The 144179-nt window shown below is 41.1% G+C and overlaps 2 protein-coding genes and 1 pseudogene across 15 annotated transcripts; 2 read left to right on the forward strand and 1 right to left on the reverse strand.

Annotated features, from left to right (window-relative positions):
- Positions 1-55326: 55326 nt before the first annotated feature.
- LOC115199701 (zinc finger protein 90 homolog) lies at positions 55327-95762 on the forward strand. 13 transcript variants are annotated; one of them, XM_029762025.1, is made up of 6 exons: positions 55327-56705; positions 56884-56987; positions 62161-62263; positions 71671-71771; positions 92980-93121; positions 93238-95762. In XM_029762025.1, exons 1-5 carry the CDS (start codon positions 56420-56422, stop codon positions 93046-93048), a joined length of 663 nt encoding a protein of 220 aa, XP_029617885.1. In that variant the 5' UTR covers positions 55327-56419; the 3' UTR covers positions 93049-93121; positions 93238-95762. The 13 variants fall into 13 exon arrangements, with proteins under 13 accessions (XP_029617885.1, XP_029617886.1, XP_029617887.1 ...); XM_029762026.1 differs by having other exon boundaries at positions 93381-95762; XM_029762027.1 differs by having other exon boundaries at positions 93442-95762.
- A 727-nt stretch (positions 95763-96489) lies between these two features.
- LOC115199707 (G2/M phase-specific E3 ubiquitin-protein ligase-like) lies at positions 96490-110013 on the reverse strand. Of its 2 annotated transcripts, none has more exons than XM_029762047.1 (3): positions 109911-110013; positions 96831-97045; positions 96490-96742 (listed from the first exon to the last, which is right to left on the reverse strand). In XM_029762047.1, exons 1-3 carry the CDS (start codon positions 109916-109918, stop codon positions 96537-96539), a joined length of 429 nt encoding a protein of 142 aa, XP_029617907.1. In that variant the 5' UTR covers positions 109919-110013; the 3' UTR covers positions 96490-96536. The 2 variants fall into 2 exon arrangements, with proteins under 2 accessions (XP_029617907.1, XP_029617906.1); XM_029762046.1 differs by lacking the exon at positions 109911-110013 and adding an exon at positions 97200-97951.
- Positions 110014-128755: 18742 nt separating this feature from the next.
- Positions 128756-137794, forward strand: LOC115199559 (adenylate kinase isoenzyme 5-like; annotated as a pseudogene).
- The last annotated feature ends 6385 nt before the right edge of the window (positions 137795-144179 follow it).

The following is a 144179-nucleotide window of genomic DNA, read 5'->3' on the forward strand; positions in this document are numbered from 1 at the left end:
CCAAACAACTCAACTGTAGTTTCATCTGTCCACAATATATTTTGCCAGTAGCGCTGTGGAACATCCAGGTGCACTTTTGCAAACTTCAGACGTGCAGCAATGTGTTTTTTGGACAGCAGTGGCTTCTTCCGTGGTGTCCTCCCATGAACACCATTCTTGCTTAGTGTTTTAAGTATCGTAGACTCGTCAACAGAGATGTTAGTATGTTCCAGAGATTTCTGTAAGTCTTTAGCTGACACTCTAGGATTCTTCTTAACCTCATTGAGCATCCTGCGCTGTGCTCTTGCAGTCATCTTTGCAGGACGGCCACTCCTAGGGAGAGTAGTAACAGTGCTGAACTTTCTCCATTTATAGACAATTTGTCTTACCGTGGACGGATGAACATCGAGGCTTTTAGAGATACTTTTGTAACCCTTTCCAGCTTTATGCAAGTCAACAATTCTTAATCTTAGGTCTTCTGAGATCTCTTTTGTTATTGGCATGGTTCACATCAGGCAATGATTCTCGTGAATAGCAAACTCAAATTTTGTGAGTTTTTTTATTAGGGCAAGGCAGCTCTAACCAACATCTCCAATCTCATCTCATTGATTGGACTCCAGGTTAGCTCCCTTTTGATTCCAATGAGCTTTTGGAGAAGTCATTAGCGTAGGGGTTCACATACTTTTTCCAACCTACACTGAATGTTTAAATAATATATATATATACTTTGTGTTATTAGTTTAAGCACACTGTTTGTCTGTTGTTGGGACAGTTTATAAGACAGTTCTTATTTGATTTATGTTTGTCGGACCCATCTATGTGAAGCTAGCCACAATAAGGATTAGCCACAATAGTGGACTTTGCGGTTAGCATGAAATAAAAGTATATGCATAATTCTACTATTTCAATTAATTTGCATCAGTCAATGACACTTATTTTGAGGGCAAACTGCAAATTCCACATTTGTGTCTAATCCTTATTGTGGCTAGCTTCACAACACATAACCCGGTCTGGTCGAGCGTCACTAGCCAGATGAAGCTAGCTGGCTGCTTATAACGTTAGCTTTGGGCAACAGGGTTAAGTAGCTGGCTTTCTGTTTATTTTCATAAACTGAAGTTCAATTTCAATAGGCGAACAACAAGTGGCAACCTAGCCAATACTTACAAGGATTCCTAAATCATTGCTAAGAATAATGAAAATGACTGCAGTTTCTACTGGTCATTGTTTTCAGGCTGGTTGTATTGGAGCTAGCTAGGTACCAAGCTAAAGCTAGCTACCCCGGAAGTTGTGCTCGAACAAATGATGCTTTATTACCAACGCAGTATTGTAAACACATCGTTCGTGGCTGGTGTTTGCTTGTTGGCAGACTTTTTTACCTGTTCCTCTGTGGAGATGTCTCACATCTCCACAGAGGAACTCTGGAGCTCTGTCAGAGTGACCATCGGGTTCTTGGTCACCTCCCTGACCAAGGCCCTTCTACCCATATTGCTCAGTTTGGCCGGGCTGCCAGCTCTAGGAAGAGTTTGTGGTTCCAAACTTTTTCCATTTAAGAATGAAGGAGGCCACAGTGTTCTTGGACCTTTTAATGCTGCAGAAATGTTTTGGTATTCTTCAAAGTAGCCACCCTTTGCATTTGACAGCTTTGCACACTCTTGGCATTCTCTCAACCAGTTTCACCTGGAATGCTTTTCCAACAGTCTTCCCACAAGCTGAGCACTTGTTGGCTGCTTTTCTTTCACTCTGCGCTCCAACTCATCCCAAACCATCTCAATTGGGTTGAGGTCGGGTGATTGTGGAGGCCAGGTCATCTGATGCAGTACTCCGTCACTCTCCTTGGTCAAATGGCCCTTACACAGCCTGGAGGTGTGTGGGGTCATTGTCCTGTTGAAAAACAAATGATAGTCCCACTAAGCGCAAACCAGATGGGATGGCATATCGCTGCAGAGTGCTGTGGTAGCCATGTTGGTTAAGGTAATGATGTCATTTTGGTCTTTCATCAAATATCCCTATCTTCTGAATACCTTGTCACAACACAGCTGATTGGCGCAAAGGCATCAAGGAGGAAAGAAATTCCACAAATGAAATTTTAACAAGGCACACCTGTTAATTGAAATGCATTCCAGGTGACTACCTCATGAAGCTGGTTGAGAGAATGCAAAGAGTGTGCCTAGCTGTCATCAAGGCAAAGGGTGGCTACTTTGAAGAATCTCAAATATAGAATATGTTTTTGGTTACTACATGATTCCATGTGTTATTTCATAGTTGTGATGTATTCACTATTATTCTACAATGTAGAAAATAGTAAAAATAAAGAAACCCTGGAATGAGTAGGTGTGTCCAAACTTTTGACTCACACTGTACACATGTTCATGAAATACAATAGATGGCCGTAATCACCCCCAGACACACCTTGTTAACTTGATGGGCCTTGTAATCATCTGGCGAAGTGGAGTCTTTTCTTTAGACATGTAGCTAAACAATGAACCATAACCCCAAACCATACTATTAGCAATACAAACAAACTCATAGCTAGCCACCAAGCATGAAATGCTGTAGAATGAATCTGCAGCTAGCTAACATTAGTCTACAACTAGCCATGCAAATGGTTTTCTGAAATACAAATAATATTACTACACAGATCCTACAGATCTCAGCCAATCATGGCTAGCGGGAAGGTTCCTGACTTTTTCTGTGGATAAACCAACTACGCTCCTAATTGATCTATTTTATTTGTATGTACAGATGGCATACATCTAAATACGAGTTCACATGTTCCAGAAAGCATTTCTGTCCAAAAAACGCATTTTGATAAAATACAAAAATATTATGTTAACATTTCTCTCCTGTGAAGTAGTGACTGCGACATACACCTAGCTTCCTGAAACGGGTCACAAATGAGCTAATCATAACCAGTGTTGTTGTCGAGTCACTAAATCTCAAGTTCGAGTCGACTCCCAAGTCCCCTTTGCTTGAGTCCAAGTCGAGTCACGAGTCCCTACGGCTCGTTCAAGTCACGAGTCCCTATGGCTGAAGTTCAAGTCCTAGTGCTTGAGTCCTGGTCCATGTGCTCAAGCCTGAGTTACTGGGTCTGAGTTTCATGTTGTTCCGGTCTTCGCTTCTGTTTCGGTCTTCGCTTCTGTTTTTCTGTTATATATTTGACAGTGCACCACACTCTTTGCTCCATCTATTGATTTGGCTCGGATTTGTTCAAAAAAATAATTTTGCCCCATGGTCATAATTGCCTGCAATATGCAATAGCCCATGAAACAAATAAGTACTTCAAACACGAGTTGGTTTCGGGTTGTGGTTTGATGTGGGTGTCTCGTATGTATGTTTGCAGGTGGGAAGAGTTTGTCAATTAGCTTCAGCCGGCTGGTGTGCGACCGTGGCAAAATTGGTTTGACTATGGATAGCCTATCTCCGGGGCTAGTTAAAGACCGTCAATTATTACACAATGTAAATGAGACAATATTTTCCTGTTGCACACCTTTGTTTTCTAATTAAATGCTTTCAATATTTGTATATGAAGTTATACAATTTATAGTTGGTTTGAGGTTAAGTCATTCAAATTTGAAGCAATTGGAATTTTAACAATGTCCCATGTACATTATGTAATTTACTGATAGTCCATAACTAGCCCCATAGGGATACCCAAATTTACCACAGGCATTACAATCGGGTCGTGTGCAGCTGCACTCCAAATTGATGATTACTTGTGTGCTGCCAGCTGTGGGCATATGGGTAGGGTTGAAATATTGATTGTCATTGCCTAGCATGCAGAAAGGCTCATACCCAAAATGTTCATGTGGCAATAAAACTATAGATGTGTTCGAATACCCATACTAATATACTGTATACTACATGCTTAATGACTATATACTATTAGTTAATTTTAGTATACTGTAAATGAATGGTAGCCTTTCAGTTGAGCGTACTAGCGCAACGCCTGTCTACCGGAAGTTGTTGCTATTGTCGTGACATGACTGTCATTATCATGTGATGACTGCTATTTATCAAATAATTACCTACTACATTTAATTATTACTCTATTTTAAATGAATCATGTACCAATTAACTCATTAGGAATTTGGGGCACCACGGGAAACGTTGTTTAACGAGTTACCGTCTCCCGAATTAACTCAAGAATGTATAGATATAATACCAATCACTAATTAATCATTTCCTCATATCACTTTCATTCTGAATGTCGTAGACCTCGTAAATCTGCACAAACTCGGGTCTCACTGATCATTCCGTACAACACAAATGTATTTGATTGATTATTTACTAACAAGCTAAATGATAAGAGACACACACACAGGTTATTGATTAGAAAGTTAATACGATGACAACAGGTCCCTAGTGGACCAACACAATAAGGCATTTGTTACACAGGATGGAGATTTAAAGAGAGAGAAAGGGAAGCAACACTTGGATACATTTGTACGCTATGCTTAGAAATAATGTAATGATGTATTTACAGTTGAAGTCAGAAGTTTACATACACTTAGGTTGGAGTCATTAAAACTCGTTTTTCAACCACTCCACAACTCCACAAACTATAGTTTTGGCAAGTCGGTTAGGACATCTACTTTGCATGACACAAGTAATTTTTCCAACAATTGTTTACAGACAGATTATTTAACTTATAATTCACTGTATCACAATTCCAGTGGGTCAGAAGTTTACATACACTGAGTTGACTGTGCCTTTAAACAGCTTGGAAAACTCCAGAAAATTATGTCATGGCTTTAGAAACTTATGATAGGCTAATTGACATCATTTCGAGTAAATTGGCGGTGTACCTGTGGATGTATTTCAAGGCCTACCTTCAAACTCAGTGCCTCTTTGCTTGACATCATGGGAAAATCAAAAGAAATCAGCCAAGACCTCAGAAAAAAATAATTGTAGACCTCCACAAATCTGGTTCATCCTTGGGAGCAATTTCCAAACGGCTGAAGGTACCATGTTCATCTGTACAAACAATAGTACGCAAATATAAACACCATGGGACCACGCAGCCGTCATACCGCTCAGGAAGGAGACGCGTTCTGTCTCCTACAGATGCACGTACTTTTGGTGTTTTGAGAAGTGCAAATCAATCCCAGAACAACAGCAAAGGACCTTGTGATGATGCTGGAGGAAACGGGTACAAAAGTATCTATATCCACAGTAAAACGAGTCCTATATCGACATAACCTGAAAAGCAAGGAAGAAGCCACTGCTCCAAAAACTGCATAAAAAAAGCCAGACTACGGTTTGCAACTGCACATGGGGACAAAGATTGTACTTTTTGGAGAAATGCCCTCTGGTCTGATGACACAAAAATAGAACTGTTTGGCCATAATGACCATTGTTATGTTTGGAGGAAAAAGGGGGAGGCTTGCAAGCCGAAGAACACCATCCCAACCATGAAGCATGGGGGTGGCAGCATCATGCTGTGGGGGTGCTTTGCTACAGGAGGGACTGGTGCACTTCACAAAATAGATGGCATCACGAGGCAGGAAAATTATGTGGATATATTGAAGCAACATTTTAAGACATCAGTCAGGAAGTTAAAGCTTGGTCGCAAATGGTTCTTCCAAAATGGACAATGACCCCAAGCAGACTTCCAAAGTTGTGGAAAAATGGCTTAGGGACAACAAATTCAAGGTATTGGCGTGGCCATCACAAAGCCCTGAACTCAATTCTATAGACAATTTGTGGGCAGAACTGAAAATGCGTGTGCGAGCAAGGAGACGTACAAACCTGACTCAGTTACACCAGCTCTGTCAGGAGGAATGGGCCAAAATTCACCCAACTTATTGTGGGAAGCTTGTGGAAGGCTACCCGAAACATTTGACCCAAGTTAAACAATTTAACCTCTATGGGACCGGCGGGACGAATTCGTCCCACCTACGTAACAGCCAGTGTAATCCTGTGGCGCGATTTTTAAAACGTTTGAAATGCTATGCTTCAATTTCTCAAACATATGACTATTTTACAGCAATTTAAAGACACGACTCTCGTTAATCTAACCACACTGTCCGATTTCAAAAAGGCTTTACAACGAAAGCAAAACATTAGATTATGTCAGCAGAGTACCCAGCCAGAAATAATCAGACACCCATTTTTCAAGCTAGCATATAATGTCACAAAAACCTAAATGCAGCACTAACCTTTTATGATCTTCATCAGATGACACACCTAGGACATTATGTTATACAATACATGCATGTCTGTTCAATCAAGTTCATATTTATATCAAAAACCAGCTTTTTACATTAGCATGTGACGTTCAGAAAAAGCATACCCCCGCAAACTTCCGGGGAATTTACTAACAATTTGCTAAATTACTCACGATAAACGTTCACAAAAAGCATAACAATTATTTTAAGAATTATAGATACATTACTCCTCTATGCACTCTATGTCTGATTTTAAAATAGCTTTTCGGGTGAAGCACATTTTGCAATATTCTAAGAACATAGCTCAGCCATCACGGGCTAGCTATTTAGACACCCGGCAAGTTTAGCCTTCACCAAAATCACATTTCCTATAAGAAAAATGGTCTTACCTTTCCTGTTCTTCGTCAGAATGCACTCCCAGGACTTCTACTTCAATAACAAATGTAGGTTTGGTCCCAAATAATCCATCGTTATATACAAACAGCGGCGTTTTGTTCGTGCGTTCTAGACACTATCAGAATGCTAAATCACGGTGTTGCGCATGGCGCAGAACGTGACAAAATATTTCCATTACCGTACTTCGAAGCATGTCAACCGCTGTTTAAAATAAATTTTTATGCAATTTATCTCGTAGAAAAGCGATAATATTCCGACCGGGAATCTGCAATTAGCTAAACAGCCGAAGGAAAATACTCCACGGAGGCGAATCGCGCACGCGCCTAATTCTATTGTCCTCTGATGCGACACTTGGAAAAGGGGATTCTGTGTTTCAGCCTGAGGCTGCCTCGTCATCGTTCAGGTTTTTCCCGGGTTCTGAGAGCCTATTGGAGCCCTAGGAATTGTCACGTTACAGCTAAGATCCCCACTCTTCAATAAACAGAGACAAGAAGAACGACTCCTTGTCAGACAGGCCACTTCCTGCATGAAACCTTCTCAGGTTTTTGCCTGCCATAGGAGTTCTGCTATACTCACAGACACCATTCAAACAGTTTTAGAAACTTTAGGGTGTTTTCTATCCAAACCTGAACAAATAATATGCATATTCTAGCTTCTGAGTTGGTGTAGGAGGCAGTTAAAAATGGGCACATATTTTTTCCAAAATTCTCAATGCTGCCCCCTAGCCCGTAGAGGTTAAAGGCAATGCTACCAAATACTAATTGAGTGTATGTAAACTTCTGACCCACTGGGAATGTGATGGAAGAAATAAAAGCTGAAGTAAATCATTCTCTCTACTGTTATTCACATTCTTAAAATAAAGTGGTGAACCTAACTAACCTAAGACAGGGAATTTTTACAAGGATTAAATGTCAGGATTTGTGAAAAACTGAGTTTAAATGTATTTGGCTTAGGTGTATGTAAACTTTCAACTTCATCTGTCGGGTTGAAGTTCTTCCTCGTATCTCTGTTGGGCCCTCTTCGGATGGTCTTGTTTTTTGTTCTCAGGTGTAAGTCTCTGATTGTCCTTAGTTATCTGTTTACTTGCACTTGTTCTGGAAGAGGCTAATCAGCCGTGTCGATGATCCCAGAGTGGTGATGAAAGCAGTGTAGGACACTATAATTTGAAGAGAATAACTGGATGGTGCTACTTAAATTCACCTTCTTAGATACAGTAAGGTATCACAATTTACTATGATCTCGGTAGAGAACTAAAACCACAATCTTATCGTCACATACATTCTCTTTATCCCGGATATTTTCTACACAACGTAAAGTATGTAAATCTGATATACACCGTGTAAAAGCTCTTCAAGTTACAATGTTTCTGTAATAACGTCTTTAACAATTTTAATGACGTCACAAAATAGACATTAATTTTCCATATTCCATCTCTCATCATTCCCAACATTCGGATGTTAAATATATTGTACTAGTGTCCATTGTTTGATGTTGTAGTTTTGGGCGGAAAACTCTTCATAAGACAGACATTCCAATCACCCAACCTAGAAAACAAAAGGAGTGGGTCTGGTGCATTACAATTTACGTTTGACGTGAGGTATCATAAAACCCTCACATCAATCCCACCCCCACCCTCTGCGGGAGACGGAGCTCTGTAGAGCTGATCCACTGTAACCTGATCCTACAGGAGAGGCGTGACACTATGCAACCCCTTGCTAGCTTGTTAGCATGACAAATTACTAGCATAAGAAATTACTAGCTAGACATCTTACGACTTCGTGTGTGTTTTGTAAATTCAATCTGATGTGCCAGAGTGTGCTCTGCGCATTCCAGAGCGAATTTACAAACGCACCCGAATTAACAATGTCCATTGAACGCACTACGACTAATAAACATAGCTAAGCTAAGACGGACATCAATAATTAATTCAATAAACATTGGGTAGTTCGTTGGATAGCATATAGTTAATATACTGGCAAGTTGGATGTATTAGAAACCAACTAACGTTAGGTAGCTAGCTAACATACCGGTACATACTGATGTAATGATATGCGGTTCGTAAGGATAGCGTAGCTAACAAATTGTCACCCAACATAACGTGTTACGTAACTTATTTGAAAAGTTACTACTTTATTATATTGCTCAACATTTTCTTAATATTGTCATAATTAGTTAAAGCAATGAATTTGTATCCGCTCTCGTCGGACTTCGGCTGCATATTTTCCGCCATTTTCTTCAAATCTGAAAACTTTGAAGCAACGCCCATTTTCTGAAGACTTGCATTATGGACCCTAAAAGCATGGAAATAGTGTCCACTGCTTGTAAACTTTTGGCATACTAACTATATCCATAGTATGACCAATAAGCATATTACATACTCAATTTACATCAGAAATAGTACAGTTAGTATAAGTATTCAAACACAGCTTATGTCAAATTAAGTTTATTTACCCGAGTGCTGTCCTACTTCTGGTTTTAGGATTGAAACAAACCCAACCTTCATTTCAATTGTGAGTCAGTCACAGACCACAATCTCACAACTCAGTTATCCTATTCACAATTTGTAGTTAATTTTGACAGTAGAATAAATGTTTCTAACTCATACCGATGCCACAGCCTCTTCAACACCCTATTAAAATCACAATAACAAGTAAAAGTGTTTGTAGGCGAGTTAAGTTGGAGCTGTTAATGAGGTGTCAATGCATAGGAATATTTCCTGGGGAGTGTAATGCTTGTTGTTAATAATAATACATTTCATTTGTATAGTGCTTTCCTTAGTTATTTCAATGCTCTACAACAGTGGTTGCGTACACCCTCTCACCAGGCTCAGCGCACTCTCAAATGTAGTTTTTTTGCCATCATTGTACGCCTGCCACACAGACTATACGATACATTTATTAAGCATAAGAATGAGTGTTTGTCACAACCCGGCTTGTGGGAAGTGACATCATAGGACCAGGGCACAAGTAATAATATAATAATCAATAATTTTGCTCTTTATTTAACCATCTTACAGTACATATAAAACCTTATTTGTTAATCGAAAATTGTGAATAACTCACCACAGGTTAATGAGAAGGGTGTGCTTTAAAGGATGCACATAACTCTGCAATGTTGGGTTGTATTCATTCTAGTGAGGGCCGAGAATCCACTCTCACATAAGTACGTGGTAGCAAAGGGCATCAATGTCTTAACAGCACGATTTGCCAAGGCAGGAATCACATGATTATTTAGCGTACCCATGGCGGCATTACGTGTACCACTGGTGATTTTCTTTATTTTTACTATTTTATACATTGTAGAATAATAGTGAAGACATTAAAATTATGAAATGACACATATGGAATCACGTAGTAACCAAAAAAGCGTCCCACCCCTGGTACACCCTATCAACAGCAGGTGAAATATCAAGGGTGCCAAATTTGAAAACAATTAAATGCCATAATTCAAATTTCTCAAACATACAACTATCTTACACACTTTGAAAGATAAACATCTCCTTAATCTGTCCGATTTTCAAAAAGGCTTTACGGCAAAAGCATAAAGTTAGATTATGTTAGGACAGTACATTGAAAATAGCTGTGTGTAATGTTTTGTCAATGCAAAGACAGGCGTCACCAAAAGCAGAAAACCAGCTAAAATTATGCACTAACCTTTGACAATCTTCATCAGATGACACTCCTAGGACATTGTTAGAACAAAAAATGCATGTATTGTCTATCAAGTTCATATTTATATCCAAAAACAGCATTTTACAATGGCGTTGATGTTGAGAAAATATTTTCCCTCCAATACCGCCAGTCAATCAGCACAACAAATTAAATAATTACTATTTGAAACCATTGGTAAAATATTATATTGTCATTCAAAGAATTATAGATTAAGATCTCGTGAACGCAACCGCATTGCCAGATTTAAAAATAACTTTACTGGGAAATCACACTTTGCAATAAACGAGGTGCTGTGCTCAGAAAAATAGGCTTGGCAATACAGACTAGGCGCCATGTTGGAGAGATCTAAAATACTATGTAAATATTCCCTTACCTTTGATTATCTTCATCAGAAGGCACTTCCAGAAATCCCAGGTCCATAACAAAGGTAGTTTTGTTCGAAAAAGCTCATAATTTATGTCCAAAAAGCTCCGTGTTGTTAGTGCGTCCTGTAGGCTACTCAAAAACATGAACGTCGCGGGCCGGACTTGTCTTCACCAAAGAGGGGGAAAAAAATATTTACGTTCGTTCAAACATGTCAAACGTTGTATAGCATAAATCATTAGGGCCTTTTTCAATCAGAACTTAAATAATATTCAAGGCGGACGATTGCATTCTCTTTTAAAACGTATTGGAACGAGAGTACCCAAACATGCACTCGCGCGCCAGAGTAGTATAGGCCATCCGCTTATAACCAACTTTCCAAGCCTCTCGTTCGGTCCGTTTTCACAGTAGAAGACTCAAACCACTTTGTAAAGATTGTTGACATCTAGTGGATGGCGTAGGAAGTGCTCAATGATTAATAAGTCCCTGTGTGTTTCAATGGCATAGGCTTAAAAGTAATTCAACACATCAGATATCCACTTCCTGTTAGAATTTGTCTCAGGGTTTTGACTGCCATATGAATTCTGTTATACTTACAGACACCATTCAAACAGTTTTAGAAAATTCAGTGTTTTCTATCCAAATCTGTTAATAATATGCATATCCTAGCTTCTGAGTTGGTGTAGGAGGCAGTTAAAAATGGGCACATATTTTTGTTCAAAATTCTCAATACTGCCCCTAGCCCCAAGAGGTTTTAAACAAATCAAATTAAACTCAGCAAAAAAAGAAACGTCCTCTCACTGTCAACTGCGTTTATTTTCAGAAAACTTAACACGTGTAAATGTTGTATGAACATAACAAGATTCAACAACTGAGACATAAAATGAACAAGTTCCACAGACATGTGACTAACAGAAACGGAATGATGTGTCCCTGAACAAAGGGGGGGTCAAAATCAAAAGTAACAGTCAGTATCTGGTGTGGCCACCAGCTGCATTAATTACTGCAGTGCATCTCCTCCTCATGGACTGCACCAGATTTGCCAATTCTTGCTGTGAGATGTTACCCCACTCTTCCATCAAGGCACCTGCAAGTTCCCGGTCATTTCTGGGGGGAATGGCCCTACGCTCACCCTCCGATCCAACAGGTCCCAGACGTACTCAATGGGATTGAGATCCGGGCTCTTCGCTTACCATGGCAGAACACTGACATTCCTGTCTTGCAGGAAATCACACACAGAATGAGCAGTATGGCTGGTGGCATTGTCATGCTGGAGGGTCATGTCAGGATGAGCCTGCAGGTAGGGTACAACATGAGGGAGGTTGATGTCTTCCCTGTAACGCACAGCGTTGAGATTTCCTGCAGTGACAACAAGATCAGTCCGATGATTCTGTGACACACCGCCCCAAACCATGAAGGAACCTCCATCTCCAAATCGATCCCGCTCTAGAGTACAGGCCTCGGAGTAACGCTCATTCAGACCGAATCAGACCATCACACCTGGTGAAACAAAACTGTGACTCGTCAGTGAAGAGAACTTTTTGCCAGTCCTGTCTGGTCCAGCGACGGTGGGTTTGTGCCCATAGGCGATGTTGTTGCCGGTGATGTCTGGTGAGGATCTGCCTTACAACAGGCCTACAAACCCTCAGTCCAGCCTCTCTCAGACTATTGCGGACAGTCTGAGCACTGATGGAGGGATTGTGCGTTCCCGGTGTAACTCGGGCAGTTGTTTGTTGCCATCCTGTACCTGTCCCACAGGTGTGATGTTTGGATGTACCGATCCTGTGCAGGTGTTACACGTGATCTGCCACTTCGAGGATGATCAGCTGTCCGTCCTGTCTCCCTGTAGCGCTGTCTTAGGCATCTCACAGTACGGACATTGCAATTTATTGCCCTGGCCACGTTTGCACTCCTCATGCCTCCTTGCAGCATGCCTAAGGCACGTTCACGCAGATGAGCAGGGACACTGGGCATCTTTCTTTTGGTGTTTTTCAGAGTCAGTAGAAAGGCCTCCTAAGGGTCCTAAGTTTTCATAACTGTGACCTTAATTGCCTACTGTCTGTAAGCTGGTAGTGTCTTAATTAACAACCGTTCCACAGGTGCATATTCATTAAATGTTTATGGTTCATTGAACAAGCATGGGAAACAGTGTTCAAACCCTTTACAATGAAGATCTGTGAAGTTGTATTGATATTTACGAATTATCTTTAAACAACAGGGTACTGAAAAAGGGACGTTTCTTTTTTTTGCTGAGTTTATTTTAGATTTTAGATTCTTCAAAGTAGGCACCCCTTGCATTGATAGCTTTGCACACTCTTGGCATTCTCTCAACCAGCTTTCACCTGGAATGCTTTTCCAACAGTCTTGAAGGAGTTCCCACATATGCTGAGCAGTTAGTTGCTTTTCCTTCACTCTGCAGTCCAACTCATCCCAAACCATCTCAATTGGGTTTAGATCAGGTGATTGTGGAGGCCAGGTCATCTGATGCAGCACTCCATCACTCTCCTTCTTGGTTAAATAGTCCTTACACAGCCTGGAGGTGTGTTGGGTCATTATCCTGTTGAAAAACAAATGATAGTCCCACTAAGCGCAAACCAGATGGGACAGCGTATCGCTGCAGAATGCTGTGGTAGCCATGCTGGTTAAGTGTGCCTTGAATTCTAAATACATCACTGATAGTGTCACCAGCAAAGCAGCCCCACACCATCACACATCCTCCTCCATGCTTCACAGTGGGAACCACACATGCAGAGATCATCCGTTCACCTACTCTGCGTCTCACAAAACACGGCGGTTGGAACCAAAAATCTCACCGGACCAATGTCCATTGCTCGTGTTTCTTGGCAAAAGCAAGTTTCTTCTTCTTATGGTTTCCTTTAGTGGTGGTTTCTTTGCAGCAATTCAACCATGAAGGCCTGATTCACATAGTCTCCTCTGAACAGTTGATGTTGAGATGTGTCTGTTACTTGAACTCTGTGACGCATTTATTTGGGCTGCAATTTCTGAGGCTGGCAACTCTAAGGAACTTATCCTCTGCAGCAGAGGTAACTCTGGGTCTTCCTTTCCTGTGAAGGTCCTCATGAGAGCTAGTTTCATCATAGAGCTTGATGGTTTTTGCGACTGCAACTGATGAAACTTTCAACGTTTTTGAAATTTTCCGGATTGACTGACCTTCATGTCTTAAAGTAATGATGGAGTGTCGTTTGTCTTTGCTTATTTGAGCTGTTCTTGCCATAATATGGACTTGGTCTTTTACCGGATAGCGCTGTCTTCTGTATACCCCCCTACCTTGTCACAACATGACTGAAACGCTCAAACGCATTAAGAAGGAAAGAACTTACACATTAACTTTTAACAATGCACTCCTGTTATCCTGTTAGGGCTAGGGGGCAGTATTTACACCGCCGGATAAAAAAACGTACCCGATTTAATCTGGTTACCACTCCTACCCAGTAACTAGAATATGCATATACTTATTAGATATGGATAGAAAACACCCTAAAGTTTCTAAAACTGTTTGAATGGTGTCTGAGTATAACAGAACTCACATGGCAGGCAAAAACCTGAGAGATTCCTTTACAGGAAGTGGCCTGTCTGACCATTTATTGGCTCTCTGACATCTTTCCAAAACAAAGGATCTCTGCGGTAACGTGACACTTCCCACGGCTCCCATAGGCTCTCAGAGCCCGGGAAAAAACAGAATGTCGTCATTCCAGCCCCAGGCTGAAGCACATTATCGTCTTTGTCAAGTGGCCGATCAGAGGACAAAGGGCTTAGGCTCGTGCACTGGCCGCCCCCGTCTTTCTTTTTTTCCCTCTATTTACCGAAACGCAGATTCCCAGTCGGAATATTATCGCTTTTTTACGAGATAAATTGCATAAAAATTGATTTTAAACAGCGGTTGACATGCTTCGAAGTACGGTAATGGAATATTTAGAATTTTTTTGTCACGAAATGCGCCATGCTCGTAACCCTGATTTACCATTTCGGATAGTGTCTAGAACGCACGAACAAAACGCCGCTGTTTGGATATAACGATGGATTATTTGGGACCAAACCAACATTTGTTATTGAAGTAGAAGTCCTGGGAGTGCATTCTGACGAAGAACAGCAAAGGTAATAACATTTTTGTTATAGTAAATCTGATTTTGGTGAAGGCTAAACTTGCTGGGTGTCTAAATAGCTAGCCCATGATGGCTGGGCTATGTACTTAGAATATTGCAAAATGTGCTTTCACCTAAAAGCTATTTTAAAATCGGACATATCGAGTGCATAGAGGAGTTCTGTATCTATAATTCTTAAAATAATTGTTATGCTTTTTGTGAACGTTTATCGTGAGTAATTTAGTAAATTGTTAGTAAATTCCCCGGAAGTTTGCCGGGGTTATGCTAGTTCTGAACGTCACATGCTAATGTAAAAAGCTGGCTTTTGATACAAATATGAACGTGATTGAACAAAACATGCATGTATTGTATAACATAATGTCCTAGGAGTGTCATCTGATGAAGATCAAAGGTTAGTGCTGCATTTGGCTGTGGTTTTGGTTTTTGTGACATTATATGCTAGCTTGAAAAATGGGTGTCTGATTATTTCTGGCTGGGTACTCTCGACATAATGTAATGTTTTGCTTTCGTTGTAAAGCCTTTTTGAAATCGGACAGTGTGGTTAGATAAAGGAGAGTCTTGTCTTTAAAATGGTGTAAAATAGTCACATGTTTGAAAAATTGACGTTTTTGGATTTGAGGAGTTTGTAATTCGCGTCACGCCCTATCATTGGATATTGGCGAGGCGTTCCGCTAGCGGAACATCTAGATGTAAGAGGTTTTAAGAGTGTGCTCCTAATCTCAGCTCGTTACCTGTATAAAAGACACCTGGGAGCCAGAAATCTTTCTGATTGAGAGGGGGTCAAATACTTATTTCCTTGATTAAAATGCAAATCAATTTATAACATTTTTGACATGCGTTTTTCTGGATATTTTTGTTGTTATTCTGTCTCTCACTGTTCAAATAAACCTACCATTAAAATTATAGACTAATCCTTTCTTTATCAGTGGGCAAACATACAAAATCAGCAGGGGATCAAATACTTTTTTCCCCCACTGTATATAAGTACTACCTTTCTTTAGGAAAAACAGTCCTCCAACCCAATTTTGAAATATATATTTTGTTGCAAACAAAAAAACGGTTTGTTATTGCCCCTGACAATTTAGGTTTTTGTGAAATAAACCGTTAAAAGAAAAAGGCCACCACAATTCCTGACTTACTCAACTCTCATCCAGTAGGATCAATGGGCCAGGGTTCCGGTCTGTTTAGACAATTATTTTTCACATATGAATAAATACAGGTTATTGACACTTTTCTACTATTAAGTGGGACACTTAAATGTTTAAAAAAAATTGCTTGTGTTGGTGACAAGAAACCATTGCTGATAGATGCATTAGCACAGTTTCTAAACCCAGAGGGGCAACATTGCGAGACTTCCAGCAAAGCCTGCGAAACAGACCAAACAGACCAGGCCCGGGTTTGAAAAGTCAATGAGAAGTGAAATATTCTTCCTTTTAGTTGTTAATTTCTCTAAATCTAAAGGCACAATGTTGGCATGTGGACTAATATGTTGAGTTGTGTTCTTACACTGGTACAGTCTTGCCCTATGAGAGATGTATGACTGCGCATGTGCGAAAATAAAGTGCATTTTCCCCGTTCTGGTTAAAACACCAATGATGAACATGTGTGTTTATTCCTCCGTTAAGTAAACCGGTATTCCTGTCCTGAAGATGTCAGCACCAACAGGTTATGGGCCCAGGAGGGAACATGGAAGCCGATGGAATAGATTATATTTCGATGGAGATGAAAAAAACTACGAGTTATCGGAGACAAAGTTTTTGGGGCACTTGCGTTTGCTTGGGCTAAAGGCCGCCATATTGAGCGTGGATGAAGATGAAGAAGACAGAGAAAAATGAAGAAGCCTACGCCGAATTGATACAGGTTTTGGATGATAAAAGCCTTTCCCTGATAATGAGAGAAGCAGCAGATGATGGGAGAAAAGCGTTGAAGATATTGAGGGAACATTATGCAGGTAAAGGGAAGCCACGTGTGATTAGCCTCTACACTGAACTAACTTCTCTTCAGAAAGCCGCTGACGAAAGTGTTACGGACTATATAATTCGTGCTGAGACGGCTATTACAGCACTGAGAAATGCTGAAGAGACTTTAAGTGACGGGCTGTTGATTGCAATGATTCTGAAAGGTTTGCCCGAATCATTTAAGCCGTTTGCCATCCACATAACGCAGAGTGACGAGCCGACAACTTTTGGCAAGTTTAAAACCAAGTTGAGGAGCTATGAAAGCACCGAGAAGTTTAGCGCCATTTCCACTGACGACAACCTGATGAAGGCAAGTAACATTAAAGTTAGCTGGCCAAGAGGGAGAGATAAAGGGACCGAGATAACCTGCTTCAACTGTGGCCAGAAAGGGCACAAGGCCCGCGAATGTACCGTTACTGGAGAGCTCAAAGAACGGAGACAGTGGTGTAGTTTTTGCAAGAGCTCCACTCATACTGACGCAAATTGCAGACGAAAAAGAAGAGACAATGTGAAAAAAGCAACAGATGCTGAATGCCACACATTTGCATTCGGAATAAGTGACTGTCAGGTTAGTGGACTGAAACAGAAAGGGCTGATGGTTGATACGGGAGCAACGTCACATATAGTCACGGACATCGGGAAGTTTAAGGAGTTTGACGAGACTTTCAAACCGGAAAAACATTCCGTGGAGCTGGCTGACGGAACAAGAACGAATGGTGTCGCAGAGAGGAGAGGTGCAGCGGAGGTTTACCTGAGAGACAACACGGGTCGTCGGGTAAAAACAACGCTGACGAAGGCGCTGTACGTGCCGTCGTTTCCACAGGACATTTTCTCTGTTAAAGCAGCGACAGCCAACGGAGCTTCAGTCAACTTTCGACAGGGGTGTAACAAGCTCATCCACAAGAACGGTACCACTTTTGACATCGAGGAGTACGATAGTAAAGTCTATCTTAACACTGTAAGTGATAAATGATGATGGATGTCATGGGTGCTATGATATTCACACATGGCACAAAATTCTTGGCCACTGTAATTTTGAGGATGTGTCAAAGTTAGAGAATGTGACAGAGGGAATGAAAATCACAGGTGAGATTGACAAATCTACCCTCAACTGTGAAATCTGCACTCAGGGAAAAGTTGTTCAGAGCAGAAACAGAGAGCCTGATGAAAAGGCAAAAGCGGCTCTTGAGCTTGTGCACACTGATTTGGCTGGCCCTATTGAGCCAGAGGCGAAAGATGGGTTCAGATATACTCTAGCATTTACGGATGATTATTCAGGGGCAGTTTTTGTGTATTTCCTAAAAGCAAAGAGTGATACTGTAAAAGCTACTGAGAAGTTTATTGCTGATGTGATCCCTTATGGGAAAATAAAGTGCGTCAGGTCAGATAATGGTACAGAATTCCCAGCCAAAGAGTTCCAGTCACTGCTCAGTAAGAACGCCATAAGACATGAAACTTCAGCCCCTTACTCACCCCATCAAAATGGGACCGCTGAGAGAAATTGGAGAACACTGTTCGAAATGGCAAGATGCATGCTACTTGAAAGCAACCTACCAAAGAACTTGTGGACATATGCTGTAATGACTGCTGCAGTAATTCGCAATAGGTGTTACAATAAGCGTGTAGGACAGACTCCACACTACATGTTTACTGGGAGAAAGCCTGATCTTTCAAAGATGAAAGAATTTGGATCTGTTTGCTATGCATATAGACAGAACAAGAAAAAGTTAGACTCAAGATGTGAATAGGGTATTTTTGTCGGGTATGATAAAAATTGTCCAGCATACCTAGTCTACTACCCAGACACTGGGAAAGTTCTTAAAAACAGATTAGTCAAGTGTGTTACAAAAGGTGTAGTCGAACACCAAACTCAGACAGATTTGGAAATCAGTGATGATCTTCATGGGGAGAGATTTGAAAACCCCATGCCGAAAGCCAAGATGGCAGATCAAAACTCAGAAGAGACACAAGATGTGCAAATTGAGACTTCAGATGGTCTGAGTCCACGCTATCCAGACAGAGCGAGGAAGAAACCCCAGTACTTAAAAGACTATGAGTGTAAAGTGAAATGTGATGACCAGATACCACCTAGTGTTGACTACTGCTACAGAGTAATGTGCAATGCACCACAAACCTTCAAAGAAGCAATGATTTCACCAAAATCAGAGATTTGGGCTACTGCTATGAAGGAGGAGATGGATTCCCTTAGGGAAAATGATACATTCACATTAACCACACTGCCAGAGGGTAAAAATGCAGTGGGGGGCAGGTGGGTCTATGCGGTCAAAAACAATTCAGATGAGACTGAGACATACAAGGCAAGATATGTTGCAAAGGGGTATAGTCAAGTGGCAGGAATAGACTATAAGGAGACTTTTTCTCCAACTGCAAATATGACATCAGTACGCTGTTTGATGCAGCTAGCAGCTCAGTATGACTTAGAGTTACATCAGATGGATGTCAAAACAGCATATCTACATGCTCCTATTGACTGTGAAGTGTACATGGAGCAACCAGAGGGTTTTGAAGTCAGGTCAGATACAGGTGAGCAACTAGTCTGCAAACTGAACAAGTCACTGTACGGCCTGAAACAGTCAGGAAGGAACTGGAACAAAATGTTGCATGATCACCTTAGTGAAAATGGTTTTACACAGACCCCAGCTGATCACTGTGTTTATAACAAACAAACTGCAACAGAAAGGATCATTTTGATAATTTGGGTCGATGATCTAATTATCGCTGCTAGTGATAGTGACTCACTCACAAGTGTAAAAGAAATGTTAAGTGAAGAATTTAAGATGAACGATCTTGGGAGGCTTGGACATTTCCTAGGCATTGATTTTACACAAAGTGAAGGGAAAATACATCTGATATCATTTCATTCGATCTGCACTCAGTGATGGTAAAATAAGTATTGAATATTGTCCAACGGCAGACATGGCTGCAGATGTTTTGACTAAACCTGTAACTAAGTTCAAAAATGAAAAATTATTGGGTTACATGTTTGGAATATAAACTGGCATTTGTGAGATGAATAACTGTAAGCTAAATGTGTTGATAAAGTTAGGTTGAATACGACTTGTACAGTATTATAGCAAGTGGGGGTGTTGGCATGTGGACTAATATGTTGTTGAGTTGTGTTCTTACACTGGTACAGTCATGCCCTATGAGAGATGTATGACTGCGCATGTGCGAAAATAAATAGTGCATTTTCCCCGTTCTGGTTAAAACACCAATGATGAACGTGTGTTTATTCCTCCGTTAGCACCAACACACAACCTAGAATCGAGCCAATGTCTTAAGAAGTTGAACATGTTTTTACTTCAACCTCGTGAAAGTGACAAACTGACACGTTTTTATTTTTGTAAAAAATGACAATATCAAAGGAGTGCCTTTGATTTGATGGCATGCACATGCGCAGCTCGGAGTGAGACGACAGTTAGACCCGATGACGTGTTCTACTCATGAGCTGTGCTATCCAACCTTGCCATGACATCGCCTACAAGTGTGATCAGAGATTTCTATTGTAGAGGCGGTTTTACCCTATCTTCTAATGCCGCGTTCATGTGCTAGTCAGAACTCGTATTTGTCAGATTTGCTAACTGGTTGAAGTACGTGTCTAACTACAAGCAGTTAGCAAGTCGAACATTTCTGATTTTCCTAGTTCCGACTAGCAGATCAACGTGGCGATACCAAATATTTTTATAATTAAACCAAGGTATACCACAGTCCGTTGTTTCAAATGGAAACAAATGAGTCATAGTGGGCAGAACACGCAGGGTAGGCAGAGCCAATCACGAGCTAGCAAGATTGTATCGGCGTGTTCTAGCATTAATTTGCACATTTCCGTTAAGGAACGCCTACTTTGACGTGCGTGTGGGCAATAATTCAATTCGCCTTTGCACTCCAAAACAACGCAATTTCTATAAAACTTAGTCCACTCTGTTAACAGATTCTTTTGGGAACAGAATACTTTATTTTGAGATCAAATGTTTCATCTATGAGAACATTTGTAGAATGTCGGCTAAAATCCATCTGTTCCATCTTCTCTGGGCTTCCTCTCACTACCATGTGAGTGGAAACACCAAGCGGATGCTTCACATTTATACATCCGGTGAAATATCTGTCTCATTGTTCCATCTTTGACAACACTGCATGGTCTTTGGCGTTAGCTTCCCTGAAGCAACACAAGCTGGATCCTAACCACAATACTTCCGGTTTTCGGGTTTTGCCTTCAAAATAAAGGTCCGCTGTAAAACGCTATGTGTATGATACGAAATCAATATTTTTTTGCAGCTTTGCATCGTGCATAATGTTACATTTATGTAAAAACAAATTATAACTACAGCGGGTAAAATCTAAACTAAAGAGAATTGCTACTTTATACAAGATAAAGAATATACGGTAGAGCAGATTGAGAAATGGTTGGAGCATAAGTAAATTAATGTCAAGAGCATAATAGCCTTCTGGTAAAAAAAATATATATATACACAATTGCAATCATTATACTGATTGTATGATTCTTGTTTATTTACTGGTACTTTTGTTCAAGGATGCAATTTTTAAGGTCTTATCGTATTTTTGTATTTTTGCACAACCAAATTGCATTGTCCAGGAGAAACGATTGGTTGTGTCCGTAAAACCAGGATCCTGTCTACTCTCTAGAGTCCCTACAGGGGTTTAGGTTGCATGGGCATTTGAACACTATACCACAGGAGGCTGTTGTGAGGGGAGAACGGCTCATAATAATGGCTGGAACGGCGCAAATGTTAGGGCATAAAACACATGGAAACCATGTGTTTGATGTATTTGATACCATTCCACGAATTCCACTCCAGCCATTACCACAAGCCGGTTCTCCCCAATTAAGGTGCCACCAACCTCCTTTGCACTATACGATACAAATATAGCACTGTAGAGAGAGAACCTTACTACCTGTCTCAGCTTAAGTGGGGTGGGAAATAATCAATAGGGTCTCTACTAACAAAATATTTTTTTTGGAAGGGGACTCTGTCCTACATACCAAGCAACACTTTGTTCTCCACCCCATCCATAGCCCCCAGTGCAATACACTAATACACTGTGCATAGGATACATATTGGCTTGTAGAGAGGGTTTACCCTACTATGTTGCACTTTACTTGAATCTGCTTACTTATGAGTACCTATATTAACAATATTCATGATATTATTTTGAACAAAATTTCACTTACATTACACCTTCGAAGCCATTGAATTAAACCAGAATGTTTTATTTTTTTATTTTACCTTTATTTAACCAGGCAAGTCAGTTAAGAACATCTTATTTATATTGACAGCCTAGGAACAGTGGGTTAACTGCCTTGTTCAGAGGCAGAACGACAGATTTATACCTTGTCAGTTCGGGGATTCGATCCCCCAACCTTTCGGTTACTGGCTCAACGCTCTAACCACTAGGCTACCTGCCACCCAAATCCCCTTTCAAAGGCAGGAACATATTATTTACCAAGGTTATACCATCATGTGTTTCACTTTACATTAAGTTGCTTGCTCCTGGGTAGGTATGAATTAAATGTAAGAGCAATGTATTTACAATGGATATGCACGTAAGAGCAATGTATATCCATTGTAAATACATTGCTCTTACATTTAAGTCAGTATATCCTTTAAGCCTTTAATGCTTATCCAAGATGGCGTAGCAGTAAAGACGTTTGTTTTTGTCCCGTGTAAATATTTTTGTAAAAATTGTCTTTTTTTGTATACATTTCGATCTCTTTTTTTCCATTCTCGGATTAAATATACCTTCCTGCAACCCACCTCACCCAATGTGGTACGGATCTGCTATTTCTTTTAGACCTTATAACTGGAACCTCCATCAGAAGCTAGCCATCAGAAGCTAGCCAGCTAATTAGCTACTAGCTATTTAGTGATTGTTAGCCACTGCTAGCGGTCTTTACCTTTAGCTCAGACACCAGTTGCTTTAGCCCGGATAATACCTGCCAGTCTGCACAGCGCGATATCAGCCCTGAGCATATCGGACTGCTTTTTTCCACTACATCACCGATTCCTGCCGCAAGCTCTGGACCATTACATCAAATCAGCGATCACTGCCTCATTGCCTGCGTCCGTTATGGGTCCGCGGTTTGACCGCCCCTCATCACTGTCAAATGCTCCCTAAAACACTTCTGCGAACAGGCCTTTCTAATCGACCTGGAAGGATAATGACCTCATCCCGTCAGTAGAGGATGCCTGGTTGTTCTTTAAAAGTGCTTTCCTCACCATCTTAAATAAACATGCTCCTTTCAAAAAATGTAGAACTAAGAACAGATATAGCACTTGGTTCACTCCAGACTTGACTGCCCTTGACCAGAACAAAAACATCCTGTGGCGTACTGCACTAGCATCGAATAGTCCTCGCGATATGCAACTTTTCTGGGAAGTCAGGAACCAATATACACAGTCAGTTAGGAAAGCAAAGCTAATGCAACGATGCTAATGCAGAACACCACAGGATGTTTTTGTGCTAAGGCTATCTTTTTCAAACAGAAATTTGCATCCTGTAGTACTAATTCCAAAAAGTTTTGGGACAATGTGAAGTCCATGGAGAACAAGAGCACCTCCTCCCAGCTGCCCACTGCACTGAGGCTAAGAAACACTGTCACCACCGATAAATCCACGATAATCGAGAATTTCAATAAGCATTTTCTGCATGGCTGGCCATGCTTTCCACCTGGCTACCCTAACACCGGGCCAACAGCTGTGCAACCCCCCCCCCCCCAGCAGCAACTGGCCCAAGCCCCCCCCCCACTTCTCCTTCATCCAAATCCAGACAGCTGATGTTCTGCTAGAGCTGCAAAATCTGGATCCCTACATATCAGCTGGGCTAGACAATCTGGACCTTCTCTTCCTAAAATTATCCGTCGCAATTGTTGCAACCCCTATTACTAGTCTGTTCAACCTCTTTCATATCGTCTGAGATTCCTAGAGATTGGAAAGCAGCCACCCGCGGTTATCCCCCTCTTCAAAGGGGGAGACACTCTAGACCCAAACTGTTACAGACCTATATTATTATTATTATTATTATTATTATTATACCTTTTATTTCAATAAATATTTAAAATGGGAAAGGGGGACAAGAGTCTCAAGTTTAAGTTTAGTCTGCAGGCTATTCCATAGGCAAGGAGCGTAACAGGAAAAGGCAGCCATACCCAACTCTGTGGAAATCGCATCGGCCTTAAGTGTAATCCATGCTTGAGACCTGGTTTTAGGAATTATGATTCTAATATTGATGAGTGATGATAAATAAGAAGGTCGTTTATTCAGAAGTGCTTTATAGACAAACACGAGAGCATGTTGTTCTCGCCTCATGGACAGCGAAGTCCAACCCACATTTTGATATAAAACACAGTGGTGAGTTCTGTAGCTAGCACCTGTAATAAACCTAAGTGCACAATGATAAGTAGCATCCAGTGATTTAAGTCTTGATGCCGTAGCATGCATGTAGATAATATCCCCATAATCTATAAAGACATAAAAGTAGCTTGCACAATTTGTCTTCTATTTGTAGAGGACAAACATGTCCGGTTTCTATAGAGGAAGCCTAGCTTGATTTTTAGCCGTTTACAAAGTTCGTCAATATGCATTTTAGAAGACAGTTTATCATCCAACCATATCCCTAAGTATTTATATGCAAAGACCTGCTTAATTCGAGAACCATCTAAGCTCGTAAGTGCAAGTGTATTTTCAACCAACTTTTTGAACCTATTAAAAATCATAAAATGTGTTTTCGCTTTTAAAACAAGTTTCAGCTGTATAAAAGACCCTTGTAATATCTTAAAATATGTCTCCAATAGTGTTAATGCTTGGTCAGCCATTGAAGCGATAGAGTACATGACAGTGTCATCAGCATATAAATTAATTTGACACTTATCTCATCACCAATATTGTTTATGTAGAGAGTGAACAGTAATGGACCAAGTATAGAACCTTGTGGGACCCCTTTTACATCTAGATGTTCCGCTAGCGGAACACCTGCTCCAATATTCAATGATGGGCGTGGCGCGAAATTAAAGTCCTCGAAAATCCGAAAACTTTCATTTTTCAAACACCTGACTATTTTACAACATTTTAAAGACAAGACTCTCCTTTATCTAACCACACTGTCCGATTTCAAAAAGGCTTTACAGCGAAAGCAAAACATTAGATTATGTCAGCAGAGTACCCAGCCAGAAAGAATCAGACACCCATTTTTCAAGCTAGCATATAATGTCACAAAAAACAAAACCACAGCTAAATGCAGCACTAACCTTTGATGATCTTCATCAGATGACACTCCTAGGACATTATGTTATACAATACATGCATGTTTTGTTCAATCAAGTTCATATTTATATCAAAAACCAGCTTTTTACATTAGCATGTGACGTTCAGAACTAGCATATCCACCGAAACTTCCGTTGAATTTACTAAATTACTCACGATAAACGTTCACAAAAAACATAAATTATTTTAAGAATTATAGATACAGAACTCCTTTATGCAATCGCCATGTCCGATTTTAAAATAGCTTTTCGGTGAAAGCACATTTTGCAATATTCTGAGTAGATAGCTCACCATCACGGGCTAGCTATTTAGACACCCACCAAGTTTAGCCCTCACCAAAGTCAGATTTACTATAAGAAAAATTGGATTACCTTTGCTGTTCTTCGTCAAAATGCACTCCCGGGACTTCTACTTCAATAACAAATGTTGGTTTGGTTCCAAATAATCCATAGTTATATCCAAATAGCGGCGTTTTGTTGTGCGTTCAAGACACTATCCGAAGGGTGACGAAGGGTTACGCGCCCGACGCGTTTCGTGACAAAATTCTAAATATTCCATTACCGTAGTTCGAAGCATGTCAACCGCTGTTTAAAATCAATTTTTATGCGATTTTTCTCGTAAGAAAGCGATAATATTCCGACCGGGAAACCCTGTTTTCGTTCAAAAACAAAAAAATAAAAACATGGTGTCGGCTTGTGCACGCGCCTCAGTCTCATTGTTCTCAGATCGACCACTATCCAAATGCGCTACTGTTTTTCAGCCTGGGCCTGCAAAGGCATCATTCAGCGTTTTGCCGCCTTCTGAGAGCCTATGGGAGCTGTAGGAAGTGTCACGTTACAACACAGATCCTCAGTTTTCAATAAAGAGAGTGTAGAAGGCCAAGAAATGGTCAGAGAGGGCACTTCCTGTAAGGAATCTTCTCAGGTTTTGGCCTGCCAAATGAGTTCTGTTATACTCACAGACACCATTCAAACAGTTTTAGAAACTTGAGTGTTTTCTATCCAAAGCTAATAATTATATGCATATTCTAGTTTCTGGGCAGTAATAATCAGATTAAATCGGGTACGTTTTTTATCCGGCCGTGAAAATACTGCCCCCTATCCATAACAGGTTAACCAACTGCAATAGCTCCGACTGGATGCCATCGACTCCAACAGCATGATTTCTATCCTGTAGATGGTTTCATGACTAACGACAGGCATCCGATCCCAGTACTATTAACAACAGCTTACCCAAAAGTATCGCATGGTCTACAGTGTCAAAAGTTTTAGACAAATCTATGTACAAGGCCGCACAGTACTTTCTATTATCTAGGGCATTAGTAATATCATTTACATCATGTACAGTGGCCGTAATAGTACTGTGTTTAGGTCTGAAGCCAGATTGAATACTAGAAAGAGTATTGTTAACAGTTAAAAAAGATTGTAGTTGCCGATTCACCAATGACTCTAGAATTTTTGCCGAACAGGAGAGCTTAGAGAAGAGCCGATAATTATCCAATTCACTACCATCACCTCCCTTGAGGAGTGGTAAAACAAAAGCTGTTTTCCAAGATTTAGGGATCTTCCCTACAACAAATGTTTGATTAAAGATATGCGTCACTGCACTAGCAATAATATGGATCCAGATTGTCAGCGCCTAATGATTTCTTAGAATCTATAGCAGATAGTGCAGATAAGACCTCATCTTCTGTGACTTTTTGAAAATTTTAAACCCGGCTTATTGTTTTCCACATCAGCTGAAGGCCAAGGGACTGAAACAATAGACCGGTCAGGATCATGTTGGCCATTTTCTTTCAAAAAGAAAACGAGCAGAAATAAAATTCTTATTAATAAACATCACAAATTTCAGTTCGGTCACTGATGATCCAGATTCCGATGTAATTTTCTTCAGCAGGGAAGTCAAGGAGTTTCCTAGTTTAAGTGAGTTAACAGTTTTCCAGAATTTAGCAGGATAACCAGCAGACTCTGTCATAGCATCAAGAAAATAACTAGATTTTGCCTTTCTTATTCCTCCGGTCCATTTTTATTTCTCAATTGCCTAAAAAGCAGCCAATCAGCTGTTTCACCAGTTTTCCTCGCCAAGGCCCATGCTTGATTCTTTTGCAGGAAAAGGATTATCAAATTAAAGGACAACCAAGGATTAGTTCGATTTTTTTACCCTAAGTCGCTTTAACGGGGCGTGTTTATCAGCCATAAACTAAAAATTGGTGAAAAGAAAGAGAACGCTAAAACTGGGTCCATTATGCAGTTTACGGATAAAACTGAATAATAAAGGTCATGGATAAAGGCTTGCTCTGAGAAGTGTTTATAGTTTGTCTTTATAATTATACGGGGGTCAGTTTTTTTTTGCCTAGTATCTCTGATACATTAGCAAATAATCCACTAGCTATATATTTGTGAGGTGTATTTGTTAAGATAAGGTCTATTAATGTAGTTTTTTGGGGGTCTTTTGGATTAGGACGGGTAGGTATAGTTATTAGTTGAGTAAGATTTAGTTCGTTACAAATGTCTTTTAATTTAAACGATGCTGGCATCAGCCAGTCCAGATTGAGATCTCCGATAATCAATAATTGAGTTTGCATAATTAGACATTAACTCAAACAATTTGCATAGAGCAGATACCGGAGCTGAGGATGGGCGATAAACTCCTGCTAGCTTTAATAGTGCATTAAGACCAAGGACCACATTTAGAACTAAGAATGCATACTGTTTCGGAACAGAAGTTGAAATGGACACAGTGACATCTAGGTTGCATATATGGCAATACCTCCACCTCTACCCACTCTGTCTGCTCTGTAGACATTATATCCAGCTAACAGAACATCTGAGTCTTGAACAGAGACAGAGCCAGGATTCAGATATAATCAATATGTCAGCATGTGATTGTGAGACCAGTATTTCAATCAAATCTAGCTTTTGGATCAAGCTACTAGCATTCAAATTAATAATTCCTAGGCCACTATTTCGAGAGCTCATATCAGATGAAGCATTCAAGGTAATATTAGATGAGTGACGCTTCCTCGTGTAGCTACTGACAGGCCTGAGTTGGATGGAGACTAGATCCATCCATCCTGCCCTGCCTTTCTAAAGTCTTCGAAAGCCAAGTGAACAAACAGATCACAAACCATTTCGATTCCCACCATATCTTCTCCGCTATGCAATCCGGTTTCCGAGCTGGTCACGGGTGCACCTCAGCCACGCTCAAGGTCCTAAACGATATCATAACCGCCATAGATAAAAGACAGTACTGTGCAGCCGTCTTCATCGAACTGGCCAAGGCTTTCGACTCTGTCAATCACCACATTCTTATCGGCAGACTCAACAGCATTGGTTTCTCTAATGACTGCCTCGTCTGGTTCACTAACTACTTCTCAGAGAGTTCAGTGTGTCAAATTGGAGGGCCTGTTGTCCGGACCTCTGGCAGTCTCTATGGGGGTGCCACAGGGTTAAATTCTCGGGCAGAATCTTTTCTTTGTTTATATCAATGAGGTCCCTCTTGCTGCGGGTGATCCTTTGATCCACCTCTATGCAGATGACTCCATTCTGTATACATCTGGACCTTCTTTGGACACTGTTAACAAACCTCCAGCCAAGCTTCAATGCCATACAACACTCCTTCTGTGGCCTCCAACTGCTCTTAAATGCAAGTAAAATGAAATGAATGCTCTTCAACCGATCGCTGCCCGCACCCGCCCACCCGTCTAGCGTCACTACTCTGGATGGTTCTGACTTAGAATATGTGGACAACTACAAATACCTAGGTGTCTGGTTAGACTGTAAACTCTCCTTCCAGACTCACATTAAGCATCTCCAATCCAAAAGTAAATCTAGAATCGACTTCCTATTTCGCAACAAAGCATCCTTCACTCATGCTGTCAAACATACCTTCGTAAAACGGATTATCCTACCGATCCTTGATTTCGGCGATGTCATTTACAAAATAGCCTCCAACACTCTACTCAGCAAATTGGATGTAGTCTATCACAGTGCCATCCATTTTGTCACCAAAGCCCCATATACTACCCACCACTGCGACCTGTATGCTCTTGTTGGCTGGCCCTCGCTTCATATTTGTCACCAAACCCAGGTCATCTATATGTCTTTGCTAGGTAAAGCCCCGCCTTATCTCAGCTCACGGTCACCATAGCAGCTCGCGCACCAGCAGGTATGTTTCACTGGTCATCCCCAAAGCCAACTCCTCCTTTTGCCGCAATTCCTTCCAGTTCTCTGCTGCCAATGACTGGAACGTATTGCAAAAATGACTGAAGCTGGAGTTTTATATCTTCCTCACTAATTTTAAGCATCAGCTGTCAGAGCAGCTTACCGATCATTGCACCTGTACACAGCCCATCTGTAAATAGCCCACCCAACTACCTCATCCCCATATTGTTATTTATTTTTTGCTCCTTTGCACCCCAGTATCTCTACTTGCACGTTCATCTTCTGCATTCATCTATCACTCCAGTGTTTAATTGCTAAATTGTAATTATTTCACCACTATGGCCTATTTATTGCCTTACCTCCCTAATCTTACTACATTTGCACACACTGTATATAGACTTTGTGTTATTGACTGTACGTTTGTTTATCCCATGTGTAACTGTGTTGTTTGTGTCGCAGTGCTTTATCTTGGCCAGGTCACAGTTGTAAATAAGAACTTGTTCTCAACTGGCCTACCTGGTTAAATATGACAGAAGTGAGTGCTACGGGGCAATAGTAATTTAGTCCAGTTACCTTTGTTTTCTTGGGTACAGGAACAATGTTGGACACCTTGAAGCAAGTTGGGACAGCAGACTGGGATAGGGAGAGATTGAATATGTCCGTAAACACTCCAGTCAGCTGGTCTGTGCATGCTCTGAGGACGCGGCTAGGGATGCTGTCTGAGCCGGCAGCCTTGCGAGGGTTAACACACTGAAATGTCTTACTCATGTCGGCCACAGAGAATGAGAGCCCACAGTCTTCAGGAGCGGGCCTTGTTGGTGGCACTATGCTATCCTCAAATCAGGCGAAGAAGGTGTTTTGCTTGCCCAGGAGCAAGACGTTGGTGTCCGCGACATAGCTGGTTTTCCCTTTGTGTTCCGTGATTGTCTGGAGTACCTGCCACATACAACTTGTGTCTGACTTCACTTTCTCTGTACTGACGTTTTGCCTATTTGATTGCCTAACAGAGGGCATAACTGCACTGTTTGTTTTCAACCATATTCCCAGTCACCTTGCTGTGGTTAAATGTTGTTGTTCGTGCTTTCAGTTTTACGCTAATGCTGCCATCTATCCACGTTTTTTGGTTTGGGTAGGTTTTAGTCACAGTGGGAACAACATCCCCTATACACTTCCTGATGAACTCAGTCACCGTGTCAGTGTAGACGTAAATGTAATTCTAGGAGGCAACCCGGAACATGTCCGTGTGATCAAAACAATCTTGAAGCATGGATTCCGATTGGTCAGACCAGCGTTGAATAGACTTCAGCACAGGTACTTCCTGTTTGAGTTTCTGCCTATAGGAAGGGAGGAGCAGAATGGAGTTGTGATTTGCAGAAGGGAGGGTGTGGAGGGCCTTGTAGCCATCCCGGAAGGGAGAGTAACAGTGGTCGTGAGTTTTTGAAGCGCGAGTACTACAAGCAATGTGTTGATAGAACGTCAGTAGTGTTTTCCTCAAATTTGCTTTGTTAATTTACCAGTTTGCACAAAATCATGTGTAATTCCTTGAGGGCTGCCATGGTATCGGCTTGAGGGGGAATATACATGGCTGTGACTATAACCGAAGATACATTCTCTTGGAAGGTGTTGCGGAATTTCTAACCAAAAGAAGAGATTGTAGAGTCTGTAGATTTCTTCAAACAGCAACTTTATTATAAGATTTGCAAAAATGAAGCAATCAACAATCACTCAAATAGTCTACCATTCTCTGTTCCCCCTGCAATTCCCACATAGCTAAATTGCTGCCGATTGTAAACACAGGATGTGACATACTGCGGCCGCACACAAGTGGCTCATAAATCTGTACGCTCAGATTTATGACTAAGTCACACAAGACAAGTTTGTATCAGTAAAAAATAGTGGCATATAACAATGGACAATTATTTAAGTAAAAAACAGCATAGTATGTCTAATTAAACAGCATAGTATGTAATGAATTAATTTCCTCCACAAAGGTAATAGGGTCGGCATTTGATTGTGAGGTATTCTAGGTCGAGTGAACAAAATGACTTGGGTTCCTGTACGTCATCACAATCACACCATGAGTAGTTAATCATGAAACATACACCACCGCCTTTTCTTCCCGGAGAGTTCTTTATTCCTGTCTACGCGATGTAATGAGAACCCATCTGGCTGTATAGAGAGCCATGATTCCGTGAAACAGAGTATGTTACAGTCCCTAATGTCTCTCTGGAAAGTCCTCACCCTTAGCTCGTCTACTTTATTGTCCAGGGACTGAACATTACTCAGAAGCGGTGGATGGTGTGCACGCCTCCTGAGTTGGAATAGAAGTCCCCTCCGAATACCTCTTCTCCGGCGGCGGGGTCTTAGGGCAGCCTCTGGGATACGTTCAATTGCCTTGGGGGGTACGAACAATCCAATTCAGGGAAGTTGTATTTCTGGTCGGAATGCTGGTGAGTTACCACCACTCTGATATCCAAAAGTTATTTCCGGCTGTCTGTAATAATAATAATAATAATAATAATAATAATAATATCAGAAATAACACAAAAAATTATAATACTGCAAAGTTGCTTAGCAGATTGAAGCAGAGCTGCCATGTCTGACAAGTCCTTTGTGAGCTAGCCAGATAGTTAACGTCAGCTCAGGGTTGGTGTAGTCATACTTTTTCACATGGTAATTATCTAAGCTCACTTTAGCCCACCAGGGCAAGGGTATAGCTACACTGGCTTGCGAAAGTATTCACCACCCTTCAGATTTTTCCTATTTTGTTGTCTTATAACCTGGAATTAAAATAGATTTTGGGGGGGGGGTTTGTATCAATTGATTTACACAACATGCCTACCACTTTGAAGATGCAAAATAGTTTGTGAAACAAGAAATAAGACAGCAAAACAGAAAACTTAGCGTGCATAACTATTCACCCCCCCAAAGCCAATACTTTGTAGAGCCACCTTTTGCAGCAATTACAGCTGCAAGTCTCTTGGGGTATGTCTCTATAAGCTTGGCACATCTAGCCACTGGGATTTTTGCCCATTCTTCAAGTCAAAACTGCGCCCAGCTCCTTCAATTTGGATGGGTTCCTCTGGTGTTTTTTCTGGCCTCTCTTCCATAAAGCCCAGCTCTGTGGAGTTTACAGCTTAGTGGTCCTATGGACAGATACACCAAACTCCGCTGTGGGAGCTTTGCAGCTCCTTCAGCGTTCTCTTTGGTCTCTTTGTTGCCTCTGATTAATGCCCTACTTGCCTGGTCTGTGAGTTTTGGTGGGCGGCCATCTCTTGGCAGGTTTGTGGTGCCATATTCTTAAAAAAAAAAGTATAATGGATGTAATGGTGCTCCGTGGGATGTTTAAAGTTTCGGATATGTTTTATAACCCAACCCTGATCTGTACTTCTTCACAACTTTGTCCCTGACCTGTTTGGAGAGCTCCTTGGTCTTCATGGTGACGCTTGCTTGGTGGGGGCCCTTGCTTAGTGGTGTTCCAGACTCTGGGGCCTTTCGGAACAGGTGTATATATTCTGAGATCATGTGACACTTAAATAAAGTCCACCTGTGTGCAATCTAACTAATTAAGTGAGTTCTGACGGTAATCGGTTGCACCAGATCTTATTTAGGGGCTTCATAGCAAATGGGTGAATACGTATGCATGCACCACTTTTCCGTTTTTTATTTTTAAGATTTTTTTTTTAAGTCATTTTTTGCATTTCACTTCACCAATTTGGACTATTTTGTGTATGTCCAATACATGAAATCCAAATAAAAATCCATTTAAATTACAGGTTGCAATGAAACAAAATAGGAAAAACACCAAGGGGGATGAATACTTTTGCAAGGCACTGTGGCTAGCTAAATATCGCCTGGTGGGCTAGTTAGTTAGGCACCTTGGTTGGCTAGTTGGCTACATTAGCTAACGTTGCACCACAAGATAAGTTTAGTTATAAAACTTTGGTTGCACCGTATCTCACCATGGTGTAGTCAGACTTTCCCAACCTGCTAGCCGATGTGCCTAATGTTAGCAATTAACGCTAACTAACCAACGTTGAATATCACTGCCCTCATGGACTAGTTGGCATGTCACCACCCATGGGGTCTGGGGAAAAGTCTGACTACATGAACGATGAGCTAACGTAACTAGATAGTTAAACATTAGCTACATTTTCCTGCCCTGGTGGGTAACATTATGTTACCATGTGGAAAAGTGACTACACGAACGGTGAGCTAACGTTAACTAGCTAACTAGCTAGCTCACAAAGTACAATTTTCAGCAAGTTGCAACCATGAAATACAGTTAAACAGTTTTCCATAAACAAGGTCTAAATCATGTCTGATGCACTCGGTAAGTGACATTTTTGCAGTACTGTTTAAACTAGATGATATGAACACTGGACACTTTTTGGTTGGGGTCTGAGCAGATTATTTGTTGCGATTGCAAATGTAATAAAATGGTGGTGTGATACTCCAGGATTATGAGGAAAAACATTAAGATCCACAACATTTATTCCACGGGACAAAACTAGGTCCAGAGTATGACTGTGGCAGTGAGTAGGTCCGGAGACATGTTGGACAAAACCCACTGAGCCGAAAGCCTATTGTAGTGCGTCTCTGGACTTTTCCATGTGAATATTAACATTTGACCGTTAAATAATTTAAAGGCAATGCTGCCAAATACTAATTGAGTGTATGTAAACTTCTGACCCACTGGGAATGTGATGAAATAAATAAAAGCTGAAATAAATCATTCTCTACTATTATTCTGACATTTCACATTCTGAGCCTAACTGGCGAGAGACGGTTAATTTTTACTAGGATTAAATGTCAGGAATTGTGAAAAACTGAGTTTAAATGTATTTGGCTAAGGTGTATGTAAACGTCCGACTTCAACTATATAACTATATATATATATATATAACTATATATCTATATATAACTATATATATATATATAACTATATATCTATATATAACTATATATCTATATATAACTATATATCTATATATAACTATATATCTATATATAACTATATATATATATATATAACTATATATATATATATATATATATATATATAGTTATATATATATATATATATATATATATAGTTATATATAGATATATATATATATAACTATATATAGTTATATATAGATATATATATATATATATATAGTTATATATATATAGTTATATATAATATATATATAGTTATATATAAAATATAGTTATATATAGATATATATATATATATATATATAGTTATATAGTTGAAGTCGGACGTTTACATACACCTTAGCCAAATACATTTAAACTCAGTTTTTCACAATTCCTGACATTTAATCCTAGTAAAAATTAACCGTCTCTCGCCAGTTAGGCTCAGAATGTGAAATGTCAGAATAATAGTAGAGAATGATTTATTTCAGCTTTTATTTATTTCATCACATTCCCAGTGGGTCAGAAGTTTACATACACTCAATTAGTATTTGGCAGCATTGCCTTTAAATTATTTAACGGTCAAATGTTAATATTCACATGGAAAAGTCCAGAGACGCACTACAATAGGCTTTCGGAGCCATCATCGACTCAGTGGGTTTTGTCCAACATGTCTCCGGACCTACTCACTGCCACAGTCATACTCTGGACCTAGTTTTGTCCCGTGGAATAAATGTTGTGGATCTTAATGTTTTTCCTCATAATCCTGGAGTATCACACCACCATTTTATTACATTTGCAATCGCAACAAATAATCTGCTCAGACCCCAACCAAAAAGTGTCCAGTGTTCATATCATCTAGTTTAAACAGTACTGCAAAAATGTCACTTACCGAGTGCATCAGACATGATTTAGACCTTGTTTATGGAAAACTGTTTAACTGTATTTCATGGTTGCAACTTGCTGAAAATTGTACTTTGTGAGCTATATATAAGGAAAAAGTTAAGTCACAAGGACTAGACGGGGAATTGCCGAACAGCAGGAATTAATACCCTTTGCAAGGACATTAAAAATTACATTTATCCTGCTCTCACTCGAGATCCTATCCAGGGCCCACTCGATCAAGAAACAAGCCCACAGGCTTTTCTATAGTCTCGAAGAAAATAAAAAAGGTTAAAAGCTTTGCAGAAGCCAAGTCCACTCAAAATCTGAAAAGTCAATCTGCTTTCACCATGAACACAAATGACACATCAACTCATTGCAAACAACCCCTCCACTTTGAAGAATATGTCCACTAAATGCAACTCAAAATGGCCATACCTGGAAACAGTCCTGGAGGACAGCTTAACCTGATAGAGTCGGGCTAGACAATATCAAACATCTCTCAAACATTGTTCAACGATCTCAAAAGGGTTTTGAAGCCTGGTTAAAAAGGGAACAATGCGACACTACACTTCGACACTACACTTTTCACTCAGACTACCTCGCCTCTCACATTGAGACTCTTCTGCCTGCTCCCGCTTCCCCTCCCTGGTGATCAAAGACTCCAGGATCCCCAGCATTACGCACTCCTGCCACCATCATTACGCACACCTGCCCCCCCCCCCCCTCACATGCACCTGCCCCCCCCCCCCCCCCCCCCCACACATTGGACTCAATCACCTCTGTCATTACCTCCCCAATATCTGTCTGGTTCCCCGCTCGGTTCCCTGCTTCAGCATTAATTGTAGTTTATCGTTGTTTACCCGTGTGCTGACGCTGTTCCTGTTTTGTTACCTGTCTGTTCCTGAAAAAATGTTGACTCCCCTTCCCTGCTTCTCATCTCTGGCGTCGGTCCTTACAGAATGCTGAAGCCATCATACGAAGCGTCGGGGAGTGCTGGCGTTCCGGTTGGTGGTGACGTCGGGTCTGGGGGCCGCCACCGATTGAACCGGGGGTGCCTAAGCCAGCTCATCTGCTGTCACGCCCTAGCTGGTTCGAGAGGTTCTTGCCCCAGTTGGCTCGGAAGGCGGCCATCCCACGTCGGGCCTCAGCCAGATCATCAGGTTTTTACGCCTAGCCGGCTCGTCAGGCTGCTACGCCTCCGTCGGAACATCGTGGTCCCACAGATCAGCGGGATCGACAGGCTTTCATGCCTCAGCCAGATCGTCGGGCTCCTATGTCTCAGCCGGCTCTCCAGGTTCTTATGCCCCTGCCGGTTCGTCGGGAGTTTACGCCCAGCCGGCTTGTCCAGCACCCGTGTCTCGGCCAGCCCGTCAGGCTCGCCTAGGTGGGACGCCGGGTGGCGCCCCTAGAGGGGAAGGGTACTGTCACGCCTGCTCCCGCTTTCCCCCCGGCGCTCAAGGGGGCCAGGCTCCCCAGCATTACGCATACCTGCCTTCTCCCGTTACGCGCATCAGTGATTATTGGACGCACCTGGACTCAATTACCTCTGTCATTACCTCCCCTGTATCTGTTTGGTTCCCTGCTCGGATCCCTGCTTCAGCATTAATTGTCATTTGTTGTTGTTTACCCGTGTGCTGACGCTGTTCCTGTTTTGTTACCTGTCTGTTCCTGAATAAATGTTGACTCTCGTACCTGACTCTCGTAGGGGCGGCAGCGTAGCCTAGTGGTTAGAGCGTTGGACTAGTAACTGAAAGGTTGCAAGTTTGAATCCCTGAGCTGACAAGGTACAAATCTGTTGTTCTGCCCCTGAACAAGGCAGTTAACCCACTGTTCCTAGGCTGTCATTGAAAATAAGAATTTGTTCTTAACTGACTTGCCTAGTTAAATAAAGGTAAAATAAAACCTGCTTCTCATCTCTGGTGTCAGTCCTTACAAAGACTCATGCTGAAACTACACTTCCAGGACATGTCACTTGTTCACCCTGTGTATGTTACCATCCTCAAATCTGAACCCCTGCTACTCGGTGCAGACTTTATGGATTGGATACTCCCACTGATGGATTGGAAAACCAACCACGTATGGTCACAGTGCCTTCTCCACTGACCACACTGTTTTCCCCTAACGCTAGCTGCAACGCAGTCGTCCACGAGGGGAATCTGTCGAAAGCACCCCTTGTGAAAAATAAGTTTCGAAACATCTTGGTGCAGAATCCGATCCAAGGAGAAATTACGATATCTCGACACATTCCATCAGCAAACCTGATTGACCATTCTTTTTCATGATTTCGAGCCAGCAGTCTCTGTGAATGAGCAACTTCCCTCCTCCTTGAAGTCGTGCAATACTGTAGTTGACGAGAGAGAGATGTCATCAGAGCGCGCAACAGGACACTGTACTGTCTATACTCGATTTATTGTTTACATTAACTTTTTCATTAAATCGATTTTAATCTGAACTAAAGTTTTGTTACTAAGGATTCCACAACGCGGTTAGCCTTTACGACTGGGACTGCAAGTTTGTGTTCCTCTTTTTTTCATGTGGATTCCGCGAGTGCTAGCTGGCTGTACTTATCTTTTTGTAAAACAACTGGTTGCAGTATAGAGCCAATCTGGATACCAAGCAGATCTTGAGGAAAATCGATGAGTACCAACAGCTTTATGCTATGGAGGAACAACATACTCCTTTGTGGAAAGATACGACCACCTCACAAAATAACTTTAACCCGACAAAAAAAGAAAAACAGATTCATCTACAGACAAGGATGATTTACTTACCATTGAGGTAGAGGTTAGTGCTGAGGAGGTAGCAGGGTTGAGGGGGAGTTTGGAGTTCAGCCAGAGTGAAATTCTCAAGCTCCAAAGAGAAAAAAAGACACGTAGCCAAGGTAAAACTACACGATTCCAACATGTATTGTCTAGTCAGGGAAAACAGGGTGATGAAGGAGATGCTACTAGACATACAAAGTCGTAGCATGCGTGAAAATCTATTTTCTTCTGGTATTCCTGAGGACACATCCAATAATCCAGAGGGCGTGATCAGAGAATTCATGAAATACGCATTGAAACTTCCTATAGAGACTGTAAACAAGGTGGCTTTCCACCGAGTACACAGACTTGGAGCTCGGAGCGACAAGACCAAGGGTCCCCGACCGATCATCGCAAAATTTGAACACTACCAACAAAAGGAGCTGATCAAAAGCAGAGGAAGGGAGCTTAAAGGGACCAAATTCGGTCTCAATGACCAATTTCCAAAGGAGATAAACGAACGTCGTAAGAGACTGTATCCAGCACAAAGTCAACAAAGGATGGATGGTAGGCGTGCCTTTATCATTGTGGACAAACTCTTTATAGATGTACAGCTATTCCGAGACAGCTCCATAACACCGTGGCTGTACTAAATTCTACAGGGACTTCAGGTTACGAAAAAAATAAGGTATGGGAACTGTTTAAAATATCTGAACATTATGAAGTGGATATAAACACTCGTACTCAACTACATGTTTGCTTACACATACACAACTGATCTCGCTCTCTTTTCTCTTCTCTCCCCCTCTCTATTGTCGATAACTGTTTTATAATTGAATGTGCTTATTGTTTGTCTCTCTTTTTTACGTATTTGTCTAGAAGTTTATATATATTTACAACAAGCAAGGGGAAGATATCAAAATAGGGGCATTGGGGAATAATAACATATTGTACAGAATACATTTGTACTGTAGTGAAGCCGTCTCTAGAGTAATGCAAGGTCTCTTTCATGATCATGTGAAACGTCAATTGCTATGGAAATGCTGGGATGTGTTTTTCAATTATGTTAAGGTAATTATGATGCAACTATGATGGTGATACAATATGGATTACAATTATGAATATTAAGGCTATACGCACTACATGTTACACACAGACACTCAAACATGCAAATTGGCAGAGTTATTATTTATTTGGACATCACACATTATAGTCTTACACAGACACCATACACACTCTCATTATATCATATCCAATATCATACACATCAACCTAGTCAGATTTGCTACACACAGAATTTGTCAGAATTTGAATCAATTTTCTAACATCTGTGGCATTGGCTCACAGGCAAACAGGCAAGGGAATAAAAAAAATATTGCTAGAACCTATTTCTTGAATTCTAAATATCAGACATTTGAAAGCTCTAGTTTTGACCTTCATAATACCTCTGATGGTAATAACTTTACAAGCATTAATTATAGTCAGTTTAGACTGAGAATAGTATCTAGTTATGTAAGGGATGAAATAAGTATAGCTAGTTATAATTGTAACGGTTTGGCAGATTATAAAAAAATAGTCTTTACATGGCTAAAAGAAAAGGAATATAACTGTCGTGTCTTTGGGCACCATTAAACTGAAGACAAATGTATCAAATAACTCCCTGTAATTATTATTACGCGATTAAATGTTTAACTAGGAGATCGGGGTACCAAGGAAAATATTCAGATTACAAAGTTATAATTTTCCTAAATTATAACATTATATATTATATTATAGTATCTGACCGATTATCTTCTGGTTTAAATGGTGTATTTTACCTCGTCCAGTCTCATTCCAAACGTCGTAAATTGTTGTATCTGCACGATCCCAGTCTTCACTAAGTCATCCATACATCAATTGTCTTAAAATCATTTATTTACTAAACTAAGTAATTCACAGAAAGCATACAAACAGTAGTTATCGTCACAAAGAAATGGTAGAGTAATGTGCCCTAGTGGGCTGAACCGGCATGGCGGCTTGTTAAACAAACAAGGGGTTGGGGCAGCGGAGAAGGCACAACAGAGTTGATAAATATTAACAATTGATATGCTAATCCTTTGCACATGAACGCTCACTCATTCGGGAACAATTGCAATCAATATATATTTACGCTCAGTGTGTCGTCGGGATCCTTATTGGAGAGTTTTTGTCCTGTTGGAGAGTTTTGTCCGCGTTCTCTCTCTGTTAGAATGGATCTTTCAAAGCGACATTCATTAATGTCGTTATAGAATGGATGTTTCGTCGGTCTTCGCATTCAATGATATCGAATTTCTAGCTGCAGACTTAATTAATATCAAAGACTTGTTATTATTCTGTCTGTATCGATAGTCTAAAAGTTTAACCACGTGGTATGGTTAAACTTCAGTAGAGGAATGCATGGTCAAACCTTGGCTCTCTCTTCTGAGGTAAGCTGGTCTGGTGAAAGAAATTCTGGGTGGGGTTTTATACTGAACATAGACAAGCTGTCACATGACGCCTTGTCCTGTCTGTGTCCCTGGGGGCGTGCCGATGACTGAGTTAAACTTTATACAGAAATACAATTCTATCACGTTAACATCAGTTCATAGCCTCTCAACATATTCCAAATAGCTTTAATCTTATTAAATCATTGTATACAGCCATTTAGATGTAAGTCTCATAGCTGAGGCTATTATATAAACATTATTATGGTAATATGGCAATATTGTCTCTAATGAGTATCACAAAATTGTACCAAGCGGACCAGTTCGTAGCTGGATTCTTCACCGATCTTTTATACCTTCTCCAGAACATAAATGTCGTTCGGTTCCCCAATTCTGTGAGTTGGAAGAATTCCTTTGTCTCTCTACGAAACCCCTCTGTCTCAAAACTGGGCCATGAGGCAGGACATTTTCCTTTGGAATTTTACGACCCCTCTCACCACAGCAGTGTCAGAAGTATAGAGGTCGGGGGATGGTGCATAGAAAAGGCCTGGTGCAGAGGGAGGGGGTTCAACTGCGTTCTCTGTACCCAGAGGGAGGGCAACGTCATGACATAACATATACTGTCTACAGGAAACTCACTCTACATCCTTAGATGAAGTTGCGTGGAAAAAGGAATGGGGTGGTGAAATAATTTTCTGTCATGGACAAAGGAACTCAAAGGGTGTGATGATATTAATTAACAAAAATTTTGATCTGAAGGTGTAAATAATCAGGAATGATTCGCAAGGAAAGTGGATCCTTTTGAATATGAAAGTGGACGTAAAAGAGATTTGTCTCATTAATCTATATGGTCAAATCAGGATGATCCACACTTCCTCAAACATTTATACCAATTTATTGAACTTACAGGCAACAAGTGATCTAATCATTATGGTAGGAGACTATAACAGTGTTAAGTACCTCAATGGACCGTAAAGGTAATCACTCTACAAACTATCATCACCGTGCCCTTAAGGAAATCACAAATATTATGGACACATTAGAAATAGTGGATATTTGGAGACTAAAAATCCCCGACCTAGTGACATATACATGGAGGAGACTTAATCAAGCTAGTCGTCTTGACTACTTTGTCTCTTGCATCAAAGGTCAAAAAAGTTTGAATAGGTGACAGAATGCGATCGGATCATCATCTAAACGGCATTCACATAACTCTTATAGATTTTCCACGTGGACGGGGATATTGGAAATTGAATCAAAGTTTACTGGAGGACAACTTATTTTTAACTGACAAAATAATTTATACCTGAATTTTTCCAGTATAATATAGGTTCAGCAAATCCCCTTAAATGTACATTCAGGGGTCATTCAATTCAATATTCATCAATAATAAAAAAGCAGTTTCTGGCTAAATAAACAAGACTAACAAGGGAAATCCATGAACTAATAGTACAGGTAGAGAGCAATAAAAAAGATACTACAGAGATACAAAATAAGTTAGAGGAAAAACAAAAAGAACTTGAGGAAGTTATTCAAGAACGATCTAATCCAGCAAACTGGATGGAATATGGAGAAAAATGCACAAAATTCTTCCTGAATCTCCAATACAGGAACGCTAACAAAAAGAATTTGCAGAAACTCGTTACTGAAGATGGAGTCATCTATGATTCTCCGAATGATATTTTAAAAGAGGAAGCTAATTATTTTAGGCAGATGTTCTCTTTTCCGTCTCATCCTCTCCCACTGAATGAAGATTACGGTAAGGAATTCTTTCCAAATAATATAAAAAAATGGGAAATTAACAAGTGTACAGAAGATCAGTGCCAAGGCCATATTACAGAGGAATAACTTTGAGGTTATTAAATCCTTTCAGTCTGGAAAAACCCCAGGGCTTGATGGCATACCGGTAGAGGTATATGAAGTATTTTTTTATATACTAAAAGCTCCATTCTTAGATTGTTTTAACTACTCCTATATAAATGGTAGTCTGTCAGGTACTCAGCAGGAAGGTCTGATTTCTCTATTATTAAAACAAGACCCAGATGGTAAATATAAAGACCCGGTCTATCTAAAAAACTGTAGGCCCCTTACACTTCAATGTTGTGATGCAAAAATACTAGCAAAATGCATAGCACTCAGAATTAAAAGGGTTTTACCAGGTATTGTTCATCCTGATCAGACTGTTTTTTTACATGGACGATACATTGGAGATAATATACAACAACTAGAACTAATAGAACATCATGAAACATATAAGAAGCCAGGAATGGTATTTATAGCAGATTTTGAAAAGGCATTTGATAAAGTAAGATTGGATTTTTATTTATAAATGCCTGGATTCTTTCAATTTCGGTAATTCTCTTATAAAAATGGGTCAAAATAATGTATAGCAACCCCAGGTGTAAAATAGTAAATAACGGCTACTTCTCAGAGAGTTTTTAATGGTCAAGAGGAGTTAAACAAGGGTGTCTGCTGTCACCATATCTATTCGTTATGGCCATCGAAAGGCTAGCTATTAAAATCAGATCCAATAACAACATTAGAGGATTAGAAATCCAAGGCTTAAAAACAAAGGTGTCCATGTATGCCGATGACTCAAGTTTTATGTTAAGTCCACAAGCTTTATCCCTGCAATGTCTCATTAAATATCTAGATAACTTTTCTGTACTCTCTGGAATAAAACCTAATTATGATAAGTGTACAATATTACGTATTGGATCCTTAAAAAATGCAACTTTTACATTACCTTGCAGCTTACCTATAAAATGGGCTGATGGTGAAGTAGACATACTCGGTATTCATATCACAAAATATATAAATAAGCTCTCCATGTCACGATCCTCTTCGTCAGGAGATATGTTGAAATCGTTGTCGGAAAAAGTGGACCAATATGCAGCGGATTGCGTGCTCATCATAATTTATTATAATGTGAACACCACGAACAAAAACAAGAACGCAATGACCGACAGGGCCAGTATAGCAGGCTACACACGTATAGCAGTGCTAAAAAAAAAAAAAAAAAACTACCCACAAACAACAAGACCAAACACACCCTAATATATAGGACTCCCAATCAAAGGCAACTAGAAAACACCTGCCTTCAATTGAGAGTCCATACCCCAATTAACTAACATAGAAACAGAACAGATAGAAAACCCATAGAAACACAAACATAGAAAAGAAACCCCAAACCCCGGAATACATTAACTACCCTCTGCCACGTCCTGACCAAACTACAATAACAAATAATCCTCTATACTGGTCAGGACGTGACACTTCACAATGAATTTCAATAGAAAACTTGTAAAAATAGACAAGATCCTGCAACCATGGAGAGGTAAATACCTGTCTATTCATGGAAAAATTGCCCTGATTAACTCCTTAGTCATATCTCAGTTTACTCACTTACTTATGGTGCTGCCTACTCCTGATGATTCGTTTTTCAAATCATATGAGCAAAAAATATTTTGCTTTATCTGAAACGCTAAACCAGACAAAATAAAATGAGCCTATCTATATAATGAATATGAATTGGGTGGGTTGAGATTATTAAATATAAAAGCACTAAACCTCTCTCTAAAAGCTTCACTCATTCAAAAGTTTTTATTTGAACCCTAAATGGTTCTCAAGTAGATTAATAAGAAAAACTCATCCATTGTTTAAAAATTGCCTTTTTGCCATTGTGCAGATTGCCATGTCTCATTTTCGATTAATTGAAAATGATACTTTTTTCAAAGTATCTGTCTTTTTCAAACAAGCATTGCAAAGCTGGCTACAATTTCAATTTCATCCCCCTGAAAAGATAGAACAAATATTACAACAAATATTATGGCTGAACTCAAATGTGCTGGTTGATAAAATACCTGTATTTATGGGAAAGATGTTTGAAAAGGGTATTTTGCTCTTAAATGATATTGTAAATTGCAATGGTAGAGTTATGTCCTTCATTGAGTTATCAGAATTGTACGGGAAGGTCTGCTCAATCCAAGAGTACAACCAATTGATTACAGCATTGCCCCAAAAATGGAGGAGGCGGGTGGCAGCGGGAGGAGGTAGGGAACTGGTCTGTCTGCCCAATATAAAGGATCAAAATTGGCGGAGGAAAATAATTGCATAAATAGGAAAGTATACCAGTTTCATTTGAGGACCAGGATGTTGACAAACAACTGTGCCATACAGATTGCAAAATAGTTGGGATGAGATTTTTGATGTTCTGATTCCATGGTACAGGGTGTATGAGTTGATATATAAAACAACGCAAGATTCAAGACTTCGTGCTTTTCAACAAAAATGATTATATAGAATTCTTGCCACCAACAAAATGTTGAATATTTGGTTCATAAAATCATCAAAGCTCTGCAGATTTTGTTGTGAGGATACAGAATCAATAGACCGTTTATTTTGGTATTGCCCTCAGGTAGCCTGTTTCTGGTCTCAGGTTCAGAAATGTCTGAAAATGCATTGCATTGATCTAAAATTGACCCTAGAAATAGTACTGTTAGGAGATCTGGAGAGACCGGGTCAGTCAATTACTAATATACTAATAATCTTAGTAAAAGTATTTATCTTCAACACGCAATCTGTAAATTCTATTCGGTTAGAAAGATTCAAATTGTACTTTAAACATCATAGCATAATTGAAAGATATGTGTTGCGTAGAAACACGAAGTGGGTGGCCAGCAGAGATAGATGGGATGGGCTGAGGGAAGCTGAGGGTATGTATGTGGAATTGGAGACAAATGGGAGTGGAGTTGCTGTGTGAGAGAGAGAATGATGGTCAAAAGATAAACGAAAAGAAAAGTCAAAATAAAACATAATAAAAGCACATTTGAATGACACTAAGTGGCAGTGTTTTTACAACTAATGCCGCTTTGCCTGAGGCTGATGCCATGCAGGTGTTTGTAAACATGCATAAACACACACTCTCATTCAAATAAAGACATACAAGAACACACACGTACATGTAATAGTGCCAGACATGCACACAAACATATAAAGTAGGCATTGCTGTTATGATTTCAGTTGTCCTTGATGTCCTTTGTTTAAAATGTATTATTTCGTTTTAGTTTTTTGGTTTTCTCTGTTTTCTTCTGTCTTTTCCTTTTTTCTCTTTAGTTCATTCTCTTGGTTGTTGGTGCGTTGGGGGGTTCTTGGGCGTGAGGAATGAAATTAATTGTATTTTTATTTTATTTTCCAGGGGGGGACTGTGGGAGGGCTCTCGAATGGTTGAGGGACAGCTATTGGGGAACTGTGGGGGGATCTTGGAGGGTTCGGGCTTCACAAGATTGTGATCATGAAAAAGGAAACTATGACATATATTTTATATCACTATCATGCACACGCACCCTCACACATAAGGATGGCTCTGTTGCGGAAAGACTGATACATGTTTTATAGTATCTTGATGCTGTATTGTTTGTCCTTCATGTTCTAATACTTTAATGTTACCCCTTCCTTGTGTTTTTGTAATAAAATTAAAAAATATTATAATTTCTTTTTTTTTAATACTGTAGTTGAGATGAACTTCTCTTGAACTTCGGACAGTTCCACAAGCACTGCGGCCGTCTCAGCAATAAGAGCATCGATGTGCAGAGTGTACTCTGCTTCAGATGATACATCTTCTGCTTTGTGCAGGACTGTCACCCCTTACAATGACACTAACAGCATCAGTCCCGTAACTGACCCGATGACTCCCACTGGTGAAACACTTTGCGATATCACAGACAGATATCCTCATCTCAGTTCATAGGTACTGAAGAGGTTGCCACACACGGACACTGTGGTGACTGACAAGCCTCGACAGCCACTGAGCGTTTTGAAGCACAAACACCAGGAGATTTGGTTGAAAGGTTACACCCAATCTAATAACAATGTGGCCGCTGACAACTCGTACATAGCAGAGGTGGGACCGTCATTGTTTTACAAGTCAGAAGTAAGTCTCAAGTCTTACCACTCAAGTCCCAAGTCAAGTCCCAAGTCAAGACAGGCAAGTCCGAGTCAAGTCTCAAGTCCTAAACTTTGAGTTTCGAGTCCTAAACAAGTCATAATGTGCTCTTTACCAAATGTAATACCATTTCATATTTTTAACAAGAGTAATAGTTAGTATATTACACTTACGCAAATCATGAATGCTTTTAAAAATATATTTGTTACTTTCCAAATAAACTATTTCCATGGAAATACATGGGTAGCCATAAGAAAGCCCCCCCCCCCCATAGCGATTGACTATCGAGGATGTAGGCTTGTACACAATCGCCCAAACTTAAAACACACACACACACACAAACACTGTGTGTGTGGTTACAGTAGGCCAACATATGTCAATGGCTTGAGGAACAGCAGTAGCATCAGGCAGGATTTAGGCTAACAACTGCCTAGCCAGTTGTAGCTCAATCTTGGGTGCAATGATCACGTTCCCGCACTGACTGACTGTGTGGAAGCGCATTGATTTAATGTTACGTTAGCCAACATGCAAACACTGGCAAAGTTATGAATGATAAAGCTGTCGGCTATATTAGCCACGACTTACCATTCTTCGTGCAGCTTCAAATGTCGAACAAAGTTGGAAGTTGTTGCGCCTCCGCCTGTCATTTCCTTCCTGCATGTTTTGCAAGTGGCAATCCGTTTTTTGTTGATACAGCGTAGTCTTTAACCTCTCTGGGCCACCTACTCAACAGCCAGTTGAATCCCGTGGCGCGTTATTCAAATACCTTAGAAATGCTATTACTTCAATTTCTCAAACACATGAATATTTTACACCATTTTAAAGACAAGACTCTCGTTAATCTAACCACATTGTCCGATTTCAAAAAGGCTTTACAACGAAAGCAAAACATTAGATTATGTCAGCAGAGTACCCAGCCAGAAATAATCAGACACCCATTTTTCAAGCTAGCATATAATGTCACATAAACCCAAACCACAGCTAAATGCAGCACTAACCTTTGATGATCTTCATCAGATGACAATCTTAGGACATTATGTTATACAATACATGCATGTCTGTTCAATCAAGTTCATATTTATATCAAAAACCAGCTTTTTACATTAGCAGGTGACTAGCATGTGACTAGCATTCCCACCGAACACTTCCGGTGAATTTACTAAATTACTCACGATAAACGTTCACAAAAAACATAACAACTATTTTAAGAATTATAGATACAGAACTCCTATATGCACTCGCTATGTCCGATTTTAAAATAGCTTTTCGGTGAAAGCACATTTTGCAATGTTCTAAGGAGATAGCCCGGCCATCACAGGCTAGCTATTTAGACACCCAGCAAGTTTAGCACTCACCAAAGTCAGATTTACTATAAGAAAAATGTTATTACCTTTGCTGTTCTTCGTCAGAATGCACTCCCAGGACTTCTACTTCAATAACAAATGTTGGTTTGGTTCCAAATAATCCATTGTTATATCCAAATAGCGGCGTTTTGTTCGTGCGTTCAAGACACTATCCGAAAGGGTAAATAAGGGTGACAAGCACGACGCATTTCGTGACAAAAAAATTCTAAATATTCCATTACCGTACTTCGAAGCATGTCAACCGCTGTTTAAAATCAATTTTTATGCCATTTTTCTCGTAAAAAAGCGATAATATTCCGACCGGGAAATCATTTTTTAGTACAAAGAGAGCGAAAGTAAAAGCATGGGATCCCCTCATGCACGAGCCTCAGTCTGATGGCCCTCTGATCGACCACCATCCAAACGCGCTAAAGTTTTTCAGCCAGCGGCTGGAATTACATCATTCAGCTTTTTCCCGGGTTCTGAGAGCCTATGAGAGCCGTAGGAAGTGTCACGTTACAGCAAAGATCCTAAATGTTCAATAAACAGAGCCAAGAAGCCCAAGGAATGGTCAGAGAGGGTACTTCCTGTTTGGAATCTTCTCAGGTTTTTGCCTGCCATATGAGTTTTGTTATACTCACAGACACCATTCAAACAGTTTTAGAAACTTTAGGCGTTTTTCTATCCAAAGCTAATAATTATATGCATATTCTAGTTTCTGGGCAGGAGTAGTAACCAGATTAATTCGGGTACGTTTTTTATCCAGCCGTGAAAATACTGCCCCCTATCCCCAACAGGTTAAATCCGAAAATAATAACTTTGGGTATCATCTTTCCAAGGGCTCCATCTGAATTCACTCGCCAACATTCCTCTGCACTGCCACGCGCAACTTTTTCTCAGCTGGCACAATTTGATTGGCTGCTGTCTGATTCAAACTGTAATCCGTTAAATTAAGTTGATGCGCTGCACTTTTTTTAACCTGTTAGGGCTAGGGGACAGTATTTGCACGGCCGGATAAAAAATGTACCCGATTTAATCTAAGATATTATTCAGGTGTACCACACTGGTCGTAAAATAAGTCCAGTGGACTATCCACCTCCAAAGAAAATGGCAAAAATAATCGTTCATTGCCACGTGTAGTTTCAACTACAATGCAACTAGTAAAATGCTCTAATCATGTGTTCCGGTAGGATAACATTCCAGAATGATTCGGTGTGATAACTGGTCCCCTTGAGTACCAGTACCAATGCCAGCACAGTCAGTCCAGCCACAATCAGTAAGAAGGTTAAGGACCTCACAAGTCAAATTGCTATTGATAACAGTGACAGAGTAGTTAGTAGTCACTCAGATTGCAACACGTGTAAGGGAATCTCCAGAACACTCTTCTGATGGTTAACACACATGCCACTAATAAATAGAACCCTCCATTCAGGAGGAAAGTTATTAAAGTCATGAACCATGATCACACTGCGTACGACTGATTCAGTGCTTATAGAGTACTTCCGTCCTGACGTTAGCTCCTCTGTGGATAACATAGCTATGAAATAGACTCCTTCATACCTATCACCACTACAATGGTGTAAGACACATTGACGTGTAGTAAAACTATTACAGGTCCCCTTAACAACGTCTTGAGGTCAACATCAATTATTACTGACCTCCAGGCATTGACCTGGAAATTATCTGATGATGTCAGACTCATTCTGGACAGATTGCAGCCTACCAGATACTTGGTTCTCTTTTCCTTGGCATGTGCGCTTATGTAAGCATAAACACACATGTACAACAGAACATTTAATGAGGATTTATGCTAGGATCACTTAAGGGTCCGACCAAAATACCAGCCTTTGTAAAGTGGAAAATTTACTATGAGGCCTTTGACTCTACAACTACAGTACTCACCAGTTTCTCCACAGAAGTCCATAGGTATCCCTGTAGATTCCCCAAAGCTGGTGCCTTACAGCTGTATACTTATCATGTACAGTCGTGGCCAAAAGTTTTGAGAATGACACAAATATTAATTTTCACAAAGTCTGCTGCCTCAGTTTGTATGATGCAATTTGCATATACTCCAGAATGTTATGAAGAGTGATCAGATGAATTGCAATTAATTGCAAAGTCCCTCTTTGCCATGCAAATTAACTGAAACCCCAAAAAACATTTCCACTGCATTTCAGACCTGCCACGAAAGGACCAGCTGACATCATGTCAGTGATTCTCTCGTTAACACAGGTGTGAGTGTTGACGAGGACAATGCTGGAGATCCCTCTATCATGCTGATTGAGTTTGAATAACAGACTCAATCAGAATCATTGTTCTTCCTCTGTCAATCATGGTTACCTGCAAGGAAACACATGACGTCATCATTGCTTTGCACAAAAATGGCTTCACAGGCTAGGATATTGCTGCCAGTAAGATTGCACCTAAATCAACCATTTATCGGATCATCAAGAACTTCAAGGAGAGCGGTTCAATTGTTGTGAAGAAGGCTTCAGGGCGCCCAAGAAGCAAGCGCCAGGACTGTCTCCTAAAGTTGATTCAGCTGCGGGATCGGGGCACCACCAGTACAGAGCTTGCTCAGGAATGGCAGCAGGCAGGTGTGAGTGCATCTGCACGCACAGTGAGGCGAAGATTTTTGGAGGATGGCCTGGTATCAAGAAGGGCAGCAAAGAAGCCACTTCTCTCCAGGAAAAACATCAGGGACAGACTGATATTCTGCAAAAGGTACAGGGATTGGACTGTTGAGGACTGGGGTAAAGTAATTTTCTCTGATGATTTCCCTTTCCGATTGTTTGGGGCATCCGGAAAAAAGCTTGTCAGGAGAAGACAAGGTGAGCGCTACCATCAGTCCTGTGTCATGCCAACAGTAAGCATCCTGAGACCATTCATGTGTGGGGTTGCTTCTCAGCCAAGGGAGTGGGCTCACTCACAATTTTGCCTTAGAACACAGCCATGAATAAAGAATGGTACCAACACATCCTCCGAGAGCAACTTCTCTCAACCATCCAGGAACAGTTTGGTGACGAACAATGCCTTTTCCAGCATGATGGAGCACCTTGCCATAAGGCAAAAGTGATAACTCAGGGGCTCGGGGAACAAAACATCGATATTTTGGGTCCATGGCCAACACTGTTTAAGTGTATAATTGTAATACATAAGCGCAGACACAGCATCATTCAAAGACTGGAATTTGATACTCCTGGTTTTGGATATGACTGACAATGCATGGCAATAACTACATGTATATCCGACTTGTATCCTTGTGTAGTAGAGTTAAAATGGTTATTCCATCAAACTTCAAATTATTAGAATAGTACACAACGCAGAACAGAACAATCAGGTTGAGGGTCAGAGGCCAAAGCCCGCGAACAGGAATATTCCAAGTTCAGACAGAAGGGGTGAGTCAGATCGCTATGATCGCCAGGAACTTTACTTTTGGTTTCTAATTTTAATTGTTGCGCTACTGGTGATGCCTGTTGATGTTAGTTAGGCAGCTACAGTATCTGAATGATGTTAACATCTTCGGGTTTTGTTTCATTAAATGTATTTTATTTAATCTGGGTGCTTATGTCCCCTACTAACACTCTGGTACTACCCGTAGCTCCCGTTCTCCGTGTTTTTGTACATGAGTTGTTGTATTTTGGTACTGTCAACACTGAAAGCACCTAGCAATGTATTGGCGATGTGAGACAGGGTATGTGTTTTACCTTTCTTCATGCTCCTGTGTAGAACAACTTGTCAGGTGGTGCATTGGAGACTGATGTGTTCCTGTCCTGTCTTTTCACAATACTATTGCAGGTATGGTTCTATTGTCTAAGAATTAAGATTATACATTCTTTGTATTAAGGACTGGTTATTATTTTATACTATACATTATGGCTTTATGTATGAGTGTGATTGTGAGAGTCTGAGAAAACACTGAGAGAGAAAGAACAACTTGTCAGGTGGTGCATTGGAGACTGATGTGTTCCTGTCCTGTCTTTTCACAACACTATTGCAGATCAACATAAAAGCCTAAAAGACAGCCGTGGTGTCGCTCTTCATTTCTTGGTTCTCCTGTGGTGCATAACAGACACGCTACACTTCAAATCAAATGTATTTATATAGCCCTTCGTACATCAGCTGATATCTCAAAGTGCTGTACAGAAACCCAGCCTAAAACCCCAAACAGCAAGCAATGCATGTGAAAGAAGCACGGTGGCTAGGAAAAACTCCCTAGGAGAAACTCCCTAGAAAGGGCAAAAACCTAGGAAGAAACCTAGAGAGGAACCAGGCTATGAGGGGTGGCCAGTCCTCTTCTGGCTGTGCCGGGTGGATATTATAACAGAACATGGTCAAGATGTTAAAATGTTCATAAATGACCAGCATGGTCAAATAATAATAATCATAGTAGTTGTCGAGGGTGCAACAAGCACGTCCGGTGAACAGGTCAGGGTTCCATAGCCGCAGGCAGAACAGTTGAAACTGGAGCAGCAGCATGGCCAGGTGGACTGGGGACAGCAAGGAGTCATCATGCCAGGTAGTCCTGAGGCATGGTCCTAGGGCTCAGGTCCTCCGAGAGAAAGAAAGAGAGAAAGAGAGAATTAGAGAGAGCATATTTAAATTCACACAGGACACCGGATAAGACAAGAGAAATACTCCAGATGTGACAGACTGACCCTAGCCCCCCGACACATAAACTACTGCAGCATAAATACTGGAGGCTGAGACAGGAGGGATCAGAAGACACTGTGGCCCCATCCGATGATACCCCCGGACAGGGCCAAACAGGCAGGATATAACCCCACCCACTTTGCCAAAGCACAGCCCCCACACCACTTGGCACAAAGTTATATTACACTCAATCCATAGGCTTCATTAATGTCATTCAGACCATTTTGAAGTTGATACAACTGGCTATGAAAGCTGAGGTTCATAGCTAGGTTCTGAACTAATATGTATACCAAACGTTTTAGGGTCCATACATAGGCATACAGGTATTTTTATCCTCCACTGCACAATAAGCAAGAAAATAGTTAGCTAGCTACGTTACATCAGCTGCATTACATGGCAAATATCAGCAAGGCAAGCTTACAAAATTGTACATTCAATTTGTAGTAAACTCTTTAGCTAGCGAAATGTTTTACATCAACTGTTTCACAAGACGACAGCCTGGTATGCTGGTTGTTTTAGGAGTCATTAAACAACCATAATTACAACATTAAACAACCATAATTACAATTTCATACTCATGTCACAACACCCATAAAGCTAGCTGGCTAATGTTAGCTATTCAGCTAGCTTGCTAAATAGCGATTTTCATAAATTAACTTAATGACAGAAAAATCTGCAAAATTGTTTGTCTCTACATTAACTAACATATTCCTCTTAACTGTACATTTTTTGCACGATTCGTTATGAGGTCATAATTACTAACATTTGCTTCCATTTGCTTTTTGTCAGCCATCTTTGCTGAAGAAAGTCTCCCGCCTTGGGTCGCATAGCGTCAAATTTGTCATGGAAACCACTCGATATGATTGGTCATTACCCTGTGGTCGCAACTGGTGATTTGCATAAAGTTGGGAAATGTTGAATTTTTTCACCGCCTCCCATGCCATGTTCGCACCTGGGTGGTCCACCGCCCTCTGATTCTCACGGCTTTCCTTCCATTGAAAATGAATGGGAAGCGGTGATTCGCCGTGTGCTAGTGTACACGGGGCATCAGGTACCTGAACGCATGAGAAAAAAATACAAATAAATCATCTTTATTATAAAGCATTGCATGCATATCACCGCATATGCGTATTGGCATAGAGCCGTAGAGTAGAGACACTTACAGAAGTTGCACACATGGGGAACCATTTCTGTAGCCTAGGATCCAGGAAAAAATGTCCCTTTTCAAAACGCACTTCATGCAATTCTGTAACGGTCTTGAGACGACAGACACTGGGAGACGGGAAGCATGTACATGGTGAGGATTTAATAATAAATAGACATAAACAAAGCAAGAACAGCGTCTGGACAAGAGAAACAAAAAAACCCATCAAAGCAGACACGGGAATGGAACTGAGGAAGTGACAGATATAGGGGAGGCAATCAATGACGTGATGGAGTCCAGGAGTCCGATGAAGTGCTGGTGCGCGTAACAATGGTGACAGGTGTGTGTAATGATGAGCAGCCTGGCGACCTCGAGTGCCAGAGAGGGGGATCGGAAGCAGACGTGACAAATTCTACGTCATTTTACAACACTGGAGACTTTGGCAGAATCTTTTTTAATATCTCACAAATGGTCGAAATAGCAGGCTACTTTGACACTGACAAACTGAGAATCTGAGATCAATAAAAACGTCCTTGTCTTGAATCCATCAATAGCCTAGGCCTAGGTGTGTGGAGACATACTGCATTGTAGGCTACAATATGAGGAGGAAGTTATAGTAAAAAAATAGCTTTCCAGTTTCAATTCCTCACCCAACGAAGCGCAGCTCATTTGCTGTTGATGGCCAATGCGCTACTGCCAAAAGTCTATCTCTCCCTCTGTTTTTCGTAAATTAATATTTGGAAGTTGACCAAATATTTTGGTGTTCTGTTTTCAGCAGGAGCCATTTGCTTTCAAACCTGTGTTTTCCTTTGACTGTATTTGAAATATTGAGAAAGGTGTGTTTAGTCTGCTTACAGATTTTTCTAAATGAAATATTGCGAAAGGCCTGTTTTGTCTGCTTACAGTTTTTTTCAATGACAGATTTGCCGCACATTCCCGAATGTAGGCTATTCCTTGTTATTGGGCTATAATCCACAGCTAAGCTATTTTTTTAAATAAACGATTGATCCTCTGTTACTAAATTATAGGCATTCTCATGGTGTAGTAGGCTATTCTGAATGATTTCATTTATTTCTGAACAGACAGTGGTTATTCTATAACTTTGACACATTTATTTAAATTGATCAGGGGTGCTCCTTCAGAACCCCTTTCGAGGCTTTGATTCTATAAGGAAATAAATGATGAAGTGCAACGCTGGAGAGATGAGAGTTGCAGGCTCATGTCTATCAGAGCAGAGGAGAGAGATCATAGAAAGTGAATCTCATTCTAGTTATGTAAGAGAAACTGTCACGCTTCTCACACAGCAACGGCTATGCGTTGGTCTCAAATGTAGGCTACAATGTTCCGCGAACCATAAACCGGGCCACCCCAACCCAAATCAACTCTTAGAATATTCACCCCACACAGAACCAATTAGTCTATATAAACGAAATCACGCGATATGAATCAGACCCACTAGTTGGTCAGAAGGTTCAAATCAACGTTTCATAGCGCAATTTTCGAGTAGGCAGTAATGCTCATTTTTATTGTGCTTTAACTGAAACTAGAAGAAGATCTTCTGATGTCCTTTCCCTTCATCAAAGGTACATCTTTTTTTTTTTTTTAGGTGTTTTTACCCCGGGATAGCCCGCTAATATGACCCATAATAGGGAATAACATTTATTGAGTGCAATTCGATCTACAGTGCATCTACACCACGATATGAAACGTTGATTTGAACCTTCTGATCAACTAGTAGGTCAGGCGGCGCCCCACTGTCTGATTCATATGGTTTGATTTCTGATGATAGTTGTCGATTATATCGACGGATTGCAATTGTATCGGGTGGAATATTAGGCCCGGGCCGAAAATCCATTTTTTCACATTGTTTTTTTAAGGTGCAGGAGAATTAACGAAGAGGCAACTCTAATTAACTTTAATAGTTTCATTCAAATTTTTACATTGCAAAAAGTGACTATTATTGTTCATGTCAGGAGAGGTACCGGATACGGCTAAATAGGTTGCAGAACAAAACAGTTCAAAATGGAGAGGTGCCGGTTCAAATTAAGCCCTGTTATTGACACTTGTCTACTGTTACGTGGGGGACTTTTATTTTTAAAATTCACAATTTCATGTCCCGGATGTACTTTTTTGTGTTGCTGACGAGTCGCTGATCGAGGTGTCTCGTCGGACATCGAGACCGTGTGGTTTTAGGGATAATATTCCAGGAATAATAGGAGCAAGTAGTTTGAATCAAATAATAGACAGAAATAAGGAGCAAAGCCTATCGGTTTTATTGTCGTTTGATGAAGTGGTTCTCCAAACTTATGTAAAACCTGGATATGGGATATACGCTATGAGACCGCATTCACAGAAGCCGCTGCAGTGTTACAATTGTAAAAAGTTTGGATACTTGGCAAGTGTTTGTCGAAGGAATAAATATGTAGTAGTTGAAGAGTCAGATGAAACATGCTGTAATTGTGATGGGAATCATGTTCCAGAGTTCTTGGAGTGCCCTGTAAGGATGAAGGAGGTCGCAGTAACTAGGATCAGGGCCATCCAGCCGATATTATATGTAGAGGCAGTGAAACTAGCTGGAGTGAGTAGATGGTAGTGGATGTCCCACAGTCTGCAGTGAATGCCATGCAGGAGAAGGATCCCCACACACTAATAGTGAAGAAGATGAAATGTGTTGCGTTTATAGCGCAAGTGATACATTTCAGAAGTCAAACAAAAAAAATCTAAGAAGCTAGACATCATTGTGAAGGGGGCCAATAGATTTATGGATCTCCAGGACTTTACAGCCAAAATGTTACAGGGAGTACTGAATGAAGAGGTTCCCCCTCCCATGTTCCTGAGCCTGTGTGGGGATCTGAATATTTAAATCCGACTGGAGTAGTTTTTTGTTTGAAATTCATGGTAGTAGCGTGAATTTGGTTAGTGTTTTTTGATAATAAGTATGAATTTGTTCATCCAAAACATAATTTTCTTTGGGGGGTATTTTTTTTACTACCCCGTACAGTAGGTGGCGCAATACACATGAGTGTAAACGGCCAATAAACTTCGAAGAAGACGCTGATCGAGACGCTAGTATGAATAAGCAAGGCCTAGCAAGAATAATGCCGCCACTGTATGTTTACATTTTAGTGATGCTACACTAAATGCACGGGCTTCTATACTTATACATACATTTTTTTCTACAGTTCGTCCATTAACTTATTCTGAGGGAATTTCTGTTCCCGAAAATGGCAAATTCCGTTGCCCTTCACACTCAACTAGCCTCCATCATGGAGGTTTTGGCCAACGCGGCCGTGGCTGAAATCTGCGAGCTTGTTGACAATGGCTATGCGGTCCTGCATTCGGAGATATCTCGAGGGCAGAAGGAGAATGAAGCTTTGAGGAGAAAACTACGGCTGATGGACCTGAAAGTGTCTCATGCAAGTACTCTGAGAGCGGGAATGGGAAGCTCCATCCTCGCGCACAGTTGCTCTCGAGCTCACCTTGGCATGGAATCGAAAAGAACATCAAGCTGTAAGATTTGGTCGTGCCATTAGAGCACGTACTAGCAACATTTATTAGTTACAACATCATTTTATAAACGAAACCACTTTATCAAGACAGCGTTAATACGTGTGTGTGTGTGTGTGTGTGTGTGTGTGTGTGTGTGTGTGTGTGTGGATGCAATCAATTTCTCGTCTACTCATTTTAGGCGATATACAATGTCTGAGAGCTGTTGATGCCCAGTTGGTCACCAGCCTGTTTAGGGAGGGAAAGTCTTCAGGTGACACTGGACAGACTACCACACAGAGAAAGGTAAGCTTTACTTGTGCACGTGTTCCCCATTTCCCACACAATTTCAGTGCTTATCAACACAACCAGGTCTGGAAGCAAAAATAACCCAGTAAACAGGGCAAACCCGTTATGGTGATTTCTGGTATATCATCAAAATAAATAAATCACAGCATGTTGTTTTTGACTCATTCAGCAATTATTACCTGGTGAAGAACAATACTATTGGAAATACATTTTGAAAGTTACATTTATATGCCTAAAAATTGCGTAGAAAATTATGCTTGCTGTTGACAAGACATTTTGATAAATAGCCCAATGTCAAAACACAATTTGTGTCCAAGTCAATAACCAATATGCAGGAACAGTTCGATATACACATTTACTATTTTTAAGAAAGCACCTTTATAAACTGCATAAATACCAAAACCCCTGTTGTTTTGACAAGTGGCAATACATTTATTATTGCCACTTGAAACTACCAAAACTAAAAACCACATGGAAACTGGATGAAGTTTTAAATCACTGGTTAAATGATAACCTGCAGAACACAGTAAGCTACATTTTGGAATGTTACATTTGGATACGGGGGTCACGAAAACAGAAAAAGAAATGCAACACTGCTTTGTCAATTCCTTTGAAATCAACTGTGCGAGAGGGGGGATGAGGCTGCGCTTCTTGTTAAAACTAACACAGCTCAAAAACCATCTGGGAATAATGTGTACTTAACTTTTTAGAGGATAGTCACATTTTTATGTGTTTCATTTTGATTCAAGTGGGTCGCCAATGCGGTAAGTGTATCACAACACTTTTTTTGTTAATCATTTCCATTGATTTCATGCTGAAATCAATAGAACAGACGTTTGGGGTGTAGCGCTCTTTAAACTATGTGTTCAAAGGCCACACAGAAACTTGGAATAACCTATACGTCAGGGATATATTTAACCAGGTAGGCCAGTTGAGAACAAGTTCTCATTTACAACTGCGACCTGGCCAAGATAAAGCAAAGCAGTGCAACAAAAACAACAACACAGAGTTACACATGGAATAAACAAACGTACAGTCAATAACACAATAAAAAAATATGTATACAGTGTGTGCAAATTAAGGAGGTAAGGCAATAAATATGCCATAGTGGCGAAGTAATTACAATTTAGCAATAAACTATGCTGAACTAAAATATAGACACAATATGCAACATTTCAAAGATTTTACTGAGTTACAGTTCATATGAGAATCAGTCAATTTAAATAAATTCTATAGGCCCTAATTTGTGGATTTCACATGACTGAGAATACAGATATGCATCTGTTGGTCACAGATACCTTTAAAAAATGTACCTCAGGATCTTGTTATGATATTTCTGTGCATTCAAATTGCCATTGATAAAATGCAATTGTGTTCGTTGTCCGTAGCTTATGCCTTCCCATACCATAACCCCACCGCCACCATCCCGTTATCACTCTGTTTACAACGTTGACATCAGCAAACCCTTCGTACGCACAACGTCATACACGTGGTCTGTGGTTTTGAGGCTGGTTGGACGTACAGCCAAATTCTTTAAAACTACGTTGGAGGCTGCTTATGGCAGAGAAATTAACGTTAAATTATCTGGCAACAGCTCTGGTGGACATTCCTGCAGTCAACATGCCAAGTGCATGCTCCCTCAACTTCAGACATCTGTGGCATTGTTGTGTGACAACTGTACATTTTAGAGTGGCTGTTTATTGTCCCCAGAACAAGGTGCACCTGTGTAATGATCGTGCTGTTGAAATCAGCTTCTTGATATGCCACACCTGTCAGGTGGATGGATTTTCTTGGCAAAGGAGAAATGCTCACTAGCAGGGATGTAAACTAATTTGTGTACAATATTTGAGAGAAATAAGCTTTTTGTGCATATGGAACATTTCTGGAATCTTATTTCAGCTCATGAAACATGGGACCAACACTTTACATGTTGCGTTTATTTTTTTGTTCAGTGTAGATACAACCACAGGCCGATTCTTTTATTGAGCCGATGGTCAGGGGCCCGGAACATAATTACAAATAATTTGTAGAATGCAAATTGACCGCAAGAAGCCCGAACAGATATCACATTTGACTAAAGCATAATCATTTCAAACCTTGCTTACATCCTAAGTATACGATCACATACACTGAGTGGACAAACCATTAGGAACACCTTCCTAACACCTTCCAAAAGTGAACAAACCACTTCTTTAAGATATCAAGTGATAACGGTTGGCTGCTATTTAAGTGATAGTTGGACTGTAAAATCTGTGTATTGGTGTGGCTAGTGACTTTTATAGCAAGACCTCCCAAAATGTTCCGTGCCATTTGAGTCCTAAAATTAACTCTGAATACTAAAGGCCTCAGTCTGCATGCTTACCATCTGAAACAGTTTGGAACAGTTCAGACATTTTGATGTTTATTTTTTATTTTTTTGGCAAGAGTTATTTCGGCTGTTCATGCACACAACCTTTTTTCTCGAGGCAAGCCAAATTTCAGTAGCCGACGTCTACGCCCCTTCCTCGGTCATTGGTCAACAGTAGGGAGTCTTCAGTGAAGTGTCAAGATGGACAGACAGTACTATTGCTGCTTTTTTTCTCATTTTTCAAGTGAAGGTCTTTTTAAGGGAGTATGCGAACACACTCGCCAGCCGAACAGAAGGATGCAGAAGCCTTAACTCCTGCACTCCCCAGTATGTGTGACAAAATCAACGGTACAAAACCAACTATATATTGATCTGTTGTAGCCCAGATTTGGGCATTGATGAACGCCTAAATTGGAACGCAGTGGTTGTACAGTAACATGCCATACATGATATCAGAGCTCTGGGTCTGCACTTCACAGCGCTGCATGGGTTTTGACTGACAGCTGCACCTCACGCGACAAGAAGTTGCCCCTGTCCCGCCCGCTAATTGGGCAACATTTTCACATGTTTTGTTGCCTGAGTGAGGGAAATGCTGTAAATTAAGAGGGCTAAGTATTTTGAAAGATGAGATGTTGAGGATTATAATAAATACCGCTTAGATGACAAACAAGCCAAACACCCGTAATTTAAAATGTGCATTTCGTATTTCCATATCATGAAACGTATCATGTACATTGTCAATGTTTATCCTCACTATGTTTGATGTACAAGATGAAATGGCATCATACCCTTAGGCTCATTCTGTTCAGAACAACTATGTTTGTCTGTTAAGAGAATTTGCTGCTGCACAGGCACCTGAATGCACTCATGACTCCTTTCTATGCTCACAAATTATGATAGGCTTTCACCATGCAATTCAGGGAAAACTAAAACTGTGATCCATATTTTAAAACTTAGCTAGTCATGTTTGCAATAGAACAGGCTTTTAAATGCTGCCCACTTGACCCAGATTGTGATTCATAATTATTCTGCACCTGTACATAGCCCATCTATACTTTAGCCCAAACTACTACCTCTTCCCCTACTGTATTTATTTATTTTATTTATTTTGCTCCTTTGCACCATATTATTTATATTTGAACTTTGAACTTTCTTCAAACTACAAATCTACCATTCCAGTGTTTTTCTTGCTATACTTTATTTACTTTGCCACCATGGCATTTTTTTGCTTTTACCTCCCTTATCTCACATCATTTGCTCACATTGTATATAGTCTTATTTTTTATTTTTTCTACTGTATTATTGACTGTATGTTGTTTACTCCATGTGTAACTCTGTGTTGTTGTATGTTGTCGAACTGCTTTGCTTTATCTTGGCCAGGTCGCAATTGTAAATGAGAACTTGTTCTCAACTTGCCTACCTGGTTAAATAAAGGTGAAATAAAAAAATAAAAAAATAATGGACTATTTTTGGATTGCGTAAACAACAGTTATTGTGTTGGCAAGGATGCAGGGTTATGTTCCAAACAAAACAACTACAAGTGTGCTTGCTCTAGTTCCTCAATGGCACAGCTAGGAGTACTCCAAAAAGCTTATAGTTGAAGACTCTGAGTCATAAAAGTGCATTGAAATTACTTTGGAGCTGTGCACACTTTGGAGAGGTGTGTGGCCACTTGGAGACACCAGTTAGTCCTCACTCAAACCCTTGTCATTTTTTTTGTTTTATGTTGCACCTACCCCACATTTTCCAGGAATATTCTTAGCATGTTACTGAATGTATCCAGAGTATTTTCAGAATTTATCCACAAATGCACTGAAAAGTACAGTAAATGTAAAATTCACAAAATGTAATGTTTGGATTCAGTCTTGTCAGGTGAACTGTTGTCCTCACCTTTGTGATCAAAACGGTTCCCTGTCAGTTGTTACCATGGTTATGCATATGCTGTTCATATTTATTCTGTAAGAGACATTTTAATTTATCCCTATCCATATAGGCCAATTTCCACAAGTATAAAGGGTTAAGCAACCGATCTTATGTCATCGTGTCAATTTTTATTCTAACATCACCAATCTGAGGTAAAAGGATGTGTAATTTCACTAAGTTGTATTGGGTGAAAATGCAAGCTTGTGTAAGGTAGTAACATGAACTGACCACATTAGGGAAATTAGCACAATGTAAAAAATATCATATGGCAAAATAATTCAACATGCCAATTTAAGATGATAGTGTGCACTGTGTTGCCCACTCACAAACTATTGCAACAATGACATGCATTTCTTAATGATTTAATTATTTAGAGAGAAAAAATGCTCCGTGCGCTCCCAAGATTAGAGCATTCATTGTGTCTGTGCAGCAACCTGAACATTTCAAGTCCCTACCTATAGCCCACCCATGTTAGTGGTCATCTTGCAGTCAAGCGATGCTGTTTTACCTGTTTACTGTGCTGTTAGTGTTCTTAAGTTATATCTTTTTCAGTTTTCTTTGACTGACATGTGAACAGAGTACATTTTCTCAGTTAGTGGATTATTCCCAGTTACAGTGCATTCAGAAAGTATTCATACCCCTTGACTTATTCCACAATAAATTAGCAAACATTTCTAAAAACATGTTTTCACTTTGTCATTATTGGGTATTGGTGTGTAGATGGGTGAGAGAAATCTTTTTAATCCATTTTGAATTCAGGCTGTAACAAAACTAAATGTGGAATAAGTCGAGGGTTATGAATACTTTCTGAAGGCACTGTAACTGGGAATAATCCACTAACTGAGAAAATGTACTCTGTTCACATTCCCAACTGATTTTACACTACATTGTGTCCAACAGCCTGCAGCATTCGATGATATAAAGCCCAAATCACCTACCATTAAAGAGGAGAGGCGGGAAGAAGCCTGGGAGAATCATGACCAACAAGAGAGACAGAGCACCGGTAAGTAAATGGGAGACCAACTAAATCAAGTCTTTTCCTTATGCCTTTTGGGAAAAAGTGTCGTATTACGCACATCTCATTACACTCAGGTTCTGGGCTGTACCATTTTGCCTTTTTTCCATGAATATAACAAGCTTTTATATATGTAAAAAAAAAAATGCTGTCATGTAAAATTATTGTAATAATGTTAGACTGCGTACTGCATACAATGCTTACATTTGATTTAATTATAAATGCTTCAGATTTCATGCCAATATTTTGGCTTTCATATAGACTAGATTTACAGTGCATTCGGAAAGTTTTTTTTCCCCTTATCAATCTACACACTACCACATAATGACAAAGCAAAAACATGTTTTTATAAATTTTAGCAAGTGTATTAAAAATAAAAAACGGAAATATCACATTTACATAAGTATTCAGACTAGAGGTCCACCGATTAATCGGAATGACCGATTTAATTAGGGCCAATTTCAAGTTTTCATAACAATCAGTAATTGGCATTTTTGGACACCGATCATGGCCGATTACATTGCACTCCACGAGGAGACTGCGTGGCAGGCTGACTACCTGTTATGCGAGTGCAGCAAGGAGCCAAGGTAAGGTGCTAGCTAGCATTAAACATATCTTATAAAAAAACAATCAATCTTAACATAATCACTAGTTAACTACACATGGTTGATGGTATTACTAGTTTATCTAGCTTGTCCCGCGTTGCATATAATCGATGCAGTGCCTGTTAATTTATCATTGAATCATAGCCTACTTCGAAACGGGTGATTTAACATGCGTATTTGTGAAAAAAGCACTGTCGTTGCACCAATGTGTACCTAACCATAAACATCAATGCCTTTCTTAAAATCAATACACAAGTATATATTTTTAAACCTGCATATTTAGTTAACATTGCCTGCTAACATGATTTCTTTTAACTAGGGAAATTGTGTCACTTCTCTTGCGTTCTGTGCAACAGAGTCGGGGTATATACAGCAGTTTGGGCCGCCTGGCTCGTTGCGAACTGTGTGAAGACTATTTCTTCCTAACAAAGACAGCCAACTTCTCCAAACGGGGGATGATTTAACAAAAGTGCATTTGCTCAAAAAGCACAATCGTTGCACGAATGTACCTAACCATAAACATCAAGCCTTTCTTTAAATCAATACACAGAAGTATATATTTTTAACCCTGCATATTTAGTTAAAAGAAATCCAGGTTAGCAGGCAATATTAAACTAGGGAAATTGTGTCACTTCTCTTGCGTTCATTGCACGCAGAGTCGGGGTATATGCAACAGTTTGGGCCACCTGGCTCGTTGCGAACTAATTTGGCAGAATTTTACGTAATTATTATGTAACATTGAAGGTTGTGCAATGTAACAGGAATATTTCGACTTATGGATGGCACCCGTTAGATAAAATACGGAACGGTTCCATATTTCACTGAAAGAATAAACGTTTTGTTTTCGAAATTATAGTTTCTGGATTTGACCATATTAATGACCTAAGGCTCGTATTTCTGTGTGTTATTATGTTAGAATTAAGTCTATGATTTGATAGAGCAGTCTGACTGAGCGGTGGTAGGCAGCAGCACGCTCGTAAGCATTCATTCAAACAGCACTTTCGTGCGTTTGCCAGCAGCTCTTCGCTGTGCTTCAATCATTAAGCTGTTTATGACTTCAAGCCTATCAACTCCCAAGATTAGGCTGGTGCTACCAATGTGAAATTGCTAGCTAGTTAGCGGGGTGCGCGCTAATAGTGTTTCGGTGACGTCACTTGCTCTGAGACCTTGAAGTAGTTGTTCCTCTTGCTCTGCAAGGGCCGCGGCTTTTGTGGAGCGATGGGTAACGATGCTTCGAGGGTGGCTGTTGTCGATGTGTTCCTGGTTCGAGCCCAGTTAGGTGCGAGGAGAGGGACGGAAGCTATACTGTTACACTGGCAATACTAAAGTGCCTATAAGAACATCCAATAGTCAAAGGTATATGAAATACAAATGGTATAGAGAGAAATAGTCATATAATTCCTATAATAACTACAACATATAACTTCTTACCTGGGAACATGGAAGACTCATGTTAAAAGGAACCACCAGCTTTTATATGTTCTCATGTTCTGAGCAAGGAACTTAACCTCTCTAGGGTAGGGGGCAGTATTTTCACATCCGGATAAAAAACTTACCCGATTTAATCTGGTTATTACTACTGCCCAGAAACTAGAATATGCATATAATTGTTTGATTTGGTTAGAAAACACCCTAAAGTTTCTAAAACTGTTTAAATGGAGTCTGTGAGTATAACAACTCATATGGCAGGCCAAAACCTGAGAAGATTCTGTACAGGAAGTGCCCTCTCTGACCATTTCTTGGCCTTCTACACTCTCTTTATCGAAAACAGAGGATCTCTGCTGTAACGTCACACTTTCTAAGGCTCCCATAGGCTCTCAGAAGGCGCCAGAATGTTGAATGATGACTTTGCAGCCCCTGGCTGAAAAACAGTAGCGCATTTGGATAGTGGTCGATCTGAGAACAATGAGACGGCCGTGCGCATGCACGTGAAGAGGCCATTTTACATTTTCAGTCTTTGAACGAAAAAGACATCTCCCGATCGGAATATTATCGCTATTTTACGAGAAAAATCGCATAAAAATGGATTTTAAACAGCGTTTGACATGCTTCGAAGTACAGTAATGGAATATTTTGAATTTTTTTGTCATGATTACTATGGATTATTTTGAACCAAAACAACATTTGTGGATGAAGTAGAAGTCCTGGGAGTGCATTCTGACGAAAAACAGCACAGGTAATCCAATTTTTCTTATAGTAATTCTGAGTTTAGTGAACGCCAAACTTGGTGGGTGTCAAATTAGCTAGCCCGTGATGGCGAGCTATCTACTCAGAATATTGCAAAATGTGCTTTTGCCGAAAAGCTATTTTAAAATCTGACACCGCGATTGCATAAAGGAGTGCTGTATCTATAATTCTTAAAATAATTGTTATGTTTTTTGTGAACGTTTATCGTGAGTAATTTAGTAAATTCAACGGAAGTTTTCGGTATGTTTGCTAGTTCTGAACGTCACATGCTAATGTAAAAAGCTGGTTTTTGATATAAATATGAACTTGATTGAACAAAACATGCATGTATTGTATAACATAATGTCCTAGGAGTGTCATCTGATGAAGATCATCAAAGGTTAGTGCTGCATTTAGCTGTGGTTTTGGTTTTTGTGACATTATATGCTAGCTTGAAAAATGGGTGTGTGACTATTTCTGGCTGGGTACTCTGCTGACATAATCTAATGTTTTGCTTTCGTTGTAAAGCCTTTTTGAAATCGGACAATGTGGTTAGATTAACAAGAGTCTTGTCTTTAAAATGGTGTAAAATAGTCATATGTTTGAGAAATTGAAGTAATAGCATTTCTAAGGTATTTGAATATCGTGCCACTCGATTCCACTGGCTGTTGACTAGGTGGGACGATTTCGTCCCACACCCTAGAGAGTTTAAACGGTAGCTTTTTTACAATACACATTACACTTTTACTTCAACGCTTTGTTTTTGCATTATTTAAACCAATATTGAACATGTTTCATTATTTATTTGAGGCTAAATTGATTTTGTTGATGTATTATATTAAGTTAAAATAAAAGTGTTCATTCAGTATTGTAGTAATTGTCATTATAAAAAATAAAAAAATCGGCCGATTTAATCGTCATTGGGGTTTTGTGGTAATCCAATAATCGGGATCGGTTTCGGCGTTAAAATCATAATCGGTCGACCTCTAATTCAGACCCTTTACTCAGTACTTTGTTGAAGCACCTTTGGCAGCGATTACAGCCTTGAGTGTTCTTGAGTATGACGTTTGGGGAGTTTCTCCGATGCTTCTCTTCAGATCCTCTCAAGCTCTTTCAGGTTGGATGGGGAGCATTGCTGGCACAGCTATTTTCCGGTCTCTCCAGATATGTTAGATCGGCATCAAGTCCGGGCTCTGGCTGGGCCACTCAAGTACAATCAGAGACTTGTCTCGAAACCACTCCTATGTTGTCTTGGCTGTGTGCTTAGGGTCGTTGTCCTGTTGGAAGGTGAACCTTCGCCCCAGTCTGAGATCCTGAGCGCTCTGTACTTTGTTCCGTTCATCTTTCCCTCGATCCTGACTAGTCTTTCGGTCCCTGCCTCCAAAAAACATCCCCACAGCATAATGATGCCACCACCATGCTTCTGCGTAGGGATGGTGCCAGGTTTCCTCCAGATGTGACGCTTGGCATTCAGGCCAAAGAGTTCAGTCTTGGTTTAATCAGACCAGAGAATCTTGTTTCCTTTAGGTGCCTTTTGGCGGCCAGCTCTAAGAGGAGTCTTGGTGGTTCCAAACTTCTCCCCTTGAAGAATGGAGGCCATTCTTAGGAACCCTCAATGCTGCAGACATTTTTTGGTACCCTTTCCCAGATCTGTGTCTCGACACAATCCTGTCTTGGTGCTCTACAGACAACCCTTTCCCATATTTGTGTCTCGACACAATCCTGTCTAGGAGCTCTATAGACAATTCCTTCGACCTCATGGCTTGGTTTTTGCTTTGACATGCACTGTCAACTGTGGGACCTTATATAGACAGGTGTGTGCCTTTCCAAATCATGTCCAATCAATTGAATTTACCACAGGTCGACTCCAATCAAGTTGTAGAAACATCTCAAGAATGGTCAATGGCGACAGAATGTACCTGAGCTCAATTTCGAGTCTCAGAGCAAAGGGTCTGAATACCTATGTAAATAATCTACAGTTGAAGTCGGAAGTTTACATACACCTTAGCCAAATACATTTAAACTCAGTTTTTCACAATTCCTGACCTTTAATCAGAGTAAAAATTCCCTTTCTTGGGTCAGTTAGGATCACAACTTTATTTTAAGAATGTGAAATGTCAGAATGATAGTAGAGTGATTTATTTCAGCTTTTATTTCTTTCATCACATTCCCAGTGGGTCAGAAGTTTACATACACTCAATTAGTATTTGGTAGCATTGCCTTTAAACGGTTTAACTTGGGTCAAACGTTTCGGGTTGCCTTCCACAAGCTTCCCATAATAAGTTGGGTGAATTTTGGCCCATTCCTCCTGACAGAGCTGGTGTAACTGAGTCAGGTTTGTATGCCTCCTTGCTCGCACACGCTTTTTCAGTTCTGCCCACAAATTGTCTATAGGATTGAGGTCAGAGCTTTGTGATGGTCCCTCCAATACCTTGACTTTGTTGTCCTTAAGCCATTTTTCCACAACTTTTGAAGTTTGCTTGGCCACATTGTCCATTTGGAAGAACCATTTGCGACCAAGCTTTAACTTCCTGACTGATGTCTTGAGATGTTGCTTCAATATATCCACATAATTTTCCTTCCTCATGGTGCCATCTATTTTGTGAAGTGCACCAGACCCTCCTGCAGCAAAGCACCCCCACAACATGATGCTGCCACTCCGTGCTTCACAGTTGGGATGGTGTTCTTCGGCTTCAGGGCTCTACAGTGCGAGTATTTCACTCGCATTTCCCCCTAAAAAATAGATATGTGCGAACCGGAAAAAATATTTACGAGCACTGTGTGCGGTTTAAAGATTACCTACCGTAATCTATTTTTCCCCCGCTGCTAATTGTTTAAAAACTACAAGTCCCACATTCCACAAGCGGCATGCGCCAACCACAGTAGCTTTCTGTGATGACGCAGTCCAGTCAGAGAGAGAAAGGTAAACACTGGAAAATAGTATCGGTATAGGCTATAAGTTAACGTGCAGACATCGCTAAAAATGAAGCCCATTCAATTTTATTTTAAGCAACAAGGAGAAAGAGGAATCCAGCGAGGGGCATTCGCAAGTTTCAACTAATGAAGCCTCTTCACAAGGTTTACCTGAGGCGGCTAATGTTGACATGGCAGCTAACGTTAGGGATGCTGAGAATGCCACCAAGGCCACATTTTGTGCTGTTTGCCCAGAGGAGGATGGAGGGTCAATGATGACGAAGTGCATCTCCTTCGGGGCAGATGGTGTCTCCGTGAACATGGTCCACTGTGGGGGAGTGATTGCCCACCTGCAGAGAGAGGCGTGGGGGCATATAATCCTAATCCACTGTATGTCACATAGATTTGTAACTAATATCTAATAATCTCTGATTTAGTTTTATCTGCTGGCAGAGAATGTTAAACAATACTGTGTGTGTGTCTGTGTGCGTGCGCTAAGTGCTGGAATGGTAAATACCACAGAATTATTGTTTTCTGTTGGCACAAGAGACGGGGGGAAGGAGACGGTGAATTGTTTGGATGATTCTGTTCTGACTTTTACAGACTACAGCTGGCAATACTGACCATTCAGAAGAAAGCCAAAGCTGTCTGTCGTGTACGATCTTCTGAATCTGATATAGAAGACGTATCACTTCAGCGGAAAATGCAAACGAGAGTTCTATGTTCTCGGGCAAGAGCTCGGTGTGGATATTTGCACACTGTCTAGCGTCAAGGGAACTTGCTGGATCCCCCATGTCCACAGAGCCCTCAAAATGTTCCTACGGCATGGACAAGACAAGGACTTTGCCACTGACGAAGACCAGTGCACCGTTGTTCTGCAGCACATGGAGCACCTGGCCGTAGCATCAACAACAGCGGAAGTTCAAGGGCGGGCAAAGAAGGTCAGTTATACACAGGAAATATAGTACCACACTAGTTGTAAAAAATTGTTTCAAGACTCAAATGAACTTTCAGAATCAAGTAAATGAGAGGTGACAGTTTATTTACTCACAGCTAAAGCGGGAAATGGAGGATGCACTCTTTTGTGTATTCTGCCATTTTCTTTCAGACATGTTTGAGGAGCTATCCTCATTTAGCCTCACCCTGCAAAGGAATGACCTGATCCTCCCCCAAGACACATCAGAGTTGAGGAAGACAATGACCAGACTGGAAGCACTAAAGCTTAGGGCAAAGGCAGGAGGCATGCTGGAGAAGATCCAGACCATGCTTGCTCAGCAGCAGGGTGATGAGAGGAGATTCCAGGTGTGTTAGGATGAGAGCTTGCTAGGATGTAAGAGAAATCGATGATTAAGACTGATTCTCACACTGAGAATCTATGTATTCGTTGCCCAATAGAACAATTTGAGGATAAGGAGGGAAATGCAGTGGAGAAGTCTTTACATTTTTTTTATGGGAGACAGACAAATGGCCAGACATTTCATTGTGTGTTGGTGTGTGTGTTATTTCTGTTAAAGGCAATAACACTGAAGGGGAATCTGAAAGGCTTCACGAACCTCACCAATCCCCAGCTGAAGCAGCACATGGAGGTGGCCGTCAACATCGGCGTGGATGATCTCAAAGCCAGGTTTGGTGGTTTGCTGGAGGATGAGGGTGTCCAGACCCCAGTGGAGTCTTTCAGACTGCTAAACCCTGACACATGGCCAGAAGACCAGGCCAGCCTCCTCACCTTTGGCGATGATGGTGTGGCATACCTGATGAGGCATTTCAAGGAGCCTCTAGAGAGGTAAGAATTTATTTGACACTGCATTGCCATATGTGACAATGTTATGTTTGCATATTTGCAAACTCACTTGCTCTGTTCAGTCCTGCAGATCGGGGTGCAACATGGCTGCAATCCAGAATGAGTGGCAGGGGCTGAAAATCCTGGTCAGCCACAATTTCAAGGACAAGTCCTACAGTGGCCTGTGGGAGACCATGTTGACAATGGACCCCTACAGGCACTAACTATTACAAGGTAGAGTAACAGTCCTGAGTGGTTATGTATGGTATCCTATGGTTGGTTTTGATAAGTTAATGGTAAGAGTTTAAATGAAATTGAAAGATATAATTTTTCCCTAGAACATACTGGAGTTGGTGCAGCTTATGCTGGTGCTGCCCATTTCAGCTGCCCAGTGTGAGCGAGGCTTCTCTGCGCAGAACCGGATTAAGAATTCGACAAGAAGCTGCCTTGGGGTCTCCACCACCGAAGACCTGATGAGGATCAGCCTGGAGGGGTCTTCTGTCAAGGAGTTCGATCCCACTCCTACCGTGGACCGCTGGCTGACCTCTAAGCGTGCCAGACAGCCAACATACAAAAGCAGCTGGACAACTGATATCCTTTGCGTCAAGTAGGCATGGGTCAATGTGTGATTTTGGTGGTATGTGCTGTTCCACAGATGTGTGTCCCTTAGTACACGTTCACACACACACAGTATAAATATGTATGTAATAAATAGTTTGTTAATAAAACTCTGTGTTGCATTTTTCACTGTGCTCCTAAATTTCTTTGTGTGCTCCTACATTTTCTTTCATTTTGGAGCGCATGTACTCCTTGGGAAAAAAGTTAGCGTAGAGCCCTGGGCTTGCAAGCCTCCCCCTTTTTACTCCAAACATAACAAGGGTCATTATGGCCAAACAGTTTATTTTGGTTTTGTCAGACCAGAGGACATTTCTCCAGTTGCAAACCGTAGTCTGACTTTTTTATGGCGGTTTTGGAGCAGAGGCTTCTTCCTTGCTGAGCGGCCTTTCAGGTTATGTCAATATAGGACTCGTTTTACTGTGGATATAGATACTTTTCTATCTGTTTCCTCCAGCATCTTCACAAGGTCCTTTGCTGTTGTTCTGGGATTGATTTGCACTTTTCGCACCAAAGTACGTTCATCTCTAGGAGACAACGCATCTCCTTCCTGAGCAGTATGAAGGCTGCGTGGTCCCATGGTGTTTTACTTGCAAACTATTGTTCGTACAGATGAACAGATTTTGGCTGATTTCTTTTGATTTTCCCGTGATGTCAAGTAAAGAGGCACTGAGTTTGAAGGTAGGCCTTGAAATACATCCACAGGTACACCTCAATTGACTCAAATGATGTCAATTAGCTTATCAGAAGCTTCTAAAGCCATGAAATCATTTTCTGGAATTTTCCAAGCTGTTTAAAGGCACAGTCAATTTAGGGTATGTAAACTACTGACCCACTGGAATTGTGAATTATCAGTGAAGTAATCTGTCTGAACAATTGTTGGAAAAATGACTTGTGTCATGCACAAAGTAGATGTCCTAACCGACTTGCCAAAACTATAGTTTGTTAACAAGAAATCGTTGAAGTGGTTGAAAAACGAGTTTTAATGACTAAGTTTATGTAGACTTCAACTGTATTTCTGTTAGAAATTTTCACTATTTTATATTTAAAAAAAAATATATAATAATAATTGTTTTTGCTTTGTCGTTGTGGGTTATTTGGTGTAGACTGATGAGGAAAACATTTATTTAATAAATGTTAGAATAAGGCTGTAACAAAATGTGGAAAAAGTTAAGGGGTCTGAATACTTTCTGAATGCACTGTATAGCAATACATTTATCTGAAATTGCTCATACCCTAAGACTGATTTGTGATATTTGATGATTACTTTCATGATGATCATCCATTTTATATTCACACACTTATTTATTTTGCAGAAGCTTTAAATCATGTTGATGGAGGAGAAATGCATTCCAGCATCGACGCAGAGGCTGCTCAACCAATCAGTAAACAGGAGAACACCAGCTCTTGTATGTGGGTGAGTGGTGAAACCGACAACTGCAGCCTCTTGCCAGAATCAATTAAAAACCTGAGTGTGAACAAAATATCTCAAAACCCACGATTGGGAAATGGTGATGGAATACCTGATCATGTTGGCTTTGATTGTATGCTGTTTGACCTCCCCAGACAACTTGGGACCTTTAGCACACAGGGTCATGGGACTGATCTTCCTGACTGCTCTTACTCTCGTGTGGATGTCGAACCTATTCACTCTGATTCAGACAATGGTCTTCCCTATGTGATGAACAAGCTGAGTTGCCCCATAACTGAGCACAAACCACCTGTAGGTTACAGAGACAATAGACAGATGGCATCATTGCCCTCAGATGAGCCTCACATGACTGTACGAAAAGACATGGATACTGGATCCAATGCTTTGTTGATGAAGGATGGTTTGGTCACCCGTGACCGTCATAATAACGGCGCTGCAAGTTACACCACTGACTGCACAGCAGGTAAGCTGTTAATTTGTAGTTTCTGTGGTAAGACTTTGGCTTGTCTGCAGACCCTCAAGACACACCTGAGGGTTCACACCGGGGAGAAGCCGTTCAGCTGCATGAAGTGCGGGAAGTGCTTCTCCGATTCCAGCAACTTCAAGCGACACCAGAGCGTTCACACGGGGGAGAGACGCTACGGCTGCAGCCACTGCGGCAAACGATTTGCCCAGTCAGGCTCACTCAAAGACCACCTGAAGGTACACACAGGATGCAAGCAGTTCAGATGCCCACAGTGTGGAAAGACTTTCATATCGGCCAATCACCTCAAGAGACACGTTATTGTCCACAATGGAGAAAGACTTTTACCAACAACTTTTCAATGAATGAAAGCATGGCAAAACATGCTTCAACCCAGCTTGAACAAAAAAGGAATCCGGTGCTCGACTGAGGGACTAGATAATCCAAAAAGTATTCCATACACTTTTTAATTAGTGTTTTTGTAACTACAGTACCAGTCAAAATTTTGGACACCTATTTTCTACATTATTATTCTATAAGTGTAGACATCAAAACTGACATAACATATGGAATCATGTAGTAACCAAAAATGTTTTAAACAAATCAAAATGTACTTGAGATTGTTCAAAGTAGCCACCCTTTGCCTTGATGACAGCTTTGCACACTCTTGGGATTCTCTCAACCAGCTTCAACTGGAATGCTTTTCCAACAGTCTTGAAGGAGTTCACACATATGCTGAGCACTTGTTAGTTGCTTTTGCTTCACTCTGCGGTCCAACTCATCCCAAACCATCTCAATTGGTTTGAGGTCGGTTGATTGTGGAGGCCAGGTCATCTGATGCAGCACACCATCACTCTCCTTCTTGGTCAAATAGCCCTTACTCAGCCTGGACGTGTGTTGGGTCATTGTCCTGTTGAAAAACAAACGATAATCCCACTAAGTGCAAACCAGATGTGATGGCGTAACGCTTCAGAATGCTGTGGTAGCCATGCTGATTAAGTGTGCTTTGAATTCTAAATAAATCACTGACAGTGTCACCAGCAAAGCACCATCACACCTCCTCCATGCTTCACGGTGGGAATCACACATGCGGAGATTGTCTGTCCACCTACTCTGTGTCTCACAAAGACACGGCGGTTAGAACCAAAAATCTCAAAGGACAGATTTCCACCGGTCTAAACTCCATTGTTTGTGTTTCTTGGCCCAAGCAAGTCATTTCTTCTTGTTGGTTTCCTTTAGTAGTGGTTTCTTTGCAGCAGTTGGGTCTTCCTTTCCTATGGCGGTCCTCATGAGAGCCAGTTTCATCATAATGCTTGGTAGTTTTTGCGTCTGCACTTGAAGAAACTTTCAAAGTTCTTAATTTTACGGATTGACTGACCTTCATGTCATAAAGTAACGATGGACTGCCGTTTCTCTTTGCTTATTTGAGTTGTTCTTGCCATAATATGGACTTAGTCCTATTTGGTAAAAGACCATCTTCTGTATACCACCCCTACCTTGTCGCAACACAATTGTTTGGCTCAAACGCATTAAGAAGGAAAGAAATTCCACAAATTAACTTTTAAGAAGGCACACTTGTTAATTGAAATGCATTACAGGTGACTACCTCATGAAGCTGGTTGAGAGAATGCCAAGAGTGTGCAAATCTGTCAAGGCAAAGAGTGGCTACTTTGTAGAATCTCAAATTTAACATTCATTTAACACTTTTTTTGGTTACTACATGATTCAATATGTGTTATTTCATAGTTTTGATGTCTTCACTATTATTCTACAATTTTTAAAAAAATAAAGCAAAACCCTTGAATGAGTTGGTATCCAAACTTTTGACTGGTACTGTATATCATTGAAGTTGTTAGTCACTCATCCTCTGTACATGAAGTGCCTCAGTTTTAGAGGAAAAACCTCTAACGTTAGAGCTCTGAGTGTAAGTATTTCACTGTACACTGCTATAAAAAAAATGTATACATACACTACCGTTCAAAAGTTTGGGGTCACTTCCCCAAACTTCCCCACTTCCTTGTTTTTGAAAGAAAAGCAAACATTTTTTTGTCCATTTTAAAATAACTTCAAATTGATCAGAAATACAGTGTAGACATTGTTATTGTAGCTGGAAACGGCTGATTTTTTATGGAATATCTACAGAGGCCCATTTTCAGCAACCATCACTCCTGTGTTCCAATGGCACGTTGTGTTAACTAATCCAAGTTTATCATTTTAAATGGCTAATTGATCATTAGAAAACCATTTTGTAATTATTTTAGCACAGCTGAAAACTGTGGTGCTGATTAAAGAAGAAATAAAACTGTCCTTTAGACTGGCAGCTTCATTAAATAGTACCTGCAAAACGCCAGTCTCAATGTCAACAGTGAAGAGCCGACTCCGGGATGCTGGCCTTCTAGGCAGTGTTGCAAAGAAAAAGCCATATCTCAGACTGGCCAATAAAAAGAAAGATTAAGATGGGCAAAAGAACACACACTGGACAGAGGAATTCTGCCTAGAATGCCAGCATCCCGGAGTCGCCTCTTCACTGTTGACGTTGAGACTGGTGTTTTGCAGGTACTACATAATGAAGCTGCCAGTTGAGGACTTGTGAGGCGTCTGCTTCTCAAACTAGACACTAATGTACTTGTCCCTTGCTCAGTTGTGCACCGGGCCTCCCACTCCTCTTTCTATTCTGGTTAGAGCCAATTTGCGCTGTTCTGTGTAGGGAGTAGTACAGAGCATGTATGAGATCTTCAGTTTGTTGGCAATTTCTCGCATGGAATAGCCTTCATTTCTCAGAATAAGAATAGACTGACTTTCAGAAGAAAGTACTTTGTTTCTGGCAATTTTGAGCCTGTAATCAAACCCGCAAATGCTGATGCTCCAGGTACTCAACTAGTCTGAAGAAGACCAGTTTTATTGCTTCTTTAATCAACACAACAGTTTTCAGCTGTGCTAACATAATTGCAAAAGGGTTTTCTAATGATCAATTAGCCTTTTAAAATGATAAACTTGGATTAGCTAACACAATGTGCCATTGGAACACAGGAGTGATGGTTGCTGATAATGGGCCTCTGTACGCCATGTAGATATTCCATTACAAATCTGACATTTCCAGCTACAATAGTCATTTACAACATTAACAATGTTTACACTGTATTTCTGATCAATTTGATGTCATTTTAGTGGCCAAAAATTTGCCTTTCTTTGAAAAACAAGGACATTTATAAGTGACCCCAAACTTTTGAACTTTGTGTGTGTGTAAGTGGTTTTTGGATTTTGGATGTGTGGTTTTTGGATGTGTAAGTGGTGTTGTCAAAAAAATAAGTATTTCATGGTGGGAATTTTGCAAAAATACTGTGTTTGTTGTTGATTTGACAGTAATATGAGTGGTGTGTAGTCATGATTTAACAGGGTTCCTAAAGAGCCAGTCATGTTGAGTGAATGGATGATACACATGCTCACTGCTACATCAGTGATTCTCTACTCCTAGTACAGAAATACTGTTCAGTGGTTTGAAAACTGAATACAGATGACATGGGTCATTCATGTTGCTACAAATTTTTTATTTAAAAGAAGATATCTTTCATGGTCACATAGCTCACATTATAAATGACCGTCCATAGATCCTAAAAATGCACTGCAAATATTGAATCTTGACAAGGTCACATACTTGGACCACTATAAAAATCCATTACATTTCCTATTCAAAGGATGATATAGTTGTACAAGCCAATTTGGTTTAATTAACTATTTTCAAATCTGTTAGGAAATATTTAAGATTTTATTTGACAATGCTTGCGATATAGCTCATTAAATGTTAAAGAATATAAAAACATACAGTACAACAGACATTGATTATTTTCAATTACATTTATTTTTTATAACGCATTAAAATCAAACCCTAAGGAGTGAGTGCAAAAGACAAACATGCATACAACAAGCACTGTACCACACATTTTCCACCTTTAGAAACTGGTTGAGTGTTTTTAAAGCAATTTTAATATTATGATTGAAAAAAAGTTACATGTCAAACTGGTTTATGTAAAGGTACTGGAAGAGTGACCAAAAATTGTTTCATACACATAATAGGAAATTACTTAAGTCTCATGGTCTCGTAAAGTACATTCAGTATATGGGTCGTTCTACGAAAATGGTGGCTTTCCTGTCCCGGCCTTATTCACCAGGAAAAAGTTTCAGATAATGACACAAAAATGTTATGTTTTAATTGAGTGTTTTATTATTAATAAAATGTGTAAGACAGTTATATTGCAAACAATTGTTTTTATGTATTGTGGAGCATGATCAGTACAATGAAATTGGCTTGTCCCTCGGGTCAGGAGTCATGGTTTAGTGACATATTTTGAGTTAAAAAAATATATTTTCCTCCCTCTTTAAATGTCATAATACAAAGGAAAGTATTATAGTTATTTAGTGGACTACTTAAACTAAAATATCAAATAAATATTACAAATAATTTACCAGTAATAGCTGTCCCTCAATTTCATGTCACTGGTGTTAAAATGTATAAAAACTACCACTTTGAAAAAAATGCAACATCCTTGCCAAATTCTTCCTGGGTCAAAGATTCATTGGAGACGGGACTGTTTTGAGAAGCACATGGTGAGTGTGCACCCTCTTCATATGTTAACAATTTGATTAACTTGGTAATTTCATGCGAGGACTTAAGATGTGTCACTGGTGTTACACGGAACCCAAACCGGCTGCGTGCGTGCGCCGTCGTGCATCAATTTATTTTGTCCCCCCACACCAAACGCGATCACGACATGCAGGTTAAAATATATTTAAAAAAATAAATGAATTAAATTCATTTGGGGACAGGTCGAAAAGCATTAAACATGTATTGCAATTTAGCTAGCTAGCTTGCACTTGCTAGCTAATTTGTCCTATTTAGCTAGCTTGCTGTTGCTAGCTAGTTTGTCCTGGGAGATAAACATTGAGTTGTTATTTTACCTGAATAGCACAAGGTCCTCTACTCCGACAATTAATCCACACATAAAACGGTCAACCGAATTGTTTCTAGTCATCTCTCCTCCTTCCAGGCTTTTTCTTCTTCAATATGGTGATTGGCATCTAAACTTTCATAGTATTACCACGACGACCGACGGCACAGTTCGTCTTTCAATCACCCACGTGGGTATAACCAATGAGGAGATGGCACGTGGGTATCTGCTTCTATAAACCATTGAGGAGATGGGAGAGGCAGGACTTGCACCGCGATCTGCATCACAAATAGAACTGACTTCTATTTTAGCCCTTGGCAACACAGATGCTCGTGAGCAGTGAATAATATAGATCTCTAAATTTATTTTACAACGGTAGTCAGGGTATTATACAGTTTATAGTAAGGGGAAAGGAAATTGGATTAAAATTATTGATAAAATTGCATAAGTGATTTATTTACAATTTAATAATTGTGGTTTGAGTTACAGTGGCTGCTAAGTTAGATATGCCATCTTGTCTGCAGATTTGTCACTGGTGTTACTGTTCTTGCTGGTAACACCAGTGACATGACGATAACGCCAGTGACAATAACACCACAAACTTTTTTCTCAATGTAATGTTTTATAAAACCCTCAACAATCCATCTAGACTTCAGTGAGAACTTCACTTACAAGTATGCTTCTGAGATGCAGTCCGTTCACTTCAGGGGGTCACACAAGCAAGTGATGCTCCACACTGGTGTCCTCTATGTGACAGAGGAGCCCCCCCATCTCCTTCTGCACCATCTCACCAAGCAGAAGGCATGATCCAGCAGCCATATGGGCTCACCTGGACCCCATCCGTGATAATGATAATGACATGATAAAACACCAGTACCCTGCCGTGCAACATCTTAATTTCTTCAGTGATGGCCCTGCCACACAATAAGGGCAACTTTTACATGGTTTGCACAGAATCTTACAAGAAGGTCTTCCAGGGGACTACGTGAAACTTTTTTGATGCCAGTCACGGAAAAGGTACTCCGGATGGAGTGGGGGTGGGGGTGGGGGTTCATTAAAGAGGTCAGCTGACCTCTTGGTCCGCAACAGGTGAGACATAACGGATGCAATGTCTTTCTACCTGGAGTTGAGGGACTCTGGCAGTCAAATACAGTTGCATTATGTCAGCGAGGAAGAGGTGGAAACAAAGGCACAAAAGATGTCTGAGGTATCTCTGGTTACCTTAAAGGGTACCATGTGAATGCACCAGGTTGTAAGTATCACACCTGGCATCCTGAAATATAGAGACATAGGTTGTCTCTGCCAAGCAGCGGCAGGCGTGTGGGATTGCCCATGTTATGGACTCCAAGGAGTCACCCTCCCGACAATGTCTTAGTTCATGATACACTAATGGCCGTGATCTCTCACCTCCACATCAACCAGATGTCATTGACCTGGATACCTCAGCTCCATTTCGAACAGATGTCGAGTCTCACCACAGTGGACAGTGGCGTATCGTGAACTAAGACAAACAACCATACCCTGGCATTATACTGGAGGTTGAAGAACATAATGTCGAAGTAAAGTGCATGCACAGGAATGGTGTCAACAAGTTCTACTGGCCAAGCCCAAGAGATAATATCAACTGGTATGGGGATGACCAGATTGTCTGTTTGTTTGATGCCAGAGCCGCTGCAAGTGAACAAAAGATCAGTTCAAATTTGCCCCTTATCTGGAAGTCCTTGCAGGAGCACCTGACTGTGTGAAAGTGGCAGATGTGATCTAGCTACAGGTAAAGAAGCCGTTAGTAGCTAGAAAGCAATGGAGATTGGCTCAGAGATGATAAGAGATGGACGTAACACACTAACATGGCAAAGACAAACATATCTGAAGTAAAAGTGAAGAACAATACAGGAAAAATTCCATGAACATGTTTTACTGCATACACAATGTTCGTATCAGTGTGGTTAGTAAAACAGTTTATGTTTAATGTTCTAGTGGACATGTTTTATATGTTGTATGACAATGTTGTTATGAAAGACATTTTAGTCAATAGGCTTAATCTTTGAGCAATAACCCTCATTTTATTGTTCATATTAACCCATCTTATGAAATCTGAAATCGTTTGTAATTAAAAAATATTACTAATAAATGTATACAATTTGTTTGAAATAATTTTATGTTGTCATTGGTTTCACATTGTGCCACTGGTGTTACATTGCTTCACTGGTATTACTGTATGGCATATTGGTGTTCTGGCATCAGAGCTGCCCAATTTAATAGAATATGGTTTTGGTATCTGCCTAACTGTTGCTACATTCATTAGTACGGTAAAAAAAATGTATGAAATGTATGCATTCACTACTGTAAGTCGCTCTAAAATGTAAATGTAATTAGTTAACATTGTAAGGATATTATCATTGAATTTTGATGACTCAACCTCAATTATTTCTAATGTTACAAAAAAAACAATAGTATAAATGTAAATATGTCAGACAACTTTACACATGCATGTTTAAAGTAAATTATTACTAATCCAAACAATTTCTTAGTATTATCATTAACCTTTTCTGTCTTTGATTATATATGCAAATTAAGGACTGAAATTACATTCTAGGAAGCCTGAAATGTCATCTAAAATATAGGTAACACCAGTGACAAAAAGGCATCACAAGCATTTTTTTATGTAATATAGTAAAAATATAAAACTATGTTAAGCTGTCATTTGTTGTTTTATAATGTTAAGGGGCTAACTATTATCTCACTAAGTCTTGATTAAAAAAAGAAATAGAATTTGTAAAAGATGGCTGTTCAAAAAGCAACTAAACTAGCAATAAATGGTCTCTTCCGGTAACACTACCAATTTTTCATATTCATTAAGGCTCATTGATTGCGGATTTAACACATCTTATTTTATTCTGGTCAGAGAATTGTCTCAGATAAACATTCAGATTTGGCATTTGCCGTAAATAAATACAGCAAAACTTCTCAAATCACTTTCTTCTGGACAAACAGTACATATAAGGAGACAATCAAATACAACTTTTCTACAGCACCAATAATATCAATTTATATAAAATGACAGAGTTGAGTTGTACAGTATTTAACAACTAAAGCACAATTAACCTCCATTTTCTTTAGATTCTAAAATGCTTGGTGTAGTTTGAGGCCCAAACATGACACTAATATTTCAACTTTATAAAATAAGAACTTTATAAATCTATACAGTACATATTCTATTTATTCAGCTACCCGCGGTGCCTTGTTCCTTTTCTTAATGGAAAACACATTTTCCTTCTGGGTTGATAAACAACCATAAATATTCATAACCTTCAATGTCATTACATATTGTGCTATTTTTTTGGGTCAAATAGGAGGGGGTGATTCACGTTTTATTCTTTTCCTCTGTTATTTTGAGTATAATCTCAATTCACATATTGCATCATTTCTATCCACTTAAGTGTTTATCCACAAGAGACAGCTAATAGTTATGAAAATGTGTGCATTCGGAAAGTATTCAGACCGCTTTCATTTCTCCACATTTTGTTACGTTCCAACCTTATTCAAAAATAGATTAAATCAATACATATCCTCATCAAGCTATATACAATACCCCATAATGACAAAGCGAAAAACAGATTTTTAGAAATTTTTGCAAATCTATTATAAATAAAGATACCTTATTTATTGTAAATAGCCCACCCAACTATCTCATCCCCATGTTATTTATTTTTTGCTCCTTTGCACCCCAGTATCTCTACTTGCACATTCATCTTCTGCACATCTATCACTCCAGTGTTTAGTTGTTAAATTGTAATTATTTCGCCACTATGGCCTATTTATTGCCTTACCGCCTTAATCTTACTACATTTGCACACACTGTATATAGACTTTTCTATTGTTTTATTGACTGTAAGAGAGAATAAAGTAGACGGCATCGGTCAAAATCGTGATTTATGACCCTATGTCCGGATGACGCGTACATGCCCAAATAAGGGCATCCGGTCAGGCCATCCTGGCGGGAAGGTGTCACATGGTTAGGGTCATATAGTTGCATCCTGTTCTGTCACGTGTTAGAGTGTGTGCTATTTTATATCTATATTGCATCTCTTTGAAGTTGTCATGATGATTGATGTGTAGGGACCTCGTTGAGCTGGGGGGGGTTGTGTTTGAACATTTCAAAGAGGATGGCCACACGCCCCCCCTATTTTATTGCTCTTAGGGTTGTTGTCTATGAATTAGGAATGTCCGGGGGGCTATGTGTTGGAGGCAGACGTCTTATAAATACGCCCCAGACACACATGCGGCCCCAGAACACTAAACAAGATTTTTTAAATAAACATGGATTTTGGTAAAGCAGTGATGACCGTAACAACGGAAGCAGGACCGCGGTTAACTTCTTGGGGCTATGTGGGACGTTAGCGTGCCACCCGTGGCGCACCCTATCAACAGCAGGTGCATTTCAAGAGCGGCAAATTTGAAACCAAATAAATGTCAAAATTCAAATTTCTCAAACATACAACTAACTTACAGCCTTTGAAAGATAAACATCTCCTTAATCTAACCACGTTGTCCGATTTCAAAAAGGTTTTACGGGGAAAGCATAAAGTTAGGTTATGTTAGGAGAGTACATTGACAATAGCTGTGTGTATTGTATTGTCGATTCAAAGACAGGCGTCACCAAAACCATAAAATCAGCTAAAATTATGCACTAACCTTTTACAATCTCCATCAGATGACACTCCTAGGACATTATGTTAGACAATGCATGCATTTTTAGTTCTATCAAGTTCATATTTATATCTAAAAACAGCGTTTTACTATGGCGTTGATGTTCAGGAAATCGTTTCCCTCCAATACCGGCAGTCAAGTCATGACAACAAAATAATTAATTAATATTAGAAAACATTGGTAAAATATTATATTGTCATTCAAAGAATTATAGATTTACATCTCTTGAACGCAATGGACTTGCCAGATTTAAAATTAACCTTACTGGGAAATCACACTTTGCAATAATCTGAGCACTGCGCCCAGAAAAATACGCATTGCGATACAGACTAACCGCCATGTTGGAGAGATCTAAAATCGAAAATACTATGTAAATAATCCATTACCTTTGATTCTCTTCATCAGATGTCACTTCCAAAGAATCCCAGGTCCATAACGAATGTAGTTTTGTTCAAAAAAGCTCATCATTTATGTCCAAAAACCTCCGTGTTGTTAGCACATGATCTAAGCCAGCCGGACTTCACTTCACGAACGGAAAAAATATATTTACGTTCGTTCAAACATGTCAAACGTTGTATCGCATAAATCATTAGGGCCTTTTTTAACCAGAACATGAATAAAATTCAAGGGGGACCATTGGGTTCTCTTTTAAAACGTTTCGGAATGAGAGTACCCACCATCAACTCGCGCGCAAGGTGTCTAATGGGCCATCACAGTTCCATGGCTCTTATTCGGTCAGATCTCAGAGTAGAAGACTCAAAACACTTTGTAAAGGCTGGGGACATCTTGTGGAAGCAATAGGAAGTGCCAAAATATTCCTCAGCCCCTTTGTTTTTCAATGGCAAAGGCTTAAAGTCAATTCAACACATCAGGTATCCACTTCCTGCCAGAATCTGTCTCAGGGTTTTGCCTGCCAAATGAGTTCTGTTATACTCACAGACACCATTCAAACAGTTTTAGAAACTTTAGGGTGTTTTCTATCCATATATAATAAGTATATGCATATTGTAGTTACTGGGTAGCATTAGTAACCAGATTAAATTGGGTACATTTTTTTATCCAGCCGTGAAAATACTGCCCCCTATACCCTAACAGGTTAAAACATAGAGAAAAGACCCAGTATAAAGCAACAATATACGATGCGCCAAAAAAGTGGTTTCTATGTGTGTATAGAACCGAAATACCGCCCGCAACTGCACTGAAAGATCAAATGATGATGTCTAATTGACAGCACTGGGGGTATCAGTTTGATTACCCGGCCCATAGAGTGAAACTCTATACCGTAGCCGAAGGTGGAGAATATACAGACCAGACTTTAGGTGTGGACTATGGGGCTGAAGACTGGTCGGTTTTTCGCAAGGTTTTGTGTCCCGAACTGAGAGTTATCACCAAGGGGTATAGCTTGATCACGGGCTACGAGACCCGTTGGGAAGGTACCCCAGACTCCTCAGGAAGAGTATTTCACAGGGTGATAAATACAGAGAAAGAATGGCCTTCCTTGTGGATGCTTGGAGTTCTATATCAGCAACAAGGAATCCCGCAACAAAAACATTCGTGATGGTGGCCTGACTGGGGATTTCAGGTTGCGCTTGCTTATTCCTTTTAAAATTTGGGATCTAATGGAATTGAGCATGTTAGAGTTGTTGGACGTTTTCTTTTTGTACAGAGCCAACAGTGGCAGAGCATTGTTCGGCAGTGGAAGTGCATAATATATACGAATCCTGAGGATTATGATTCAAAGGAACCCCAAGAAGGGTCATCCTCAGAAGGGTCAGCCCCCGAAGAAAACTAAGTACGCGGCTGCGTTAACCACGCCCTGACCCCCCAAAGGCCTGGTTCTACAATAAAAGGAGGTCCCTTAAAGCCTCCAGTTCTTCATTTCAGCATATACCATGGATATTCCTACAACATACCTGGACTCTGATACGTCATGGGGGCCAGACCCTAAGGACTGTATGCCTCGCAGCCAACCATTCTACTCCCCCCAGCCAAGACCCCCGACACCCCCTACATGTACACAGCCTGAGGATGTGTTTGATGGGGTGGTCAGTACTATTTTTGTGGACACCGTCAAGGCCTCTGTAGCCACACTTTTAAACGTGGTGATTGGAGAGTATATACGTGAAAAATGCATCGGTTGTGAGATCACTCACCCCAGCCAGCTCCGGCATCCGTGTTTATACGAGCCCCCAAGATACTACTTCTTCAACCATTTTGAGGAGCTGGTGAAAAGACTGTGGTCCTGCAGGTTTATACCTGCGCTGGTCAGAGCCCTGGAGTCTATGGGTCTTGTGCTGTCTATTCCCAGAGTTTACGGGGTAACCGAGGCTTTCCTACATGAACTGAAGGAGGCGATCTACATCCACGAGAAACTCAAAGAAATCCGACACCCTGGTGGACGACAACAAATACCGGGAAGCTGTGGTGGAGGACGTGATGACTTTCTGGCTCAACAAAACCCCAGAGACCGAGTGACAATACCTATTTGTTATTTAGATGTAAAGCAATGGGGAACTATATACATAGGTTGTTAGAGAGAATAAATATGTTCTTTCTTTTGAGAGAACTTACAAATGTGATGCATCAAATTATTGAAAATAAAGTGAACAATGTATCGTTCTACACAACTCATAACACATGGACTAATGTAGAGCGTGTGCTAAAAATGGAGCAAATCATGAATCATGTATGACATACGGGCAAGAGTATGCAATGGACACAACTGGTCTCCCGTCTTGTGGATGATTCTGAAGAACTAGAAACAAACAAACTTTATTTGTTTGAAACACCGTTTAATTGTAACATGTATCATATTTGTTGTTTATATACTTATATAGCTGATGTGTGTATTTTAAAAATTCAGCGACACAAGCCTGTAAATCTAAACCAAATATACAGGGTGTTGCATGCTGGGATCGTTGAGAAAACGGGGACAAGTATCCTGCAACGAATCCTAAATTGTCTGTATATGTAATACATGATGTTTGCAAAAATAAAAATATGAAAATGAAATGTTGTCGTTATTTGAAAGTGGCTCATTAACGTTATTGTACCTCAGAGAGGCAGGAAGGATGTCGGAGCAGATGTTGAAAAACGTGTATTACACCCCCTCTAACCCTGGGTCTTATGGGGGTAAGGAGCGTTTACAGAGAGCTATAGCCAAAGGAACAGGTAGCCAGTTAGGCGTTGCTCAAGTGGATGAGTGGTTAGCCGCGCAGGATGCTTATACTCTGCATAAACCTGTACGAAAACAATTTCCAATAAATTGTTTTTTCTACTCATCCCTTGTCCCAGTTTCAGGCGGATCTATGTGACATGCAGGCCCATGCATATAAAAATGATGGAATCCGATACATGCTAACGGTTATAGATATTTTCTCTAAAATGGCCTTTGTAAGGGTCTTAAGAAATAAGAGTGGGGCAGAGGTGACCAGGGCCTTTGGCGCTATCTTGAAGGAAGGAGGAGCCCCCAAGAAAGCGCAGACTGATGGCGGAAAATACTTTTTTAATAATACTTTTCAGAAACTCATGAAGAAGCCCAATATAGTACATTTTGCCACAGGCTCGGATTTGAAAGTGTCAGTTGTTGAACGCTTTAACAGAACTCTGAAGGAGAGGATGTGGAGATATTTTACAGCTCACAACACGCATAGATATATCGAAATATTTCAAGATTTAGTAAAGGGTTACAACTACAGCTACCATAAGAGTATAAGGATGAAGCCCGCAGAGGTCTCTTCTGAAAACTGTTTTCAAGTCTTTAAAAATCTGTATGGTTTGTTCCCTCTTCGCCGTAAGATTTTTTAAAATTTTAAATTCATAGTGGGGGACATGGTACGTATATCCAAGTTGAGGGGTGTTTGACAAAAAATATGAGCAAGGTTACAGCGACGAGGTGTTCACCGTTACCGAGTGTCTACCTCGCATACCCCCTGTCTACAAGTTAAAAGATTATGACGGGGAGCTTATAGAGGGATCGTTTTATGAGAAGGAACTACAGAAGGTACAGATGGTTAAAGACAAAGTCTTTCACGTGGAGGAGATTCTAGATCATAAGAGAGAAAGGGGTAAAAAATTTGTGTTGGTCCGTTGGAAAAACTGGCCCCAAAAGTTTAACAGTTGGGTTTTAGAGCAAGATGTGGTGGAGGCATCGGGGGTTAACTTAAACCCTCAGGCATGATATATACAACATCATTCGCGTGTACACAGGAGTGCATCATGGAACACAGCGGCTTCTACCTGACCCTCCCCAGTAATGCGTCTGCACACATATATCGTAAGAACCAAAGTTCGAATTGTACAACCAATTTTCCAAAGCCTATAGAGTTATCCAAGGCCTGGGAAGTAGGTCTCAGCGAGATTACATACCCCCACAGCTGGTATAATATCAAAGAGAAGGACCGGGATTTTTATTGTAAAAGGATATCGGAACCTGCGAAACTTATAAAGATTAAAAAAGGGTTCTATAGAACCGTCGACAGGATCGTCTCAGAGTTGAATGAACTCCTAACCCAGAACAATACGGAAATACTCTTGAGCTACAACCCTATTCATAAACGTGTACAAATCTCAGGGGCTGCGGATAGGGGTATAAAGACAACCGGTAATTTAGCCTACATGTTGGGGCTGGTTCCCAATAAATGGACGTATGTGAAAGATAAATTAACCCCATTCCCTGCGGATATATACTGCTCAAAAAAATAAAGGGAACACTTAAACAACACAATGTAACTCCAAGTCAATCACACTTCTGTGAAATCAAACTGTCCACTTAGGAAGCAACACTGATTGACAATACATTTCACATGCTGTTGTGCAAATGGAATAGACAACAGGTGGAAATTATAGGCAATTAGCAAGACACCCCCAATAAAGGAGTGGTTCTGCAGGTGGTGACCACAGACCACTTCTCAGTTCCTATGCTTCCTGGCTGATGTTTTGGTCACTTTTGAATGCTGGCGGTGCTTTCACTCTAGTGGTAGCATGAGACGGAGTCTACAACCCACACAAGTGGCTCAGGTAGTGCAGCTCATCCAGGATGGCACATCAATGCATGCTGTGGCAAGAAGGTTTGCTATGTCTGTCAGCGTAGTGTCCAGAGCATGGAGGCGCTACCAGGAGACAGGCCAGTACATCAGGAGACGTGGAGGAGGCCGTAGGAGGGCAAAAACCCAGCAGCAGGACCGCTACCTCCGCCTTTGTGCAAGGAGGAGCAGGAGGAGCACTGCCAGAGCCCTGCAAAATGACCTCCAGCAGGCCACAAATGTGCATGTGTCTGCTCAAACGGTCAGAAACAGACTCCATGAGGTTGGTATGAGGGCCCGACGTCCACAGGTGGGGGTTGTGCTTACAGCCCAACACCGTGCAGGACGTTTGGCATTTGCCAGAGAACACCAAGATTGGCAAATTCACCACTGGCACCCTGTGCTCTTCACAGATGAAAGCAGGTTCACACTGAGCACATGTGACAGACGTGACAGAGTCTGGAGACGCCGTGGAGAACGATCTGCTGCCTGCAACAAACAAAAAAGTATTTAATAAGATTATTTCATTCATTCAGATCTAGGATGTGTTATTTTAGTGTTCCCTTTATTTTTTTGAGCAGTATACATGCAGGGTTTTACAACATATTTGTGTATACCGACACCATATCATATCAGAGGGTAGGAGACAGTTGTGTGCCCCTCCTGAGAACAGTTCATATAGAGGGAAAGGATGGAGGGATAGTCACTGTCATCTACGACAAGCCACACTACGTACCTGTAAGCAAGAAATATATTGAGAACATTCTGGTTGAGCTTAAAACGGATCAGAACGAGAACATCGAATTTACTTATGGTAAAACGATTGTAAAACTCCACTTTAGGCCCTCCAAAGCCTCTCTACATATATAATATATTATTAGTATTTTATATATATTATTATTTTATTTTATATATTTTTTTATAAACATAATACAAATAAATTAAAATGGTTATGGAACACAACCACCATCTCGACCCTAACCGCTACATCTCATACTATGTTGATCCAGTGGGTAATGGGTTACCCGGCTATCATGGATCCCCGACCATGGATCCCCGACCGGGGATAGGCTGTATATTTCGTAACCTCTTTAGGATGGTTTTACTGTTTATGAAGAGAGGCCTCAGCATAGCCAAACCGCATTTCAAATCAGCGGCTAAAAATATAGTAAGTGAGGTTGTAGCCGAAGGGCGTCACCAGATGCCAAGCATCAAGAAGGCTTATGATGTTGTCTCGAAGACCAAAAAAGAGACCTCCGGGTATAAGACACAGGCCAGCCCCTAAAAAGCAGAGGTTAACCGTTAAAAAAAACTCAGTAAGTCAAAGACGTGGTAAAGTGAGGAGGTCTGGACCTAAAACGGCAAAAAGAATACTCGGAAGTATTTTCTAAAAGAACCAAGAAACATGGCTCTTTTACACTGCATGTCCTCTGAAGCTATAAAGACAGAGCTCGATCTTTTCACAGCCCCCTTAACCCAACATTCAATAGACAGGTCCTGTTATGTGGAGATAGCCCCACTCTCGGCCTTTACCGACAACGGTCCTATATAATTTTTCATACCAGGCCACGGTGACAACTATCTGGACCTCAACAACACCTTCGTGCATTTACGTCTAAAAGTGACCAAAAGAGATGGTACTAATATTGCAAACGATGCCAAAGTGAGTCTCATTAATTACCCCTTGGCCACCATCTTCTCCCAAGTGGATGTGACTTTGGGTGAACGCCTTCTCAGTCAAAGCAGTGCCACATACCCCTATAGGGCCATCATGGAGTGTTTACTCAACTACTCCGAAGACACTCTCAAGACACAATTCAGCGCCGGGCTGTTTAGCAAGGATACTGCAGGAGTCTCTATGGAATCGATAGACCCTTCCACCGGTGCAAACAAAGGACTGGAGGCACGCGCTCGCTACTGTGCCGAATCTCGAGAGTTTCATCTGCTAGGGCCTATACACTCTGACATTTTCTTTCAAGAACATTTACTCTTAAATTCGGTGGATTTAAGACTCAAATTAACCAGGGCCAAGGATGAGTTTTGTCTGATGTCTGGCCAAGACGGTGACTTTAGTTTAAAAGGGTTGGGGGTAACACTTTTTATTAAAAAAGTGTCTGTATCTCCGGCAGTTCGTCTGGGTCACTGTTAAAGGAATTTAGTATCTTGATGATAATAATCAATAATCAATTCACCTTGACTAATGCCCAAGGTTTGTAAGACAATGGGTTAAAATAATTAGGCAAGGACTCAGCTTTCTGCAAAAGGTTTCTGTAGCTTTATTCAGAGAACGTTCTGAGGTCAGGATAACAAAACAGTCATTATATAGTTCTTGCTTACTTACGCACATGCATTTACACACAATCCGTTGGTGACCTGCAACCCCCATAAACTTCTCACACTGTTTATCACTATCCAGAGCTCAGCCTGTTCTTTTCCCTCAAGGTTAGGAACTCTTTGAAGCTTTTACTCCCTTGACCATCTGTCTCTCTATCTCTCTATACTAATTGCATACACACATTTCTTTCCCTCTCCAGTGGTTCCTGGACTTTCCGGAACTAATCAGACTAATCGATCCCTACATTGATCAATACATTGATTATTCATTAACCCTGCTCTATGACTAATATTTCATCATGGTTTATTGATTCATTTACCTTTATTAGATAATTCTCTTATCAGTCACACACAGGCTTTGATGAAAGGAAATGCCCTTTACCCTCTCCAAAGAATTACCATGAAAACCTTTAGCATACCTGTGGGCAGTAGAATCTGCAGTCAAGAAAACCTTTTTCTAGGCCCTTTACCCCGGTACGTGGTTATAGGTTTGGTTGATCACGCCTAATACGGGCAGCTTACATAAAAACCCGTTTAATTTTCAACACTTCAATGCAGAGTATGTAGCTCTCTGTCAGGACGGACGTCAGGTCCTTGCTAAGGCTTTCCAACCGCAATTTAATAACAACATATCTGTGCGAGAATTTTACAATCTATTCCTGGCTACCGGGAGGCATCTAAAAGAGCTCTCTTTACCTATTGACAGAAATGATTTTGCAGAGGGTTACACATTGTATGCTTTCAATTTATCCCCTGATGATGACACCTCAGGAAATCTGTCTGTGGTGTCCCAAGGTAACCTCAGGCTGGAAATGCGTTTCCGTACACCTTTAGCCTGTACAGTTAGCATGATTGTTTATGCGTGCTCTGATTCAATCTTGGAAGTGAATGCCCGAAGACAGGTCTTAGTGGATTATTATTAAGGATCGTTGAGCAAAGACATGAATACCCAAGAGTTGGAAGGGCTCATGACCCGCTTGATTGGAAAACAATTTTATAGAGTGTGGGCTTGTGATGAATTACCTATTGATAAATGGCCTGAGCGGCCGGCCATGTTTATTGTCAATACCCATCCCAAACACATGCCAGGTGAACACTGGCTAGCTGTGACACTAGAAGATGAAGGAGGAAGAAAAATCTCAACTTGTTTTGATTCCTACGGCTTTGCCCCCGGTTTTTCACATTTTCCCAATTCAATTTAAAGATGTTTTGACCAAAAACGGATCAAATATTTATTACAGCATCAAACAAGTGCAAGATAACCTTTCCACTACATGTGGTCAACACTGTGTGTTCTACCTGTGTCAAAGAGCCCGTGGAGTTTCTTTTGAAGTGTAATCAAGGCGTATGCTCACGTCAAATGTTTCAAGAATGCCACAAATGTTAAATTGCTTAATTTTTCTAATAAAATGTATTGAATTTAATCATAGTCATTCAAAAGTCATTCAAAATTCATTCAAAAGTCTAACCACCCCGAGAGATCGGGATTAGGAAAAGGTCCTGAGGCGTTCATGGGGCTAAATGAGTCATCATCATCATCCCATTCATAGGGGGGAGGGCTTGTTGGGGCATCTTTAGGGGTGCTGTAGCTCGGTGAAGGGTTTTGTTTTAAAGCTTGAATCTGTTGACGAAGCTTATGGTTAGGTACCCCCGAGAGGGGAATGTTGAGGATTGCCAGGGCCTTAAGAAACTGACGCCACCCTGGTGGTCTGTCATCAGCAACTTTGTGGGCTGCCGTGGTACTTTTAAGCAAGTCAAGCATATGTGAACGCTTGACAACAGCGTCCTGAAGGATAAACTCTCCTTTGTCATTCCAAGTAGCGGTCCCCTTTGAGTCTTTTAGCTTGTTCATAATGTATCTAGCATTTTTCCTGTTACTTGCCGGAACATGTGTCAACATGTCATGCATAACATTATCTTCAACAGGCATTTGATCTTCAGCCGGTAAGATCGCAGGTACAGGCATTACAATATTTCTACAAACCAGTTTTTGCTTTGTCATTATGGGGTATTGTGTATATTGACAAAATGTGGAAAAAGTCAAGGGGTCTGAATACTTTCCGAATGCACTGTACCTTCTTCCCATATTCCTCCCAAGAAAAATGAACACCGAATACAATTCATTGTCCAGAGTGTTTTCATTTCAGTACTACCATGATCATATAGATGTCCAAACACAGTGCTGACTTTTCTATTTCAGCAGCATTTCGTCTGTCAAAGACACTTTCCTGTATTTTAACAATACCTTATTGTGCTTAAGGATTCAGCAGTCTACCGCTTCTACTGATATGTAGCCCTGTTTTGTTTAGCAGGCACAGCATGCTTTTTTAGCTAAGCTAAAGAAGGCACTTGGCATGTATTTCGTCAGGAAAAATTGCACTTTATCATTCTGTAGTTAAAATTAACTTCCAGTTAGTTCAGGTATAATAACAAATTCATGTTGTCCATTTGGTTATATACAGATTAAAGTTGCAGCTGTCATTTTGGTGAGAAAAAACAGGTCTCACACTTCTACTTTAATGGCCATGCAATTGTATTCAAAATACTGGAATCTAGAAAAATAAGTCACATTGGACAGTTCCAAAAAAAGCCAAGATCAGCTAACAATAAAAATGCAGGTATTTCAAGAACACATAAAAACTGATGTGCATAATGTACAATATGAATATGACTGATTTTGATGTATTATATTCAGGGTTATGGGTGACATCTTGCACAAGCAAATAGCAGTGATCAGTGAGCAAAATAACAAACATTTTAATAGACTAGAAGACATATCCTATACAATTTACAAAGACCTTGAGTGTATTGTAATCAGTGGTGAAAAAAGTACTCAGTTGTCATACTTAAGTAAAGATACCTTAATAGAAAATGACAAGTAAAAGTGAGTCACCCAGTAAAATACTACTTGAGTAAAAGTATTTGGTTTTAAATATACTTAAGTATCAAAAGTAAATGGAATTGATACAATTTACTTAAGTATCAAAAGTAAAAGTATAAATCATTTCAAGTTCCTTATATTAAGCAAACCAGAAGGCACAATTTAATTAAATTTTTTATTGACAGATTGCCAAGGGCACACCAACACTCAGACATAATTTACAAGTGAAGCATTTGTGTTTAGTGAGTCATCCAGATCAGAGGCAGTAGGGATGACCAGGGATGTTTTCTTGATAAGTGTGCGAATTGGACCATTTTCCTGTCAAAATGTAACAATTACTTTTGGGTGTCAGTGGAAAATGTATGAAGTAAAAAGTACATTATTTTCTTTAGGAATATAGTAAAGTGGAAGTTCCCCAAAATATAAATAGTAAAGTACAGATACAGTTCCAGTAGTACTTTAAAGTATTTTTACTTAAGTACTTTACACCATGGATTGTATTAAACGACAGTTACATTTTCTCCTAACGCACATCTTTGGAGTTTCAAATGAAATTGTTCTTGATTTTACTCTACTTCTTCCAATGATCTTTGCTCTTTTGCAAAACAAATATCGCACTATACCTATGGAACGCCATTTGGGTCTTTGCGTGTCAAGAAGATACTATTATAACACTATTTGACACGTCAAATAAGCTTCTTTATCAATCAGGACCTGAATATGATTCCACGTCACATAATAATTTAACACGTTCATTAATTTTGTACGTAGTTATTACACATTGATTACACTCTCACTCGTATTTCATATGTCACAACGATTTTTTTTATTTCAGTATCCTAACAAGCGCCTTTGGAGGGAAGGCAGTATCACATCACCAAGGAGCAGCTTGAGTTCCTCGTAGATTGTCACATGACCATCAGACAAATGGCAGATGTTCTCAATGTGTCGCACTCTGTGGTCAAGCGGCGCATGAGGTAAGTTATCGTAATTGAATAAAACAATTGTAACACAAGAGGGAGATCTCTACATCCTCTCTAGATTTGATCACATTCCTGATTGATGTATCTTTTTGTGTTATTTTTGTATTTAGACATTTTCAGCTTTTCAGGTCCTACTCACTGTTGTCAGACACTCAGCTGGATGAGAGGATCAAAGAGCTGATATAAATAAAAACAGAATGGCGTCACTATAAGAGAAAAAGTTTTTGGAAGACAAACGTATCATGTTTTTTAGGTGGAGGATTGTTATCCATGGTGCTGTGGATGGTTAAAGCAGACTTGTTGTGTTTCTGAAGGCCTCTGACAACAACAGGAGTGCCACAGTCATGGAGTCATTCGAAGCAGCCATCACCAGCTATGGATTACCATCCCGGGTGAGATGTGACCGGGTGGTGAAAACAACCGTATCTGTGCCTTCATGGAGCAGTTCAGGGGTGGTGAGAGGGGAAGTGCCCTCAGAGGAAGGAGCACTCACAACCAGATGATAGAGCGGCTGTGGGGAGACCTCTGGCATGGAGTCTCCAACGTTTACCATGACCTGTTCACCTTCTTGGAGACTGAGCAGATCATCGACATCAACAATGAGGTGCACCTGTGGGCACTGCACTCTGTGTTCCTACCACGGGTGAACAGAGATCTTGCTGTGTTTGCCAGTCAGTGGAACCACCATGGGCTGAGGACTGAACAACGGCAGTCACCTCTGCAGTTGTTCGTCTCGGGTTCCCTGGCAATGCAGAGGGCCAATCTGACAGCAGTAAGGGATTTGTTCGCCCCAAATTTAACCACCATCAGCTCTCAAGCCACCACCTCAGCTCCTCCAACCACCACCTCAGCTCCTCCAACCACCACCTCAGCTCATCCAACCACTGGCGCTGCAGCTCTTTATTGGTCGGAATGGGTGATTGTGCCACAAATCCAGTTGACCATCAGCAACACACAGATGGAACTGTTGCGGACAATAATTCCATTGGAAGGCCCCAGAGGCAGCCTGGGAGTTGACAATCTACAGAGGGTTATGGCAGTTATATCTTCAGCGCAACTCGTTCCTACTCCAACCTGACTTTCTACACCCCTGATACTCCCCTACTGGGATGAGGGATTGGACGCTATATCTTCAGCGCCACTTGTTCCTTTGAATCAGTTAATTTTTATAATACTATTATACATTTTATAATACTAACATTCCCCCTCTTTCACACACTATGATTTGGTCTCTAGAAAGATACGATAGACATCTTCAACTCTAAACGGATGGGGACCAGAGTTTAGACACAGGTGGCCTTAACAAAAGTTAAGTACTTCCCCATTCCGGTACGATTCTGTTTGGTCATATGTGGAGAGAGTCAGGTACTGTTAAGATATACGGCCTATGGTTATTGTATTTTGCTCTATGGCGCTTTAGCACAACATTCCATCTGCTGACACATTATTTGTCTTCCACTCAGTACAACATGACCCAGGAGAGGCCTACTGCAAGCACTGGATTGTAGCCTTCAGAGCGTGCCTGTGGTGGGAGGACAACAGAACATTCTGAATGGACATTATTAAAACAGAACTTACATTTTTGTAATGCCCAATCGGGACTTTTAAAAATAGTTAAAATAAATAATTGTGTGGAGAACTCCCTATAGTTAAAAAAATAAACTATGAAGATAGTGGTTCGCCCCCGTTACATTTGATATAATTGTGATTAACAGCAACCTATTACAGTTAGTAACATAACATTGTTGACACATTGTGACAGCTCAAATAATGTGGTTGAAGATGGACTAGTGCAGGGCTCTCAACCATGTTCCTGGAGAGCTACTGTCTTGTAGGTTTACTCCGACCCTAATCTAGTGCACCTGATTTTAATAATTACCTGCTTAATAAGTTAAGGAGGTTAGTTACAACTGAGGTTGGATTGAAAACCTACAGGAGGGTGCTCTCCAGGAACAGGGTTGGAGAGCCTAGGACTAATGGATCTAGTTCTTAGATCAATGCATTTGAAATTTGATAAGTCACTACGAAGGTGCAGTTCCCAGAAGTGGAGCTGTCACTTAATGCAGTGGATGGGAAGCCTTATTTCATGTAGTTCTAATGAAATGATAATGGCTGAAGTTAATTTGTTCTTAATGTAGGACATCAAATTATCAGATTTGGATGAGTTGGCTGCAATATGGCAGCAGTACTTCAGTCAATATCAGCAAAGGATATTGGTTATTAGTGAAGTGTCAGTAAAGTGTTTCTAAATAAACTAAACCTTAACACCAAGACAAGCAATTAGGATTGTATAATTGAATTTCAATGATCATTAAGTGAATAACAGCCAATATGGAAACAATACAGATGTAAGTAGATAAATGCTTAAATGTTGATGCGCAGTTACATTTTCAAACACTCAATTGCTACTGTAGTTTAGTGCTACTAGTGACAATTATGTATCGTAAAAATGTTTTTATGCAACACCAAAATATGGGTAATTCACAATACCGGAGGTCATGAATTCCCTAAAGGCATTGTAGGTGCTATGAAGAGAAAGCCTTTGTAACGGCCATCAAAGGGAGTAGACCAAGGCGCAGCGGGTTGAGTGCTCATTTTAACGTTTATTTTAATAAACTTGAACACGTAACAAAAACACGAAAACGAATGACAGCTAAACAGTTTTGCAGGCTAACACTAGCAGTGCAAAAACAACTTCCAACAAAGTACAGGTGGAAACAGGGATACCTAAGTATGACTCCCAATCAGCAACAACGATGTACAGCTGTTCCTGATTGAGAGCCATACTAGGTCAACTGTCACAGGATCCAACGAAAGTGGCGCCCCTCCTCGGTCGGGCGGCGCTCGGCCTATTAGCTGCCACCGATCGTTGTTTCTGTGTCGTTTAGTTTTGTCTGTCTGTTCCGCACCTGTTTTGTGTATGTCATTAGTGGGGACTTATTTAATGTGTGTTTTCAGTTGGGATTTTGTGCGGGATGTTTATTGTCCACGTTGTGTGATCGACAGTTTTTTTTGTAGAAGGATTTACCGGGCTGCGCTCCTTGCCTTAGGAATTATATTTTGTGCTGTACGGGCGCAGTTAACAAATACTGGAACTTTTTATAGCGCCCTGTGCTTTTCGGCGTGGTTGTGAGTAAAGATTATTAAAAGACACTCACCTCCAGCACCTCTGTCTCCTGCACTTGATTCCACCTATCAGCCAGTCCAAGTCCGACGTGACACCAACACAAATAAATAAATAACATAGACAGAGCATAGAAATACAAAACATAGAACATAACCAAAAACCCCCGGAACACTCTAAACAAACACCCCTCTACATAAACACATATCCCAACAAACCCCGAACCACATAAAACAAACACCCCCCTGCCACGTCCTGACCAAACTACAATAACAAATAACCCCTTTACTGGTCAGGACGTGACAGCCTTAGTGTCACAGCACACGTGTTTGCCTCTGGGTAAATTTTCTTCTGCTGCCCAGCGAGACGCCCTCGCGCTGTGTGGAGGAATTCGATGGTCGGGGTGTCCTCAAACCCAAGGGGTGGCACCACCGTTGCCCCAGTAGCAAACTCCAACACCATCGCCACTGTTAGAGGAGGACATTCTCCATCTGAGGAGTACACAGTAAAACATTTAAAATACACATTTAAATCACAAATATGCAGTTACCGATAAACTTGAACAATTTACTATTTTACCTTGCACCTCAGCCAGCCAGTTGAACCAGTGGCAGATGGTGTCATTCTCCAAACACTGCCGGTTGCCGGCAGGTATGGAATAGGTTACTTTAAACAGGTCCCGCCGGTCCCTGGCAGTGGGAGGCTTTATGGAGTGCACAAAAAGTGCTCGGAAGCTGTCTGGGTGGTTCCCCAATGCTTTGAGCAGCCCAAGAGAGTTGAGACGATATTTGAACCTGTTATGGTTAAGAGACAGTATGTATACTTAAAATAAGTGTTAAGGACAATATAGTGATGTGTATTGATTTAGGGGGGTGGACTGATTAAAAATACTTATGTTAGAGGAGGTAATGACAAGTACTTCACAGATTTATGACAGAGTTGACTTACTGCTCCAAGGCTACCTGCAAGCTCCCTTGGACAAATTGTTGAGCCACCAATTCAACCACACCATCTCTGTCCTCCATTGTCTTGACAACAGTCCTTTTTTTGAAGGGGAACGAGCTTCCTGTCTGTCTTAAAGGCCTCTACATTTGGATTCATCTGGGGGAATTGTTTCCCCCAAAACCTTCAAGAAGCTGCTCTCCTGACCATAGGGCACTTTGATCTGTATCACAGGATACTCTAAAGATACTGAGATATGGAAACATTATTTAAATCTAATAAAAAAGTATCCTAATATAAAACAGGGAAATAGTCCATGATCTTTAAATCAGTTAAATAACCTACAATAAGTCTATGTTTAATCACAAGATAGAGTCACACCTAGTTTACTTACAAAGCAAGCACTGTGCATCGCACTGTGTCCTCATGTACTACATGGATATAGGGAAAATGTACCTATCCTGTTCAGCTGCCGGATGGTAGGGTCAGCGACCAGGCAAACCCTCATAGTTATCAACCTGCTTCTCCGGGTTTGCCGCCTTTGGACTCCAGCATTATTCCGTCTCCTGAACGACTGAAATCTGACGTGCAAACGTTATAAAAGTTACAATAATGACACTCAGCATAATCGACGCCGCCCATACTCGCGCACCCCACGGTAGCTGTTGGAATCATTAGCTAGCTAACATTACTAGGTAGTTATGCCGGTTAATGTTGGCTTTTGCCAGGTATTACCTAACCTACCAGAATGAATCCTACCTTTGAACCACCCGATCCTCCTAGGGTGGTTGTAAAGGTGGTTGCACTTGGCTGGCATAACTTAAAAAGCGGTCTCTCATGTTTTCAAGATTCGACATGACTTAGTCGTTTGTTGGTGATGATGAATGAGAAGTTTTTCATATAGTGATTGGCCAACATTTCCATATAGTTTACATATTATTTGACGCGTCAAATAGTGTTATTTGACGTGTATCTTTTTGACACGCAAAGACCCAAACGGCGTTCCATATATACCTGCTCAATTGAGCCCAATAACCTTTTTATGACCAGATTTTTGTAACTCATGTTACATTATGTGCAAGTGCAGTCTACATGTGTTTATTCAATTAAATGTAAGATAATCTCCATTATAATTTTTTCTTGTTCTTCTTGTGGTCTACCACCCTTTTCATTATCACAGCGTAATTTCTGTCTCCTTGCAAAAAGTCTTGATATCCTGAGTAAACAGAAGTGTGTGCATGTGTGTATACAGCTTTCATCTACTAATTTCTTGATGTAATATCCTGGAACAAACATTTTATACAAAGTTAATGGCCACATTTAATATGGAATATGTCATTCTCTGAGGTCAAGTAATGTAATTTAACATTTTGAGAATATGACTCGCCTCCGTATTTGCTTTCCTCTGTCACGTCCTGACCAGCAGAGGGAGTAATTGTATTAGTTTTGGTCAGGACGTGGCAGAGGGTTTGTGTTTTGTATGTATTTCTACGTTCTGTCTAGTTTAGTTTTTCTATGTTTAGGATTGGGTGTTGGACTCTCAATTGGAGGCAGGTGTTTCTAGTTGCCTCTGATTGTGAGTCCTATATATAGGTGTGTGTTTGGTTTGGTATTTTGTGGGTAGTTGTCTTTAGCACTGCTGTAGTGAGTATAGCCTGTTAAACTGTCGTTCTTCGTTTTGTTGTTTTGGTGTTCACTTTATTTAAAATAAATATTCAAGATAAGCATCCACATTCCTGCTGCGTTTTGGTCATCAATACCCAATGACACCCGTTACATCCTCTACTTGGCCATGAGCCCACACTTTGTGAGGACTGGAGAAAAGACAATGTATTAAACTCATGTTCCGAATTTTGATATGCTTTGAAATTTGCTTCAAAAGTCACACTGAAAACACTAGAGGTTTATATATACTGCTCAAAAAAATAAAGGGAACACTTAAACAACACAATGTAACTCCAAGTCAATCACACTTCTGTGAAATCAAACTGTCCACTTAGGAAGCAACACTGATTGACAATAAATGTCACATGCTGTTGTGCAATTGGAATAGACAACAGGTGGAAATTATAGGCAATTAGCAAGACACCCCCAATAAAGGAGTGGTTCTGCAGGTGGTGACCAAAGACCACGTCTCAGTTCCTATGCTTCCTGGCTGATGTTTTGGTCACTTTTGAATGCTGGCGGTGCTTTCACTCTAGTGGTAGCATGAGACGGAGTCTACAACCCACACAATTGGCTCAGGTAGTGCAGCTCATCCAGGATGGCACATCAATGCGAGCTGTGGCAAGAAGGTTTGCTGTGTCTGTCAGCGTAGTGTCCAGAGCATGGAGGCGCTACCAGGAGACAGGTCAGTACATCAGGAGACGTGGAGGAGGCCGTAGGAGGGCAACAACCCAGCAGCAGGACCGCTACCTCCGCCTTTGTGCAAGGAGGAACAGGAGGAGCACTGCCAGAGCCCTGCAAAATGACCTCCAGCAGGCCACAAATGTGCATGTGTCTGCTCAAACGGTCAGAAACAGACTCCATGAGGGTGGTATGAGGGCCCGACGTCCACAGGTGGGGGTTGTGCTTACAGCCCAAGACCGTGCAGGACGTTTGGCATTTGCCAGAGAACACCAAGATTGGCAAATTCGCCACTGGCGCCCTGTGCTCTTCACCGATGAAAGCAGGTTCACACTGAGCACATGTGACAGACGTGTCAGAGTCTGGAGACGCCGTGGAGAACGTTCTGCTGCCTGCAACATCCTCCAGCATGACCGGTTTGGCGGTGGGTCAGTCATGGTGGGGGGTGGCATTTCTTTGGGGGACGCACAGCCCTCCATGTCCTCGCCAGAGGTAGCCTGACTGCCATTAGGTACCGAGATGAGATCCTCAGATCCCTTGTGAGACCATATGCTGGTGCGGTTGGCCCTGGGTTCTTCCTAATGCAAGACAATGCTAGACCTCATGTGGCTGGAGTGTGTCAGCAGTTCCTGCAAGAGGAAGGCATTGATGCTATGGACTGGCCCGCCCGTTCCCCAGACCTGAATCGGGACACTTACGTCCCGCCCTAGTCAACAGCCAGTGGAATCGCGTCGCGCAAAATACAAATACCTCTATATGCTATAGCTTCAATTTCTCAAACATATGACTATTTTACACCATTTTATAGATACACCTCTCCTGAATCGAACCACGTTGTCCGGTTTCAAAAAGGCTTTACAGCAAAAGCAAAACATTAGATTATGTTAGGAGAGTACCCTGCCAAAAAAATCACACAGCCATTTTCAAAGCAACTAGCATGCAACACAAATACCCAAAACACAGCTAAATGCAGGACTAACCTTTGACAATCTTCATCAGATGACACTCCTAGGACATCATGTTACACAATGCATGCATTTTTTGTTCGATAAAGTTCATATTTATATATAAAAACAGCATTTTACATCGGCGCGTGACGTTCAGAAAATATTTTCCCTCAAATGCTTCCTGTGAATCAGCGCTACAATTTACAAAATTACTATTCGAAAACATTGTTAAAATTTAATATTGTAATTCAAAGAATTATAGATTAACATCTCGTGAATGCAACTGCATTGCCAGATTTAAAAATAACTTTACTGGGAAATCACACTTTGCAATAAACGACGTGGTATGCTCAGAAAAATAGGCTAGGCGATACATGTTAGCGCCATCTTGGAACCATCTAAAATCAAATATACTGTTGTAAATATTCCCTTACCTTTGATTATCTTCATCAGAAGGCACTTCCAGGTATCCCAGGTCAACAACAAATGTAGTTTTGTTTGAAAAAGTTAATAATTTACGACCCAATAGTTCCTTCTTGTTAGCGCGTTCCGAAGGCTTCTCATAATGTACTGAAGCGCGCGGGACTTGTCGTCACGAATGTGCAAAAAATATATATTTACGTTCGTTCAAACATGTCAAACGTTGTATAACATAAATCTTTAGGGCCTTTTTCAACTAGAGCTTCAATAATATTCAAGGCGGACGATTGCATTGTCTTACTAAACGTTTCGGAACAAAAGTGTTCCCATGGGCGCCCGCGTCATAGTAGTAATGACCCTCCCCCTGTGACCAACTTCCCAAGCCTCTCTTTGGGTCAGTTTCTACCATAGAAGACTCAAACCACTTTGTAAAGACTGTTGACATCTAGTGGAAGCCTTAGGAAGTGCTAAATGATTAACCTCTCTAGGGTAGGTGGGATGAAATCGTCCCAACTACGTAACAGCCAGTGGAATCCTGTGGCGCGTTATTCAAATACCTTTGAAATGCTATTACTTCAATTTCTCAAACATATGACTATTTTACACCATTTTAAAGACAAGACTCTCGTTAATCTAACCACACTGTCCGATTTCAAAAAGGCTTTACAACGAAAGCAAAACATTAGATTATGTCAGCAGAGTACCCAGCCAGAAATAATCAGACACCCATTTTTCAAGCTAGCATATAATGTCACATAAACCCAAACCACAGCTAAATGCAGCTCTAACCTTTGATGATCTTCATCAGATGACACTTCTAGGACATTATGTTATACAATACATGCATGTTTTGTTCAATCAAGTTCATATTTATATCAAAAACCAGCTTTTTACATAAGCATGTGACGTTCAGAACTAGCATACCCCCCGCAAACTTCCGGTGAATTTACTAAATTACTCACGATAAACGTTCACAAAAAACATAACAATTATTTTAAGAATTATAGATACAGAACTCTATGCACTCGATATGTCCGATTTTAAAATAGCTTTTCGGTGAAAGCACAATTTGCAATATTCTAAGTAGATAGCCCGGCATCACAGGGCTAGCTATTTAGACACCCACCAAGTTTAACCCTCACCAAAGTCAGATTTACTATAAGAAAAATTGTATTACCTTTGCTGTTCTTCGTCAGAATGCACTCCCAGGACTTCTACTTCAATAACAAATGTTGGTTTGGTTCCAAATAATCCATAGTTATATCCAATTAGCGTTTTGTTCGTGCGTTCAAGACACTATCCGAAAGGGTAAAGAAGGGTGACGCGCCCGACGCATTTCGTGACAAAAAATATGTAACTATTCCATTACCGTACTTCGAAGCATGTCAACCGCTGTTTAAAATCAATTTTTATGCCATTTTTCTCGTAAAAAAGCGATAATATTCCGACCGGGAAATCGTGTTTTAGTACAAAGAGAGAGAAAATAAAAACATGGTGTCGCCTCGTGCACGCGCCTCAGTCTGATTGTCCTCCGATAGACCACTTACCAAAGGCGCTAATGTTTTTCAGCCAGGGGCTGGAATTACATCATTCAGCTTTTTCCCGGGTTCTGAGAGCCTATGGGAGCCGTAGGAAGTGCCACGTTACAGCAAAGATCCTAAGTTTTCAATAAACAGAGCCAAGAAGCCCAAGGAATGGTCAGAGAGGGCACTTCCTGTACAGAATCTTCTCAGGTTTCTGTCTGCCATATGAGTTCTGTTATACTCACAGACACCATTCAAACAGTTTTAGAAACTTTAGGGTGTTTTCTATCCGAAGCCAATAATTATATGCATATTCTAGTTTCTGGGCAGTAGTAGTAACCAGATTAAATCGGGTACGTTTTTTATCCGGCCGTGCAAATACTGCCCCCTATCCCCAACAGGTTCTTAAACAGCACTTCAGCAGGGGTGTAACAACGGAGTTGGAGTAAAAGCCTGCGTACTTAGTAGCTCTCCAGGAGAATAATTGTCTACACCTGCCCTACATAGTTAGGTCCAAAATATGGCAGACCTATGATCACCCTTTTTAGGTAATTGCAATTATCTAAATTACTTTAGAATGTACAGAAATGTGATGTTGTGTATGCAATCTAATCCAATTAATTCTGTTCCCGGCAACACTACAGTAATCTATGCACCTCAATGCCTACATTTTGCTATCACAAACATGATATGACCATTCATATTTCAACATTTTTTTTTACCTTTGTCATGACTTGTCAGCCAATGTTGGTTCTTTCATTCACTTTATCGGTGAAAATATTTACTGATGACTTCCACAAAACCTCACAAGTTTATTTGCAAGCCTAATTCATTAAGGGCCGAATCCTAACTTGAGATGCACATGCGTAACTTAAAGTTTTGTCAAAATCTGTATGAACTCAGAGGTAAAGTGCACAGATCTCAAGTATAGTCCTTATACTTCCCTTGATCAAGAGCTGAAAAACATACGGTTTATGAATCACTCTAGTTAACAAAGTAAGGGGTCTGCCACAGGTCTAACATTTCAGTTCTAGGTGTTGAAACCAGTTGAGTAAAACATACTGTACATGTTGACATACTACTCACAAACAGTTCAATATGTAAATGACAGCCTGACTGCTGCATTGGAACCCTCTAGACCGATAACCTAAAGTTGTTGTTTGTTAGTTTTGTGAAACCATACAGGAATAAAATTGTTGCCTTTAAGTACATGGAACCGTCTCGTTCAGAGCATCATTCATCTTTAAATTTTAAAGACAATAAATTAATAATATATTCTAGTAACAGCCCCAGTGAACAGCAGAGCCATTGAGGAGTTGCAGAGATAAACCAAGGGACCAAATTTGGGGAGAAGAACGTGCTTGTGGCCATACGCCTGTTCAGGCTCGGGCCTGGTTTGAACTGGGATGGGAGACCGCCTGGGAATTCCAGGTGCCATAAACTCTAAAAATGTATAAAAAAAATAAGATGTAGATTAATTAATCTCTATTGAAAAAAAAATATGAAAATTCCCCAAACCCCAAATTCATGACAATCACTGGCTTAGGTTGTACATCAAAATATCTGGAATCATGTATTTGTGCTTGAACATGCTAGAATAAACAATTTCTTGAATCATACCATTTTACTAGTCTAGTAAACTTCTTAATTAAACACTTTCAATGACTTCATAAAATTATGAGGTTACAAATTGTTTTTATTGTGTGACCCCATAGCATTTGTGGTGGCACCAACTGAACAAAATTATTATGGAGCCCTGTGACTGCTCTTACACATAGAATAGAACATGTGAATTATAGGATTTTTAGGCAATGCTCTCACACTAGTCCCCAATTTGGAAATACTCATGTAACTAAATTTAAAAAATGCTGTAATAGATAAACGTTTTTAAACATTTTAAAATATTTCTGGGTGTTATAAGTGAAAGTAATCCAAAAATAATCAAAATGTAATTGATTACGTTACTCATTTTTGAGTAATCCGAAGGATTACATTACTGATTTACCTTATTTTTCATGTAACTGTAACCCGTAACAGATTCAATGTAAGTCATCTGTCCAACTCTGTCCGTTATTGATTACCGTGACCATATTAGATTAAGTAATCCTGAATGTAATCTGCTGTTTTTAAGAATGTAACTGTAATCTGATTACACATTCTTAAAAAAAAAGTCTGATTAAATGTAATCCATTACAGACCAACCCTGGTTACACACAATAATACCAAAGTCAATATCAGCATGGATAATGGCGCCGACGGATAGGGCTGCTGTTCTTCGAGCTCTTAGGAAACTTTGCAGTATTTTGTTTTTTATATGTGTTATTACATTATTAGCCCAGGAATTTTTGTTGTGTTATTACATACAACCGGGAAGAACTTTATATCAAAGCGGCGGTAACTCACCAGCATTACCAATATTACGACCAGGAATATGACTTTCCTTAACCGGATCCTTTGTTCGTATCCCCCAGGACAGTTGAACTGATCCCAGAGGCTGTTCCAAAACTCCGCCAGTGGAAGAGGCACTCGGAGCAGACTTTTAGTCCAACTCAGGAGACGCATATATGTCAATAAAACCCAAAACACAGCTAAATGAAGCACTAAGGGGGCAGTATTTGCACGGCCGGATATGGTTACTACTCCTGCCCAGTAACTAGAATATGCATATAATTGTTTGATTTGGATAGAAAACACCCTACAGTTTCTAAAACTGTTTGAATGGTGTCTGTGAGTATAACAGAACTCATATGGCAGTCAAAACCCTGAGACAAATCCTGACAGGAAACTGAAATCTGATGTGTGGATATCACTTCAAACATTTGCCATTGAAACACACAGGGGCTTATGAATCATTTAGCACTTCCTAAGGCTTCCACTAGATGTCCCCAGTCTTTACAAAGTGGTTTGAGTCTCCTACTATCAAAACTGACTGAAAGAGAGGCTGTGGAAAGTGGTCACAGGTGGAGGGCCATTTACCATTATGACGCGGCCGCCCATGGCTACCCTCCCCTTTCGAAACGTTTTGAAAGACAATGCAACCGTCCCCATGGAATATTATTGAAGCTCTGGTTGAAAAAGGCCCTAAAGATTTATGTTATACAACGTTTGACATGTTTGAACGAACTTAAATATTTTTTTTTGTATATTCGTGACGACAAGTCCGACTCACCACAGTACATTTTCAGTAGCCTTCGGAGCGCGCTAACAATTGGGACATAAATGATTAACTTTTTCGAACAAAACTACATTTCTTATGGACCTGGGATTCCTGGAAGTGCTTTCTGATAAAGATAATCAAAGGTAAGGTTTTATTTACAATAGTATTTTTGATGGTTGATCGTTCCAAGATGGCTCCAACATGTATAGCCTAGCCTATTTTGCTGGGCATACCACGTCGTTTATTGCAAAGTGTGATTTCCCAGTAAAGTTATTTTTAAATCTGGCAAAGCGATGGCATTCAAGACATGTTAATCTATAATTCTTTGAATGACAATATTCAATTTTAACAATGTTTTCGAATAGTAATTTTGTAAATTGTAGCGCTGATTCACAGGAAGCATTTGAGGGAAAAGATTTTCTGAATGTCACGCGCCGATGTAAAATGCTGTTAATATATAGAAATATGAACTTTATCGAACAAAAAATGCATGCATTGTGTAACATGATGTCCTAGGAGTGTCATCTGATAAAGATTGTCAAAGGTTAGTGCTGCATTTAGCTGTGTTTTGGGTATTTGTGATGCATCTAGTTGCTTTGAAAATGGCTGTGTGATTATTTCTGGCTGGGTTCTCTCCTAACATAATCTAATGTTTTGCTTTTGCTGTAAAGCCTTTTTGAAATCGGACAACGTGGTTCGATTCAGGAGAGGTGTATCTATAAAACGGTGTAAAATAGTCATATGTTTGACAAATTGAAGTTATAGCATTTATGAGGTTTTGCATTTCGCGCGACGCGATTCCACTGGCTGTTGATTAGGGTGGGACGCAAGTGTCCCACTGGCCCAGACAGGTTAATGATCTTCATCAGATGACACTCCTAGGACATTATGTTATACAATACATGTATGTTTTGTTCAATCAAGTTCATATTTATATCCAAAAACAGCTTTCTACATTGGCGTGTGATGTTCAGAAAATGTATTCCCACCAAAAACTTCCGGTGAATTTACAAAAATACTCATCATAAACGTTGACAAAATACATAACAATTATTTTAAGAATTTTAGATACAGAACTCCTTTATGCAATCGCTGTGTCAGATTTTAAAATAGCTTTTTGGCGAAAGCACATTTTTCAATATTCTGAGTACATAGCTTGCCATCACGGCGAGCTATTCAGACACCCGCCAAGTTCGGGACAACCTAAACTCAGAATTAGTATTCGAAATATTGTATTACCTTTGCTGATCTTCGTCAGAATGCACTCTCAGGACTGCTACTTCCACAAGAAATGTTGTTTTTGTTCGAAATAATCCATAGTTATGTCCAAATACCTCAAATACCGCAATTCGAGACACAAAAAGTCAAAATGTTCCATTACCGTACCTAGAAGCATGTCAAACGCTGTTTAAAATAATTTTTTATGGTATTTTTAACGTAAAATTGCGATAATATTCCAACCAGACAATAGTGTATTCATTCAAGGAGGAAAAGAAAAAACAGCTTGCTCGCGGGAACACGCATATCCAATCTCTTTGTCCTCAGGCAGACCACTCAGTAACTGAGCTCCTACACTCTGCCCAGAGACAGGAGAAGGCTCAATCCACTTTCTGAAGGCTTTAGACAGCCAATGGAAGCCTTAGAAAGTGCAACGTAACAGCACAGATACTGTATTTTCGAAAGGGACTAGAAAGAAGAACTACATTTCTCAGATCCTACACTTCCTGGTTGAATTTTTCTCCGTTTTTTGCCTGCCATATGAGTTCTGTTATACTCACAGACACCATTCAAACTGTTTTAGAAACTTCAGAGTGTTTTCTATCCAAATCTAATAATTATATGCATATTCTCATTTCTGGAGTAGTAACCAGTTTAAATCGGGTATGTTTTTTCATCCGGCCTTGAAAATACTGCCCCCTATCCATATCATGTTAACAACCCTCCAGACGAGCTTCAATGCCATACAATTCTCCTTCCGTGGCCTCCAACTGCTCTTAAATACAAGTAAAACTAAATGCATGCTCTTCAACCGATCGCTGCCTGCACCTGCCCACCCGTCCAGCATCACTACTCTGGACGGTTCTGACTTAGAATATGTGGACAACTACAAAGGTTGGTGTCTGGTTAGACTGTAGACCTAGGTGTCTGGTTAGACTGTAAACTCTCCTTCCAGACTCACATCAAACATCTCCAATCCAAAGTTAAATCTAGAATTGGCTTCCTATTTCGCAACAAAGCATCCTTCACTCATGCTGCCAAACATACCCTCGTAAAACTGACCATACTACCGATCCTCGACTTCGGCGATGTCATTTACAAAATAGCCTCCAATACCCTACTCAATAAATTGGATGCAGTCTATTACAGTGCCATCCGTTTTGTCACCAAAGCCCCATATACTACTCACCACTGCGACCTGTATGCTCTCGTTGGCTGGCCCTCGATTCATACTCGTCGCCAAACTCACTGGCTCCAAGACCCTGCTAGGTAACGTCCCCCCTTATCTCAGCTTGCTGGTCACCATAGCAGCACCCACCTGTAGCACACGCTCCAGCAGGTATATCTCACTGGTCACCCCCAAAGCCAATTCCTCCTTCGGCCGCCTCTCCTTCCAGTTCTCTGCTGCCAATGACTGGAATGTACTACAAAAATCTCTGAAACTGCAAACACTTATCTTCCTCACTAGCTTTAAGCACCAGCTGTCAGAGCAGCTCACAGATTACTGCACCTGTACATAGCCCATCTATAATTTAGCCCAAACAACTACCTCTTCCCCTACTGCATTTATTTATTTATTTATTTTGCTCCTTTGCACACCATTATTTATATTTCTACTTTGCACTTTCTTCCACTGCAAATCTACCATTCCAGTGTTTTACTTGCTATATTATATGTACTTTGCCACCATGGCCTTTCTTTCGCCTTTTCCTCCCTTACCTCACCTCATTTGCTCACATTGTATATAGACACATTTTTCTACTGTATGTTTGTTTTACTCCATGTGTAACTCTGTGTTGTTGTATGTGTCAAACTGCTTTGCTTTACCTTGGCCAGGTCGCAATTGTAAATGTGAACTTGTTCTCATTTTGCCTACCTGGTTAAATAAAGGTGAAATAAAAAATAAAAAAATATGTCTGTATATACTCTTCTGTCCTATTCTACTGTATCTTAGTCTATGCCGCTCTGACATTTCTCATCCAAATATTTATTTATTCTTAATTCCATTCCTTTACTTTAGATTGTGTGTATTGTTAGATAATACTTAGATTTTATTGCACTGTTGGAGCTAGGAACACAAGCATTTTGCTACATCCGCAATAACATCTGCCAAACACATGTATGTGACAAATACATTTGATTTGAATTTGATTTGATCTAAAATTGCAGAATCAATTTAGGAGTTACATTCTCAACATGTTCAAACTGGTAGAGATTGCGTTTCAAGCTCAAAGCTGTATGAGTCGGGCCCTGCGAGCATGCCTGCGAGCCTGCAAGCAGGGAGACGAGAGCAGAAAATCGCTTTCCGTCATGGGAGTTGAAGGTATAAAGGATATTAATCTGATGGCGCACTGTGCACTTTGAGGACATTTGAACTAAATATGTACTTTGTCATGACGATATAGACGAATTAATGTTTTCTACACACGTATGCTCATCAGTGGAGGCTGCTGAGGGGAGGACAGCTCATAATAATGGATGGAATTGAGTGTAATTGAGTGCATGGAGTGGTATCAAACATATGAAAAACATGTTTTGATGCCATTCCATTTACTCCATTCAAATCAAAACAAATGTTATTTGTCATATCCGCTGAATACAACAGGTGTAAACCTTACCGTGAAATGCTTACTTTACAAGCCATTAACCAACAATGCAGTTCAAGAAATAGTTGTAAATATATTTACTAAATAAACTAAAGTTAAAAAACTAATCAATCAAAAAGTAACACAATACATAACAATAACGAGGCTATATACAGGGGGTACAGGTTAGTCGCGGTAATTTGTAAAGTGACTGCATAGACAATGAACAGTGAGTAGCAGCAGTGTTAAAACAATGTAAATAGTCTGGGTGGCCATTTGATTAGTTGTTCAGCAGTCTTATGTCTTGGGGGAAGAAGCTGTTAAGGAACCTTTTGGTCTTAGACTTGACGCTCCGGTACCGCTTGCCGTGCGATTCCAGCCATTATTATGAGCCCTTCTCCTCTCAGCAGCCTCCACTGGTTCCCATAACATATATTGGCTTACTTGATGATCTGGAGTGCAGGTAATTGTTTTAAAAGTGTTATGAAATGTGATCGTTTTTCATCTCCAGTGACATGTACCTTATCATGATAACGTAGCACGCCACGTTTTATTTCTAGGTGGATTATCCCTCTAACTCTGACACCATGAGAAAAACAGCTGCAGAGAACCAAAGGGGGAAAAAACAAGAACAGTGATGTCACATTTCCTGTTAACTCTATCCTGACTAGAAGCTACTCAACATTGTAGGCTAATGCCAATGTCAATTTTTGTTCTTGATAGATGATATTGAGATATCCAAATCTAACTCAAAAAGATGATCTGTGAGACTACAAAGAAATAAGCCATATATGAAAACGTTAATACATTTTAACCACTGTTCAACATTATTAGCAGTAGAGTACATTACGTTCATAGAGGCTATTTGTTGTTCTTCAAATCTTCTCTGTACACTTGTTTGGTATTTTATGGTGCTAGCTGTACTGTCCACCAGATTTGTTTATTTCTTTGTGTCTGTCTTCCTGGGGCTTTCATCCATTGTAGCCTGTACATTTAATATATTCACTGATCATGTACTCTACCTTGGCAAATAAAGGTGCAGTTCAGGTATGAATGTCTGTGAGATCATTTTTCAGTCATATCCAATACCAATGCCATATCAAATTCCAGTCTTTGAATGATGCTGTGTCTGCATGTATGTATTACAATTATACACTTCAACAGTGTTTACCAATCTCAGTCCTGGGACATCAATGGTACACATTGTAACTATGCAATAGACTAGAAACACAATTTAACTAGTTAAAGGATATTTTGTAATTCATATATACAGAAATATAATTTAAAAAACAGTACGCTACACTTCCTATACATCATGTAAATACTCTAAAACCGGTTCATCTCAATATCTAATTTCCTTCATCTGCATTGAGCTGATAAACACAGGGTAGGTGTAGTATTTCATCAAATGAGAGACTTAATTTCAACCAGTAGAGAATGTGGAACGCTTTATTGAAAGAAGTTCATTATCCAAGTGTTAAAAATACATAATACATGCATTATAAATATTACAATTGTACAATGATATTATAAATACAATTTCAATCTCTACTTCAATGCACATCTGGTGTGCATTATAAAAACAGAGGAAGAAAGAGGAGATGGCAAGAGAGGTGTAAAAGACAGAACGGGAAAGAGGTATGAACAGAGGAACAGGGAAGACAGCATATGATTAATGAATCACAGTGCTACCCTAATATTCTCTCAGTTCATCACAATTACATAATAGTGTCTCTAGTGATGTCTCCTAACCAGCCTTGGGCTCCCAGTCGGCCTAAAGGTTATCTTAAGAGCAGGTGAGTTGGCTATGATAGGACTGGGGGGTTGGCATCCTCTCGCACATCAAAACATACCTGCAGATGAGAGACAGATGAAGTGAGAGGCTTAAACATACTAACACTCAGTCATCATAATCATCAGGTGAAATGCAAAACTGACCTTGGATCATTAACTCTGGGACTACTACATCTGTATCTGTATTTCAATGCAAAGCATCTCTTTAATAATTCTTCCTATTGACCCGACCAAGTGACCTCTCACCTCTGATCATGCTGTGCCTTCTATGCAGCCAGTTCAGATGCGGTAGGGGTTCATCGACAAAGCTGATATAACCTAGGGAGAAGGGGAGAGAGGGATGAAGGAGAGACTGTTATTGAGAAAATATGGTAGTTAAAGTGACAGTGTTCAACAGGAATCTGTGTGTGTGGCCTCACCTGGTGTCCACACTAAGTGATCGCAGAGTACTTTATGCTGAAAAACATGCACAGACACACAAGAACAAACAATATAGCGTTGTTATAGAAATAATGAAGTGTCTTACTATTCTCCATGGTTGGCCCTCTGGCCTATTCTTTGAAGGTGGAAGGAGCCACAGTTATACACTTGAGCCTGCTTACTGCACAACACAATCCATCTGTAACGTCTGCTTCCAGCTCACATTCTCAAACACCTAGATCCCCTGAACGCAACTCACTCTCCAGATCCCAATCACCCGAATTGTAAGTTGTTGACATTGGAGGGATCGAGTGTAGGTTTTTTGAGAAGGGGTGCAACTCACGCTCTCTTGAAGATGGAAGGGATGTAGCCAGTGGTCAAGGATGAGTTGATGAGCGAGGTGAGGTAGGGGAGAAGGTCTCCGGAAATGGTCTGGAGAAGAGAGGAGGGGATAGGGTCAAGCGGGCAGGTTGTTGGGTGGCCGGCCTTCACAAGTCGCAAGATTTTATCTGGAGAGAGAGGGGAGAAAGAGGTCAAAGCATAGGGTAGGGCAATGTGAGCAGGACCAGCAGTGTCGTTTGACTTAACAAACGAGGATCGGATGTCGTTGACCTTCTTTTCAAAATGGTTGACGAAGTCATCCGCAGAGAGGGAGGAGGGGGGGAGGAGGATTCAGGAGGAAGGAGAAGGTGGCAAAGAGCTTTCTAGGGTTAGAGGCAGATGCTTGGAAGTTAGAGTGGTAGAACGTGGCTTTAGTAGCAGAAACAGAGGAGGAAAATGTAGAGAGCTTGGAGTGAAAAGATGCCAGGACCGCAGGGAGGCTAGTTTTCCTCCATTTCCGCTCAGCTGCCCGGAGCCCTGTTCTGTGAGCTCGCAATGAGTCGTCAAGCCACGGAGCAGGAGGGGAGGACCGAGCCGGCCGGGAGGATAGGGGACATAGAGTCAAAGGATGCAGAAAGGGAGGAGAGGAGGGTTGAGGAAGCAGAATCAGGAGATTGGTTGGAGAAGAATTGAGCAGAGGGAAGAGATGAAGAGGAGAGAGTAGCAGGAGAGAGAGAGCGAAGGTTGCGACGGCGCAATACCATCAGAGTAGGGGCAGAGTGAGTAGTGTTGGAGGAGAGCGAGAGGGAAAAGGATACAAGGTAGTGGTCGGAGACTTGGAGGGGAGTTGCAGTGAGATTAGTAGAAGAACAGCATCTAGTAAAGATGAGGTCAAGCGTATTGCCTGCCTTGTGAGTAGGGGGGGACGGTGAGAGGGTGAGGTCAAAAGAGGAGAGGAGTGGAAGGAAGGATGCAGAGAGAAATGAGTCAAAGGTAGACGTAGGGAGGTTAATTAAAGGCAATACTACCAAACACTAATTGAGTGTCTGTAAACTTCTAACCCACTGGGAATGTGATGAAAGAAATAAAAGCTAAAATAAATCATTCTCTCTACTGTTATTCTGACATTTCACATTCTTAAAATAAAGTGAATAACATCTACACTCGCCAATTTTAGCCTCAGCCAGCACCATCTTCAAGTTAGCCTTTACGTCGGTAGCCCTGTAAACAATGTACTGTATGATCGCTGGATTAATCTTTTTAAGTCTAATATTGCATGTAATGTTGTCGCCAATGATTAGGGTTTCCAATTTGTCAGAGCTAATGGTGGGAACCTTTGGCGGCTCAGACCCCATAACGGGTGGAGGAGAGACCTGAGAAGGCTCTGATTCCGACTCGTTGCTTAGTGGGGAAAACCAGTTGAACGTTTCTATCGGCTGAATGAGTGACAACGATTGAGCATCCCGAAAGCATTTCTTTCCAAAAGCCATGAGAAAATTGTCCGGCTGCAGGGACTGTGCAGGGGGATTAATACTTCTACCTGTATTTACTGCTGGCACAGACACTGTATCATCCTTTCCTACACTTAAATTGCCCTTGCCTAATGATTGCGTCTGAAGCCAAGCTTGCAACTTGTCTATCCTCACCATAAGGCAATAGTTCTCCTGTACAGTATATCAAGAGTACAGCGACTGCAATGAAAAAGCATAATGTTACTTAGCTTTTTTTGGGCCGGAGGAAGTCCTGAAGATCTATGTACAGATAAAGCATCCTGGGTGAAAAAGTTGAATTCAAAAAGTAGTGTGAGGACAAAACTAAGACCTTGGTAAACTTGTTAAATACAGAGTTTGATTAAATAGTTATTAAGAGAAAAAACAAAAAAGTTTGGCAGGAAGCCAAGTAGCAACAAACAGTACAGCAGTACGGGGACAATGCAGTGTGGCATATCAAGAAGCTGATTAAACAGCATGATCATTTCAGAGGTGCACCTTGTGCTGGGTACAATAAAAGGCCGCTGTTACACAACACAATGCCAACAGTTCTGAGGGCATGTGCAATTGCCATGCTGACTGCAGGAATGTCCACCAGAGCTTTGCAAGAGAAGTAAATGTTCATCTCTCTACCATAAGCCACCTTTCAATGTTGAATTTGGCAGTACATCCACGTGTAACAACACCAGCCCAGGACCTCCACCTCCATCTTCTTCACCTGCGGGATCATCTGAGACCAGCCACCCGGACAGCTGATGAAACTGTGGATTTGTACAACCAAAGAATTTCTGCACAAACTGTTAAAAAACATCTCAGGGAAGCTCATCTGTGTGTTCGTCGGAGGTGATGCTATGAGGAGAGAGAGCACAACAGGCACGAGAGGCAGCCCCAAGATTTTTTTTGGGGGGGCACACGGGACAGTCGGCGGTGCCGAGGTTGGAACCAGAGCCAGTCGGGTTGACGTTGGAGGTGAGCGAAGGGTGGAAAGCAGAGACAGTGAAGGAGTTGATGGGGAGATTGGAGGAGAGAGAGATGAGAGACCTGCTGGTTTGGTGCATAATGCACGGCATTCGCCCTACGGAGCGTGTCAGTGAATTGATGTCACCTGAGTCAGTTCTCCATACTCGTCCTGAGGTGCGTGCTGGCCGTCTGTTGAAGACTGTGCCTGCGCCCAGAAACAGGCCTCCTGCATGTCTTCCCAGCCCTGCACGTCCTGTGCCTACGCCCAGAACCAGGCCTCCTGCATGTCTTCCCATCCTGGTCAAGCCCGTGCCTCCTCCTTGGACCAGTCCACCAGTAGGTCTCCCGTTAAGCCTGTACCTCCTCCTCAGACCAGGCCTCCAGTGGGTCTCCCCATCCTGGTCTGTCCTGTGCCTGCTCCACGGACCAGGCCTCCAGTGGGTTTCCCCATCTTGGTTAAGCCTGTGCTCCCTCCTCAGACCAGGCCCCCAGTGGGTCTCCCCATCCTGGTCAGTCCTGTGCCTCCTCCTAGGACCAGGCCTCCAGTGGGTTTCCCCATCTTGGTTAAGCCTGTGCCTCCTCCTCGGACCAGGCCTCCAGTGGGTCTCCCCATCCTGGTCTGTCCTGTGCCTGCTCCACGGACCAGGCCTCCAGTGGGTCTCCCCATCCTGGTTAAGCCTGTGCCTCCTCCTCGGACCAGGCCTCCAGTGGATCTCCCCATCCTGGTCAGTCCGGTGCCACCTCCCAGGACTAGGCCTCCAGAGTGGCCCGCCTGTTCGGAGCTGCCAGAGTGACCCGCCTGTTCGGATCTGCCAGAGTGGCCCGCCTGTTCGGATCTGCCAGAGTGGCCCGCCTGTTCGGATCTGCCAGAGTGGCCCGCCTGTTCGGATCTGCCAGAGTGGCCCGCCGTGCCGGATCTGCCAGATTGGCCCGCCGTGCCGGATCTGCCAGAGTGGCCCGCCAGCCGGGCGCAGCCATCGCCATCCGCCAGCCGGGCGCAGCAAGGGTTGTCAGCCAGCCGGGCGCAGTTATCGGCGCCCACCAGCCAGGTGCAGCCATCGCCGCCCGCCAGCCAGGCGCAGCAAGGGACACCCGCCAGCCGGGCGCAGCCATCGCCGCCCGCCAGCCGGGCGCAACAAGGGTCGCCCGACAGCCGGGCGAAGTCAGGGTCGCCCACCAGACCTTCGGCGCGGCCAGGTGCGCCACCTAAGAGGGCGACGCCAAGGGTGGGGCAGAGGCCACGTCCCGCACCTGAGCCGCCGCCGTAAGAAGGCCCACCCAGACCCTCCCCTTCAGTGTCCGGTTTTGAGGCCGGAGTCCGCACCTTGGGGGGGGGTACTGTAACGCCCTGGCCATAGAGAGGGTTTTTTTGTTATTTATTTTGGTTAGGCCAGGGTGTTACATTGGGTGGGCGTTCTATGTTCTGTTTCTATGTTTTTGTATTTCTTTGTTTTGGGCCGTGTGTGGCTCCCAATCAGGCACAGCTGAAGTTCGTTGTTGTTGATTGGGAGTCACACATAAGTGCATGTTTTTCCGTTGGGGTTTTGTGGGTAATTGTTTCTGTTAGTGTTTGCACCTGACAGGACTGTCTTGGCTGTCAGTTTTCTTGTTTTTTGTATAGTGTTCACGTTGTTCTATTAAAATTCTAATGATGAACACATCCTCTGCTGCACCTTGGTCTTCTTCCGACGACAGCCCTTACAACAGATTCAACCACAAAGATCAGGGAAGTTTTCCAATGCCTTGCAAAGAAGGGAACCTATTAGTAGATGAGTAAAAATAAAGCAGACACTAATTAGACTTTGGGTGGTGTATCAATACATCCAGTCATTAAAAAGATACAGGCGTCCTTCCCTATTCAATTGCTGGAAAGGAAGAATACCGCTCAGGGATTTCACCATGAGGCCAATGGTGACTTTAAAACAGTTACAGTTTAATGGCTGTGATAGGAGATAACTTAGGATGGATCACATTGTAGTTACTCCACAGTACTAATCTAATCAAAACACAGGTTAAGTTTTTTTAACAGTAATCTATGTATATGACATTGACAACTGTTTTAAGGCCCAAATCATGTAGCCATAATTTGCCTGCAGAAAGTATTCATACCCCTTGACTTATTCCACATTTTCTTGTTACAGCCTGAACTCAAAATGGATGGATATTTTTTTGTAGAATAAGTGGGCAAATATTTTACAATCCAGGTGTGCAAAGCTCTTAGAGACTTACCCAAAATGACTAATAGCTGTAATTGCTGCCAAAGGTGCTTCTGCAAAGTATTGACTCAGGGGTGTGAATACTTATGTAAATCAGATATTTCTGTATTTCCTTTTCAATACATTTACAAACATTCCTAAAAACATGTTTTCACTTTGTCATTATGGGGTATTGCGTGTAGAAAAAGTGGAAAATTCAAGGGGTATGAATACTTTCTGAAGGCACTGTAATTGTATGTATGGGGTACAGAGATGAGGAAGTCATTCAAAAATCATGTTAAACACTATTATTGCACACAGAGTGAGTCCATGCAACTTATTATGTGACATGTTAAGCAAATGTTTACTTCTGATCTTATTTAAGCTTGCCATAACAAGGGGTTCAAGATTCAAGACATTTCAGCTTTTCTACTTTCTAAAAACTTGATTCCACTTTGACATTATGGGATATTGTGTGTAGGCCAGTGACATAAAATCTCAAGTTAATACATTTTAAATTAAGGCTGTAACACAACAAAATTTGGAAAAAGTCAAGGGATGTGAATACTTTATGAAGGCACTTTATCAATCACATCTAGCGGATCATTAAATCTCCCTATTAACAAAGATGTAACTGTTTTTTAATCTCAGTCAAAACATTTCTCCTACCACCTTGTTGGGCATTGTAGCCTGGGGTCTGACTTGCAGACTGAAAAAAAGATTAATAGTAATGAGCTGGGTTTTAATTTCTTTGAATGTTTTTTTCACTGCCTGAAGATGCAAAACGGACTGTTAACATGAGTTGAGCTAACCGTTTAAGCTTGTATTTAGAAATGTACATATGATGCTCGGGGTGTAAACTCTGTGGATTTGGAAACTAGAGGTGCTCCTGAGTAAAATGGACCCACTTTTACGGCGACACAATGTACAGAAAATTGTGTTTCGGTGCAATATGTATGTAAATTACATGCAGCTTATAAAGGCTTCACAAAGCCTTCATAAACACAATATACATATGTTAATGCACTGCACTGTTCGGTTAGCAGGTTTTTTGTAGTGCAGTAAGCACACGTGATGAGTTCTCAAATCAAATGCCCACTTGTGGTACCACTGGACAGCAAAAAACAAGTAATTTAAAACCTGTTGGGGCTAGGGGGCAGTATTGAGAATTTTGAAAAAAATATGTGCCCATTTTTAACTGCCTCCCACACCAACTCAGAAGCTAGGATATGCATATTATTAACAGATTTGGATAGAAAACACTCTGAATTTTCTAAAAACTGTTTGAATGGTGTCTGTAAGTATAACAGAACTCATATGGCAGGCAAAAACCTGAGAAAAATACAAGCAGGAAATGAGAATTTTGTTGCTGTACTATCTTCGAGTCATTGCCAATAGAACGCAGTGACAAAGGGTTCATTTTGCACTTCCTACGGCTTCCACTAGATGTCAACGATCTTTATAAAGTTGTTTGAAGCGTCTATGATGAACAGAGACCGAATGAGAATGCAGGGAAGTTGACGTCCCTGGGATGACGTCACTTCATTATTGCGCGCACATGAACGTTCATGTGAGGCGAGACATTTTTCAAAACGTGTTTCAAGACACAGGAGAGGTCGGGTTGAAATATTACTGATGTTTCACGTTAAAAATGGACCAAAAGATTGATGCTAAACAACGTTTGACATGTTTGAACGAACGTAAATAGATTCTTTTTTTTACTTTTCGTCGTGACTTTTCCCTCCCCCGCCCTACATTTTGAGTAGTCTACCGAACGCGCTACCAACATGGAACAACTTGGAGTTATTTGGACATAAATTATGAACTTTGTCGAAAGAAACAACATTTGTTGTGGACCTGGGATTCCTGGAAGTGCCTTCTGATGAAGATTATTAAAGGTAAGGGAATAGTTCTAATGTTATTTATGATGTTAGATGACTCCAACATGCCGGCTAACTGTATAGCCTAGTGTATTTTTCTGAGCGCAGTAGTCAGATTATTGCAAAGTGTGCTTTCCCAGTAAAGTTATTTTGAAATCTGTCAATGCAGTTGCTTTCACGAGATATTAATCTATAATTCTTTGAATAACAGTTTAATATTTTATCCACGTTTTATAATGAGTATTTTTGTAAATTCACTGGTAGTTTTGGGGGAGACACATTTTCTCAACGACACGCGCTGATGTAAAATGCTGTTTTTGGATATAAATTTGAACTTGATAGAACAAAAATGCATGTATTGTCTAACATAATGTCCTAGGAGTGTCATCTGATGAAGATTGTCAAAGGTTAGTGCATAATTTTAGCTGGTTTTCTGCTTTTGGTGATGCCTGTCCTTGAATTGAAAATGGATGTTTTGTACTTTTTTGGCTATGTACTCTCCTAACATAATCTAACTTTATGCTTTCGCCGTAAAGCCTCTTTGAAAATCGGACAATGTGGTTAGATTAAGGAGATGTTTATCTTTTAAATGGTGTATAATAGTTGATTGTTTGAGAAATTGAAATTATTAGATTTTTGATGTTTTGAATTTCCCGCCTTGCTAGCAATCCCGTCACAGGGATTAGGTTACCCTCGATCCCCAACAGGTTTTAACCTTCATTTATTGTAAGTTAAATTAGTTTGTAGTAGTTAAGTGTTGAGTTAGATTACATACTGTAACTACCTCAGTCGTTATTTAAAATAATTTTGGTGACTTCACGGCAATTGCTAGCTAGACGAAATGTAGCTAGCTATAGGCTAAGCTAAATAAAATTCCAGCCATATCTCATAGTCACATCAAATCAAATCAAATGTATTTGTCACATACACATGGTTAGCAGGTATTAATGCAAGTGTAGCGAAATGCTTGTGCTTCTAGTTCCGACCATGCAGTAATATCTAACAAGTAATATAACCGAACAATTTCACAACAACTACCTTATACACACAAGTGTAAAGGAATGAATACGAATATGTACATAAAAATATATAAATGAGTGATGGCCGAACGGCATAGGCAAGATGCAGTAGATGGTATAGAGCACAGTATATACATATGAGATGAGCAATGCTGGGTATGAAAACATTATATGAAATTACATTGTTTAAAGTGGCTAGTGATAAATTACATCAAGATGGGAAGATGCAGTAGATGGTATAGCGTACAGTATATACATATGAGATGAGCAATGTAGGGTATGAGAACATTATATAAAGTGGCATTGTTTAAAGTGGCTAGTGATACATTTAATTACATCAGATGGCAAGATGCAGTAGATGGTATAGCATACAGTATATACATAAGAGATGAGTAATGTAGGGTAAGTAAACATTATATAATATGAAGTGGCTAGTGATTACATCAATTTTTCCATTATTAAAGTGGGTGGAGTTGAGTCAGTATGTTGGCAGCAGCCACTCAATGTTGGTGATGGCTGTTTAACAGTCTGATGGCCTTGAGATAGAAGTTGTTTTTCAGTCTCTCGGTCCCCGGTTTGATCCACCTGTACTGACCTCACCTTCTGGATGATAGCGGGGTTAACAGGCAGTGGCTCGGGTGGTTGTTGTCCTTGATGATCTTTTTGGCCTTCCTGTGACATCAAGTGGTGTAGGTGTCCTGGAGGGCAGGTAGTTTTCACCCGGTGATGCGTTGTGCAGACCTCACTAGAGAGCCTTCCGGTTATGGGCAGAGCAGCTGCCGTACCAGGTGGTGATACAGCCCGACAGGATGCTCTCGATTGTGCATCTGTAAAAGTTTGAGTGTTTTTGGTGACAAGCCAAATTTCTTCAGCCTCCTGAGGTTGAAGAGGCGCTGCTGCGCCTTCTTCACCACGCTGTCTGTGTGGGTGGACCATTTCAGTTTGTCCGTGATGTGTATGCCGAGGAACTTAAAACTCTCCACCCTCTCCACTACTGTCCCGTCAATGTAGATAGGGGGCTGCTCCCTCTGCTGTTTCCTGAAGTCCACGATCATCTCCTTTGTTTTGTTGACATTGAGTGTGAGGTTATTTTCCTGACACCACACTCCGAGGGCCCTCACCTCCTCCCTGTAGGCCGTCTAGTCGTTGTTGGTAATCAAGCCTACCACTGTAGTGTCGTCTGCAAACTTGATGATTGAGTTGGAGGCGTGCATGGCCACGCAGTCATGGGTGAACAGGGAGTACAGTAGAGGGCTGAGAACGCACCCTTGTGGGGACCCAGTGTTGAGGATCAGCGAGGTGGAGATGTTGTTACCTAGTCTCGAGCTTAATAACGAGTTTGAAGGGTACTATGGTGTTAAATGCTGAGCTGTAATCGTTGAACAGCATTCTTACATAGGTATTCCTCTTGTCCAGATGGGTTAGGGCAGTGTGCAGTGTGATGGCGATTGCGTCGTCTGTGGACCTATTGTGCCGGTAAGCAAATTGGAGTGGGTCTAAGGTGACAGGTAGGGTGGAGGTTATATGGTCCTTGACTAGTCTCTCAAAGCACTTCATGATGACGGAAGTGAGTGCTACAGGGCGGTAGTCATTTAGCTCAGTTACCTTAGCTGTCTTGGGAACAGGAACAATGGTGGCCCTCTTGAAGCATGTGGGACAGCAGACTGGGATAAGGATTGATTGAATATGTCTGTAAACACACCAGCCAGCTGGGCTGCGCATGCTCTGAGGACGCGGCCGGGGATGCCGTCTGGGCCTGCAGACTTGCAAGGGTTAACACGTTTAAATGTTTTACTCACGTTGGCTACAGTGAAGGAGAGCCCGCAGGTTTTGGTAGTGGGCCGTGTCAGTGGCACTGTATTGAGATTTATAAATGAAAGAGGAATATAATATTACAAATCAAATGGAGTTTCCCATTTAGAGTATTTCTGGTGCAGCACAGAAATGCCCTTATCGAGATAGTGAGACAAAGGCATTTCTCTTAAGTATCGTACACTTTTTTTCAATTTTCGACTAAAATGACAAACTGAAATCTAATTGCCTGTAGCTCAGGACCTGAAGCAAGGATATGCATATTATTGATACCATTTGAAACAAAACACTTTGAAGTAAAAAAAAAAACATATTTGAAATGCAAGAGAAAGGCCAAACATTCAGATAAGAGTCTAGGTTTAATTTACATTTTGGCAACCAGATGGGAGCAGTGTGTGTGCAGAGCTTCAGATTGATCCAGTGAAGAATTACATTACTGCACAATATTTTATATCAAGTCTGCCAGGAGTTTGTCCAAATGTGCCATATTGGTCAATTGATACATTTTCAAGTACATACAGTGGGGGGGGGGAGTATTTGATCCCCTGCTGATTTTGTACGTTTGCCAACTTACAAAGAAATGATCAGTCTATAATTTTAATGGTAGGTTTATTTGAACAGTGAGAGACAGAATAACAACAAAAAACTCCAGAAAAACACATGTCAAAAATGTTATAAAATTATTTCAATTTTAATGAGTGAAATAAGTATTTGACCCCTCTGCAAAACATGACTTAGTACTTGGTGGCAAAACCCTTGTTGGCAATCACAGAGGTCAGACGTTTCTTGTAGTTGGCCACCAGGTTTGCACACATCTCAGGAGGGATTTTGTCCCACTCCTCTGTGCAGATCTTCTCCAAGTCATTAAGGTTTCGAGGCTGACGTTTGGTAACTCGAACCTTCAGCTCCCTCCACAGATTTTCTATGGGATTAAGGTCTGGAGACTGGCTAGGCCACTCCAGGACCTTAATGTGCTTCTTCTTGAGCCACTCCTTTGTTGCCTTGGCTGTGTGTTTTTGGGTCATAGTCACGCTGGAATGCCCATCCATGACCCATTTCAATGCCCTGGCTGAGAGAAGGATGTTCTTACCCCAGATTTGATGGTACATGGCCCCGTCCATCGTCCCTTTGATGAGGTGAAGTTGTCCTGTCCCCTTAGCAGAAAAACACCCCCAAAGCATAATGTTTCCACCTCCATGTTTGACGGTGGAGATGGTGTACTTGGGGTCATAGGCAGCATTCCTCCTCCTCCAAACATGACGAGTTGAGTTGATGCCAAAGAGCTCCATTTTCGTCTCATCTGACCACAGCACTTTCACCCAGTTGTCCTCTGAATCATTCAGATGTTCATTGGCAAACTTCAGACGGGCATGTATATGTATTCTTGAGCAGGGGGACCTTTCGGGCGCTGAAGGATTTCAGTCCTTCACGGCGTAGTGTGTTACCAATTGTTTTCTTGGTGACTATGGTCCCGGCTGCCTAGAGATCATTGACAAGATCCTCCCGTGTAGTTCTGGGCTGATTCCTCACCATTCTCATAATCATTGCAACCCCACGAGGTGAGATCTTGCATGGAGCCCCAGGCCGAGGGATATTGACAGTTATTTTGTGTTTCTTCCATTGGCGAATAATCGCACCAACTGTTGTCACCTTCTCACCAAGTTGCTTGGCGATGGTCTTGTAGCCCATTCCAGCTTTGTGTAGGTCTACAATCTTGTCCCTGACATCCTTGGAGAGCTCTTTGGTCTTGGCCATGGTGGAGAGTTTGGAATCTGATTGACTGATTGTTTCTGTGGACAGGTGTCTTTTATACAGGTAACAAGCTAAGATTAGGAGCACTCCCTTTAAGAGTGTGCTCCTAATCTCAGCTCGTTACCTGTATAAAAGACACCTGGGAGCCAGAAATCTTTCTGATTGAGAGGGGGGTCAAATACTTATTTCCCTCATTAAAATGCAAATCAATTCATAACATTTTTGACATGCATTCTTCTGTTTGTTTTTGTTGTTATTTTGTCTCTCACTGTTCAAATAAACCTACCATTAAAATTATAGACTGATCCTTTCTTTATCAGTGGCCAAACGTACAAAATCAGCAGGGGATCAAATACTTTTTTCCCCCACTGTAACTATATAGAACATACAAAAATGCTATGGTAATAAAACATTTAAGTTTACACACTCCAAGGAATGTCATACATGATGGATCATTAGCTTATACACTAACTTTCACACATCTAGATGGCCAGGCGGGTGGGTGTGAAGCCAGAGACAGCAGTGGGGTCAAACTGTAGACCCCAGTTCCTACATTTGAAAATAAAAATGTATTTTATCAAACAAAACGATGCTACATTTTATCTCTGGGACCCTCAGGATGACAAATCAGAGCAAGATTACTGAATGTAAGTACATTATTTACCTTCAGAGCTGAATGTATCAAACCAGTTGCAGTGATAAAAAATGGTTGTTGTTGGGCCCTCTCCTCAAAACAATTATATTGTTTGAGGAGAGTGCACAACAACAAAAAATGTTATTGTTTGAGGAGAGTGCACAACAACAAAAAACTTTTATCTATGACCAAAGGGATCTGACTTTAAAGTAAGTACAGCGTCATGCGATATAGTGTCTTTATGGATGTATTATGAATGACCAAACGTGTCTCACTTCAAACTAAGTATTACAGGACACTACATGAAGTGTCAATAAATACTTTATTAACGTTCTGCTGATTTATGAAGGTTCTCTCATGATCCACAGGTTACTGTTGGGTGTGAGGTATTTAAATTAGTTGATGGACCTGCAAAGCTTGTGTGTGTGTGTGTGTGTGTGTGTGTGTGTGTGTGTGTGTGTGTGTGTGTGTGTGTGTGTGTGTATGTGTGTGTGTGTATGTGTGTGTGTGTGTGTGTGTGTGTGTGTGTGTGTGTGTGTGTGTGTGTGTGTGTGTGTGTGTGTGTGTGTGTGTGTGTGTGTGTGTGTGTGTGTGTCAGAGCCAAAATGATTTGGAATAGTCCAACCTGAGACTACTGCACCAGGTATTCCTATTCTGTGCCAATGCTGGAGACCAGGGCTTGATTACAACCTGTTACAATGATGCCAACATTCTGTGGCTAATCTTTAAGTGGGTGAATGTGTCAAAGACCTGACTGGGGCCGGCTCCGCACGGTATTTTCTTTTGGGGGGGGGCTTGCCTATTTTGCATGTTACTTTGGCATTAATAAGTGTCACATATCAGTTTGCAAACAATGTATAAAATGCAGATATTTCAGCCTAGCTCAGTGCTGTCTGTGGTGGTGGGGCAAGCCAGCAGAAAATAGGAGCATTGCGCCATGATTGGCTCATGGTTCTGTCACTCATGGGGACACTACGTCACAGGCCAAGTCTAAGTCCTTAGTAAGAGTAGACAGCGAACATTTAAGTCCTTTTGGTCCCACCATAGAGTTACATTAGAAGAGCCCTTCTAAGAAGGCTCAAGGTCATTGGCCACAGATAAAAGGACATCAAATCACGTTATTGGTACAGTAGCTTTGATTGGACTGATCATGTCAACATCTTACTTTCAAAATCTTACTGTAGCTAGCAGTCATCATCATTAAATTAGGGACAGACGTTCCGCTAGCGGAACGCCTCACCAATATCCAATGGTAGAGCGTGGCGCGAAATACAAATACCTTAAAAATGCTATAACTTCAATTTCTCAAACATATGACTATTTTACACCATTTTAAAGACAAGACTCTCGTTAATCTAACCACATTGTCCGATTTTAAAAAGGCTTTACAGTGAACGCAAAACATTAGATTATGTCAGGAGAGTACCCTGCAAAAATTAAATCATACAGCCATTTTCAAAGCAAGCATATATGTCACAAAAACCAAAACCACAGCTAAATGCAGCACTAACCTTTGATGATCTTCATCAGATGACACTCCTAGGACATTATGTTATACAATACATGCATGTTTTGTTCAATCAAGTTCATATTTATATAAAAAAACAGCTTTTTACATTAGCATGTGATGTTCAGAACTAGCATACATTCACTTCCGGTGAATTTACTAAATTACTCACGATAAACGTTTACAAAAAAACATAACAATTATTTTAAGAATTATAGATACAGAACTCCTTGATGCAATCGCGGTGTCAGATTTTAAAATAGCTTTTCGGCGAAAGCACATTTTGCAATATTGTGAGTAGATAGCTCGGCCATCACAGGCTAGCTAATTTGACACCCACCAAGTTTGGTGCTCACCAAACTCAGATTTACTATAAGAAAAATTGGATTACCTTTGCTGTTCTTCGTCAGAATGCACTCCCAGGACTTCTACTTCAACAACAAATGTTGCTTTGGTTCGAAATAATCCATAGTTATATCCAAATAGCTCCGTTTTGTTCATGCGTTCATGTCAGTATCCGAAGGGTGACGTGCGGGCACATTTCGTGACAAAAAAAGTAAAAATATTCCATTACCGTACTTCGAAGCATGTCAAACACTGTTTAAAATCAATTTTTATGCTATTTTTCTTGTAAAATAGCGATAATATTCCAACCGGGCGAAGTTATATTCATTAATAGACTGAAAGAAAAACATGGAGTCGTCTCGTGCACACGCACTCCATTGTCATTGTTCCCTGCCTGACCACTCACAAAAACCCCTGCTTTTTTTTGCCCAGAGACTGCAGAGACGTCCTTCCGCTTTCTGGCGCCTTCTGAGAGCCAATGGAAGCCTTAGAAAATGTCATGTTACAGCAGAGATGCTGTATTTTTTATATAGATGCCCTAGAAGGAGAACAGATTGTCAGACAGGGCACTTCCTGTATGGAATCTTCTCAGGTTTTGGCCTGCCATATGAGTTCTGTTATACTCACAGACACCATTCAAACAGTTTTAGAAACTTTAGAGTGTTTTCCATCCAAGTCTACTAATTATATGCATATTTTAGTTTCTGGGCAGGAGTAGTAACCAGATTAAATCGGGTACGTTTTTTATCCGGCCATGATAATACTGCCCCCTATCCCAAACAGGTTTTAATCAAGTTGACAATCTACTGACAAATCCTTTTCATCCTTGTCATATGAAGAGAAATAATAAAGAGAAACTATGGATAAAACGTATCGGTGCTCATCGACCATTGGACATAAACATTATACAAGTTGGAAAACGCAAAATAAACAATGAGTGGTTTGGAAGGAATTAGTGGCTAACTGCAAGCATTGCAAAGCAACCACTAGCCTGCTATTCAGTGGGATGACTGTGTGTTTTTTTTCCGAGTTCCCACCATAAATCCAGAGAATGCCAGACTTTGATGACAAAATCTGCCCACCAAGAACCCTTCCTGTTTAAGTGAGCACAGCACAAGGTGAGTTCAAAAATGTCTTGTAACATTATGCTGCTGCATAAATTATGTAATATGCAAGGGAGATATGTATACTGTAGCTAAGAAAGTAATACTAAGTGTATATTGTGTAGTAAGCTGTTAGTAGCCCATGTGCCTCACCCTAATAATTTGGACTATTTTCATCAAGGCGGTGTTGTAAACACATCGTTCGTGTTTTTTTGTACAGCTTTGACAGTGTTACTGACAGTGGTGGCACTTGGAGCTTGGCTTTCACGTGCAAATTCAACACACACAACATTCTATACTAGAATTGTGTTATTTGACGAGTCAAATTAAAAGCTTATTTAACGCGTCAAATAGTGTTATGTGATGTGTATTTTTTTTGACACACAAAGACCCAAATGGCGTTCAACATGCCTCACAATAATAATTTGCTATATTTTCAACTCTTAATTTCGCCTACTGTGCTAACTTGGAAGTGCACATGTAGCCTATAACCTGTTTTAGAGAAATGTAATCATCGAATATTGTAAGAGCTTTCATTGTCTGCTTATATGCCCCCTTTATTTATCCTACGGTTCTGACTTGGTGTACAGGGAGTACACTATAAGAACGGCCCATTGCTTCTGAAGCACAGTAGAGTTGGTCCAGGTTGGTCCCTGGATGGGACACCAGATGCAGCTGGAAGTGGTGTTGGAAGGCCAGTAGGAGGCACCCTTTCCTCTGGTCTAAAAAAAGTAATAATAATAATATCCCAATACCCCAGGGCAGTGATTGGGGACATTGTCCTGCGTAGGGTGCTGCGGACATTAAATGGGTGTACTGACTCTCTGTGGTCACTAAAGATCCCATGGCACTTATCGTAAGAGTAGGGGTGTTAATCCCGGTGTCCTGGCTAAATTCCCAATATGGGCCTCATACCATCATGATCACCGAATCATTCTCAGCTTACAATTGGCTCATGTTTCCCCCCTCCTCTCCCCAGTAACTATTCCACAGGTTGTTGCTGTAAATGAGAATGTGTTCTCAGTCAACTTACCTGGTAAAATAAAAATAAAATATTATTGTTGTGTGTGGGTTTGTGTACTGAGGAACTTGGTTCCAGAAGAAAGTTCAATTTCCTTATATTGGGGTCTTTCATCAAGGAAACAGTTTCTGGGAGTGACCTTACTGAGTAAAGTATTTGCTAGAAAAAACATTCCGCCTGGTGGTAACTAGTTAACACAGTCACAAAGTCTTAATTACGGCTAAACCCTGCCCATTTCCACAATTTCTCTTCTTAAAATTAGTTTTTAAACCTAACCCTAACTAATGAAGGTGAAGTTTGATGTGTTGGTCCACCAGATCTTCTGCGCATTTGGGGGGGAAGTGTCTGGTAATGAGATTAGGTGTAATGTGACTAACATGACTTCACCTTAGAATGTATGCCATCCTTCAACATAACATGTCACCCTTTATAAAGCACGTGTTTATATCATATTCAACAGACGGTTATGTCACATTTCACATTGATGATTATGTCACACAGCCATGGCACATTTATGAACCTTTTATAAAGCATGACGTGGTTATAGATACTTTAACACATTTATATAGTGCTTATAAAGACATTATGAAGGCTTTTTGAATCCTTTATAAGCTGAACGTCATTTAAAGTGTCACCAACATTTACGTTTCTCTGTAAAAAATATACATGATAGTAACAACTTTGTTGTCTTTCTGATACAATGTAATGGACAGCTAATCCAAAAGTGTTGGCTTACATTATTTCAGGAGACGTGAGGGCTGCCCTTGGGGCCACCTGCCTTGGGTCCAATGTGATGCCGATGAGCCCACATCCTACCAATGTTGGGCACACATTGTACCAATTTGTCCATGTTCGCTGGGAAAAGATGGGCTTATTTCAGGCAAAGTGAGGGCTGCCCTCACCAGATATGGGCTGCCCACACTGAGCCAATGCCTTGCGTGCCAATGTGGAGACAATGAGCAAAGGCGCATTGGCCCAATGTGGGCAGGCTACGTGGTGACATTATTGTAGCCCACATTGGGCCAGTGTGAACATGTTTGTTGCGGAGTTTCAAACAAGAGACTACTATGGTTGCTTTGTTTGACAGTTATTTGATGTTCCTTTGACTTCTTTATGGCAGACACCAGGCCTGTCCCCAGACCCGGACCTTACCGTCGGTATGACCGCCTTCCTCCCATTCAGGCCCAGTTCTCCATCGAGAGCAACTCAGATATGACTGAGTCCACTGGACTTATTCAGGAGTATGACGTTTTTGACCCCTCTAAGCCCCGACCTCACATCATTTTTGTCATTGTTTAGCTCTGGCAACAACACAAAATACGAATGATGAACCTTTTGGTTCCCTGTACTGTGTAAGCATAATACGTTTTTAACATGTATTTTTGTTAAGGGGGACCAGGAAGCGGAAAGGGCACCCAAACTGCCAAAATGGCAAGCCATTATCGTTTTGAGTGTGTCTGTGGGGGAGATTATGCGGAACCAGCTCCTGCACCATGCCTCTAGTGACATAAAAAAACATAAAGTGGGAGCTCATCGCTAAGATCAGCGCCAACAGGGAACTGGCACTTTAGGTAGGATGACGGTTGTCACTACCTAGTCAAGCAGCAGAGACAGAAGTTCTACAATTTCTCTTCTAAAAATATTATTTTAACACTAATGTTAAGCTTAACCTAAATACCTAACCCAAACCTAACATTTTCAAGACACAACTTTGCAGCATGGCCATATTGCGGGAACCAAGGATGCCATTGTTAGATAACGTGTTCAGGTTGAAGGTGTCCTTGGACTGAACTGTCTATTTAGGGGGGATTATTTAAGATACTATTTGAAGAGGTAGGGCTTCAGATGTTGTCGGGAAGATGGGCAGGGACTCTACTGTCCTAGCTTCAGGGAGAAGCTGGTTCCACCATTGGGGTGCCAGGTCAGAGAAGAGCTTGGACTGGGCTGAGAATTAGCTGCCCTCCTGTAGGAGTGGGAGGGCCAAGAGACCAGAGGTGGCAAAACGGAGTACTCTGGTTGGGGTGTAAGGTTTGAGCAGAGCCTAAAGTTAGGGAGGGTGTCACGGTTGTCGTCTGTAATGGAGGACCAAGGCGCAGCGGAAGTGTGGATACTCATATTTTATTTCACCCAACAAAAGGAGTAAAGAATCCACCGGAAAACAAAAAAACCACGACAGCAGCAGCAACAGTTTGCAGGCTTAAAAAACGCAGTGCAAAACAATTCCCCACAACCCCAAAGACAAACACACACACCTATATAGGACTTCCAATCAAAGGCAACTATACACACCTGCCTTCAATTGGAAGTCCCAATCAACAACCCAACATTTAACAAACACAAACCTGCCACGTCCTGACCCCAAAACTAAAACACTAGCTCCATCTGCTGGTCAGGACGTGACAGTACCCCCCCTCCAGGTGCAGTCCCCGGAATGCACCTACCAACAGAAAAACACCAACAAAAACCCCATAAACAATAACCCCTAAACAATAAGGGAGGGAAGGGAGGGTGGCTGCCGTCACCGACGGCACTGTGCTACACCCTCCCTCCCCAACCCACCTATCCTGGAGGTGGCTCCGGTTCTGGCCGTTCCAGGCAGTCGGGCCACTCTGGCAGCTCGGGGCAGTCTGGCCAGTCTGGCAGCTCGGGGCAGTCTGGCAGCTCGGGACAGTCTGGCAGCTCGAGACAGTCTGGGCAGTCTGGCAGCTCGGGACAGTCTGGGCAGTCTGGCAGCTCGGGACAGTCTGGGCAGTCTGGCCGCTCCGGCAGTTCAGGGCAGTCTGGCCGCTCCGGCAGTTCAGGGCAGTCTGGCCGCTCCGGCAGTTCAGGGCAGTCTGGCCGCTCCGGCAGTTCAGGGCAGTCTGGCCACTCCGGCAGTTCAGGGCAGTCTGGCCGCTCCGGCAGTTCAGCGCAGTCTGGCCACTCCGGCAGTTCAGCGCAGTCTGGCCACTCCGGCAGTTCAGCGCAGTCTGGCCACTCCGGCAGTTCAGCGCAGTCTGGCCACTCCGGCAGTTCAGCGCAGTCTGGCCACTCCGGCAGTTCAGCGCAGTCTGACCTCTCTGGCGACTGTTGACTGGCGGGCAGCTCTGACGACTGTTGACTGGCGGGCAGCTCTGACGACTGTTGACTGGCGGGCAGCTCTGACGACTGTTGACTGGCGGGCAGCTCTGACGACTGTTGACTGGCGGGCAGCTCTGGTGATGGTTGACTGGCGGGCAGCTCTGACGACTGTTGACTGGCGGGCAGCTCTGACGACTTTTGACTGGCGGGCAGCTCTGACGACTGTTGACTGGCGGGCAGCTCTGACGACTGTTGACTGGCGGGCAGCTCTGACGACTGTTGACTGGCGGGCAGCTCTGGCGACTGTTGACTGGCGGGCAGCTCCTGCCTCGTCACACAGCCCTTGTGCCCCCCCCTAAAAAATTCTTGGGGGTGCCTCTCGGTCTCCCAGTCCTTGCCAGCCTTCTTCCGCTGCTTGGTCCTGTGAAGGTGGGGAATTCTGTCACGGTAGTCGTCTGTAATGGAGGACCAAGGCGCAGCGGAAGTGTGGATACTCATATTTTATTTTCCCCAACAAAAGGAGTAAAGCATCCACCGGAAAACAAAAAAAACCACGACAGCAGCAGCAACAGTTTGCAGGCTTAAAAAACGCAGTGCAAAACAATTCCCCACAACCCCAAAGACAAACACACACACCTATATAGGACTTCCAATCAAAGGCAACTATACACACCTGCCTTCAATTGGAAGTCCCAATCAACAACCCAACATTTAACAAACATAAACCTGCCACGTCCTGACCCCAAAACTAAAACACTAGCTCCATCTGCTGGTCAGGACGTGACAGAGGGGCAGTTCCTCTTCCTGCTCCGTAGGCAAGTACCATGGTCTTGTAGTGCTCACTGTCGTTATTCTTCAGGAGACAACAATTGAGGAACTGTAGCAGCAGTTCATCAAGAAACAAGGTGCCCAAGGTTTTTATTGTGGATGGATTGGCCCAGAAATGCCCTTTGAGGAGCAGGTGAATGACATCTACACTATTTCATTCACACTCTAAAAGTTATTTGGTTTATCACCAGGTAGCACCCTGTTTTGTTGCCATGTAGGGCCCTCCTTTCAATGTTCTATAAAGAACCATCCTGCATCCCACTGCAGGCTTGCCTCTAGAGTTAAGCCGGGTTGGTACTGGTCAGTCCCTGGATGGGAGACCAGATGATGCTGGTAGTGGCATTGGAGGGCCAGTAGGAGCACTATTTCCTCTGGTCAATAATCAAAAAATACCCCAGGGCATTGATTGGGGACATTACACTGTGTAGGGTTCTGTCTTCTGGATGGGACGTTAAAATGGGTGTCATGACTCTCTGTGGTCACTAAAGATCCCATGGCACCTATCGTAAGAGTAGGGGTGTTTCCTGGCTAAATTCCCAATCTGGCCCTCATACCATCATGGCCACCTAATAATCCTGAGCTTCCAATTGGCTCATTCATACCCCTCATCTCCCCTGTAACTATTCCCCAGGTCATTGCTGTAAATAAAATTGTGTTTTCAGTCTGGTAAAAAAATAAGTTAAATTCATGAGACGGTTCTGAATAGCACCATACATATTTTTCCCCTGTGTAATATATCCTGGTAATTTCGAATGATAGGTACGATTAAGTTATTCTCCTTTTGAATGTATTATTGTGATGCAACCATGTTGGGTGATAGGAATGTAATTGCGAAGCAACTCTCAACCTATTCAACCACCCTAAGTGGTGGAGTTAATCAAAAACGTAAACGTCCTCTCACTGTCAACTGCGTTTACTTTCAGCAAACTTAACATGTGTAAATATTTGTATGAACATAACAAGATTCAACAAATGAGACATAAACTGAACAAGTTCCACAGACATGTGACTAACAGAAATGGAATAATGTGTCCCTGAACAAAGAGGGGGTCAAAATCAAAAGTCACAGTCAGTATCTACTGTGGCCACCAGCTGCATTAAGTACTGCAGTACATCTCCTCCTCATGGACTGCACCAGATTTGCCAGTTCTTGCTGTGAGATGTTACCCCACTCTTCCACCAAGGCACCTGCAAGTTCCCGGACACTTCTGGGGGGAATGGCCCTAGCCCTCACCCTCCGATCCAACAGGGTCCAGACGTGCTCAATGGGATTGAGATCCGGACTCTTCGCTGGCCATGGCAGAACACTGACATTCCTGTCTTGCAGGAAATCACGCACAGAACGAGCAGTATGGCTAGTGGCATTGTCATGCTGGAGGGTCATGTCAGGATAAGCCTGCAGGAAGGGTACCACATGAGGGAGGAGGATGTCTTCCCAGTAACGCACAGCATTGAGATTGCCTAAAATGACAACAAACTCAGTTCGCTGATGCTATGACACACTGCCCCAGGCCATGACGGACCCTCCACCTCCAAATCGATCCCGCTCCAGAGTACAGGCCTTGGTGTAACGCTCATTTCTTCGACAATAAATGGGCTGTCTGGTACAGCGACAGTGGGTTTGTGCCCATAGGCGACGTTGTTGCCGGTGATGTCTGGTTAGGACCTGCCTTACAACAGGTCTACAAGCCCTCAGTCCAGCCTCTCTCAGCCTATTGTGGACAGTCTGAGCACTGATGGAGGGATTGTGCATTCCTGGTGTAACTCGGGCAGCTGTTGTTGCCATCCTGTACCTGTCCCGCAGGTGTGATGTTCGGATGTACCGATCCTGTGCAGGTATTGTTACACGTGGTCTGCCACTGCGAGGACGATCAGCTGTCCGTCCTGTCTCCCTGTAGCGCTGTCTTAGGCGTCTCACAGTATGAACATTGCAATTTATTGCCTTGGCCACATCTGCAGTCCTCATGCCTCCTTGCAGCATGCCTAAGGCACATTCACACAGATGAGCAGGGACCCTGGGCATCTTTCTTTTGGTGTTTTTCAGAGTCAGTAGAAAGGCCTCTTTAGTGTCCTAAGCTTTCATACCTGTGACCTTAATTGCCTACCGTCTGTAAGCTGTTAGTGTCTTAACAACCGTTCCACAGGTGCATGTTCATTAATTGTTTATGGTTCATTGAACAAGCATGGAAAACAGTGTTTAAACCCTTTACAATGAAGACCTATTTGGATTTTTATGAAGTATCTTTGAAAGACAAGGTCCTGAAAAAGGGATGTTTAGTTTTTTGCTGAGTTTACTTGTAGATACTGACTGTATTGGACTAGCCACTACAACAAAACACATGACCATATACACAGACAAAACACAGGTGAAACAAAACAGCAATCAAAATCACAGGTACATTGCTATTAAAGTTAATGCAACATTAAGAACAGGCATTTACAATTACCCACAACCCTCTAGTGAAGACCCCTTTCAACATGTTAAAGAACCATTTAAGGTTTGTAAGAAACATTTCTCAAGAATCATTTTCACTAACTGTTAGAAATTTAACAGCTTGCTTGTTCACTCAGGCATGCTGGTGACACATTCCTTACGAACACTGGCCCAATAGCTGAAGCCTCAGGGCTCTATTCAAACCTTATTGTGGAAGTTCAGCGTTACAGCGTGATTTAAATTTAAAGTCTATGTCATTTCAGATTTAGATATGATCATTTATCACGAAGTAGCTTGGAAGTAGTGAGCTACTTTTTCAAAGTAACGTTAGTTAATTAAGTAAACTATATTTTTCTTAATGGTAGCTTTAGTGTAGCTTAACTACTTCCAGTGTGAAGTAATTGGTGGCTTGGTAAACTATATTTTCAGAGTAGCTTCCCCAACACTGTGTATACACATGTATTATCGAACACTGCAAATTCGCCAGTGTTAAATTTAGCAGCAGTGTTAAATTAACACTGAAAATGTGGACCCATCTGTACACTGGAACACTATTAAATTAACACACTGCTTGGTGTAAAGCCTTGTTTCCCAGAGTGCCTTGCCTTTCGAGTGAATTGTAGAGTTACCACCCATGAATGTATTTGTTAATGACACAGACATGGTTGTTGCATTTATCGATTTTCAGTCATATGGACGTCCTGAGTGAATATGTAATCATAAAAATGCAATTATTTAACACAGTACAATATGAATTTCATATGGCCTTATTTTGAGGCCCTACACTCTAAACATAACAATTAAGTCTGTAAGTGTTGAATTAACTCTCATTGGTGTAAAATAACCCAAGTGTTGCTGTTAATAACTGGAGTTGAACAAAAACCACGCCCATCATTATCATATTTCCCAGCGTGCTCTATTGCAGGTTGATTTTAAGAATTGTTGTCACGGCCGTCGTTGAAGAGAGAAAGGGACCAAGGCGCAGCGGGTTGCATTTTCATCATTTTATTTATTTTAATTAAAGTGAACACGAAAACAAGAAACAAAGAACGACAGACCAACAGTTTCACAGACTATAATAACAGCAGTGCAAAATACAACTACCCACAAAGAGACAAGTGAAAACAAGCTCCCTAAGTATGACTCCCAATCAGGAACAACGATGTACAGTTGTTCCTGATTGAGAGCCACACCAGGCCAACAAAGAAATACAAAACCTAGAAAACCTAGAAACCCAAGACATACACCAAAAACCCCGGGAACACATAAATACAATACCCCTCTACATACACATAACCCCCCGAACCATATAAAACAAATTTCCTCTGCCACGTCCTGACCAAACTACCATAACCAAGAACGCCTACACTGGTCAGGACGTGATAATTGTTTGTTTCATTATATATGTTTTTGCATGTACATTGATTGATTAATTAATCTTATGCTTCTCAAATATAAATGACATACATTTTCTAAACTAATTCTATTTGTTACTTGGTCTTATTGCCCTCATTATTGAAATGGTTGTTTCAGTTTAGATGCTTTAGGTATTCTCAGTTTGTACACTGCAATGTAAAATGTTCCTTCAATATTATTGTGCATTACATATACAAATATATGAATATTGTTATTCACATATTGCACCAAAGTGTTACTATCCCATTGGGGAAATCACATTGGAATTTGCATAGGCTTTTAACCCAACAAACGGGTTTGATCATTCTATAGTGGTCCCTGCAGTGAATACTCAAACGTGTGATTAAAACGCTTATTTAGAACGTCCAGTTTCGATTGATGCAACAGTCAGTGTTTGAGCTGGCCACACTGTTTTTCACAGAAACATTTTGCACAAACACAGTTATTACAAAGTTATATCCTGAATGTGACCAGTTTATTTTTGGATGCAATGTTCATTCACGGAAGTAGCGACAGAATAACACAATCATTCAAACAGGAAAACGTAGGCTACCTAATAACACATTTGGTCCGACATTTAAGTGTACACATTTTAAATGGCTTTACAGATTTGATGCTTTTACAGAAAAAGTACTTTTATTCATGGTTGTTTCTATTGTTTTTAACAACATGTACTTTATAACAAATTTAAATGATAACATATTGACTTAGGATCTCAATTGGTGAAGTCCAAGAAATTGAAATTTAATGAATGCACAAACCATGTCTCTGTCACTAACAAATTCAGTCATAGGTGGTAACTCTACATGTCACGTCCTGACCAGCAGAGGGAGTAATTGTATTAGTTTTGGTCAGGACGTGGCAGAGGGTTTCGGGGTGATGGTTTATGTAGTAGGGTAGTTGATTTATTATTTCCGGGTTTTGTGGTCACTGCTCTATTTTAGTCTATGTCTATGTTCTTTCTAGTTAGTCTGTGTCTATGTGTAGTTAATTGGGGTGTGGACTCTCAATTGAAGGCAAGGGTTGTCTAGTTGCTTTTGATTGAGAGTCCTATATATTAGGGTGTGTTTGTGTTGGTGATTTGTGGGAGGTTGTCTCTTGTTTAGCTGTCGTTCATCATTGTTATTATTTTTGTATACGTGTTGTTTGGTTTTCCTTCTTTCTCCGATTAAAAGAAGATGAGTATACAACTCGCTGCGTATTGGTCTGACAGTGATTTCTCCTTATCGTCAGACGACGAGAGTTGTGACACTACAATTCACTTGAAAGGCAAGGAACTCTGGGAAATAGGCAAATAAAGCATTTCACTAAGCAGTGTGTTAATTCAACACTGTTTAGTATCTATACGGGTCCACACTTTCAGTGTTAATTTAACACTGGGGAATTTGCTGTGAAGGTACATTTGACTGGAACGAACTACAAAAATCTCTAAAACTGGAAACACTTATCTCCCTCACTAGCTTTAAGCACCAGCTGTCAGAGCAGCTCACAGATCTCTGCACCTGTACATAGCCCATCTTTAATTGAGCCCAAACTACTACCTTTTCCCCTACTGTATTTATTTATTTTATTTATTTTGCTCCTTTGCACCATATTATTTATATTTTAACTTTTAACTTTCTTCAAACTACAAATCTACCATTCCAGTGTTTTTCTTGCCATACTTTATTTACTTTGCCACCATGGCATTTTTTTGCCTTTACCTCCATTATCTCACATCATTTGCTCACATTGTATATAGTCTTATTTTTTTTCTACTGCATCATTGATTGTATGTTGTTTTACTCCATGTGTAACTCTGTGTTTTTGTATGTTGTCGAACTGCTTTGCTTTATCTTGGCCAGGTCGCAATTGTAAATGAGAACTTGTTCTCAACTTGCCTACCTGGTTAAATAAAGGTGAAATAAAAATAAATAAATAAATTATTTCCATTTGTAGAGTTCTGAGTGCAGTGTGCAATTCTGTTACATAATCCAATGAAATTCAAATTGAATTGAGTTGACGTTGAGTTCTGAGTGTTGTGTGTGTGAAGTGGGCAATTCTATAAAAAAATTATAATGAAAACAATAAATTAGTTAAATTATGTTGATATTGTTTTGATCTCTTATTACAGCCTTACATTTTTTACAATTTTTTTTTATTATTCATTATGTTTACCATATCCCAAATATCATCCATACAGATTGGCACTCCGGACCTAGTGATCTACTGGCCTGCTCCAATCAGCAACTTCGCCAGTGTCTTGAGAAGAGAGCCGCGAAAACAGCCACGCCATTGAGAAATGCCTGGAAATGTTGAAGCACAACATCACTCCATTAACCAACAACTACAAGGAGAGGGCACTTATTGTCAGGATAGGTCCACCCTATTCCCCCCCATACCTTGTAGAGCAGCTTTGTCATTTGTTCCTGTAACTGCCGGTGAAACTCTCCACGTAATTCTCCTTTGTTGTTAAGAATTTGGATTTTTCTCAGGTTTTTGCCTGCCAAATGAGTTCTGTTATACGCACAGACATCATTCAAACAGTTTAAGAAACTTCAGAGTGTTTTCTATCCAAATCCGCTAATAATATGCATATCCTACCTTCTGGGCCCGAGTAGCAGGCATTTTGGCACATCATTCATCTGAATTTCCGAATACTGCCCCCTGTCACTAAAAAGTTAAATTCACACAAGACACCGGATAAGACAGGAGAAATACTCCAGATATAACAGACTGACCCTAGCCCCCCGACACAAACTACTCCAGCATAAATACTGGAGGCAGAGACAGGAGGGGTCGGGAGACACTGTGGCCACATCCGAAGATACCCCCAGACAGGGCCAAACAGGCAGGATATAACCCCACCCACTTTGCCAAAGCACAGCCCCCACACCACTAGAGGGATATCTTCAAACACCAACTTACCATCCTGAGACAAGGCCGAGTATAGCCCACAAAGATCTCCGCCACGGCACAACCCAAGGGGGGCGCCAACCCAGACACGAAGATCACATCAGTGACTCAACCCACTCAAGTGACGCACCCCTCCTAGGGACAGCATGGAAGAGCACCAGTAAGCCAGTTACTCAGCCCCTGTAATAGGCTTAGAGGCAGAGAATCCCAGTGAAGAGAGGGGAACTGGCCAGGCAGAGACAGCAAGGGCGGTTTGTTGCTCCAGTGCCTTTCCGTTCACCTTCACACTCCTGGGCCAGACTACACTCAATCATAGGACCTACTGAAGAGATGGGTCTTCAATAAAGACTTAAAGGTTGAGACCAAGACTGCGTCTCTCACATGGGTAGGCAGACCATTCCATAAAAATGGAGCTCTATAGGAGAAAGCCCGGCCTCCAGCGGTTTGCTTAGAAATTCTAGGGACAGTTAGGAGGCCTGCGTCTTGTGACCGTAGCGTACGTGTAGGTATGTATGGCAGGACCAAATCGGAAAGATAGGTAGGAGCAAGCCCATGTAATGCTTTGTAGCTTAGCAGTAAAACCAGGACTGAGAACCGCTGCTCTTCATTGGGACCTCTTAATCTGCAGACAGGCTTTCACAGCTCTCTGTATTTTAGGACAGAAAATCCCACAAGAAATAAACTACACAAAAGTACCTGCTCTATCCAGAATTGCCCACTCTCTCACCTTGACAGCTGGGCCTGTAAATCCTTTCACCCTCCTCCAAAAAATACCAATTTGTGCCATTATCAAGAGTGGCACTGTGGCTAAAACAATATCCTACATAGTGTGGGAGGACTGCACCTAAAAAGGTTGGAGACTCATAACTAATCTAAGAGCATGCAATGTATATGTCCTGACCAAAAGATGAGGAGTCAGTGGTAGGGTTCACTTGACGATGCAGCACAGCAAGATTCTCAGTAGACAGGGGGCATGGGATGTCAGGAACAATGACCCGATTGTCAGTGATTCCAGATTATCCCGGTCCTCCACCTGCTGAATCTGGAATGCTCAAAAGAAACAAATCTGTATTAGTGACGATAAATTTAAAGGAAGATCTGTCAAGCCATTCACATATCACACAGACACATACCTCTGCATAGTCTGGCTCAGACACAGGTGTTTGGAGCATTCCGATATGCCACAGCTGGTGAGGTGTCAGGTTCGCCTCTGTACTTAAAGGGTGATTATCCCAAATCTCTGTGAAATGCTGCAGATCTGCCCGCAGACGAGGTAGGAACACATATCCCACACAGAAGAGGTGGATAGAATTCGACAGGTCAAGGTAGCCTTCTTCCTCCAAACTGTGCAGCAATTTGTAGTACTGACATGTCACAGCGCTCCAAACATGTACCTTTCTCTCTAACAGAGAGAAAGAAAAGGTTTTGTGGGGGGAAGGAACCTAATCTCTGAGGTCCTGTGGTCTTCCTGTGCTTCTACACCTGCATTGCTTGCTGTTTGGGGTTTTAGGCTGGGTTTCTGTACAGCACTTTCAGATATCAGCTGATGTAAGAAGGGCTTTATAAATACATTTGATTTGATTTGATTCCTCCATGAATAGGGAACACTGAGGTGGGTCCGAGGTTATAGAAATGCAAGTTGTGTATGCCTCTGTGAGTGATTACTGACTGTATGTGACCCAGTCACTTATCTGAGTGTATCTGAAACATTTAAATATAGAGGGCTATGTGTCTCACCACTTGGTTATTTTAAGGCTAACCCCCAGGGAAATCATGACTTGGCAGCAACAGAGGCTTGATAGTCCAGTGAAAATGGCTGAGTGTTTATGTGGTGTAAATCTGAAAATTAGCAGTTGACATCTTAAGGGTTTTTTAATTAATGCATCTGAGTCAGGTTCCATGTACAACAAGACAGGCAGAGAGGAAGAGCGAAAAAGAACACAGAACAGTTTAATTACCTCTGGTAATGGACACTTGCCAGCAATAAAGCTTCCACGGCCTGTTCCTCGGACACTGAACATACATCTGGCAATATCTACATTTTTGACCCCTTGATCAGCTCGCACTCTGAAAGTAGATATAAAAACAATAACTGAGATACTACCATTCAATCTAAAGCCTCAGATGTCATTTTCAGGATACTTCAATACAGCACAGAAAGCAATCTTAGGAGGTTTGATGAGGAAGATGTCAAGGGTTTTTATACAGAAAGTAACTCCTCACAAGATGTTACAATATGCATAATTTAAGTAATTATTTTTTTCATTCTACTATATCAATATTTACCTTGAAGGCCATCCATTTCTCCCGACTCCATCCATAAAGTATCCAAAAGCAGTTGCTGCAATGTTATTGGCCACAGTGTCCAGATAGAACGTCTATACAAGAGATAGCCTACGCTTAACACCAGACTGGTATTGTGGTTGTTCATTAGGTGATGGGAAATATGCAATATGCATACAAAATAATATGCTTACCTTCCTTGAAAATCCATCTATACTGCCAAAGATGACAATGTTGTATCTTGAAAAAAAGCATTTGAATTAAAAGTGAAATGTTTAACCCATTATCCTGCTTCATTATTTATGTATTACCAGTTGATGCAGAACAACTCCAATACATAATTGAACATTTGTCTATGGATAAGTAAGAATAAAAAGGTTAAAATAACATCTTAGATTTGATGGAGACATTATACATCTTAGTACCTTATCAATTTATTATTTGTATCAATGTGGATGAGAGACAGGGGAGCAGGAGCAGAGTATTTTTGCCGAGCAATGCAACGAAGCTGGATCATTCTGGCAATGATACTTGCACCATCTACACGCTGCAAAGACTCCATAACTCTTTGCCATTGTACACGATGGACCATTGCTTGGAGACTTCCTTTGACCATTCTAAAGCCTGCATTGGGCATCCTTGCCTTAATGGCCCTGACTTTCTGGTCTAACTCTTCGTCTGACATATCAGAATAGCATTCCCTGACAGACATATTGTGTTCTTTCATCCTTTTGTAAAAAAAGCTAACCGTTACACTGTCATGAAATATGATTATACACCGCTCAAAAAAATAAAGGGAACACTTAAACAACACATCCTAGATCTGAATGAATGAAATAATCTTATTAAATACTTTTTTCTTTACATAGTTGAATGTGCTGACAACAAAATCACACAAAAATAATCAATGGAATTCCAATTTATCAACCCATGGAGGTCTGGATTTGGAGTCACACTCAAAATCAAAGTGGAAAACCACGCTACAGGCTGATCCAACTTTGATGTAATGTCCTTAAAACAAGTCAAAATGAGGCTCAGTAGTGTGTGTGGCCTCCACGTGCCTGTATGACCTCCCTACAACGCCTGGGCATGCTCCTGATGAGGTGGTGGATGGTCTCCTGAGGGATCTCCTCCCAGACCTGGACTAAAGTATCCACCAACTCCTGGACAGTCTGTGGTGCAACGTGGCGTTGGTGGATGGAGCGAGACATGATGTCCCAGATGTGCTCAATTGGATTCAGGTCTGGGGAACGGGCGGGCCAGTCCATAGCATCAATGCCTTCCTCTTGCAGGAACTGCTGACACACTCCAGCCACATGAGGTCTAGCATTGTCTTGCATTAGGGGGAACCCAGGGCCAACCGCACCAGCATATGGTCTCACAAGGGGTCTGAGGATCTCATCTCGGTACCTAATGGCAGTCAGGCTACCTCTGGCGAGCACATGGAAGGCTGTGCGGCCCCCCAAAGAAATGCTACCCCACACCATGACTGACCCACCGCCAAACCGGTCATGCTGGAGGATGTTGCAGGCAGCAGAACGTTCTCCACGGCATCTCCAGACATCTCCAGACTCTGTCACGTCTGTCACGTGCTCAGTGTGAACCTGCTTTCATCTGTGAAGAGCACAGGGCGCCAGTGGCGAATTTGCTCTGGCAGTGCTCCTCCTGCTCCTCCTTGCACAAAGGCGGAGGTAGCGGTCCTGCTGCTGGGTTGTTGCCCTCCTACGGCCTCCTCCACGTCTCCTGATGTGCTGGCCTGTCTCCTGGTAGCACCTCCATGCTCTGGACACTACGCTGAGAGACACAGCAAACCTTCTTGCCACAGCTCGCATTGATGTGCCATCCTGGATGAGCTGCACTACCTGAGCCACTTGTGTGGGTTGTAGACTCCGTCTCATGCTACCACTAGAGTGAAAGCACCGCCAGCATTCAAAAGTGACCAAAACATCAGCCAGGAAGCATAGGAACTGAGAAGTGGTCTGTGGTCACCACCTGCTGAACCACTCCTTTATTGGGGCTGTCTTGCTTATTGCCTATAAATTCCACCTGTTGTCTATTCCATTTGCACAACAGCATGTGAAATTTATTGTCAATCAGTGTTGCTTCCTAAGTGGACAGTTTGATTTCACAGAAGTGTGATTGACTTAGAGTTACATTGTGTTGTTTAAGTGTTCCCTTATTTTTTTGAGCAGTATATATCGACTATGAAACAAATAGGACATGGCCTGCTTATGAGTTGACATGAAAGAAAGCTAGATGAATTCAAATGAAAATGGCAAGAACAGGCGTTCGTACTTAAATGTTTTTGGTTAGCTTGAGAATAATAATTGCATGATTTATCATTCTACGGTATGTATGTATCTATGTAATAGAGTAGAATGTTATGAACCGAAACTGAATAAGTCGTAGGAGCTAACTATTTCCCTCATTAAAATGCAAATCATTTTATAACATTTTTGACATGCGTTTTTCTGGATTGTTTTGTTGTTATTCTGTCTCTCACTGTTCAAATAAACCTACCATTAAAATTATAGGCTGATAATTTCTTTGTCAGTGGGCAAACGTACAAAATCAGCAGAGGATCATATACTTTTTTCCCTCACTGTAACAATTTGCCTGTGATTAACCAGACCTTCATACAAACTTGCTATGCAGAATTATTGACACACAACTGAAGATGCTGCCATATCCTGCCAGCACGCCCACAAGCGAGCCACTCAGGCAGAGAATGGCGCGTGGAAGAGGGCGAGGAACCAGATGGGAGTAACAACAATTTGTTGCAAGTTGGGGAGGGGGGCTGATAGCTGCACAATAGACTATTCAACCTTTACTAAAGAATAGTCTAATAGCCGAGCTATGTGTGAACCCCCCCCCCTCCTATCACAGACCAGATTTGCCGACCAAGGGGGAGTTAGATCATTAATTATGCTTTTGGGTCCCAATGCACTACTGTGTCTCTAACTAACAATGAATGGGCAATATAAACCAAATCATAAACAGATAATTGTGCACGACTTCAAGTGAAACAAGCAGGGAGCAGGTTTCGAACCCTCAACCTTCTTGCCCGAAGTTCAGCGTGCTATCGACTGTGCACCAAAAGCATGCTCAAGTTGCAGAGTCGATAGAGCGCGTCCACGCTGAAGCTTGCTACTCAATGTAATAAAGTAATGACTTTTCAAATAAGTTACCTTACACGTTATGTTGGCTGACAATTTGTTAGGTACACTGTCCTTACAAACCACATAGCATATCATTACAGCAGTATTTACCGGTATGTTAGCTATCTACCTAAAGTTAGTAGTTATACATCAAACTTGACAGTATATTAGCTATAGGCTAACTACCCAGAGTTTATTGACTTGATTATTCCCGTCATTCTTAGCTTAGCTAAATGGTATAGTCGTTGTGCGTTCTCAATGGACATTAGGGTGTGTTTCGTAAATTCGCTCTGGCTATCTACTCCGATTTCAGAGCACTCTCGTCTGAGTATACCAGAGTGCAGAATAATGAATGTACAAGCACTCAACACCCATTGAATTTGGCCGGTGTCAGTAAACGTTGGCAAAAAAAGCATAATTCAATTGTTTCCAGCAGCACAGTTACTGTCACCAACGCTCTGGT

This window comes from Salmo trutta, chromosome 9 (assembly GCF_901001165.1).
Source record: "Salmo trutta chromosome 9, fSalTru1.1, whole genome shotgun sequence".
Lineage (NCBI taxonomy): Eukaryota > Metazoa > Chordata > Actinopteri > Salmoniformes > Salmonidae > Salmo > Salmo trutta.

Excerpts from the sequence above, each read along its gene's own strand:
- LOC115199707 (XM_029762046.1), bottom strand. The coding sequence starts at position 97,276 with ATGGAGGACAGAGATGGTGTGGTTGAATTGGTGGCTCAACAATTTGTC. Across the intron at positions 97,046-97,199 it reads TTGCAGGTAGCCTTGGAGCA|GTTCAAATATCGTCTCAACT; the intron begins GTAAGTCAACTC and ends TAACCATAACAG. Across the intron at positions 96,743-96,830 it reads CTGGCTGGCTGAGGTGCAAG|ATGGAGAATGTCCTCCTCTA; the intron begins GTAAAATAGTAA and ends TGTACTCCTCAG.
- LOC115199701 (XM_029762019.1), top strand. The coding sequence starts at position 56,420 with ATGGCAAATTCCGTTGCCCTTCACACTCAACTAGCCTCCATCATGGAG. Across the intron at positions 56,988-62,160 it reads AGACTACCACACAGAGAAAG|CCTGCAGCATTCGATGATAT; the intron begins GTAAGCTTTACT and ends TGTGTCCAACAG. Across the intron at positions 62,264-71,670 it reads ACAAGAGAGACAGAGCACCG|AAGCTTTAAATCATGTTGAT; the intron begins GTAAGTAAATGG and ends TTTATTTTGCAG.